Raw genomic sequence first — 144,179 nt, forward strand, 5'->3', positions numbered from 1 at the left:
GAGGGGGCAAGAGCAGTGGTGGGATTCAAATAATTTGACAACCGGTTCTGGAGGTGGGATTCAAATATTTTAACAACTGGTTGTTTACAAGCACCATTTTCACAACTGGTTCTGCCGAAATGGTGCGAACCGGCTGAATCCCACCACTGGACAAGAGATGCCATCAAGTGGGAGAGAGGGGGAAAGAGATGCCATCAATAAACTATGTTTATTTAAATAAATAAATTGGGCCAGGGTCAGCACAGTTGGGTACCCCCCCCCCCCCGCACCCTGCTGCCCTTGGAAAACTGTTTCTCTCCCACTGGCAGGAGTACTCACCAGCAAAGGAAGAAAGCTGAGAATAGTCATGTTCTGCTGCCTCCTCTACCTGTCCCTCTTATTTGGAAACAGGTAATTGCTCTTCTGGAACAGCAGTGGGGAGAGGAGAAAGAAGAAGGGGTCACAAATTGTCAGGGGGTGTAGAGTTAATAATGCAACAGAGCTACCAGCTGGAGCGGATGAGAGAAGAAGAAGAGAGCCCCCTCCTTTCCCTTGTCTCTAGAGAGCTTGTATCTGAATTTACAGTCAACCTTGGTTGCTGAAGTTGTGGAGAATCCATCTAACCAACGATCAATCCCACCCGTATAGACAGATGACATGATCAAGCGATGTGCTGACTGTTCCATCCGATATTCATTTTCACCTTTAGAAGAGTGAATAATTTTTTTCCCTGCACGCTTCATCACAAGCTGAAAATCTGAAGCAAGGTCTAAGGTCCGCATAAAGCAGTTTATTCCCTTTTTATAGTTTCCTGATGTAACTGCAACACATTCATATTCAGCAGAACAGCATCAGAGTTTGGCTTGAAGGTTTCTTTGCTGAGGGACCTGGGCTTGCCCTTGGATTTGTGTCTTCATATGCTCTTCATCTCACACCACCTATCGGGGAACTGGTGGAGAGAAATTAACAGGTGTTAACGTTCAGTCCCAGCAGCCTAACACCTAAACTGCTGAAACAAAGCAGAAAAGAATAAGAATCAAGCACATTCATTTGTCAAAATGGAGTTTGGCAGTAGTTGCACAGGTCCCCATCACATTTGCCATTTTGGTCTGAGGATGCTTGATGAGATCTTTGCTGTCAAACAGAAGAGGAGCTAGTACATCTCATTTTGTCCCCTCCAGGGTATCAAAGGAGATCCATATGAGAGCGTACTACTTTCTGTACTACTGTAGTACAGGCTTTGAGGGGGAGTGGTGGTGGTGGAATCTTACCATCTGCAAAATCTATTTATTAGCAATTAGACAAATTCACCAGGACAGGCCTTTAATTGGCTCTGAATCATGATAGCTACAACAGGAAGGTTTGTGTTCGTAAGTAGTACACTTCCTCATACCAAGTGTTAGGCCACAAAAATCATCCCTTTAATTCCCTGTTTGAGAGCATCTTACAGGCTGCTACCGAAAGCAGGATGCTCGGTTGCCAAATCTGGCCACGAAAGTTCCTTGATATTTGGGGAGACAGAACATGTGAGAGACCGTAGCAGGGTATGATGCCACAGAATCAACCCTCCACAGCAGCCGTTTTCTCCAGCGAAATTAGAGCAGCTGTAATTCCAAGAGATGCCCAACTCTCATCTGGAGGTTGGCAATGCGAAAAGATCGCAATGTGTTCCAGCAAGGCAGTAGACATTTCACAGAGACAGGACAGGCTTTAAACAAATAATGGTACCACAAAAAAGTGGCATGCATTAAAGACATTAAATGCACCATAATGCTGTGGGGACGCAGGGAAAAAAACCCATTTCCCAACACCACCAAGTCTTGGCCAAATACAGTGTGCAGACACATCTGGGGGAAATTCTAAGCAGATTTACTCAGAAGTATGTCCCATTTTATTCTGTGGGCCTTAATTCCAGGAGTGTGTTATTATTTCCTGCATCATTGAAACAGTCTGACATCACTGCAGCTGCTGAACTCACTAGTTAAACAAAGGTCCGCCATGCAAAACGGTGGTACCCCTACTTGAAAACTCCACTGCCAGCAAAATTTGTTTCTCTCTTAGGCCATAGGATGCCTCTGCTCCTGTGGTTCCCACCCATGTTTGCCATCTTGTTCCTTTAAGGGTGCTGGTTCCCACCTCATAAACTCCTTGGACCTATACAGCTGTCCATGACTTAGAAATGGGGAGGATGGGATGGCCAAAAGGCTAGGGGAAAGGCTTCTTCCTCTCCACTGGCCCCGCCCCTCTTCCAATTGCCACACCTTCATGTAATGGAGGTCACCCAGCTGGGGCTAATGGACAAGTCCATGCCAGGACCAGCAGGCAGGATCACAGGAAAACCCAAAACTGTCCCATGGTGTTTGGGAGGCACTGTGGCCTGGAAAGGGTGAATAAACGTGCACTCTGTGTTCTGCTTTCCAAAATATTGTTCTGGAGGACCTTTAATGCATCAGGAGCAGCAGTGGTGTAGGAGGTTAAGAGCTTGTGTATCTAATCTGGAGGAACCGGGTTTGATTCCCTGCTCTGCCACTTGAGCTGTGGAGGCTTATCTGGGGAATTCAGATTAGCCGGTACACTCCCACACACGCCAGCTGTGCTTGGGCTAGTCACAGCTTCTCGGAACTCTCTCAGCCCCACCTACCTCACAGGGTGTTTGTTGTGAGAGGGGAAGGGCAAGGAGATTGTAAGCCCCCTTGAGTCTCCTGCAGGAGAGGAAGGGGGGATATAAATCCAAACTCTTCTTCTTCATCCCACTGGTTTTTGCGGTCCTGTTATTTGTTTAATGCCTGTGCCGTGGTGTTTCAGAGGCATTTTTGCCTGGAAAGGGTTAATAAAGGCTTGTTATGTCTTCATTTTGGTTGTCAGAATATTGTTCTGAAGCGTCTTTAATGCATCCCACTGTTTATTGAGGCATTGGTATTTAATATATCCATTCTGGCCTCTTCCAGCTTTTACCCTATCCAGATTTAACATGTGCTTCAAATAAGTGCAGGTAATGAGAAAACACTCATACCTTGGTCTTGTCCCTTTAATAGAGTCTTATTGACCAAGTATAGTGCTATTTCCATGAAAAGCTTCAGCTGTCCATTTCTACCATTACACTCCTGTTAAAGAAACAAGACATTTTTCTCCCCAGCCAGTTGGTAGGCATAACATGCAGGGAGTGCACGCAGAAATTCAACTGGGGAAGCTTTCTCCATTTCTAGGCTGCAAAAACTGGAATGTGTGAGGAAACCCTCTAAGAAAATGTGTAAATATTTGCAACTCTAAGCATGCGCCTACAAGCTGTGTCGAGTCACGCTAATAGTTTTAACACCCGACCACGTTACAAGTTTCATCTTGTAGCAAGAATCAAACTAAAGACAACCCGTGAGGCGAACGAAACCCTTCCGCACAACAAATTTTCCAGTTGCTGCGCCCGCCCGTAACAAAGCACCTCCACCGCCTTTCCTCGGGCCTTTGGCGCCTGCCGCAGCCGCGTTCTGATTGGCCGTTTTGAAAGCAACGGCGCAGCGCCATTGGTGCATTGGAACCGGCCCAGCGCGGTTAATTTGACTGCCTGCTGCTCGCCGGGCTGGGTTTTGCTTGCAAAGAAAGGTGGAAGATCGGCTGAAGTTGGCTTAGGTTGTGCGGGTAAGGGGGCAGCGAGGGAAGGGCAGGCAGGGGGTAGCTGGCCAGGTACTTAGGAGCGATGGCTGCAAACTGGGTGCAACGGTTGTTTTTCTTAATCCAGACTAATAGGGAAATGGGGTGCCTATTAGACCCCGCTGCTAAACCCAGAGCATCTCAATGCAAAATCCCATTTGCAAAAAGTGATCTTTTCTTCCCCTTTATCTGTACTTTTGGGGGGGCTTTGTTTTAGGACTGCACAGCCCCAAGAACTGTTCACCGTTCTTGGTTGTAATTCTTTGGAAACTGGAGCGTTTTGAAATGATCGACCGGGGGTGGGGGGATAAATTAAATAGGACCCCGAAGGAGGAAACGAGGTGATCAAGTTTTCTGACTTTTTCCATCTTTTTTTCTGAATGGGGAGCCTTTCTTCCGGTTGGGGAGGCTGGAATATGGAGCTGTGATGGCGGGGGGAGGGGGGGTTGAGACCTCTGCATGCACCCACGTGACAGATGCTTCCTTTTGGGGAAAGGAACACAACAGCTTTTGCATTTTTTAAAGCTTGGGTGATGCACTGTTCAGCTATAGTCAGCTCGTCACTAACACGCACACATAACAGTTCACCCAATCACTCTGTTCAGTACAAATCTAACAGGAGGTTTGCTTGGGTTCAAAATGCTGCCATTTCTGCAGAACTGTTTGCCTCTGGTGTTGGCAAAACCATTAGTTGGGCAGGCGTTGTGAAAAATGAAAACTTCTGCAATCTATTTAAGCAGGGATTGTGCAGTTATGCATGGAGGGTTAGTGGGTTGTAGTAATGCTTTGCATTTATGCTGTACTTTCAGGGTTCAAAGGACTTTATATATTATCTTGCATGACGCCCTTGTAAGGCCGACCAGTGGGGTTGTTCCCCATATTACAAATAGGGCTCAGAGAGCAAATGGGTTCCTTAAAGCTTTTCAGTACCTCATGGCAGGCAAGATTTGAACCAATGGCCTTTTACATCAAACTTAATCCCAGGAAAGGAAATGTGTACAGTTACTAGTGGGCTTTCCCTCTTTATGGGGAATGTAGCACTTTCCCCAAAGCAGTATTGCAGCAAGTGAAATACTCTTTGATTCTTCTCTCCTGTGTATGTAACTACAATAGTTGGGAGCTAGCTGTTCAAAAGACTTGTGTTCAAAGAAGAATTAAGGAACAGTAGCTTCCTTGTTGATGCAATCACACAGTTTATGAGAATGGAACATCTGTGCTGGTATTCCCAATCCTTTGGAAAAGTTGGGGAAAGGGAGCACATGATCAGTGTTTCAAGGGTTAAAATCATTTTTCCTTAATAGTGTATTGGAGGCCCTCACAATGACTTGTAAAAGTAGTCTAGTGTGAATTCTGTATTCTGGCAGCTGAGAGAACCTAGTGAGCTTAGCTGGTACCCTTTGAACCATTGGCCTTTCCCAGGGTACACTATAGCCCAGGTGTGCTTACTACTGATCTGACACAGATCAGTCTTCGGCATACCAGGTTTGGCATCCCCTCTTCCTGTTTTCTTTAAAAGACATGCAGAGAGCATGAATACAATGCAAGCAAGGCATTAAACACTTATCGGACACAGTAGTTAATTTGCCAGAGGTTTTTAACTGTTAGTGGGGTTCATAAAATATAATCTTGCCGTTGGCACCTTCTCATTCTGTTTAGATACCCCTCCTCCCCGTTTCTTTTCTTTGTGGACTTAAAATCAACTCCACTATCTCGGCACAAACGTACACAGAGGCAAGATCTTGGCTTGCAGTTTCCCTCAGAGGTGTTCAGTCTTTGATCTCAAACTTGAGCTGCTGCAGGTGAAAAGGCAAAAGATTCCTCCCCGGCACTCTTTCACAGGGCAGGCATGAAAAAACCCTCCCCACCTCAATTTAATTATAGCTCACAGTCTCTGCTGGATACCAAAGATGTATGTGCCTGTTCAAAACAGTCTCAAGTTACTTTTGAAAACGTAACTTTTGAGACGTGAGAGGGGCGGTTGGTGTTCCACAAACACCTGGCACCATGAATACTTACACTCCTTGTTCTTGTTTCAGATCTAATCCTATCACACAGCAATGGATGACTATACAAAAATAGAGAAGATTGGTGAAGGTAGGTAATTAGGATCTGTCATGCAAGCCAGGTATGTCTGATGCTTCCAGTCTAATGATGAATATTTGACAGCAGGTCTTGTTTAGAAGATTCTGGATTCACTGTTTGCTCCTTGATCGATTCCTAGGAACAGAAGAAGAGTTGTTTTTTTATACCTCACTTTTCTCTACCTTGAAGGAGTCTCAAAGCAGCTTACAAACTTCCTCTCCCCACAAAAGATACCTTGTGAGGTAGGGTGGGGCTGAGAGAGTTTTGAGAGAACTCTTGACTAGCCCGTGGTCACCCAGCAGGCTCCATGTGGAGCCGTGAAGAATCAAACCTGGTTTTCCATATTGGAGCCCATTGCTTATGTGGAGGAGTGGGGAATCAAACTTGGCACACCGGATCACAGTCTACTGCTCTTAACCATTACACTACCCCAGCTTGTGTGGGTCTGAAAGTGAAGCAGCAGTGAGGCCGCAGGTAGCTATCAGAATATTGCATCAGGCTGTTACTGATTTTCTTTTCCTCATTCCAATATGAATCACAACTAGCTATTCTGTTGATCAAATATTACAACTTCTCTATCACCCTAGATCTGTGAAAACAATCTACAAACCAGTTGTTTGTGCTAGGGGAGATGGAAGAAAATTATAGAAAATCATAGATATATTGCTGTACCCTTGGTGGTTCCAAAATTATTTTACACCTTGCTGGCTGAGCCCAGTTGGTAATTGGAAAGATCCTCTTATCAAGATCGTAAATACAGAAAATTAATTGCCATGTTATGTGCTGTGTGAGAAAGAAGCAGTTTTTGAGTAATTCAGTATACTCCTGTAATGATTTTTTTCTGATTCCCAGCACTGAACTACACATTGGTGAGCAAGCTTGGGGCTTGAAATGCTTGTTTGCATCTAACTGTAGAACTAATAGTAAGGAGAGTGTTTTAACACCTCCACCTGTCAACTAATTAATGCTCTGCTTGAAAATGGCAAAAAAGTTTTTGCAGGAAGTTTAAAGTACATCTTGCAGGGGAGAGTAAGTGGTGGGAAATGGTTGAGTGTCTGCATCCTATTGATTTTTCTTGCATGCTCCATGCAGTGGTTTACTGGCAGAGTGTATATATGCCTTGAGTGCAAAAGATGCCAGGCCTTTACTAGCAAAAATCTTTATCTGCCTGGACTAGAAAAGCTGGTACTGAATAAGGGTACAGAGTTGGATGGATCAGTGGTCTTATTTTGGTAGCTTCCTACGTATGAGTGCCCCTTTACATTTGGGGACATTTGTGTGCTTGAGGTGACATCTAGTTTTGCTCTTTGAAATAGTCTGTACCATGTTGAGCTCGGTTATTGAGGGACCAGACTGTCCCATTTACTGAAACTGAATTTCAGTTGCAAGTTTCTGTGCTAATCTCGATTAAGGCCAAAACAGGTTCGACATATCATTTCTTTGCCCGACCTTTAACGCTTGTGTGTGTGGAAGAAAGAAAGGACTCCTGTCCTGGTGTGTGGAAAGGTTCTTGTTTTTGTATGGGGAGCATTCCTCCCTTTTTCAGTCTAAAGTAGTCCTGCGCAGGCTTGAGTTGACCACCTTAAGATTATAAGAACGTAAGAACAAGCCAGCTGGATCAGACCAGAGTCCATCTAGTCCGTTCTCTGCTACTCACAGTGGCCCACCAGGTGCCTTTGGGAGCTCACATGCAGGATGTGAAAGCAATGGCCTTCTGCGGCTGTTGCTCCCGATCACCTGGTCTGTTAAGGCATTTGCAATCACAGATCAAGAGGATCAAGATTGGTAGCCATAAATCGGTAGCCATAAATTGGTAGCCATAAATAGACTTCTCCTCCATAAATCTGTCCAAGCCCCTTCTCCATAAATCTGTCCAAGCCCCTTTTAAAGCTATCCAGGTTAGTGGCCATCACCACCTTGGTGAGAGCTGGGCCTCAGTTGCCATTTTTCAGCCTGTTCAGCCATTATTCTGGATCTTTGAGGGGCAAGGACAGGAAAGAACACTGGATTTTGGAAAGAGCTTTCATAAGATCAGTATTGTTGGGGAAAACTTCTGCAAACACAATGCCAGCCCATCTAGTTCTTTATTATTCTGTATGGTGGTGTTGTGCACTAATACAAAGGAGGGAGGTGATGACTTTTGGCAGGTCGCAGAACATGATTAGACTATACCCTTTCTCAGGGAAAGATGACAATGTGGTCATGCGTACTGTAGTGGAAGGTGCAGCAGGGCGTGACCGCGTTGTAACTTAGGGCAGATTCTCTTTAAAGATAAAAGAATCATATTTGCACACCGACTTCGTCAAAACCATTGTCATTGGCAGTGTTAAACGTAGCACTTTCGTTTTCTAAAGCTGCACCTGCCATATTGTGGGCTCCATGCTGCCATGGGAAACAAAACGGCAGACACAACTTTAGAAAATGAAAGTGTCGCTATATATCTGTCCGGAGCAGCAAAAGGGCTCTTTTATCAAAGCGCTCCGTTTAACATTGCCAGCAATAATGGTTTTGACAAAGCTGGTACGCAAGTATGATTCTTCTCTTTTTTTCAAAGAGAATCTTGGGGGGGAGGGGGTGAAAACAAAACAGGAAGATGTGGCAGTTTGATTCACATATTCCTGTCATCTTTTAACAAAAAAGGGTACAGGAAGTGTTCTTCTGGGAAGTGTGTTTCTGCTACCGTGTTTCCCCGAATATAAGACAGTGTCTTATATTAATTTTTGCTCCCAAAGATGCGCTGTGTCTTATTTTCAGGGGATGTCTTATTTTTCCTGTGTTCCTTTCGTCGGGCATGCTTCCAAACAAAAACTTTGCTATGTCTTACTTTCGGGGGATGCCTTATATTTCGCATTTCAGCAAAACCTCTACTATGTCTTATTTTGGGGAGATGTCTTATATTAGGGGAAACAGGGTAGCTACCTAATCTGATGCGTGTAGTTTTTGGAAGGTGTCTGGTAGCACCCGACAGCATGTCCGATTTGCTTATCCTTTCAGCTGCTGAGCTGGTGAAGTCGCACTTGTTTTTGCTCAACTTCCACAGCTTTGGTATTCCCGAGCAAACCACCAAACAGTTCCTTTGCCAAGCTGTTGAATCCCTGCAACTGCTTCAGTCCCGAATCAGGCCGCGACAGTGAGATTTTTGTTTCTTTCTGCGCATTTCCTTCCACCCCTCCAGGAACTTATGGCGTTGTATATAAAGGCAAACACAAAGCTACGGGCCAGGTGGTCGCCATGAAAAAGATCCGATTGGAGAGCGAAGAGGAAGGTGTTCCAAGCACTGCCATTCGTGAGGTTTCCTTATTGAAAGAGCTTCATCATCCCAATATTGTCTGGTACGTACATCGTCTGGGGGCTCTTTTGAAAAAGAGGGGCTCCCTCTCTTCCTGGCCCCCTGTGAGTAGTGCAAGAGAAACTATTGCATGTCACAAAGGGAGCAGGTGCAAACTATTGGCAGTGCAGCTTGAGCTGGCATAACGGCTGCTTTGCTTTCTGTTGTGACCTCAAAATTAAAAAGGGCAATTATTTTGATGGGATTCTAGCTAGGACAAGCAGAACTGTGATCAGTGAGGGAAAACTTTTCTGTTGCCCGCCTGCTATCTCCAGGGATGGGGAGAGGTGTCAGTGGGCCGAAAGAATGGATGTCTGCAGTGGGACTTGCCAGTATTGCCTTTTATCTCTTACACGGGCAGCAATGCCTGCTTCAAGCAGCGAAGGAAGATAGGATTTGACCCTAAGGCCACCATCCTGTGCATACGTTGTCCCTGGGGTCTTACTCCCAGTTTGGAAGCAGAAAACATGCTGAGGTTTGTCCTGCACACACATTCTGTGTCATTGAGCGTGCAGTATATAATGTATACAGAAGACAGCTTATAAATATACTTCAAGCATACAGGCATAGGCAGACCTACCACGGGGTGGGGGTGGGACAAATGCCTCGGGTGCAGGCATGGGGGGACGGACACGGAGAATTGTCGTCCCCCCCCCTTCCCTCCACAACCCAGAGCAGGCTGCTCTTTTAACTTTCAAAGGTAAGTGAGGTCTGTTGGGGAGGGGGGCCATTTTGCCCTGGGCATCAGTCCCAAGAACTGTTGCCTTCAGCAGTGCCCCCCGGCACTGTATACAGGAGAATCTGATGCATGCAGGGAAAAATTACCATTTTTTACTCGTTTTCTTCAGTATCGTCTTCTCCTTTCTGCCAATAGGTGTGTTAACATGAATAATGAAGTGGTATTATTTTTTTAAAAAAGCAACCTGAGGAAAGATTGAGCTAATGTTGAAGTCCAAAGGAGGATTAAGTATGTGAACCTATCTAGTACACCTTTAGCTTGACCTTCCTTTAAGGCGCTTGGACAGGATTATTTGGTTGTCCGTTCCCACAGGATTCCTGTGAGGTAAGTTAGGTTGACTGGCCAAAAATTGCCCTGTGAGCTTCCATAGCAGAGTGGAGATTTCAGCCCAGGTCCCCCAGAGCTTAACCAGCTATGGCCACCAAGTTTATGACTCAGGGCGTAAATGGAACCTACACAGAGCACAATTAGCTGTTCTTTATGCCTTTTCCAGACATGTTGTGGAGCGAGGGCTAGCCAATAGCTGCTGTGTAATTAGAACTGAGATGCTTGGTGCATGTCCATGTTAGAGGTTTCACACAACAAAACTAGTCTAAGTGTTAACAAAGGGTGACGGAGAGCGTGTCCTTCCTTAATATCTGAGCTCTTTCCAGTTTTGTTTTAATGGAAATTCTCTTCAGCCTGCAGGATGTGCTTATGCAAGATTCAAGGCTTTACCTGATCTTTGAATTTCTCTCTATGGATCTCAAGAAATACTTGGACTCTATCCCATCCGGACAGTATTTAGACCGTATGCTTGTTAAGGTGAGGAGACAGTATGGTCAGTTGGCGCTTGTCAAGATTCCTGCCTTTGGGGAATTTGTTCAGGGCAGGTGGGAATGGCCAAAGGAATCACTGCTTGTCTATCAGGGCACTCTTGAGTTTAGCAGGGACTCCTGGGGTATGTGTGCTAAGTCATTGTTCCCAACTGTGGCACTCATGGGCACCATGGTATGTTTCCTGATGCCTGCCTGTTTCTGCCCTAAAGGGCCAATCCTGTCTTCTTGCCACCTCACAAGAGAGAAGTGATTTCAAAGACCCCAAGAAGCGTCACTTTTGTGTCTGCATGGATTATTCCTATCAGAAACAGATATCTCTGGTACTGACTTAGAAATTCCCAGTCACCATGGTGGCCATTTTGTGTTTGGGCCTACCTTGTATGGCAGCCATCTTGTGGTGGTGGTGGTGCCACACATTATCATTTCTCAAAATTCCAAAGGTGCCTGCAGTGTCAAGTTTTGGGATCCCTGCTGTAAGTCCTGCAGAGCACTCATCTGGGCCTTTACAGTTTTCCTATGCAGTCTTGGTGTGTCCTTACATGTGTCCACATGCAATCTTCAACTGTTTCCTGTGGAAGAGTCCTGTCAGATTTTCCTTGCTGTAAGCCAGACATAGCACCACTATGCCAGTTGATTCAAAGAACTGGCCCAAAGAGTTGACTTGTCCACTGTAGAAATGTAGGTTGCGAACTGTGGGGCAATATGGGACAGAAGTGAGGAAGCACCACAGGTTAACAAGAATGTGTGATCAAATTCATTTTGGGGATGAAGTGTAAGGGTTCAAGCCAGGGACGTCATGGGTAATGTAGGCCCTGAGGTGAGATTTTAAAGAAACGTGAGAGGAAGCACCATGCATCTTGCACCGAAAACCTTTGAGGGCAATGTGTGAATTATTCTGGGCCTTCTGAAGGATGCGTGGGATGGGCCACATCCACTGTTAGCATCACAAAACCTCCACCATAAGACGTGAAGGACCCTTCTGCAGTGTCTTCTGTGATGCCTGCCTTGAAAGTAGAGGCTAATGGGTTTGCAAGCAGCCACTCAGTGCTGATCTGTCGCCCTTTTCAGAGTTACTTAAACCAAATCTTGCAAGGTATCGTATTCTGTCATTCAAGAAGGATTCTGCACAGAGACTTGAAACCTCAGAACTTGTTAATAGATGGCAATGGAGTGATCAAACTGGCTGACTTTGGGCTGGCGCGCGCTTTTGGTATCCCCGTGCGGGTCTACACGCATGAGGTAAGTGATTCTGGCCACTGCAGGTACTGTTGAACACCCAACACTGAATCTTGTATGAAAGGACTAAAAGGCTAGTGGGCTTGTGTTTAATTGTGGAAATCTTCTATTTGAATGATGCTACCGAACAACTCTTTATTGGGAAGGCACAAAATAGACGAGTTGGATCAGACCAAGGGCCGGTCTAGCATAGTCTTCTTAACAGTTGACAACTATTCCAGAGGGCCCATGTGAAGGCAACAGTTCTTAGTCTCCCACCAACTGATATTCAGAAGCAACTGTCTCTGAACGTGGAAGTTCTAGAGTTAAGAGCTTGAGGAGACCCCTTAAAGACACAATATCAAGTGCATCATTTCCGTCCATGCTAAAAGGTCTGAAATTCTTTAGACTTTTTCTTGAAGAGACAGTGCTCCAACGCTTTGGTTGCTGTGATTCTGCCTTTTTCTGCACTGCTTTGAGAACGACAACGTTTGAGGTGGGCTGACCAATATTGCAAATGAGGCTGCAGCACAGCCAGGATGGTGTAGGAAGTCTGAACCCCCGGTGTAGCTGTGGAGCTCAGTCAAGCACCTTGAGCCTAAAACTGGTCCTTCTCAACCAGCATTATGTGCTCAGAAGGATTCAATGGGGTGTGGCTTGAAAGGAAGGCTGAGGTGTTGAAGATGCTTCCCTTTTTCAGTGGGGTTCATCTGGCCCTTGCTAACTCAGTAAAGAGCCTAAGGGTGATTCCCAACCCAACATTAATGTTGGAGAAGCAAGTTAAATGTAGTGCAAAAAAAATTTTCTTCTAACAGCCTGCCTCAAAAAATGGCCCCTTACCTCTATATGGCTGATCTGGCCACCTGGATCAATGCTACAGTGAAATGGACACTAGACTACCGTAATGCATTGTACAGAGGTCTCCCCTCAAAATCAATTTGGAAGTTCCAGCTGGTGCAGAATTCTGCAGCTTGGCTATTTTTGGGAGCTGGATGGAGCATGCATATCACTCCCATTCTGCAGGCACTCTACTGACTGCCCATCAGTTACCAAGGTTAGTGTAAAATACTGGGTATCACATTCGGGCCATGGGCCATCTCTCCCCCCATGACAGCTTCGCTCATCCGAACAGGGCCTTCTGCAGGTGCCAACTTATAAATGGGCCGTGTTAACAATTGCCTGCCCAGGTGCTTTCTCCATTGTGGCCACCACATGTGGTCGGTGGGGGGGGGGGCTGTCAGGAAGGCTCCCATTCTCCTGACTTTCTGCAAACTATGCAAAACTGAATAGTTGAAGAGGACTTTTCTACATAAGTGGTGGGGTAGCACTGTTACAAGAAGCTTCATAAAGTTACTTGGATAAATTTTTGGGGACTGTGGTCTGTACTACTGTGTGTCGTCGGCTGTAGATCGGCTCCCATTGTGTCATTTTGCATCACTGAATATGTCATGTTAACACTCATGCTTTGCTTCAGGTCTGTTCTTTAGACTTCTGATTGGAGTTACAACCCAAAGCTTATTTCATTGTTTACTGAGGGCCCCATCTTGTTGACTGTATTGACTTTGTGTGATCTGCCTTAAGTCCAAGTGGGAAAGGCGGACTATGAATAATGTAAATAAATAAAATAAAACAAGATGGATTCTCAGATTAAAGTAGTGTGACTTACACATGGTTGAAACTGTCTAAGAACTGATAGATTGATTCCAGAACAGTGCACTGTGCGTTGTACAGTGCACTCCCATTGTACAATGGGAGACAGCGAGGTGTAGTGGTTAAGAGCAGGTGCACTCTAATCTGGAGAACCGGGTTTGATTCCCTGCTCTGCCACGAGCTGTGGAGGTTTATCTGGGGAACCAGATTAGCTTGTGCACTCCAACACATGCCAGCTCTCAGCCCACCCACCTCACAGGGTGTTTGTTGTGCAGGGGAGGGAAAGGAGATTGTAAGTCTCTTGGGACTGCATTAAGAAGGAGGAGGATTTTGGATTTATATCCCCCCTTTCTTTCCTGTAAGGAGACTCACTTACAGGAAAGAAAGGGGAGATATAAATCCAAAGTCGTCCTCCTCCTTAATGCAATCCCATTCCAAAATGCAGTATGTTGCTTTATGATTAGCAATTTATTCTTCCTTTAAGAAGTGCTAATAGTTTCTTTGCTTGTGGCAGGTAGTAACTTTGTGGTACCGATCTCCAGAAGTGCTGCTAGGCTCCGCACGCTACGCAACACCTGTCGATATATGGAGCATAGGCACCATTTTTGCTGAAATGGCAACCAAGAAGCCTCTCTTCCATGGGGACTCTGAAATCGACCAGCTGTTCAGAATTTTTAGGTATTGGACTTATGGAGTGGGGCAGGTTTGCCTGTAATGCATCCATGACATTTTCTAATGTGCGTTGCCTCTACAGAAGGGCTTTCATGAAAGCAAACATTGCAGCCTGCCATTCTGAGATTATGCAAGTTGTTCAAGTTAAATCTGCCGTCAGCTGTTGTGGGTTTCTTCAGATAAATTGAGGCTGCGCACGCGCCCTAGGGATGGGTCCCCCGTTTTTAGTAGCAAGCTGCTAACCAGCAGTTTGTTCGTGTTCTGAACTTGCGGAATGTTGTTAAATTTGTTTGCTTCGGGCGTTTCGAAGAAAAATATGAATCAGAAAATTGTTTGCATTGGTTTTTCTGGTGTCCTAAGCTTTAGAGGGCAAAATTAAGTTTCAGCATCCACTTGACCTGCACTATCAATCAGATACCTTGATTCTTTTTTTAATGGCTTAAGGGTGGTTTACAAATCCCACAGTTTGCAAACCAATAAAACATGCATATCCTCTCAGACTACCTTGGGAGAATCACCTGAAAAACCTTGATTACAACTTTGAAAGGGCCAAAATTACTTAATATTGTATTAGCGATAGCATTTGTTCACCGATGTTAATGTTAAGAAACAATGAATCTTTGCCTGTGAAGTCACAGCTGACTTATGGCGACCCATAGGGTTTTCAGGGCAAGAGATGTTCTGAGGTGGTTTGCCATGTTCTCATTGTGGACTGAGAGAACTGTGACTGGCCCAGGATCACCTAGCAGGCTTCAAGTTGAGAAGCAAACATGGCTCTCAATTGTAGAATCTGCCTCAATGGAGCTTGAGAAACTGAAAAAACATCTTCCAGCCCTCACCTCTGCTCTCTGCGCCACTTCATGCAAGTGCTGTGAAGTTGGGGTGCTTTAAGCATTCTTTAGACCAGGGGTGGGGAAAGTCTTGCCCACGGGCTGTATAAGGCCTGCAAAATCATTTGGTCTGCCCCCCGCTCTGACTCCTGTTCATATCGCTCCTCTCCGAGCTGTGGGGCTCATGTCTGTACCAGCCCCATGCGACTCAGGCAGGCAATCAGTGCTGCCACCCTGTCCTGCTTCCGCCCATCCCTCCTGCACCTGGCTGCCGCCGGGCTGCTCAGACAATAGAGGCAGGCAGACGGGGGGGGGGGGGGCAGGACCAGTGCACATGGGAGCAGCTGCCCACCGTGCTGCTGTGTCCTAAAAAGCCTCTGGGCACCCCCAAGGACCCAGTGCCCTACTGGTTGCACTGCCCCAGGGTAGGGACAATGGGAGAGGTAGGAATCGGGAGAGGACTGAGGCAGGGCCAAGTTAAAAAGAGCTATGGGAAGGATGAGAAGGGAATCAGAAACCAGGGTGGGGCTGGGGCAGGGAGAGAAAATGCATGAGCCAGAAAGAGCAAAGGGGGCGGGACTCGAAATTCAATAAATCCAGGAGCTTTTTTCATAGCAACATAAATTTATATTAAGTGAATCCTAACAACAACATACATTTTGAGGGACAAGCAAGGAACATCCATTACGGGATAGACAAGCATCGCTTGCAGTAACACGGCAGAATCGTTGAATAGAATGCTTTTTATAATGTCTTGCTGAGACACTATTAAATCCGCTTGTGGTTATTTCCCTGGTAGATCTTTGGGAACACCCAACAACGATGTGTGGCCTGAAGTGGAGTCTTTGCAAGATTACAAGAACACTTTCCCCAAGTGGAAGCCGAGCAACCTGGCATCACAGGTCAAAAACCTGGATGAAGACGGCCTGGACCTGCTTTCAGTAAGTGAATGTTTGTTTCCTGCATGCTTTGCCCTGACCTGGATGGGTCAGGCTGGACCAGTCTTGTCAGATCTCAGAAGCTAAAAGAGGGTTGGACCTGGTTAATCCCTAAATGGGAGACCACCAGTGGTGGGATTCTAAAAAATCAGTAACTGGTTCCCCCACCCCCCACCCCCCGGCTGCAAGCTGGGCAGCACGGGGGGGGGGGGGGTGTCGAGCCAGAGCCCTCTGCTCCATTCCCCCCCAGCGCTTCCCTGCACGGCAAGAATCCTCCCTGCCCCGGAAGCCCAGGATGGGGAGGAGAGCCAAACCAGAACCCTCTGCTCCACACACTCCCATCCAGTGCTGTCCAGCTCGGCTCTCCTCCTCGCCCTGGGCTCTGAGGCGCTAAAAGCCCCATCACTCCCTCTCCCAGGGGAGGAGGAACGAGGGGGCTTTTAACAACCAGTTCGCCTGAACCGACTGAATCCCACCACTGGAGACCACTAAGGAATATCAGGGTATTCTACACTATGCTTCTGTATAGAGGCAGGAAATGGCAAACCACCTCTGATCATCTCTTGCCTCGACTGCCGTGCAGGGTCACTGTTGGCTATGACTTGATGGCACATCCCACACCGACATGCCTCAAGACATTAATCCTTGATGTAGCGTAAACTACCCTGTTTCCCCGAAAATAAGACATCCCCCGAAAATAAGACGTAGAAGAGGTTTTGCTGAAGTGCTAAATATAAAGCATCCCCTGAAAGTATGACATAGCAAAGTTTTTGTTTGGAAGCATGCCCGTTGAACAGAACACCAGAGCATGCAGCTGTGGAGCGGAAAAATAAGACATGCCCTGAAAATATGGTATAGCGCATATTTGGGAACAAAAATTAATATAAGACACTGTCTTATTTTCGGGGAAACAGGGTATAAACCACAAGGCAGATAAAATGAACCAGTCATATCTTGGGAGGAGGGGCGTGGGAAGACCCACATTGCTGTAGTATTTAAAACAATGTTCCTACAAAAAGTCCCAATAAAAACAGACCCAGACCGCAGCACCTCAAATACCAGTGCCTTATAGCACAGAGGCAGAGGCTTTCTTCAAAAGTCAGGTTTTACAGGCGTTCGTCAAATCAAAGCTGGCGACTCTCCTTTAGAATACCGTTCCACGTTTGCAAATGCCTGTGCCATCTTACTGAAGTCAGCCAGGCCCACTCCAGTGTGTTGGAGGGGAGAGCGATACAATTAACAGCAATTTGTGGACAGATCAGTGCAGGTGGCCATTTATTAAAAAGTAGATAAAGATAGCCTCTATTAAAAGCTACTGCAACTCGAGCTACAGTTTGCAAGCGAGACATCATTAACATGGCTGGGTATTTTGAACAGACACTTGCCTCTGTTGCAGAGAGGACTACCTATAATCTGCATAGGACTTAATTGCTACTCCTGGAATAGATAGGAGCCAGTCTAGTTCTCAGTGGCCCCTGTTGAGTTCTATGAGGCACTATAAATTGTGCAATTTGTTAAATTATGGACTGTGGCTGTCTTTGTGTGATGTGAAAGGAACATTCGTACACACACACACCAATGAATATATGTATAAAGCTGATACTCCTCATAGATGCTTACCGTGTTTCCCCGAATATAAGACAGTGTCTTATATTAATTTTTGCTCCCAAAGATGTGCTATGTCTTATTTTCAGGGGATGTCTTATTTTTCCTGTGTTCTGTTCGTCGGGCATGCTTCCAAACAAAAACTTTGCTATGTCTTACTTTCGGGGGATGCCTTATATTTCGCACTTCAGCAAAACCTCTACTATGTCTTATTTTTCGGGGATGTCTTATATTAGGGGAAACAGGGTAGTTGTTTAGTCTATGTTGCCTCTTCCTTTCCCTCCAGCCCATGACTTTGAGAAGGGGGAGAACAGAAGCAATGGCAAACCACCTCTGTTAATCTTTTGCCTTGAAAACTGGGCTGTCAAAAATACAGGGATTTGGGTTCCTGTTCTGGATTTTGCATGACCAATATCACTGTTTGCATATTTTCCTCACCCCTCCACACGTTTGTCCTAGTGTCAAGTCCCTCAGAGAATAGGATGCTGACTTAGATAGACTTTTAACCCAGAGCGGTTGGGTGGGGGAGAGACTTGTGTCAACAATGGCTGGTAATTAAGGCTAATGGAAGCGATAAGCTTTTGTTCCTAGATCAGGAAGTTTGAGAGCAGTTCAGCCAGAGAATCAGCTTTCTAGGAAGCTGCAAAAACCTGCTGCTGGAAGCTGGTTGGTGCGCCTTGGGGGCTAGAGGCTTGAATTAAATTTGTCACTGATCTTCTAAGTATTGTAAGATGTACTCAATGGAGATGCCTGAATGAGAATAAAAGCTCCTGTGTATTTTCCCAGGCTGGGATCTAGACTGTATGGAGGGGGCTTGTATTAGGCCAGTACAATTGTTAATTGAACAAGTCCTCTCCCTCTCTCTGCGCACCCCTGCCCAATATCACAACACAAACCGCTTTGGGAATTCTCCTCGGCTTCCAAAGCAAATGAAGTAAATGTTCTGTATTCCAGACACTAATGTTCACAGTTCTTTGAATCCTGACCTCTTTGTGTTGCCCGTGTCGCAGGTGACCTAACAAGCAATTTTGGCTCTGTCTTTCAGAAAATGTTAATCTACGACCCTGCAAAGAGAGTTTCTGGTCGCACAGCCCTGAATCACCCATACTTTGACGACTTAGACAAATCCAAACTTCCGACCAATCGGATCAAGAAATGCTAATTGCCCTAAAACCTCCCAGATGAGTTGTGGGAGGGGCAGGAATAGGAAAACGCGTGGTATTTTCGCTATCACACTTCCTCTTAACTTTTGTTTTATATGTGTCTGTCTTTGTCCTGTTCTGTCACCCTAGCATTGTTTAATAGAGTGCTCTGGTTTCAGTGTAAATATTAACATATTCACTATCAAATTAAGCTGTAAGCTGGTAATGCTACCGATATTATATAAATAAATGGTTTAAAGAGAGTGCAGGAGTTGGAGATCTTTTTCTTCCTTTGAAGGATGCTGGAGAACTCTGACTTAAGGGAGTCGAACCTTGACATCAGTCATTACTGAATTTCGAGTAATACAGTGCATAATTCTCACTATCCTGCCACTCTTGAACGTTATTGGGTCTATGGGCATTTCTGGCAGTCTGATAGAGGGTGCCACCATAAAACAGCAGGCAGGGGAAACATTTCAAAAATCACCTCTATTGTATATGGGAGGAGGGGAATGATGGGTGTTAGGTTTTTTTCCCACAGTCCCCCTGGTCAGTATGCAAGCCCCTGCAGGCATTCTACTAATGGTGCTTAGGAAGGCCTGTGCAAAATTTCTCCCTGCCCTTGTGGATTCTGTATTATTGGAAAGATATACCAGGGCAGAACTCAGTGCTGGATGGCAACTAGGAGCTCTTTGGAAGCTGTATTTCTGAAATGCCTATTCCAAAAACAATAATATAACTTTCAACACAATCTTGCATACCAAACACCATACTGTTTACGTGGCTAAACAGTGAGATTGTTTCATGTCCTTATTCCAAGAGAGCACTCCCCCCCCCAAAAAAAAATTATTCTGAAAACACACCTTTGTAATTATATTATCAAAGGCTTTCACAGCTGGAATCAGCTGGCTGTTGGTTTTCTGGGTCATGTGGCCATAGTCTGGTAGTTCTTGCTTGTAACATTTCTCCCATATCCATGGCTGGCATCTCTTCAGAGCAGGGGTCTTCAAACTATGGCCCTCCAGATGTTCATGGACTACAATTCCCATCAGCCCCTGCTAGCATAGCCAAATGTTAGGGCTCATGGGAATTGTAGTCTATGAACATCTGGAGGGCCATAGTTTGAAGACCCCTGCTTCAGAGGCATGTCACAATGAGATGGGGCTGGAGGAAGAGAACCCCATCTCATCACAACATGCCTCTGAAGATGCTAGCTATAGGTGTAGGTGAAACATTAGGAGCAAAAATTACCCAAACATATCCACATGGCCCAGAAAACCCACAACTCTCTTTGGCTTTCAGAGAAAATGTTTTGACCTCATAATACCTTAGGTAATATGGCTCTGCACAGCACCAGAAAGCTTAAACCTGTTGAATGTCTACATATGATGTGCAGCTTTCAAGGTACAAATGATTGTCAGGTAAAATGTAGCAGGTGTATACTAGGAAATACAAACAGAAAAATGAGATTCTGAATCAACTATTGTATTAAACTGACATTTTTGTACATGTTAAAATACTCAGGGAAGTTAAATATTGGCCACAAGATGGCAACAGAGTCTAAGCAGCGATTGTGGCACAGCAATTGAGGAAATCCATTTCCATTCCCATGTAAAACATGATAGTTTATATTACTATACTGCAACCGTATCACCCCTTTATTCCATTTCATTCAAATACATAAATACTGTAAATATTTTGATAAGGAATGTTGCTGAAATCTATTTTAAGTTTGATATCCAATATGAAGCTAATGCTAATTTGTATTTATTATATCTATACCCCACCCAATTCCCAGCCGGAGCCAGGCTCAAGAAGGCTTACAAAAATAGAATAAAATCTACTGACCCCAAATTTTAACTTTTGATATTTCACCACACAGCCCAGTCAACCTTTCCAGATTAGGAACTTGTTTGGGGGGGGGGGGGGGGGGGGCACAGATTCTTGAAATGCTGAATTCTCACCTTTTTATCCAAATGGTGTGTTCTTGTTTGGAACTGTAACAATTTCGATGTTTTCCCTAGTTGCTGCTTAGGACTGGAAGCACATGGCATGATTGCTTGAACTGTTGTAATTGTAAAGTTACTTCTAGGGGAAGAGAGGAGACCAGCTAGCTCCTGCTGGTACAAGCAGAAAGGCTATTTTAGCAAGGCCATAATGTGGGGGGCCAGGAGTTCTTCTGAAATCACACCACCTCTTCTGACTGGAGAGTTCTCCTGGAGAAAATGAAGGCTTCAGAGCATGGATGGTATGACATCACATCCGTGCTGAGATCCCTCACTTCCCCAAACCCCACCCCTAAAATTCTAGCAATATCCCAAGCCAGAGTTGGCAACCCTATAGCACGTGGAAGGAAGTCTGTCAAGAGGTAAGAATGCACATTTTTAGCTCCACCAGAGTCCAGGGAGAAAAAATCCAGCTTGGGGGGAAATGGGGTGGAACTTCACAGTACAGCTTTAGAATAAGTTTGCCTCATCTCAGGAGAGTTTAAGAGATCATCCTGTCTAGAGGAGTTCCCCAGCACCATCCAGTCTCCCACCTGACCACCTGTGTTAGTGAATGTTTAAGTTTCACTTGGAATAAAAGGACTATTCAAATTCTTGTTGTCCTACCATCTCAGCCACAAAAATGAACAAGCGAACCATTCAGATACATTATTTTACAGCCACAGAATTATAATCCCACAGAAAACCATTAACAGTTTTCTTAAAAGATCAGAATTGGAGACAACAAATGAGAAACAATTAAGAAACAATTTATAGCTAAACAATTTTATTATTATTATTGTCTGCAAAATAAAAAACAACAACAAAACCCCACCAAGGTTAAAGGCCATAGGCAGAATTAACCAAATGAACCAGCCACTTGGTTAAAGTAGCTGATAACTAATACAGCCAATGATTATTGCATATACCCCTGGTTCGTTTACTGTGTATCCATGTAAGTTTGGCAAGGTTACAATCATACAGTAGCTTTGGTTTTATAAAACCTAGTAATAATAATACTCAAAAACACAACCTACTAACATTTATGACCGAGGTGCAAACTTGATTCAAGTGCAGACAGGCCTGTTTGTTTGAAACCAGGCCTGGCTCCAGTTATAACAACAGTGGGAGGTAGAGTCCACTGTTCAGAGCAAAGGGGGCCAATGTGGGTGAGGATAACACACCTCCCTTTAGCCTCTCCTGAAAGATATTCTTAGAACTGGGATCAGAAGACCATGGATAAAGGGAGGTTTGGTAACCCCACTCACATGGCACTTGGCTCCTGCCTCCCTCTTTGAAACTTGATTGGAACATGCCCTAAGTTTCAAAACACAGGTCTGTTGACATCATGCATAGTTTGAGATTCAGCAGATATTAATTCCAGGTCTTGATAGCCATTTCCCCCTCCTTCTATCATTCCCTCCTCTGTCCGGTTCCATTCACCAGGAATTAATTTACAAGTCTTTTCGTAGCCCTTCTTTATCACAGTACAATATTTGTTGTAAGTGATAGAGCTGGTCTCTTGATTTCTATTTACACAGGCATTTCTGCAACGGCGGAATCCCTTCATCAGATTTCTAAGCAGAGATTCTACCATCTCTGGGATGGCATCTGCCACCCAGGACCTGAATTATTTTGCAAAGTTTGATTGTTTTCACTATGCAGTCGCCCCTGGCCTCAGCAATGGTATCTGAAATCACTGCTGTCTAAAATTATACAAAAGAGACAGTTATTTCCCCACAGCTATGCTGAAATGGCCGCGGGGAAGAGAATCCTCCAAATCAATACAACTGGCACCTCTGTAATTGACACATTCGATAGACTTGTATACAGCACAGATGGACAAGCATCTTGTCCAGTGGTGGGATTCAAATAATGTAACAACTGGTTCTGGTGATGGGATTCAAATAATTTAATAACTGGTTGTTTACAAGCACCATTTTAACAACCGGTTCTGCCGAAGTGGTGCGAACCTGCTGAATCCCACCACTGATCTTGTCCCTATACAGTAGACCAAGTATAATATACTCTGCTGAGCAACCATTTTCTGTAGTGAAATTGCAGGATGGTCCAGACATTACCCCAGCAACTACCTCATGATAATTATCCACTTGCTTGTGCCCTGTAATAGCTGTAATGTGAAGTCATCGCAATGCTGGTTTCCCTTTCCTCAAAGGGGAAGGAAATGGGGAAAGCCTCATAACATGTTGATATAGCATTGGGAGGTCAGAGGAGGTCCACTATAAGGAACAGTAAAGGTCCTTGTACTATGGTGGCAGCTGCTGCAAACCAATATTAAAAAATCTGCATGAATGATCACATCTCCAAGGGCCAATTAGAAGACATGCAGGGCAAAAGCTCTTTCTAAAAATCCTGGGCACCAGGAAAAAAACACAGGCACCACAGTGACCCTGACCTAGATCTACTCTCACTTAACACTGCCCAAACTGAATACTCACAGCCATTTAAAGAATCTTCCTTCTAGGTATCTAAAGACCAGGAAGAGAGCTTGTAGGCTGTGAACTGCAACTTTTTAGTCTTTCGGCTTCATGGGCAAAAGCTCTCTTATTCATTATATTTGTACTCCATCATTCCTCCAAGGTTCTCGCGGAAGAAAATGTGAGTTCTCTCCTTTCATCCTCACAACAAGCCAGTGAGGCAGGATAAGCAGTGAGTGAGACTTGCCCGAGGTCACAGAAATAAACTTTGCAGTTGAATGGTGGTAATGAGTGAATTCAGGACTCTGAAGTCTAACTTGCTATGTCTCAGGCTCTCTTACCCGGACAAGATGTCTATACCTAATACAAGGTGTCTATAACTAATACAGAGGCCAACTGGCCATGCCAGCAGGGGCTGATGGGAACTGTAGTCCATGGACATCTGATGCGCCAGAGTTGGACACCCCTGACCTAATACAACATCAAGAGGGCCAACAGCTGAGTACAGGAGGCTGTAAAGCACTGGAAGCGGGTCTGTTTATGCATGTTTGTAACCACCCCAAAATTCAGGAAAAAGTCTGGACTTTTTTGATGTCGGTGTGGAATACCATGTTCAGAATATCTGAAGACTACCAATACTTGTAAACTTTTACTGGGGGAAAAAAGGACTTGCCGGAAACGAATAGTAACATGCATGCCCAGGTAGGGGTTCTATGTGCCTGGCAGTTTTATGCCCCTGTGCTCTGTAAGAATATTTTCTGAACCAAACCACAACTAAATCATTTTCTGAACCAAATCATAGCCAAAAGTACCAGGAGCCATGAGGGAAACACTTGCCTCTCAAGAGGATTTCTCACGTATCCCATGCATGTATAAATTGGGCTTACTAAATGAGTTGGCCAACCAGCACGCACGGATTACTGGCGTACAAACTCTGCATGCAAATGACTTGTTTTCTCTGGGAAGTGTGTTTATAAATGCTATGATGCACACGGAATCCCCAGACAAGCATATGTCTAGCCCATGGCTGCTTTCACTTCTTTTCTGGAACTGAGCTAGCAATTTGGACGGTCGCTTTTTGTTAGGGAAATAATGGAAATAGAAAGGATCAGCTTATTATCAGCAGCCCTTTAACAAGTGGATACTCACAATGAAGCAAAGGTTTACCAGTGTTCTGGAACATTTTCCTTTTTTAAAATAAAGCAGGCATAGACAACGTGAGAGAACTGAAAATACTACTTTTTAGAATGTAGACCCTTAGCAAATTTGCAGTTAATAGAGAAACATTAATATCATAAGCTTTTCTAATTTTTTTTAGAATGATCCTCTTAAAAATAGAAATTTTCAAGCCCAGAAATACATAAAAATAGAATGGTGAAATTTCACACGGCTACTGCAATTCTGCTCTTACATGGCAAACACTGGAGATGACCATTTCAGCAATGCAGATAGAGAGATAAATTACACCTCATATTCTTCAGCCGAATAAAGGTTTTTGACTCCCCATTATTCAGAAGGGAAAAGGGAAGGAAAGAAGGATCTCATTTTTACGAATACACAGATCTTGAAAGTGGGGAAAAAAATAGCTTCCTAGCAAAGTCAGTTTGTTGCTAGGTTCGCAGTTGCTACCAGAGAGGCTAATAGGAGATATTATTCGTATTTCACTGTGCTTGCAAAGTGGAATAGGGGAGAAGACACAACCTAAATTAAAAGCTGACTTACATGGTTACTTTGTTGACTGTAAAAGAAAAGAATTTAGAAATTTTGGTTAAAGACCTTTAGATGTACATACACAAAAGCACGCGCACATACATATGTGCGCGCGCACACACAAAACTGTATAAAAATACTTTCCCACTTGGGAGATTAATGCTGGATTTTGTTGTTTTTGCATCTTTTTTTTTTAAAAAAAGAAGAAACGTGATACTGGTTGAAATATTATTTTAGCTTATTAACTAAAAAAATTAGTAAAAGGAATTTTAAGGAGCTGTTTCACACTCATGTCCAGTGAGCTTGTGCTTTCTGATCTTCCAGATGATAAATGCACACGGGTAGAATAAGAGCCAGCCCCTCAACCCTGCGTTGGCCAGTATCTTCCCCTGCGGAAGCTCCACTGATATGAATGGCAGCTACAGAAGCAGCACTGCTTGGGCAACCCCCATTCATTTCAATGGCACTTGGGTTCACACTGGCTTCTTTTCTAATGAGACCTCTTTCAAAGCAGTGGGGCTTCTCTGAGTCACGCTTGGCTTGCTCTCCTGCCTCAGGCAACAACTGTGGAGGAATTCCAGAAGCACCACTTGCGTTTCGAGTGATGCTTATTCAGAGCAATGTCTTCCTTTTCTCTTTCCCTTTTGACCCGCTGGTAATGATCTTCTTCCTTCAGATACCACACAGGGGGCCAGCGGTGTCTCTCAAAATATTCCTGATTATCTGCATTGGGAAAAAACAAACCACATGAAGTAATGACTTCTAAATAAATCTTAACAACAAAATCTTGCCAATAAGTGGAAGCCTTTAGTCTCCATTCTTGAACTGGGACAAACTCTTAACGGGATTAAGCCCTGTCTCATTTGCTGTAGTCCATGATGAAATCAAAGTTGGTCAATTTAGGTAGTAGTATTAATTTAGCTAGGATTACTTTATAAAAGACAAAACAAAAAAGGATTATTTAGTGCAACAGCATGGCTAAAACAAAGAGCATGGCCAAAAATGAGATGAGATAGCAAGTTTGCCATACAGGATGAAGGTGGTAAGAGCTTTGGGCATGGCTTCCTGAAATCAATACTGACACTGTGGTGCTTTGGGCCCTTGAAGGTTCCCTTCTGCCCACAGAATTCACACCTGACACATTTTAAAATCCCATGACCTAGAAGGAACGAGGCAGCTCCTCCTCCTCCTCCAGCCTGCCTGCCAGCTTCTTCCTTTTGTCCCGTTGTCTGTCTTTAACTCACCTGCTATAACAAGAAAACCCCACTTGTGCCACAGAAAAAGTGAAGAGGAGGAGCAAGATGAGGAAGGGAATTGGTGGGAGGAGCTACAGTTTCCCCGTCTCCAACTATGTCTAGATTTCAAAAATGGCAACTCTTCTCCATTCTCTGCTCCTTTCCTGTTGCTCCCTGCTTCTCCAATTCTTGGCAAAGGGACTAAATTGTTTTAAAAGGAAGTGGAATGGAAAAGCTAACTGCTCCCCAAAATAATGCATATTTATTAATTTTATACCCTACCTTTCTCCCCAGTAAGAACTCAAAGCAGCCTACCTCATTCTCCTCTCCTCCATTTTAACTTGTAACAACCTTATGAGGCAGGTGACCCGCAAAGCTTCTGGGGCAAAGTGGGGATTTGAACGTCAGCCTCCTGGATCCTAATTCAACACTTTAATCACTCCACCATCCTAGTTACAAGTTTATGTTCAAGTTGATTTAATTTAGCAAACTTAACCCCCCGACACACATACACACCAAAAAGACAAAGAGAAAAATACAAAAGTTGGTACACAGCTTTAAAAAAAAGTTTGATAAAGGGCCTCACCAGGAGATTTTGTTTTGATTTCCTTGCGGAACTTGGAACAAACACTGTTGTAGTTGGTGCAGATATAGTGCAAGCACCAAGCTGCTAGCTGGTTAGCATTGTGGAACTGGAAAAGAAGGGAATGGAATAAATGTTCCGTGGAGTGAACAGCTGCCTTTCAGAACAATTCTGGAGTTTAACACAAAAGGGAATTATCCAGAGATTGAGACATACGAGCTGCGCATGAAAAAGTCTGATTTGAGTCCAGCAAAACCTTAAAGACCACAAAAGTATAAGCTTTCAAGAGTCAAAGTTATCCCAAAGTTGCCTCTGACTGGGATATAAGGACTCAGGGATCTTCATTCCCACTTGTGTCTGATGAAGGGAGCTTTTGACTCTCAAAAACTTATCCCCCAAATCTAATCTTGCTCTTCTGCTGCAGACCATCAGAGCCACCCAACTGAACCTACAAAACAGCCTGATAACACCACAAATAAAAGTACTATATTCAGTGCAAGGGCAATATTTGGGGTGTGAAGGAGGTACAGCGATTCAGTGAGAAAGGCCCTCTTTTTGATTTGCTGCTCTGGATCCTTGTCACGGACTGATTGTGATCCAATTTTTTTTAATGGTAAAGGCAGTCTCCTGTGCAAGCACCAGGTCATTACAGAACTACGCGGTGACTGACATCACAACAGGCTGTTTACAGCAGGGGGTGTCAAAGTGATTTATTATGAGGTCAGATATGACATAAATGTGACTTGGTGAGGCTGGGTCCTTGGGTGGGTGGGTGGCTTAACTGGTGAGCCCGCAGCAGGCTCACGAGCCCAGATTCCACTGGTTGAGATGGTCCGCGCTGGGGTGAGGGGAGATGGCTACCTCAGGTGGTGAGTCCACAACAAGCTTGCCCGCTCCGACTAATATGGTGGGGTGGTTTGCTAGGCCAGATCGGGAGCAAGGGAGGGTTTCCTCAGCTGGCTTGTGGCCCTGATGAGCCCTCTTAAGGGGCTTGATCCAGCCCCCGGGCTGCATGCTTGACACCCCCTGATTTACGGGGTGGTTTGCCATTGCCTTGAGTCAGCCTTGAGTCAGCTACCTGATAATGGCTGAATCGGCTTGGTAACTACAACAAAAAGCTTGAATAGGAGACATTTGGAAGCCCTGCTCTGAGATCAGGCTTATACATTGAGTGGCAAACATGAGGCCTCCAACTATGTGTCCATCTCTTAGCACCAGTGGGTTGGGGTGAGACTTTGCAGATGAATCCAGGCAGGCAGGAGAGAGATGCCTAACCATTTGCAATGGTGTAGTAGTGGTTTAAGAGCAGGTGTACTCTAATCTGGAGAACCAGGTTTGATTCCCTGCTCTGCCACTTGAGCTGTGGAGGCTTATCTGGGGTACTAGATTAGCCTGTGCACTCCAACACACACCAGCTGGGTGACCTTGGGCTAGTCACAGTTCTTCGGAGCTCTCTCAGCCCCACCCACCTCACAAAGTGTTTGTTGTGGGAGGGGAGGGAAAGGAAGTTGTAAGCCCCTTTGAGTCTCCTTACAGAAGAGAAAGGGGGGATATAAATCCACTCTTCTTCTTCAAACTCTTCTCCCTCTTAGTTTTTCTAAGCATCCCTCGCCCCCCCCCCCCCAAGTTGTTTATAGTTCACATTTTCATAACAACCAGGCACTGAAAAGTAAGATTAGCTGGTGGGAATCTCTGTATGTATTTGTACAGGAGAACCTGAAAAGAGGTAAACATCCCCTTATCTTGTCTGTTGATTGTCCACTACAACTGCTTTCCTATCTTATGGAAACAGAGAGCTGGGAGACATGGGATTTCCACCCTGAGCCTTCAAAAAGGAACGGCATCTCTGAAGATAGTTCTCAGTAACTACGGTTATCATTGCAGAAAATTTTCAAAATAAGGAAACAAGGGAAACATTGTTTCTCATCCTTGGGAAACAAAATAAGGAAAACGTTGTTTCTCGTTCTTAGGAAACAACTATCCCAATATTATACAATCACTGCCCCAAAAAGTTTCTACATTTAAAAAAAATACTGCTGCAAAGAATATGCACTGTCCATAATGAACTGATACTAACCTGGGCTATTTCTAAATAGTACAGTACGTCGCCATCTATGCTAACGCCGCTCACTGCCGTTTTGGTCAGCTCTTGCACTGCGTGTTGCTCTGTTGTGGTGGAAAAGAGACACAAACCAGCTTACTTTGAGAAATTACTGAATTTCAGAACAGCCTCTTCTTTAACTAGGGCCTCACCCACTATATTGCCAGTGGCAATTGACAATGGCATACTGCTAATGGGGACGAGGTATCCCATGTCCTCAGATGAACGCCATTTCGTCACGTGGGGGGCACCAGGTGCCCCCCCCCACATGAAGAAACTGCGTGTGCCCAACATACCCACCGCCGAGTCCCACCCCATCCCAGCCTCTCTGCAGGCAGGTTCAGCAGCTGTAGTGCCCAGGAGCTAGCCTGCCACCGCGGCGCTCATCTGAGCCACTCACCTGAGCCCCACCCTCCCCCGGCCTTCTGCTGGCTCCTGTAAGTGGGGCGTGGGGAGCTGGGCACGTGGGGAGGCAGGCATGCCCTCGGGTGCCATTTAGGCCCACTACGCCGCTGGCAATAGACGAAATAAAACCTAGGAATACCAGCATTACAGTTTGGGCTCATTGGGATTTATTGGGCAAAGCCTTGAGGTAACATGAAATCATCGTGCACAGAGCCTCTTCTCTTTAAAACAACTGGGGGAATGGGGAAGGGGTGGGCAATTCCTGGAATTAGCTATTTTCATATCACTAACAAAATAATTAACTAAGTCAGAGTAGGGTAATAAAGCCAACTCAGTCTGATTTTTTATGGGATGCTTCCTTGAACTGGCTTGATTTAAAATGGTTCAAGATCAGCCATTAGACTCTCAAAATAGGAATCTGGAATGGAAGCTCTAATGGCCATGTTCTTTCAATTAAGGGTAATCGGTCGCCTAATGGGCATTATGAATTACAGACTCTTCTTCGCTTCCTGTCTCTGAAGCTTCTTCAGCAGACTAAATTAATTCAGGACAGAGGGGAATAGAGGAAGCGCTGCATTTTTTTTTCAATGTATCATCATTTAATTTCGGAAAAGCCAAACCACATGTCGGGTTGCTGTTTCTTCGCACGAAGTGATGCAGCAACATTAGAGGGTTTCCAACAATGCTGGTCTGAAGACTTGCCAGATGTCTGCTGCAAGGCCAGTGAAGAGCCAAAAGTTTTACCTGCGAGTGCGACCAAGTGTGGGAGGCACAATCTGTTTGCCAGTGCAATTAATTCAAGCGTGTCCAACTCCTGACTGGAAGATAGCTGCTTGGTGTACAGATAATCCAGAACGGTTTGCATGGATGTCTTGTTTATGTTTGGAAGCAGAACCTGACAAGAAAAAAGACAGAGGCGTTTTCCAAAATGCTCCAGTCAAGGATAGGATATAATCTATTATATTTTTAATTTCACCCTTCCTCTAAGGATCTTGGGCTGCCACTTGCGATTCTCTCCTCTTCCATTTTATCCCCACAAAAACGTGAGATGGGCTAGGCTGAGAGAGTGACTTGCCCCAAGTCACCCAGGGATTCCAGCCTGACTCAGTGGACAAGAGGAAAAACCTCACCAACACACCTGTACCGTATACACTAGAACAGGGGTCGGCAACCTTTACCACCCAAAGAGCCATTTGGACCTGTTTTCCATGGCCCCGAAGATCTACTGAGCCGGAGAGGCAGCTGCTCTGGAGGGACATGGCCATGCTACCCTCCGAACTCCAGGGGTCGGAGGGCAGCGTGGGCGTGTCCCTCCAGAGCAATGCTGGAAGGAGAGGTGAGTGGAGGGGACACGAAAAACAGCGCCCTCACGCACAGAGCCCCCTCCGGTTCGGCCCCTCCACTCACCTTTCCTTCCAGCGCTGCTCTGGACATGCCCACAGTACCCTCCGACCTCCAGGCCACGTGGAGCCACAGTATAAGGCTGAAAGAGCCGCATGCGGCTCTGGAGCCACAGGTTGCAGACCCTTGCACTAGAAGAGCTCGCTGACACCTTTTCTGGTGCCTGCTGAGATTTTGTAGAACGGCAGGTAGAGTTTTGGAAGACAGAGTTTTGCAAGGGACAAACGGGAGTGCTGAGACTATGCTGAAGGTCAAGGCTCTTGAGATGGAGCCATCCCCCCAAAACAGAACAAATGTCACAGTTGCAAATAAGGCAATTGTACATTAGCTATTAGTATCCATGGCTTTATCTCATCTAAAGAAAGTTGAGCCCAGGAAGATGGGCCCCTGGAACGTGCACCCACATTAAAGGAAGTGAACCCGGTTAACAACAAACCACAATATGGCCTCAAAAAACCCATCTCAACTATTACAGCCAAACCGACCACTTGGGAACCATATATTTGTCTTCATAGTACACCAAAGGCCTTACTTTTCATCAGGTCTTTGGCCTCACTTGCCTCAGAACAATAGACCAACTTGAGATTTCCTTCTAGGTGTGGCATATAAAGGCCAATACAAGAGGCAGTAGCCTAGATTTCCTGTACTTTTCACCCCAGATATGTATATCTTTTTCGGGGGAGGGGGGTGTCTTTCACAAATTTCATTACTAGTGAAACCAGCAGTGGGCAGTGACAGACATAAACATATGCCGACACCTTCACCACCCAAATCGGTGGCTGTGCAGAAGTGATTCTAAGCAGTTCTGCTCAGAAGTAAAGCCCATTTTATTCAATCAGGCTTACTCCCAGGTGCTTTTCGGGTTGCAGCCTTAAGTGCTTCACTTTGGTGGGCTTAACTGCAGTTGGCCTGTCCACATACACAGACATGAATTTGCATCTGTCATGAGAAACTATCCTATGGAGAAAATGGTACATGCAGCACAGGAGCCACAAAGTCAAGGACAACTTAGACTGCCATTCTGGGGCTCTGCCTCTGCATTAGCTCATTCTTAATATAAACTCCATGTAGCTAAATATAATTCAGAGATGCTTTCTGGACTGCTGATTATTTTTCAGCACTTGGCAGCATTACCTTTCCTATGCCAATTGCTTTCAGAAACAGGGCATTTGCTGCTGCAACACGCGCTCCGCAACTTCCAATTATGCTGTCCCTAACTTAAGGAACCATTGTGCTTGTGGCTGTAGCAACAAATACAGTCACAGCGATAGAAAAAAGGGAAGAATAATACCCTGCTTTCTCAAAGTGGCTTACAATCACGTTCCCTTCCTCTCCCCAAGACAGGCACCTCGTGAGGAAGGTGGGGCTGGGAGAGTTCTGAGAGAACTGTGACTGGCCCAAGGTCTCCCAGAAGACTTCATGTATAGGAGTGGGGAATCAAATTCTGTTCACCAGATAAGAGTCTGTTGCTCCTAACCGCTACACCACACTGGGGAAAGAAGTTCAAGTCGCTCGCCCAAAGTGATCTAAGCTTAAAGCCCCCAATTAAGCTCAATATTCTTTTAATGAAAAAATTATAAATGCAGCTACACTTTACACTTGCAGACAGCATACCTAGTACAAATAACCTCACTGTTCACCCTGGGATTAATTTCTAATTTTGTCATCAGGAAGCACTGCAACCCAAAAGTCCTAGTAGCCAAAGCTGATTAACTGTAAGAATTGTATGTTACCTACATGACTAGATGTAATTAAGCACATAATTCCTATTGCTCCGTTAAGATCTCCAAAAACTTTTCCTGTATTTCTGTTCATTTTGCCAGCACAAACAAGTCTGCAGAAAGACTTCATCAGCGATGTCCCTGGCCCGCAACCTTAGTCTGTCTTTTTTAATGACAGTAACTAATAGAGATGGAAATAGTAGATGAGAAGCAATCTTCTAGAAATTTTAGTGACTAAATGATATAGTCTGGGTTTTAAGAGTAAGAGTTTTGTTAGGTAAGAGTTTTGTTGATCACAGAATGCCAAAGAAAAGAACTGTACCATTCAGAATTCTTACCTTTAAAGCACTAAATGGTTTGGGGCCGGATAACTGAAGGAGAGTAGAGGCAGAAGAGCCACCATGGGTGTAGTAGTTAAGGGGGCCAACGAGGATCAGCTTTGAATCCCCGCTCTGCCATGAAATCTTGCTTGGGCTGACACACTCTCAACCTTGACCCTGGCAAGTATTTGGATGGGAATCCTCCAAGGAATACCAGGGTCATGACACAGAGACAGGCACTGGCAAAACCATCTCTGAATATCTCCTGCCTTGAAAACCCTATGGGTTTGCCATGAGTCAGGTATGACGTGATGGCAAAAAAAGCTTCTATTGTCCACCTCACCAATATCCTTAGTACCCCCTTCTGAAGCCCTGTGTGACAGTTACCAATGCTTAGCCTTATTTTTTACAACAGGACTGCACCCATAAGGAGTTAAGTCAGACTGCTTGTGATTGGCTGGCTGTTAAAGGCAGAATTCTAAAAGGCTGTGTGGGGAGATTCTGAGGAGTTCTGATCAAAGAGCCAAGGGGGACGGATGGGTGCCGAGTAGGCTCAGTTCTAGTTGGCTAAGCTACTCTGTTTGAGGGTCAGATTAAAAGGAGAATCTGTACTACATCCCTGGTGTTAACAAAAACAGTGCCCAAAATAAATGCACAAGTTGTTTGGTTGTTTCTGTTCCTGAAGAAAACCCCACTCAGATATTAAGCAGGGAAGCTTTGGAGAGCAGAGGTAGAAATAAAGAGATAAATTTGCTTCCTAAGAGTTAGCTGGAATTCCTGCCCAGTTAAGCTACGTGTGGGGGATAGACATATCTAGTGGAAAGGATTGTCTACTCTAGAATATAGTGTTTTATGGAACTGGTTTTCTAAAAATACTTACCTGAGCATAAAAGAAAGGTCTTTTCAAACCAGCAGTAAGAACTGAATACAGTGTCACCTAAACTGGTGTGTTTATATATGTTTAAATATAATTAGCGGGCCTGGCCACGCATTGCTGTGGCTGAGCCTGATGAGGTGGAAAAGAAAGAAAAGGGGAAGTGAACAGTTTGAACATGTGTCACTGCACAATGATTGCAAGGGAGGGGAAGGGCAAGGGGCCCCTCTCTCCCGTTCCCTTGCATGGCAACCCGGCCAGTCCCTCCCTAATGTTCCCCTTCCTCTGCTAGGGTGGGTCGGCAGGCCATGTACAGGTGGCTGATCCTGTCCCTTTCACTCCCTTCCCTTGCAGGCGAATTATGTAGGGTAAAACACGCTGGGAGGCATGAGCTACGTTGTGTTCAAATTTCAGAGCGTGTGGTCCAGCAAACCACTGGACCCTCCCTCACCTTTCCCTTCCTCTGCTAGGGTGGGTGGGCCATGTGCAGATGGCCCGCCCCATCCCTTTCACTCCATAAGGCAGTGGATTTCAAGGAAGGCATGGTTGGTTCCCTTGTATCAGAGGGTGTTGCTTTGAAGGCCAGCAGATGGCGCTGTTGCAGAACAGAACTGTGGTTCCAACTGTCACAGGTGTGGCATGTACACAATAACTGGCACAGTTGTGACATGTACACAACAGGAGGTGTGGAAACAGTATGGAAACCTGGCCGCATGCAAATGCGACGTTGTGTGAAAATTTCAAAGCAATCGGTCCAGTAGTTTGGGAGATTACCTGTCAGCAGAAAAACGCACTGATAGATTTTTATATAGATAGATTGTAACTTCTTGAAGACAATAAGCTAGTATTGTTAAACTTGTAGCCAGTAGCATGGAGGGGGGGGTGAATGACGCCTGTCCCCATTCCCAGCAGTGCCCCCCACCGTGGCACCCTGCCCCCCATTTATTTGAGTTCAGCCGGCTTGCAAGGTCTTATGGGAAGTGTAGTTCCCACCAGGCTGCTTTTCCCATCAAGCTGCAAAAAGCAGCCGGCTGAACTCAGGTAAGTGGGGGGTGTCGTGAGGGGGGGAGGCAAGGCCCAGTCACTTCCAGGAAGGAGGAAGGGCATGGCTGGGCCTCGGCGTGATGTGGGCACACCAACCGGGCAGGCCTTGACATCACAGCAAAATAACAACAACAAAACAAACAAAAACAAAAACACTTTTTTGGAGTGTCAGGAATGCTTCTAAAGAAAAGAACTATGGCTCTTTCCGCACAGGCCCCGCGAGTGGGGGTGCATCAGCATAGTCTATGCTGGTGCACCTCCCCCCCCGGGGCTGTTCGCATGAACGGTCCTGCTGGCCCAACAGCCAGCAGCGTGCCGTCTGAATGGGCCAGGCCGCTCCTGGTGCCCTTTTACCTCCTGCCAGCTCCTGTTGCTCTATGGAGGCCAGGGGACACGCCCTATGGCCACAGTGACGCCTCTGGGGTCGGAGGCCAGGAGGTGTGTCCCCTGGCCTCCACAGAGCGACCAGAGCCAGCAGGAGGTAAAAGGGCACAAAGAGTGGCATGGGGAAAATGCTGGCTTCCACAGGATGCTGTTCGCTCAGCACCAGATGGAAGTTGGCGTTTTCAAAGACTCACTCAATAAGCAAGTCGAGAAAACACCATTGTGGGGGAAATGCTGCGGTGCAGCAGCTGTGCAATCTTCTCCCCCGCAATGGCGGTTTTACCGGCCCCACACCGGTCTAAATGGTCCGTGCGGAATGGACCTATGTTCAAAACTGCCATCTTCTAAACATTTTCCACAGGAAATGTTGGCTATCATTTGTTGCTTGACTTAAAAGAAATGCCAAATTTTGCACGTGTCTCTCAGGAAAATTGCTTGATTTAATTTCATGTTGTTGTTATACCCTGTTGTTATGTACCAGAAGGGCACCAGGAGAGAGTAAAGAACGATCATTGATGAAAGAGGCTTAATATAAGGTATAGTAGAGATTTTTTTTTAAACCATGGAGATTGTTTTTGTAGCTTACATTTTTCAGGGGCTGCAGCTCACATGCAAGAGTTATTGCTGCAAATAACCCAGCTCTTCCTGCAGAATTTCAAAACAATAAATAAATTAGAAGGCGCTCATTATATTTATGTCAGATTTCATCAGTCTCTATGTGCCGCACATTTCTTGGATGCAACTATTTTCTCCACTTCATTTCCAAGGCTGTGCTCCTATACTTTTTGAGTTCAACAGCCTGGTGCTTTCCATGCTACAAATATCCAAGGCTTTGCAATTAATATTTTAAGGTTACCGAGAAGAACGCGGGCTATTAGGGCTTATAATTAGGAACCAGATTTTAGAAAATGAATATACAATCCAGTTGAAGAGTGCTGCTTACGAAGAAATCAAGGTATGTATTTTTAATGAACCACCTGCCGAGAGAGCCTCTAGGGAAGGAATTATGCTTACTGCTGTTTTAAAAGTAATGAGAAAATTTTTTAAGTAGAACACAATCTTCCAGAATATTAAATACACAAAAAACGAGAGAGAAGGGCAGCAACTGCAGAGCCGAGAGATATAATTCTTCCCCCTGATATGGATGCTTTCACTCAATAATCAAGCCAAAAGCAAAGCTGGGATGGATATAATACGATGAATAATCAGAAAATTATTCTGAGTCTGGATAAAAATAAATCAAGTTGAGCTGAGCTGCCCTTCCTCCTTAAAATCACAAATGCTACTCCAAATAATTTGGTAGACTTTTCTACATTGTTAGCATTTCACTACCCCGGCAGATGATTCATAGCAAGGTAGAAAATTGGTATTTTAATAAGCCTTGTTGGGCTTTCTGACGTTTGGAAATATCAAGGGTTAAATGATTGTCATTATTCATAGCCTACCTATCTCAGACTATTATTTTATTTGTTTATTTTATTAGATTTACTATCTCCCCCTTTCCCAGCCCAATTTAAAAATCAAGGCAATCAAGGCAAATATCTATAGGGATGTCTATAGATGCATGTGCCTTTCATAATTGATGCAAGACCTGTGTGTTGTTGTAGTTGGAACCCAACCATAAAATGCCACACGAGACTGAGAAAGAAAATGTTCTTTTTGAAGGTACTGCCATAGTCAGAAACTAGATTTGGGGAGGACCATCCCAATAATGGATTTAGGGTCAAGGCCTAGGCCCCAACACTCTCATCCTTCTCCAAATGGCATCCTGGCAAATATGTTTGCCAAAGATACTACCCGTAGCACATCTTTCCCCCTTTGCACTACAGATTTGGAAGCAAGTCTGTACGCGCTCTCCCAAGTCCTGATTGGTCTGAGGGGGTCTCCAATTGCTGGCCTCTGGAACAGTGGCTTGAAATGTTTCCAGCCCATTTAACCAGAATTTCAGTTCTTTGAAGGATGCTGGCACTTACTTAAAAATTGAAAATTGCCCTCGACCCAGAAAAGCAAAAATAATCCGAGAAATTGCCTCAGATAATGTTTTTCAAAAGAAGTCACTTTGAACCTGGAACGTTTTTGAAAATGTTGACTGAGCGGATGATGACAACCCTCTCGTAAAAGCATGTTATTTAAACCACTGCAGCTTAGCAATTCAGAAGAGCGAAGTGTGTGGGACACAGAGGTTACAGAAAGAAGGGGACAAATACCTCACTGTTTGAGCTTTCCACAAATGAGCCTCCAAACATTGCAGACATCCATTCGCAACTGCAAATCAGTAGTGGCTTATGGGCATTTATGTTTCCATCTTCTAACTTAAATGTCACATCTGCCGTGAGATGAAAGAAACAGAACACAAGATGTAAAAGGCTTGCAGTCAGATGTAATAACTGGAGTAGGGCATCCAGTTCTCCTGAAGAGTGATAAGCTCCATTCAAGACATATTTTATTTTGAAAAGGGAGCAATTGAAAACCAGGCCTCAATAGGATGAAGGATAACTTTTCTGAAGTTGGAGAACCGTCACCTGCATGACACAAAAGTCGTTTAAACTGGCCCAACCCAGACACTTTTTGCGTCTATGTGAAAGGAGGTGGCACACGATACCAAACAATATTCCACAGACTGCATTTCCTGCAGTACATTCAATTTTGCAAATCACCGTACGTCAGTGATGGCGAACCTATGGCACGGGTGCCAGAGGTGGCACTCAGAGCCCTCCCTGTGGGCACACACACACAGAGTTCGTCATGTGCGGGGGTGGAAAATCACCCCTCCACACACACATGTAGGTTGGCCTGGGCCACTGAGCACGATGTGCATGCACCGCGATAAGTAGGGAGGACTTGGCTGGCGGGCCTGGTACCTGTGCTCCAGGTGGCTGCTGCCCGAGGGGGGGGGGGTTGCAGAGGAGGCAGAGATGCTAGAGAGGCACAGAGCGGTGCACAGGGGACTTGCTGGAGGCTACAGCAGGCTGGCCCCTTCTCGAGCGGGTGGGGTGGAGAAAGAGGGAACCAACCATTTTTTTTTCCAAACTAAAACCTAAGCATTCAGGTTAAATTGACGGGTTGGCATTTTGCGATAAATAAGTGGGGTTTGGGTTGCAGTTTGGGTACTCAGTCTCAAAAAGGTTCGCCATCACTGCCGTATGTCTTGGAATGAGGGAAGTACAAAACTTCCTGCTCAGGTTTGTTTTTAGACCGAGGGTCAAAAACTGTACATATCCTCAACTAATGTACAGAAAAAACACACAAAGGAAACAGGATACCTGTAAATGGATGAAACTGGGCCTGGGCGTGCCTCTTGGATTCCTGCACAAAGATTAGCTTTGATTTGAACTAACCAGCCACATGTTTGAAGCATGTCTTTACATGGATGTATTTGGAGGGGAAACCACTTGTTGATATGCAAAGACAGGCACTTCGCATGCCTCTTGTCTTGAAAAACCCAAGTTGGCTGCAGCTTGATGGTACTTTCCACCACTACCATCCTAGGTTCGCTTTTAATGCATCTACACATTGTACCAGATTGTACCACACTACCATGGTTCAAGTGGTTTATAACCCTCCATGTGAAGCAGCTCTGGGGCCCCAGGCACATGTAGGAAGCAACCTGAGTGCCAGCATATTCTCATTGACCAGGGCTGCTTACTGAGAGTGGTGGCAGAATTCTTTAGCTGCCCTGCTCATGAGAATACCCACTGGGACTACTCATCTGCAAACATGGCCATCAGCTTATCAGCTGCTTTTAGCCAGTGGCTACCCGGTTCAAAACCTGCTCCTGCATCCGAAGCAGGCGACAAGCTCGCATGTAAGAGTTGTAAGTTGCTTTCCGCCTATGGTTGCTGTTCAAATTACCACTGTGGAGCAATTCCCAAAGAAAATGAAGAGTTGCCCATGTATAATTCACTCACCAGAAAATGTCCCTTTGCAGAGGCATTCCTTTATCCTATTAGCTTTCCGGACATGGAATGCCTTTGTAATTTCCTGATTCATGAAGGCTTCTTTGTTGGTGATGTTCTCTACCATCATCCGCAAGTCAAAGACTTCCAGTATCTCCGCGATCTGAGCTACCCTGGTCAGATCTTTTTCATTTTCGTCCAGCTGCCCCATGTACAAAAACTGCAAGACGGTTTTAAAAGGTCCTGGCTGAACAGAAGAGTCCATCTTGACAATGGTCACAGTGCAGGGCCTCTTTGAAACGGGGTTGACTCGCACTTCCTTATGCATGCTAACAAACCCTTTGCCCCAAGAAGCCAGTGCACGTTTGAGGCAACCAGCATCCCCTGCTTCAAGCTCCAGCTTTCCCAAAGTGTCGTAACTTTCTGCTGAAGACAAAACTTTGGCATTCAAAGCTTCACCATCACTGTCTGTCTCAAGACTACACACTCTGGCCAACAGGCTTCTATTGGTCTTTTCTTTATTACAGTGGGACTCCACCAGGTCTGAGGTTTCTTCACATTCCATTAAAAAGAGATCATAAAACTTGGAAGAGGAGGTAGCTAGGTAGATCTTATGAGCAAAAATCTGAGTGTTTTCCTGAAGGATAAACATGACGTCTGCGCACAAAGGGTTGTCTAATAAGTAGCCAGCTTCGTTGATACTGGTGGTGGGACACTCCGGGATTCTGATCACCGGAGGAGGTGCTTTCGGAGGTAGAAACGGAGCCTGAAGCAAAGGTTTCTGGACTTTCTTCAGATGTGACTTCCAAAACTGAAGGTGTCTCCTGGAAATCAGTGCGGCTCTAATTGCATTATCAAACACATCCTTGATGCCAAACTGGTCGAATACGCTGGTTTCATAGTATGGTATCCCAAGCTCCTTTGCAACCTCTCTACCTTTTTCAGGTGGCAAGATGTCACCCCTTTTGATAGGCCTGTGAATTAAACAACAAAGGGGTACTAATTTACTGACTACATTTATATCCCAGGTTTCTTCCCAATGGGGACCCAAAGCAGCTTACAGCATTGTTCTTCTCCCTTCTATTTTATCCTCACAACAACTAATGTGAGTTAGGTTAGGCTGAGAGGGCACAACTAGCCCAAAGTGACATGGCAGAGTGGGGAGTCAAACCTGGGCACCACAGATCCTGATATATACTCTGTCTCAGAAAAAGATACTACAGATGGTTAGGTGCAGTGGTTGAGAACATTGTATGCTTCCGCATTAGAATATAGTCCCAAACAAATACAAGAATGATCATTTGTCCAAACCATTATTTTGTGCATTATTGAACATGGTTTTTTGATACAAGAGCATTTATGAGCTGAATGCCAAAATGTATTTTTACTTTCAAACTTTCAACTGGGGGGGGGCAGAGCTAGATAGGCATTAGGGCTGAGGTGAAGCATTCTACAACAAAGAAGGTCTGGTATGTTGAAGTCTGTGGCAGAGGAATATACAACCCTACCAACATCTTTTTTCTGAGATCTAACCACTATACCATGCTGGAAGGAATCTGCCTGACCATCACACTGTCAGCCCCCGAGACCTGGGATAAACCCAGTCTGTGCTCCCCACCCCCCTTCCTGTTCCTCTGTGGGTTTACCATGGAAGTAGATTTAGTTTGCTTCCATACACAGTCACTGCCTGTCCCTCTCTGGCTAGATCTGAACCTATCAGGAAGAAATGTTTTTTGAGCATTAACTCTACAGCATCCTGAGCACCAGATGCAAATTTTCAAAATAAAAAAATATGTAGTGGTAGTTGCATCCTTTTGCTTTTACCTTATTTTTCAGGGACATGGATGGATAATTTGCTTTCCAACAAAAAGTGTTCAGCCTTTTTTGAAGCAACCAATGAATGGTTACATTAAAAAGGGTTGAGTGGCAAAGCCATTCCATCCATGGCCTCCCATTCTACATGTGTAAAAAAAGAATTGCTCAGCAGTACCTTGTTACAAAGGGAATGAAGCTGCCTGTGATCTAAGGAAGTGGGGCTGTGAAAGACCTGTCTGAGGCCTGGCAGAACTACTACAAGTTGAAGTCCACATTACTGGACTAGATTAGGCCAGAGGCTGTTCACACATAGGAGGTTTTATGTGTACCTCTTTCAAGTAGAACACCAAGCTCTTTGCAGAAATGGTGTCCTATGTAAATGCTCTCTGCTGGGAACAGAATTTCTTCTATTCTACATCAATCAGAGCCAACTTTTACCTGGCCAGTGGCCTTCTGGCTCGGTTTACAGCTTCCAAATCGGCGTATCGGAGATCCAGTTGGCAGCCAACCAGAATGACAGGCGTGCGAGGGCAAAAGTGTTTGATTTCTTGACACCACATGGTCTTCACATGATTCAGGGAATTGGGGTTAGCAATCGAAAAACACAGGACGACAACATCAGACCTGAAATAAATTATTATTATTATTATTATTATTATTATTATTATTATTATTATTATTATTATTATTATTATTATTATTATTATTATTATTATTATTATTAAGACCATACCTTTTCCCCAAAGAGAACACTAAGTGGCTTACAGCATTCCCCTCTCTGCTATTTTGTCCTCACAACAACCCTGTGAGGTAGGTTAGACTGAGAAAGTATGACTAGCTCAAAATCACCCTGCAAGCTTCCACGCTTCCAAGGCACATGTGGAGATTTGAATTGGAGTCTTCCAGACACTAGTCCCATGCTCTTAACCACTACTCCACAAATATGCACTTATGTTAAAACAGTAGCCTCCATTTTAATCTGCTGAACAAATTAATTAGAACAGCAACATTTCCTAGGGGTGTACCAGAACTCAGTTGTTAAGAGTATACTTCAAACTCATGCGTATAACTTGGGCTGAAAAAGAAAAGGAGAATTATGTCCCACCATGAAGCCACGGAACCTTCTTTCTTCTACAATTAATAGACAATCATGTGCAAAAAGGAACGAAACAATAGCAAAATTCCACAGCAGCTGCTGGAATTGGAAATTGGCAGCTATCTGCTCCCGTCACAATGTGCCAAACTCATAATCTGCGGAGACAAGTTAGGTGGCTGACTGGCTGTTTAGTAAAAACATGTGATGTAACAGGATAAGGAGATAAGCTGACAGGCGTTTTAGGAAGACCATTCCACGTACAGAGTGGCAGAAAGCCTGGTTGGGCCAGTGACTGCACCACTCAGCTGGACTTCAGTTTTAGTCCTGGCTGTATGCCAAATGTGTGTCCAAACACCTTTGTCCCATTCATACATTATCTCTATAGGAGCTTAGATCTTTAAAAACAGACAAACATTATCTGTACTTTAAAAAAATTCTGGGATGGATTCAGCAAATTCCTTCATAAGTTGGATCCAGTGTCTTTCTTCCATTAATTCCTCCACCATTTGGGTCGGGGGGGACTTTGATCAGTGAAGGAAGTAAAAGGTAAAAGGAAGACTGGATCCAGGTTGGAAGAAGGGACACATTGGTTCCAACCCACTGCCTGAAATGGGACTGAGAAGAGAAAAAGAACTGGATTTTATTTTAAACTCTGACCTGACAAACTGTCGACCCAGCTGCATTCAATGCTCTGGGTGATAACTTTCTTTGTGGTTCAGAAAATGATGTTTTTAGCTGGTGCTTAGTCTACCAAGTCCAATAACTTCTTCAGCAAGGGTGGAAATAAACATTAAGACACCAATGAGAAAAAGAAACAGAGAAAGGAAAGTGGAATTATGTCAACGCCTTACCAAAAAAACCCCCCAAACCCTTGCACATTGCTGCAATTAAATAAAAGCAGTTATTACCAAGGGGGTGTGTATGTTGCAGTACATAAAAGGAAGAATGGTTAGATTGTCATAAAGCAATTGCTATGATTATTATTTCATGTGTCTTTTTCCCCCAGGCAGATCGTAAGCGTGGGTTTTTAAAATCAGAACATATGCTGAAGCAGTCCTCTGAAGCAGAGTCCTAAATAAATAAAAATTAAGCAAATGGTGTGTAATTCTTTGTCACAGATGCTGCAACCACCACAGACGATAGCTGCAAATCTTTCACAGGAAAAACAAGGAATTAAGTACAACAGTGATCGAAAGGGAATAGTTCTGCAAAAGTCCCACAAACAGGCGGAAAAGCTGCTCTAGTGAACAAAACACAAGAGCCCGTTCCAATTCTATTTCTATTAAACTTTAATTTAGCACCAATTTATCATGCTTGCAAGTTTGGGCAATTAACAGAGCGAGACCTGTGAATCTCAATGTTTGCTTTCTAAATCATTAATGATCTACCTGTTCCACACGGCTGCTCTGCTCATTTCACGGAGGGCACAACTCTATCTAGCACATCTGAGCAGTGTCTAAAAATACCCCCACCCTGTGCAAAGTAACACAGACACTGCTGTGAGTTTACATACAAGGGAAGACAGGCTGTCTTGCCTATGTGCTATGGACTCACAATGGCTGGAGAAGGAGGTTGTGAAGAAAACACACTTGCGTATTTTCAGGAGGGTGCTTCAGAATCAAGACGGCTCCATTCACAATTGTAACACTTCCAATTTATACTTATCCAATCCATTCTGGGACCTACACTACACTTCGCACAGTTTTGGAATAATCATGCAGAGAGGTATGAAAAGGATGTGCTTGTGGTGTTGGAGGAAAGGAGATACGTGTAGGGCATAGTTCGTGCTAACATTTGCAATCAAGTGGTCAGATGTCAAGGTTTCATCAATCAGTAAGGAAACAGCTAAAACTGTGTGACAGCTAAAGTTATGTTATTTGTAATCAGTGGATTCCTACCCGCTTTTCCACTAGACCCTTCCAAAATTTAGTACCCTCTTTAAAGGGAAATAGAAAATCACCAGCCACTGAGTCACTCACTTAGCAAGGATTAAAAGCCCAAGTACCCAGCCTTATCACTGCTTTCCCCCATCTACATAGTTTGAGACAGGTATGTAGTGCTGAGCTGTGATTCAGATGGCCCAGGCTACCTTATCCTCATCTGATCTCAAAAGCTAGGCCGGGTCAGCCCTGGTTAGTATTTGACTGGGAGACTACCAAGGAAGTCCAGGATTGCCACACAGATGCAGGCAGTGGCCAACTATCTCTGAACCTCTCTTGCCTTGAAAACCCTATGGGGTCAGCTGTGACTTGAAGGTGCTTTCCACCACGTAGTGCTGAAGGAAAGTAAGGCAGACCCAACATCCTCCCACACTCTCCCGCACATACACAGACAGACTTCTTCATGCTGTTGAACCCAGTATCAAAACTATGCACCTTTATTTGAAGGTAAGCCCTACTGAACTCAATAGCACTTTCTTCTAAGTAAACATGAATAGCGTCAAACTACTGTGCAGCCTAATGTGAAAAATCATAGATGGAAGCGCTGACTCTGATATTATTTTATGCAGCGTAGGGTATCTCCTGACCTTCAATATTTGTGCCTCTGGTATGGCATTGCAGGAAGCATTAGGTACTGATAAGAGATAAATTACTTCCCAACCCCAACGTACTTCAAAATCCAAATTTTGCAACAAGGACACCGAAATCTGTAATTATAAGCCTCCAAGTACGCAACTCAACTGTGAAAGCAGATATGCAGAGTGCTTCATGTTAAAATATCTGAGTTGCAAAACTGCCTTATGGAATGTGGATTTTCTCATGGGGGCTAGCACATTGGGCAACATATAGCAAGGCTGCCTCTTGCAAATCCAGCGGTCTTCAACTAATGGGTCAGTATCCTCAGGTGGGTTGCACAGTCCCCAACTGCTGGGCCGCAAGCCCTTCCAGAGAGCTGCCTTTTGTCGCTGCATTTGGGGAGACCTGATGCCAGTGTGCAAGCATTGAGGGCAATTTAGTTCCTGATTCCCTTTGCAGAGACCCTGAGACGAGCAACAGGAGGGTAGATTACACAAGGGTGGAGAGAATTCCTTTTTGACACAGGGAGGTTCAATGACTTCATCTTCCACTCTTGCTGCCACATGACTTCCTGTCACATGCTGACACCTAGGAGTTGAAGTTGGAGCCCAGACTGGACAATACTGCCATAATCCACTCATGGCATAATCTTGAGTAATTTCACTGCTGCAGTTACCCAGGAGTGAGCAGCTTTGTAAGTCTCACAGAGCTCTTTTCATTCATTCATTTATTACAATTGTGGCACTCCCTCCCCTTGGGTGGGGTGTCGTTCTGTGAATGGTCTGGCAGGGTTCACCAGAGTCCTGGGTTCTAGAGAGGCAAGGGAAAAGGACTCACAAGGGAAAAGGACTCACAATCCGCCTCTCCCTGGCACTTTGGTTGCTTGCCGTCCTGGGACAACGGTCAACTGATCCAAACAAGCAACAACCATATCCAGGTTAAAAAATACAATATAAAATAAACAAAAAAATAAAATAAGTTTTGGAAATTAATAAAATGAACAAACTTATTAATTCCAAAAAATCAGCTTCTGGGGCTCTCTGATTTTTAAGTCTGAATACCTCTGCCAAAAATGTTGCTACCTGCAGTGTGATCTTGAAGTGCTTTTCTTCTAGCAGATAGTAAACGCAAGACTGTACTGAACTTTCAGATTTATCAATAGAAGGAGAATCCTTTGTTGGTGCTCATAATGGTAAAGCTTACAAAATAAGGATCTGCTGCAGGGTTTCAGTATCCTGGAAAATACAGAGCTCTTCAGTTCATCTTTAACCATCAACGTTGCATTTTCCCCTTTCCCAGTAGTCGACTATTATCACGACCAAAGGTTAAGCACCGGCTTCTCCAATACATGGACATTTAACATTACATAATGGATACACCGCACTGGACTAAGCATTTGCAGTGGTGAACCGGCGAAATGGAACACAATTAGCATTAGCTCTCTGCTAAATATCTTCAGCATATTTGGTGGTGTGTTTGTGTCTCCCCTCCACACTTCACATATTTCCTGCAACAAAGCCCAGTCATCCGCTAGGCCTGGTGCATCCTGTGGATCTGAGATAAAAATTAAATCAGAATCACTTTCATGGCTTCCTCTTCAACTGTTTGAACAGCTATGACATTAAACAGAACACAGCCCCTCCTTTATTTCACAACATGAAGCTGACACAGGTGTCCTTTCTAATTCAACAGTATGTACTGGGAACCCAGGCATATCGGGAATATTCTCAAGGGCCATTTCTTCTATATAAGGCACTGTGCATATTTTCAGCTTACATGGCATGACAGAAAATATGCATGCTGCCCTGTTCAGCTGAAACAGTGACTAAGGGTACTGGGAGGATCATGGGTAGTGAACGATCGTGGTTTGTAAACTGGATATTCCCAAACATACCAACTAAAAGAGATTAGACTGAGTCAGACTGTAATTGTGGGGCTGCCGTAGAAAAAGCGCTCTCTTGTGTACCCACCTTTTAATTTGGTGGGGCAGTTAGGATGGCATCCACACTATCTTAATTCCCAGGAAGTAGCAAATACGATCCACTGCTCCACTCCCAAGCCCAATTCAAGGTGTTGGGTTTGTCCTTTAAAGACCTGCATCGCTTGGGACCTGGGTATCTGAGGGACTGTCTTCTCCCATACGCTACTTCATGGGAATTAAGATGGTGTGGGTGCAAGACAGTTCTTCAGATACTGATGGGAATCATAGTCCATGAACATGTGGGGCGCCAGAGTAGGACACCCCTGCTTTAGAGAGACCTTGGAATTGTTGTTGAGTGAAGGTTGATTGGCACAGCTACAGAATAGATGCCATAGGAGGTGGCTGAAGACAAGTTTTATTTAGGACCAAATTTGATTAGATTTACTAGCAGTCCTGAGTTGATATTTAAAATGTTGGTTTTTATGTTTTCATGTATTTTATTTTATTTTATTTTTAAATCTATGTTGTAATCTGCCCTGAATTGTGTAAGGAAGAAAGACAGCTACGGTAATAGTCGTTTTAAGCAAAATAAATAAATAAAATGGCTACTGCTGGAGGCGGAGTTAACCACAACATGGGGGTTGTAGGAGGTAGAGCCAACCATAAAATGTCAGGTAACATCAAGGTTAACTCTAATAGTGACCCTTCAACACTTCAGGCAAAAGCTCAGTTTAATAGGATGCCTTTTAAAATGAACATATTACTTAAAATATTTTCTTGCATTCACAAAGCTTACCTTCAGTCACACAGCGAAGATCCTTGTATTGTGGGGGCAGCTACTGCCAAAGCAACTTTTAAAAATCTGCACAGCCAATCAAATCTCCAGTGGGCCATCAGAAGCCCTGCTGGGCAAGAGCCCTACCTGGTCACACACACTTTCTAAAAACACTTGACAGACACAAGGAAATATGTTGGTGGGGGACATGGTGCCCATGAGCACCATGCTGGGGAAACCATCTTAGCACCTTCAAACTACAGTTCCCATGATGCTTTGGAGAAAGTCATGAAAGTTAAGCTAGTACAAAACCAACACTCAACTGCTACTATGAAAAAAATACCTTTTATGAACACAAGTCCAAAATGCAATCCAGCTGTCAAATCAACAATATTTAAATTAGTGGAACCCTACTTCTACAGACAAAACAATAGTCAAGCACAAGGTCCTTCACTAGACAACAGCATTCATGCAAGTACTTCAGTGCCAGGTGAGAAGAACCAAGCTTGCACAGTTAGCTTTTAAGCAAGACCGAAAAAGAACGATATTCACAATATACATGTCTTAGTAAAATGGAGCAGCAGCCGCTATGTGAAGATGAAGAATGCTGTTGGCAACCGGCAGGCATAACCGTACGGCCTGAAAATGGATGACTATGTGCACACACGCAGAACAGATGGGAGGCCTGGCGGAGTGCAATGCACGGACTGGTCTGGCACGTGAAGAGCCAGAAGGGCATCTAACAAAGGCAAGGGCAAGACCATGCATTGGCCTGGGCAGGAGGCAGGAGGAGAGAAGTGGCGGGGGAGAGAGAAATATTCAATTCTATACTTTACCGAGAGAAGTGACGCTTCTTAAGTACAAGTGTTAGGTGCGAAACTGTCAACACACCTGAAATATATATTCAGATTATGGTGGTGAGAAGCATGCATAGTACAAACCGAGGTCCTCATCAGCAGCCAATAGAAAAAAGGTGGTTGAAGCTATTGGTTTCCCCTTGGAATCACTCCTTATGCTCACAAAGGGGGAAGCCTTCAGACTAGTTAAGAATAGGCTCTTGGATCTTGATTTTCATAATTTGACTCGTGCTGCCAAGACAACCTGTTCTCCGACTACATTATTAATCCCATGCGAGCGAGGAATTATGGCAGCATATCTTCGTCTGTTGATTAATCCCACCCAGAGGAGAGCCTTGGCTACTGCAAGATGTAATGTGCTGCCATCAGCCCTGCTGGAGGGAAGATTTAAGAATATGGAACGTTCTAAAAGAGTTTGTTCATGTGATATGACTACGGTTGAAACACTTGACCATTCTTTGTTTCTATGCCCTAAATACAATAAGATACGCATGAAATACATGAATTCCATTTTCTTGCAATGTTCTCAGTGGCACGAGTGTTATAAGATACCCAATCTCCTGAACAGCTCTGATGTACTCTTTTGTGAGACTGTTGCAAATTTTATACTGGAAATTAGTAATTTTAACTGTATTTCTTAACCTTGTTTTGTTTTAAAATTTTGTCCTGTTTTATATGCCAATAAAGGCTTGTGTTGTAAAAAAAAATAGAAAAAAGGCAAGTAGCTGCTGGTAGGACAAGACCTGTTTCAGCTTACATTGGCTTCATGTGCCATTCTTAAAATAGGAGAGTGTGTTAATTACTTCATTTAAAGGATCGACTGCACTGTTTCCCTACATGGAAATGAGCAGAAGAATACACCATTTCTGAAATGGGGCATGCTGTTGTTTCCACCAAGACCATTTCCAGTTGCAAGTGGCTCTTGGTAGATCCCCCTGATCAATGTGCTCATGGCAAGAGAAACTCCTGTCCTACATTTTCAAGTGATGTAGAATGTACCTTTCCCCCCAGGATTGCAACCATCAAAGAAAGAAAAAATACACCCTGCAAAATGACCCTTAATAGGACATGTTCATCAGAAACGATTTAATAGTTGAAGCTTTTCCCATTTTGTTTTCAAAAAGAAGTCAGAGTGCAGAAAAGAACTCACGGGAGCTTATTTACAACCCTGGAAATCGCTGAGAGCAACACAAAAAGGCCCGGCCCCAACGGGAAAGGGAAAAAGTGTGACAGCAGGGTTTTTTTTAACCAACATACAAACAACATTTATAATAAAAACAGCCATGACAGCAATTCTAGACAGTTAGATCATTTAAATTGCATTAGCCTCAAAAAGAAAACTTGCAAATGCATTCAGCCCAGCCACTAATATACCGGTGGCTAGTAATTTTGAACATCCAGTGGAACTAATCTACTCAGTGAACAAGATTTTTTTTTTAATGTATGGTCGAAGGTTTTCATGGCCGGATTCAACTGGTTGTGGTGGGTTTTCCGGGCTGTGTGGCCGTGGTCTGGTAGATCTTGTTCCTAACGTTTCACCTGGCATCTTCAGAGGAGTATCACAGGGAGAAGCCGCACAGCCCAGAAAACCCACCACAACCAATATATATTTTTTAAATTTTGTTTTGACCTTTCCTGCTCTTCTTCCAAGAAACTTGGAATACCACACATGGGTTCCCCACTCCAATCTTTTTTCCTCACAACAGTCCAGTGGAATAAGTTAAGCTAAGTAAAAAAAGACAAGCCCAAGGAAAGACAACTGAGTGAAGTTGAATCTGGGCAACTCCAGGCTATGTATGTTTAAGAATCTTTGCTACCCAGAGAAAAACCCAATCCCTATACTGAAGAATAAATGAGCCTAAGGTTAAAATTCTATGCACTCTTACTTGGGGATAAGCCTAATTGAACTGATGAAACTTAATCACGAGTTAATATACCTTCAATCAGACTAGAAATATTTAACTTGTAATTTTTTTTAGGAGTCAAGCCACGGCTGACTCACGGCAGCCCCGAAGGCTTTTTCAAGGCAAGAGAGATTCAGAGGTGGTTTGCCATTGCTTGTGTCTGAGTCTCAACCCTGGTATTCCTTCGAGGTCTCCCATCCAAATATTTGCCAGGGTTGAGTCCGAGAGTGTGTGACCGGTCCAAGGTCACCCAGCAAGTTTCCGTGGCAGAGTGGGGATTCAAACCTGAGATTCCCAGAACCTGGTCTGTCATGTTAACAATATCATGCTGGCTCTCTTGTAACATGTAATACTATTCCATAAAATATGTCTGCATTTATTTCTTCCACACTTAACTGATGAGGAACCCAGACAGCAATTTTTATGCTGTTAGATGAAGACGTATCTGATGTTATCTTCACAGGGCCAGAATGCATAAAGGTGGACAAGAATGAATACGTGGTTCTGCCTCCTCCTATGAGTGTTCACCCAAACATGGAGGAGCCCCTTTGTGCATAAAGTTGAACGTGCTCCTCCTCAAAAGCAAGAAGGTTCCTCGGAGGTGCGGTGCTCACGTTGAACGCATTCTTATCAGAAGGGGTGGGACCAGCATGGCCATCAGCCAATGAATGGTGGGGTTGGCACATTTGCCCCACTCTGCATGTGCTGGCCCTGTTCACAGATATGCCGCATGTACAGGGCTACCCAGACTGTAGCCGAGCAATCAGTTACCCAGTGGCATTTTACCAACTGTCATTTGTTCTAGAGGTCTCCCATTACCAATTGACATTGTTGTCAGTCAAATGTGCTTGGAGGCAGCCACATAGCTGCAGGGATTCCTAGGGAGGTTTAACAGGCTACCTAGATGGCTGTTGAAAAACAAGAAGAAAACAGCAAGGAGTTATGAACACCAACATTCCGGGGGAAAACAGAAAAACTGACAGCAAATGGAATCCTTTCTTCTATCTCATCTAACCCTGCCAGTGAAGTCTGTGCAATAACTATCCACAGGTATGTCATGAAATGTCCTGTGGTTTTTTTATGGAGGAGTCCAAGGGCTAAAAGAGACTATTCATTTCCTCTCTGTGCCTTTCCCACTGTTTACTGCCAGCAGCTCCAATTCTACCCCTGCTGAGTCAGCCAAACTACTAAGAATTAAGTCTGTTTTGAATAAGGCAGACTTCTTACACAAAGGTAATTGCCTTGTAGGAAATCTCACGGATCCTGCTTGTAACTGTGCAAATCCTGTATGAGTATTTCTTCATGCATATATGAGTCAGGAAATCACAGTTAACATGTAATATGGGAAACAAAAATTAAAACAAATCATTGTAATGTTATTGTTCTGACTTTATAACTGTATTAGCTCACTGTTTTTAAGTGGTATGCCATTCTGACTCCTTCTGCAGAAGGGCAATGTAATTATTTAAACAAACAACAAGCATGAATGCAAATTTCTACAATGAAGTGACCTGTGTATGAAGCCCCATCTAGTGCGAAGCAGCTTTTAGTTAACTGCCTGAAGATATTTCAAAACTGGAAACAAGAGTTCATTATACAAACAGTCCAATGTAGTAAACAGTCGTGAGAGAATTGGTGGTAAGCTCTTTAAATGAGGGCTCATTATCCAGACAGCCATCTCTTTCCCTGTTTCCAATGCGATCAAAAGCAAACAAGGGTCCCAAAGACCATCTAGTTGAGGTAACATGAGAGCCAGTGTGGTGCAGTTGTTAGAGTGTGGGTCTAGGACCATGGTGGCGAACCTTTGGCACTCCAGATGTTATGGACTACAATTCCCATCAGTCCCTGCCAGCATGGCCAATTGACCATGCTGGCAGGGGCTGATGGAAATCGTAGTCCATAACATCTGGAGTGCCAAAGGTTCGCCACCACTGGTCTAGGATCTGGAAGAACCAAGTCTGAGAACATCATCTGCCAGGGAAGCGGTTTGGACAACCTTGAGTCCGTCTCAGAATAACTTACACCACAGACTATTTGTGAGGATAAAAAGGAGAAGACAAGGATGCGAGTCACTTTGGATCGCCACTGTGGAGAAAGCGAGAGTACAAATGAATAAACAGAGAGATAGGAGGGGACAATCCTGGAGGGGACAAACACTCCTTCCTTCCTCTTGGTGCTTCCCTACGAGTGTTCTTCCCCCATCTGTGAATTTGCTTGTTTGGTTTTTCTTTATCTCATGGTTCTTTCTTAAAAGTCTATTAATCCTAACAATACCGTTTGAAGACTCCAAAGTCAGACAGAGGAGAGGCATAGCTTGATAAAGCTCATTCTTCCTTTTTTTTTAAAAAAAAAAACACCCTGCTATTGTACATGTTTGATTGTTGCCTGCTTGAAAAATTCAGGAAGATTTGGGCTAAAAATACTCCTTCTCCAAGGGGTGTTGGAAGTATTGTGGAAGACTGGAATTAATGTCCATGGCGAATGGCACAATGTACACAGAGAAGATGAGGGAACAATTCTTGAACTGCAGGCTTTTTATGATCGTGCTCTCTGTTTGACTGTCCCTCTGCATATTCCCAAGGTTGGGCAAAATTGGCTACTCCGTTCTATGAACAGGCAGAATTTAGTTGGCAGCTCATTTTAAGTTGTCATATAAATTATTATGCCTGAAATGATTTAGAGACTATATACCCGAATCAGCAAAAGTAAACACAGGGCTGAAATTGAATTAATGCCTAGCAACCGCACATATGTCTAATATGTTTTAGTATATTTCGTACCAAGGGAAAATTAATTTAACCTTGGTCAAATATACTCCTTTATTGGTAGTTAAAATAACAAATCCTTTTTTCCCCATTTCCTCTTACAGCATTAGGTTAGTATTATGAGATCGACGAAAGCCATTTCTAAATCCAGGCTTTTGGTAAGATAAACATAATACTAGAAGCAATGGAGCTTTGTATCTACACACAAGAGCGCATTCGCTTTAGTTGGGACTTGCAGATTAAAAACTAGCGCACCACAGGTCCTCATTTAAGCTTTGAAAGACAGTAATAAATGGATACTTCCCTGGCACTGAGACCACAAATCCTTGCAAGCCACAAGAGAAGGCCCTTTCCCAAACTGAGGCCGGTGCTACATGAAGGAATGAGGAAGCACCTTCGATTTTTGTCCTTCTCTAACTACTCATGAATCTCCCAAGTGTTTTTTTTTTTTTTTGCCATGTGCAAGCGAGGGTTTGAGAGGCTCATGTCCATAATCCTGGTGGATGATCTCTCATGTAGAGAAAAAGACTAAGAGCCCCATCCAAAGGGTGGTGGTGGTGAAACCGCTGGTGGAAGATACCCGGGCTTCTGCCGACAGAAATGCCCTCTCCAGGGCACTGATGCTGGCGGGAGGGTGATTGTGATGCTGTGCAGATGCCGTGCCAGCATCACAGTTATTGCTGCAGCAGCAAAGGCAGGCCGGGGGAGGAGCTAACATTAGTCGGTGTCCTCCCAGTCTGTCGCCACGTGATGCTGGCAGCTGAGAGTCCCAACGTACAGGACCTTAGCCAGCAGTGTAAGCCAGCTTCCCTTGAGCGTGTGATCGTGCTGAAATGTTCTTCACTTCTCTGACCCAGTAAACACCTAGCTCTCTTCCATGCCGCCATGTAGTCGCCCAACCTCCCCTTCAGCCATTTTCTCCCACCCCTCCCCCTTCTCCTCTATTTTCATTATTTTTTCCTCTTTATCATATCACATTAGCAATGTAACATTAGCACACAGACACAAGCCAGGCTGATCGTATCAGCTTTGCCAATAATATCTTGAATTAGTGATGTAACGTTAAGGCAAAGATACAATGTGTCTGCAATTAAAAAGGAAAGTTGCTTTTGCAGGAGAAAATTGACAAGGGACTGTCGCAGTTATGAACGTATGCTACTGCAGCTCTAATCTGCCCAAAAGACGTGGTTGTTTGGGGGGAGTGGAGGCTATGTATTTCTGTTCCTTCAGGTAATGGCATCTGCTCTAGTAGGTTTTTTTTGGGGGGAGGGGTTGTTCCATTTTGTGCAAACACATGGCCTTTATCCACACCCTGGGTAGATGCCCAACCTCCCATTCATCCATTTTCTCCTCCTCTGTTTTCAAAAGATTTTTTTAAAAAAATGACTTTGTCATATCAAACTGGTGAGGTAATACTGAGGCAGATACAAACTAGCATGGTTGATTGGATCATCTTTGTCAATTTCGTATCAAACTACTGATGCAATGTTAGGGTAAAGAGCAATTTTGAAGATAGGGTGATCAAAAAGAGTACTAGGAGTAATCACTGCATGTAATGGGGGACTGCTGCAGTAATAATTGTGCTGCAGATCAAATTAAGGTGGAAAGTGTGTGTGTGTGTGTGTGTGTGTGTGTGTGTGTGTGTGTGTGTGTGTGTGTGTGTGTGTGTGTGTGTGTGTGTGTGTGTGTGTGTGTGTGTGTGTAGCTACGTGTTTTTGTTCCTTCAGGTAACGGCGCCTGCTCCAGGAATTGTTTTGGCGTCCATTTTGGGTTGGTGGTTCTCAACAGTAGAAATGGAGGCTGAGACATTTTTTTATTGTCACTTCAAATTGTAACTGTGCAGTAACACTAGACTGCCTGCGCAAGAGGAAAAAAGGGTGGAGGGTTGTGCTTCTGCATCACAGATTACATCTCACCACCATCAGGAATAATATATTTTCAGCAGTAGCATGTAGAATAAATGCAACTGGTGAGACAAGGGTGGGAAAAACCCAAAACGACAGGGGGAAAGGAGGTGTAGAATGATTTCATAAGACACAAGGTTTGGAGAATAGGAAAATGTGTGGTAAGTTGTGCATGTGGAAAAGGCCTAACATTTGCACACTCAATAAAATCTCCAGAGGAATGTTTGAATATAAATTTGAGTGGGAGGGTGTAGAGCCAGACAGCTGCATTCACTGATCCTTTCTTCTACAGCTGTGCAGAAGAAGAAAATGCAAGCTGCTAATCTGCAACTCTTCTTCTTTGAGAGGGCTGCAGACACAGTCCAGAGGTTGGGTACAAAAAACTGATGACTACAGAGCCCCCCCCCCTAAAGAGTGCTGAGGGGGAACATACAACTTCTGACTCTGCCCGCTAGGAGTTCCTGCCAATGGGCCAAGCCAGATAACAACCATCCGTGTGTCAGGCTACAGCAGGGGTAGGGAACCTGCAGCTCTCCAGATGTTCAGGAACTACAATTCCCATCAGCCTCTGTCAGCATGGCCAATTGGCCATGCTGGTAGGGGCTGATGGGAATTGTAGTTCCTGAACATCTGGAGAGCCGCAGGTTTCCTACCCCTGGGCTACAGGAATACAACTCTTGAGAAAAAATTAACAGTTCAAGTTAGGCCTTTGTTTGTTTTATAGAAGCTAACTCATCAGTTATTTTTCATTTTTAAACAGCATAATTATCACACAAAAAAGACTACTATGTATACAGTATACAAAGTAGGCAGTATGTACTGTAAAAGGAAAGGTCCACAATTTATTCCTAGATTACAAAGGAGACTTGTGGTACCCTTAAAGACTACACAATGATTGTGTCATAAGCTATAATGAACCACAGCCTGATTCAGGAGCCAGAGCACAGGTGTATCTGGAGAACTGAGATCTGATCCATCAAAGCTTATGCCCCTATAAATTATTTAGTTTTCAAGATATCACTATCATGACTTCCTCCAGCCCACTCAGCAATTCTGACTCAGAATATGAGGTAGCACAGATCTTGGATTCCCAGTAGTGCTATGAAACATTGCAGGACTTTACTGATTGAAGGGGGTATGGTCCAGAGAAGGGTTGGGAACCTGCGGCTCTCCAGATGTTCAGGAACTACAATTCCCATCAGCCCCTACCAGCATGGCCAATTGGCCATGCTGACAGAGGCTGATGGGAATTGTAGTTCCTGAACATCTGGAGAGCCGCAGGTTCCCTACCCCTGGTCCAGAGGAACAGACATAGGAATATGAAACTGCAGTCTCCTCCAGTGCTTCCATCACCATTACCCTGAACAGCTCGATCCCACGGGCCCAGGTGGAGGGCAGTGTCATGACCCTCTCCAGCCCACTCAATGATTCTGCCTGAGTGTCTGAGGAGGACCATGAGACCAGGAAGGGGCCATCACCGCAGACCACTTGTAGGTGTCACCTGCAGATGATACCCCATCAACACCAGAAGCCACCTTGACAGAACCTGCCATTCAGGATTTGGTCCTGCAGTGGTGGTGAACCTATGGCACTCCAGATGTTCATGAACTACAATTCCCATCAGCCCCTGCCAGCATGGCCAATTGGCCATGCTGGCAGGGGCTGATGGGAATTGTAGCCCATGAACATCTGGAGTGCCATAGGTTTGCCACCATGGTCCGAGAGGGAGAAATCTCTTCTCCTTTGAGAAATGGAAGTGACTACTGCAATAGGGATATTCAAGCTTCTGTTTTGGCCACATGCCATCCTCCTAGAATTTTTGCCTCACAAAAGGTCCCTTTTTTTGCTAACAGATACTAGCATACAGATTTGTCTCAGCCATTGTTTTTTTCTACAACTATAACAGAGCTGAAACCTACAGGAGAAAATTACAATGTTCTAAAAATTAACTAGTATTTACTAATCTCCACAGCAGACAATTTCTGACAAATTACCAGATGTATTCCACAGACTGAGTTGTTATTCTTCTTTAAAAGAGACTAAATAAAAAACACAGTGTGTGTGTGGGAGGTGGGATGTCCAAAAGGAAGCTTTCCCTGTTCAGTGCAGAATCAGCTGCCTGAAAAAGCAAAGTCAAGATTGGTTGTTGTGGGTTTTCTAGGCTGTGTGGTCATGGTCTGGTAGATCTTGTTCCTAACATTTTGCCTGCATCTGTGGCTAGCATCTTCAGAGGTGTATCACAGTCTGTTACACACTGTGTCCACTGGATCTGTGGGTAACAGACTTCTCTCTGTGATATACCTCTGAAGATGCCAGCCACAGATGCGGGCAAAACATCAGGAACAAGATCTACCAGACCACGGCCACACAGCCCGGAAAACACACAACAACCAGTTGAATCCAGTCATGGAAGCCTTCAACAATACAAAGTCAAGATTACCTGGGAAACCCTGGCCTGCAACCTTGAGACCCCATTCCAGTTAACAGCATGTCTATGTCTTTTCAAAAAGGGATCTATTTACTGTTGCAACAAGAATGAACTATTCTGTGTTATGGCTGGTCTGTTAATAATTACTTCAATCCTTAAAAACCTTAAAAAACAAAATATTAACAGACTAACAGCACAGTCCAGACAGGGGAGAAGTACTGTGGTAAACCAGGGTGTTGTGGCGCAGTCAGTGCCACGTTGCCTCCCAAGGGGCTCCAGGCAACATAGGCAGGAGGGAAATTCAAAAATCCTCCTACCATCAAAAGAGCTAGATTGAAGAAACAGACTTAAACCACTGTTTTTGTGATGGAAGTCTGACAGGAGGAAACCATTCCACTCTGGGGACAGAGCTGGATTCAGCACCGTGGACCTCTGCAGAACCTGCCTGCCTCCCAGCAGATGTAAGCGCCAGTAACACCAGCAGGGTGGACAAGAATGCCAGTGCCCTGTACCAGTTCCTAAAGCTGCTTGACCCTCCCCCCGCCAGATTGGGCTGTGCGTGTAAAGCACCACAGAACAGTATACTTTATCCAGTCTATCTTGATAGTAGCTCCCAAGATGATCTGACTAACTGGTAACTTTTGACAGCCTTTTGCTCTGTAAGCCAAGGTAGAAAAGAAACGAGCCAGAGCCATTGGATCATTTACACAAATAATGCAAAACAATGTCTTGCAAGTTAATCAGATCACTTTGGGAAGGGGGATAAAAAAATAAATACCAATTTACAGTGGAAATATGGGGTTGGGATTCAGCAGCATCAGCGGAAGATGCTTTCAGATATTTTCTTTGCCCCCCCTCCCCGCCCACCCCCTAGCAGTTCCACCTGCCTCCAGGTAAGTTGATTCTTGTATCAGTAGGATCTCTGAAGATCAATCACCATGCAGTTTGGGACAGTACTCTTCCTTCCTCTTTCAGCAGTAGAGCTAGCTGCATGGAGAGGAAGCAGAGGGCAATTTTATCCTGTCCTCTCTTCTCAGTGAGTGATCCCAATCAAAATTATTCAATGCAGATCCCAGGACCGCCAGGAACCAACTTTCCCAAGATCAGAAAGGACTGCTGGTGGAATGCAGAAAGGACCTTATTTTCAGGTGGGTAGCCATGTTGGTCAACAGTAGAAGAGAAAGATTTGACCCCAGTAGCTCCTCATATCTTACAAAGGGAGGGTTGATTCTTGGAAGCTTATACCTTGGAAAAATTGTGGATCTTTAAGGTGCTACTGGACTTGAGTCTTACAGGAAGGACTTGTGATCTTTACATAATTCTACCCACAGATTGCTGGATCCAACCCAATTTGTTCCCTGCAGGGTTGGCCTTGGTGAATATTTGAAAGGGAGACCACCCAGGAATACCAGGGTCATGATGGGGAGGCAGGATATGGAAAACCAACTGGACGTATCTTGCCTCGAAAACCCCAACAGGGGTTGCCGTAAGTCAAATGTGCCTTGACAGCAAAAAACAAAAATAAACAAGCAGATACAATAACTGTTCTATTGAGGTTATTATATCAGAGTTTTGCAACAATAATAGAAGTCACTTGGGAGAAGTTAAATGTATAAGATCAACTACATTACAGTTTTCCGGGAAGGGTGTGTGTGTGTTGGGAGATGCCTTCCTTCCAATAAGTGTCCAAACCTAGTAATAACTGCAGAGGTGAAGAGCTCTACTTATGTAATAGTTTCCAAACAGCTGGTGCACGGCCTTTATAGGATCAGGTCCAAAATATATTGGCATTCTTTCTTCCCTTCTGTGAGCAAATACTGGATAACCGAATAATGCCAGATCTCACCTCCTAACCAGCTTAGTGACAAAGTTTATGTTAATATATATTGTCAGGGTGCTTCAAGGAGGGAATCAGAAAGAAAACGAAGACACAGCGACTCCTGCTAAAATCAGGATTCAGCAGATTTTAAACTTGCTGACTCCCAAGTAGATGCCTGAGTGATCGAGAAACACCTTGAGCATATTGGTAGGCTTTGCATGGCACATTTAAATGCAGCAATGAGCTTTAAAACTCTTAATTGAATGATTTAATTAGGATTTTGATTGTTAATCAACAACGAGCTGCCAAGACATGGGCTGCCGACCCAACCCAGTCACTTCTCGCAGGACTCCATCTCTCGTAGCAGAAAGATGCCATAAGGTGGTGCAGGCTCCTAGGCCATGGGTGGCATGCGAAACCTTTTCTGGTTTTGTCAGAAGCCAGCCCCACCCCCAAGTCCTGCCACTGCGCTTCTCCTTCCATCCTTTGCCAGAGAACCTGCCGGTGCTTGTTTGCCAACAATCCATCTCTTAAAGGAGAGTTTGTCAGTGCTTCTTCATACATTACCAATTCCATGAAGGTCTATATAGCATGAAGCTGAATTACACTGAATCAAATCCTCGGTATATCAAGGTTAGTACTGTCTACTCGGACTGGCAGTAACTCTCCAGGGCACTGGCAGAAGCCTTTCCTATCACTTAACCACCCAATTCTGTCAGTGAGAGATGCTGGGAATTGGACCTGGGACCAGTGGCATATCTTGCAGGGGACCGGGAGGTGCTATTCCCCTGGGTCACATGGGGGTGCATTTTGGCCACCCCTCTGCCTCTTTCCTTCCCCCTACAGGCCAGGAAGGCCCTCGTGCCACCACTGCCAGTCACCTGCTCTCCGCTCGGTATGCCTGCTATGCTGTGTAGATGATCTGTAGTCGGCCTAAGCAGCAGGTGCACCTCTCCTCCCACATGCCAGGCTGCCGGCCTGCCACTCGGTCATCATTTGCTTGCCTGACACCACTCGTCGCCTGCCGGAGAGGTAGGCAAGGACACCCTTTCCCCAGGGGTGCAATTTGGGAGGGGGGAGTGACTGGGAGCAATTTCAAAACTTGCCCCAGGTGCCATTTGCTTCAGGTACGCCACTGCCTGGGACTTTCTGCATGCCAAGCAGATCCTCTACCACTGAGTACCAATGAGCCACGGCTCCTCCATAGCATCTGTATCCTTCATAGTAAATGTGTCAGCGTTCACGTGAACACTTGTTCTATTACAGTCAGTACTGTCTACACTGAGTGGCAGCAGCTCTTCAGACAGAAGTCTTTCATATAATCTGCTCTGCTAGAGTCATGCACTTCCTTCATCTACTCTTGGCTGGAGATGCCAGGGACTAAACCCAGGGCCTGCTATTGGCTAAGCGCTGCCACTAAGTTACAGCCTCTCTTTACCATGGCTCCCCACAGCCCCCATGTAGTCCACAACTGGACCAGCGCACATGGTAATAAGCTTGCAAACATTATACAGACATACAGTAAATCACTGTCATGTGACCGTGCTTTTTGGCAGCCTCTACATGATACATTCTAAATGGGTGTCTATAAACAATGACCCACTGGCAATTGAAACAGAATAATCAATAGTGAATATACATTTTAAAACACTTCTTTGACTTAGAAAAATATGAAAGAAAATATTTATAGTTTTAATAATTTTATTATAAATAAAGCTGTGACACAGACTGCCCAATCTCATCAGAAAACCTGAGCAAGGTTGCTAATGGTAGGATGTTTTGGAGGTCATTAATTCCTAGGGCCAGCATAAGCTGGAAGCAACTTGATGGAAAATACACACACAAGAACATAAAGGATACTAAACATTTAAACATGATTTTCCATGCATGCACATTTTTTATTTTTCTTGGTTTGAATTTACTCTGTATTACATATACTATATGTTAAATGAAATTTCAAAAAATAGGGGAAAAGTTAAAGAGTTAAACATTTTATCTGGACCACGAAAAAAAACCTGTACATGAGCAAGGCAAGTTGCAAAGTGTGGTTGACAGTGTAAGTAAACTGCTGTCAAAAAGGTTATTGTCCTTTTTCCTTCTCCTGGCTGGGCTTACTATAAAACGCGCAGTTTCAAATACCGGAAGATAAAGCAAAACCACTGCCAGCCTGCCATATTTTAAACAGCTCAAGCTGCTGTGTATTAGACCAAAATAATTTATATACTAAAGGAAGTAACCCAAATAAAAAACTAACAAATGAAAGTCAGTCTTCCAATAGAAGCCAGGATTCAAAGAACTATATAATTGGTTCCAGAGCTCAAGGGGAGGGGGGTAGACTTTCACTTGTCAGTCAGCCCCATGCCCACTGCTATATAAATCATTTTTAAAACTTTCAAACACAGATTATTATATGGAAATGATGTAGGGAGCTTTGGTGTTCAAAGGTGTGTATGGCAGGTATGTGTGTGGGGGGAGGGGGGAGTAAAAAATTCATAACAGACCCACCAATGCCTTTCCACCAGTGGCATACAATACTTCACGGTATGGCAACACAGCCTGCTCTTTTTATTTACATTAAAACTACAAAGGAAGTTTTTTTTTTCTCTGACTTTAATCAGAGTACAGTCCTAAATTGTCAAACACTATTCTGGTTGATACTGAAGACACTGAACAAGACGAAGATGTTTTACACCCTCCTTCTCAAAAAATAAACATGATTTTATTTAATCATTACCAGTGAACAACTATGAACAGCCTGAAATAAACAATCATTACACTGTAATACAGGATACAGTCCACATCATAGACTTCTAGGACAGTCATATTTCAGATCCTGTAAACATATGGCTGCTGGTTCACAAGGGATTGTGATTTTTTTAAAAAAACACAACTGGCTTCTGACTCAGCAGTGAGTAAATATATTATCCTCCATCATTTCCAGTCAAGCAAGGGAACCCCACTCCAGTTACTTTTCATAACAATTGTGCAGATGCTCTTCAAAACATTAACTATTTCAAGACTTTTGTGCAAAATCTTTAATCTACCAATAGGTATATATTGTTTGGCACAGTTATATTCTGTTAAGGTCCATATCCACAGTTTGGCAGAGGTATATTCTCTTAAGATCAATAAGTATTTATAATCCTGAAAGATTTTGGGGGGTTTTTTGGGGGGGAGTTACAAAAAATATCTGGATCAACCTCACACTTCACGTTCCATGCTTTCAAAGCTGCAACTCTTTTCCTACTACATTTCATACCATCTGCAAACAAACTGTAGCTAACTCCTACTTACCTCCCATAAGCAAAACGGCGATCTTTGTGGTGATCTCCAAATGTGTCCCACAGCCTGAGAGAAACACTCACTTCATCAACAACATCACGAGAACGTTCGAGGACCTGAAAGAGGTACATTTCTAATATAATATGTGCACAGTTCCATGAAAAAAAGCCCTGAAAATTGTGACAAACTCCAAAACATAATCAAAGTCTCAATTCAGACATTTTACAACCGTGGTTTGGTACAATGCTTGAACTGAAAAATCATAGTGAAGACCATTGCCTTCAGATGCTGCAGAACCATGGAGATAGGAATGAATTGATGAACCTGAATGCCAGGAGGATAGAAAGTGAAAAGAGCTGAACTGGTTACCTTCCATATATTCTGAAGTTCAGATTGTGACCTGGGCCCTAAACTACACTTCGCACAAGTCCTGGTCTGGCATAAAGTATTATATGGTTTGAACTGCCTTAATTGACTTCAAAATGTGGGCATATCTGTTCAACACAGTGAAGGTGCCACATAAGAATAGAGTTTGGATTTATACCCCCCCCCCTTCTCTCCTGTAAGGAGACTCAAAGGGACTTACAAACTGCTTTTCCTTCCTCTCCCCACAACAGACACTCTTGTGGCATGGGTGGGGCTGGGAGAGTTTTGAAGAACTGTGACTAGCCCAAGATCAACCAGGAGGATGGTAGGAGTGGGGAATCAAATCCAGTTCTCCAGATCTTACACTATACCACGCTGCCTCTTCCAGAACCACAAAACCTGACATGGACCTTGTAGAGCTGAATTTAAAACTCTGGACGAAGATAGTTTAACAATAAGCAAGACCAGATAGTGGAGGACAACTGTACAGAAGAGAACATTCTGACAGGCGGACCTTCCCTGTAGCACCGGGAAATGACCCCTGTTGCATCTGCTGAAACTTTAGCTTCTGCACAACTACTTGTAACTATAGCATCTGTAGCCTTTGCTGCAATTCTTCACTCACTGAGGCGACAAGCTGGAAAGAAGGAGGAGAGGATAATGAAAACAGGCATGCTGTACTGTACCGAGGCAAATCAAGTGAACAGTGATCAAGTAAGCAGTGCACTAGAACTGAGCAAACCAATAGCTTTTAAAAATTAGGGTTAAATTGATCTCTTTTTTTGCCATCAGCAACCCCGTAGGGTTAATGATGGCAAGAGTTGTTTGGAGGTGGCTTGCCATTGGCTGACTCTGCATTACAACTCTGGTACTCCTCGGAGGTCTTCCTTGCAAATACTAGCCAGGGCTGATTAAGCTTCTGAGATCTGACAAAATCATATTAGCCTAAATTATAGAGGTCAGGGCAAAATTGTCCAAGAAAGATTTTTTAAAAAACCCAGAAGAAACATACATTCAGTCAGAAAGCAAGCAGGTGGAACATATGCAAACTGTAAGATAAATAAGACAACTTGGATATTGCAAAAACATTATGTGCCTCAGGGATGACACAGTCGTATCATCTCTATGTCCTATAAACAATGATGGGAAGACAGGCCCACTGGCCCACTTCAAGTTACTCCTTCCTGGTGGTTTGTGTATCCAAACATACCATTTCACCAGTGCTTAGAGCCAATTACTTATCAATGCTAAAGCAAACCTATAGATCTCAAACAAATATGTTGACTGACCTCTTGGCAGACCCGGTATTGATCAATTGCCCAGACGGTAGGTACGTGAGTTGCTAGCAGCTGGTACTGGGTCAGGGTGGTGTTGCATGCTCTCGCACAGATCAAGCGCGTCTTGCCCACTGCGTTGTCCCCAACAACCACACACTTGATGGTCTCAACGTTAGGTCTTTCGTAGTCCATGTCAGCATCCATTTACCAGAGACTGCAAAAAGACAATGGGGATGAGTTTCTCAGGGGGTTGCTGCTCTTTAAATAGGGGTGCTGCTCTTTCAGTTACTTAAAGGCAAAAGTGGAACTCAGACTGAACAGTATGACCACAGAGGGCTCATTTATATATCCCACTTGGTTGGTCGAACCCAAACAGTGCCTTTGACCTTGAATGCTTTCCTTCCCACTAGCAGTGTTATTTTCTGCTCGGTTTTCTGTAAACACAAGTCATTTTAAAGGAGATAAAGCATGGTGCAGCCTGAGCGGCTGGCAGGACTGGATGGCAGTAGACTACCAGTGCAATCCTGAGGAGAGTTACTTCAGTCTAAGCCCACTGAAATGGAGGGGCTTAGACTGGAGTAATTCTTTTTAGGATTGCACTGTTAACCTTATGAGTCACTCCTGTCTGCTACAGCAACAGTCCTGTTACACCCGCATTCCATTTCCCACGGCAAACAAAAAGGGTGAGGTGTTCTTCAGTGCACCTTTATTAACATACTGTTTTGTGTTTGGTTTTGTAAAGTTATAAAACCAAACAGCTTTCAAGTCACAAGGGGATGGGGAGAGACAGAAACAAGAGCAACACGTGGAATTCTAGAGTCAACCAGATTTATGGAACAGAAAAGAAAACCCCAATAGAGGTCAAGAAACCTAATTGAGCTAATAAATCTGCTCCGTTTTGGTTTTTTAGAATATACACTCTACACCTAATTCAATTATATTATGCAATTTACATACTAAGCTCAATTTGATTGGTAACAGTATTCCAGATAAGATCAAAGAGAACAATTAACTGTATGTAATACAGTAAATTTTATATTAACATAGACTTCTTTAACTTTCAGTAACCTTTCTTTTGCAGTTTGCCTCCATTACCTCATAAAAAGACTAGTGACTAAAACAAAATTTAAAAGAATTTCCTGATATTTAATAGGAAATCCAGACACATAGTTCAATTAAAAGATTTCTGGATTTAAAGGCACATTAAACCCCAAATCATTCCCTAATTTTTCACATATATCACAGCACATGGACGATGCCACCACATATGAAGCAATTCCACCAAAGGAAAGTGACAATACCAACATCAACTGGAGACGTTACACATCTTTGCAAGCTTCTTAGAAGTGAGATAAATTTGATGTGTGTCCTTAAGCAAGCTTCCTTCAAAATTCAAAGATATTATAAAGGACAGTCCCCAAGACTGAATTCAACAACATGTTGAATCCTAAAGTTAACCAGATTTGTGGAACTGAGGACAAAAAACCTGATAGACATCAAGTAACCTAAGTGACTTTTAAAAAATCTGACCCATTTTAATCACAGACTGCTTGCTTTTAAAGCACATGAAAACACCTGAAGTCGCCTTACACTGAGCCCATCTAGCTGAGTGTGATCCACACAAACTAGCAGGGAGTCTTGGGCACAGACAGGGCTTCACCATCATCTGCAATCTGAGATACTTCAACTGGAAATGCCAAGGATTGAGCCTGGAATCCTTCACATTGAAGGCATGGGCTCCACCACCAAGCCACAGTCCCTTCCTTGGCAAAGTGCCATTTCTGATTGCAAAGCAAACTCTTAAAACACCTACTGGGCATGTTGTGGGAACCTGTGACTGTGTACCCAAGTGTGCACGAAAGTGAGCATCACCTTCCTAGATTCGTTGTAGGGAATGCCATTGCAGCTGCTGTAAACCAGATGGCTGTACTCCATTCACATTTTACAAGGAATGAAAGCGTAATCTGTGTAGAGGGGACGCTTGATTTTTCTTTATAAGTGCATTGAGTAATTTTCATATTATAGTCTACACACGCTCAGTTGAATTTATCCAGGTACTGGTCCCTGATTTCATTTGTAAAGCAAATATGCATTGGCTTTTACAAACAGATGCACACACAAACAGGTAGGATGTACATGTGAACACAATAATGTGAATAAGCCTTATGTAAAGAGGGCTACCAGGAGAATCAAAACTTACAAAAAGATTGTATACTTGGCTTTCAAAAGATCAAACTGTATTTACAGGGATCTAAAACCTTTGTGTGCGTATAAAGGGCCATCAAGTCACAGCCGACTTATGGAAGCCCTGTAGGGTTATCTAAAACCTAGCAGACATTACCCAACTTATGAAATAGGGATGTAGAGAGTTACAAACTAAATAACAAACTTCTATGTTTTATTCTCTCATGTCAACTTTATGATCTTATTATGCTGCCCACTGTTGTTTCTGTAACTCTTCACTCTGTTCTCTCTTTTATTTTGAGACATAAACAGCTCCTGATAACAATAATACTGACAACTGAGAGGCAAAGTTCAAGAACCCCCATAGAACGCCTCCTGCAATTCATATTCATGCTTAAATCATCTCGCTGGAATACATAAATACATTTTCTCTTTAACAAGTGGTGCTGATAAAACACTGGAGTTTATTTTTGGTGAGCCACATGCAAAAGAGCCTCAAACGGATGCTTCCTATTTCAGAAAGGAGAATCTGGCAGATAAAGCTGGGTTGGGAAGGGGCGGATGAAGTTCCACTAGAAAAATCTTGAGAGAAAGGAAAAACTTTGTTTTGAAGAAAAAATATGCAGTCCTTTAAACAAAATCAATGGCAAAAAAAGAGTTTTCTTAGATTTGCCAGAAAGGAGACCGAGAATTATTCAAAATATGTTATCAAATTTCAAGCTAGTCTAGAATACTTCCATATTTCCTCTGTGGCTACTTGTGAGTAAAGCCTAGTATTCAGACTGTATTTTCTGGTTGGCAGGTCTGCCTGTGTGTCTGTTTGCATTGCTCTTACCCAGGGGCCATTGTAGTTGGACAATCTATTGTGTTCTTTGTATCCTCAAAAGCTATTGTAGTGGCCCAAAGGGTGTGGTGGTGGAAGAGAATGGCTGTAATTCTGAGAATACTTCCCCAGCACCAAGGCCCCTTCCGCACATGCAAAATAATGCACTTACAATGCACTTTGCAGCTGGATTTTACTGTGCAAACAATTGTGAAAGTGGATTGAAAGTGCTTTATTCTGCATGTGCGGAAGGGGCCTATGCAGAGGTGGGATCCAACCAGTTCTCACCACTTCTCTAGAAGTGGTTACTAATTTTTTCTGAGTGCCGAGAAAGGGTTACTAAAGCAACCTCCCTGCCCAATAGGGACTGGAGGTGCGTGTGTGCGGCGGCGCCATTGTTCGAATCCCACCACCATCAGAACCTGTTATTAAAATGTTTGGATCCCACCACTGGGCCTATGCCCCACTGAATAAGATGGAATTTAAGCCTGAGTAGAACATTTTATGACTGGAGCCAATCCGATGTTGTAGAAACCCTTCCCTGCCCCTTAGCCACCAGTTCTGACATAAACAGTAATACAAGCTGTAGGACTGAATGTCTTGTTCCTTCTTGAGCAAGTTCCTTGTTCAACAGCATGTAAAACTAATGCTCAAGGAGACCACTTTGATGCACAGTGAAAGAGTTGCTGGGGGGGGGGGGAGAGTGGTGTAGTTTTTTTTTAGCAGATTACAATAATCTGTTGGAAAAGTCATCAAAATATGGATGAACAAGGCAGAAAAAGAAGAATAAAATCCAAGCCCACCACCATCTTTTCTAGAAAACCGACGCTGGGACTTGTTTAAACAGAAGCTTGCCTGGAAATGTTAAACAACTGTCAAAACGTAATTAAACCTTTTATTCTTACACTTTATTTTTCTACACAGAAAAAGTAATTTTAGAATTAAGGAACAGGTATAATTATAGACGCAAGCAATTTCGCCTCATACCATATAATCACTGTGGGTTTTTTTCGTACCCACTGTATCTCCAGAATGTGCATTAAAAGCATCCTTGTAATATCGGAAAGGACTACTCTGCTGCACAATATCTGCTCTCCAGTCAATTACATTTTCTAAGATTCAATATGGAATTATTATAAATTACAGATGGACTGTAACCAATACGAATTTTGCTGACGTCTAAATTGGCATGACTCTTGAGCCACAGTGCGGGAGCGAAGTAGTGCCTAACCAACTGTGAATGCACTAAAGGGGAAATTAAGGGGTGCCCAATCAATAGTATATTTTACTGCCAGTCTAGTTGAAAAGCGTCATTATCCTGCCATGCCACACTACAGATGTAGGAAACAGAGGAGCCTGGAAAACCATACCTGTGGACAGTCCTATACATGAGAGGAGCTGTGGCTTAGCGGTAGACTGTATGCTCTGCGTGCATAAGGTTACCGGTTCACACCTTGGCATCTCCACTTAAAAGGATCACATAGTCGTTGATGTAAAAGACCACTTCTGGAGATGGCAGACAGTCAGAATAGATAATTCTGATCTTAATAAACCAGCAGCTTCAAATGCCCATCCCACTGGGATCAACAACAAAATGGAAGGCAGAAAAATGCCCAAGCCAAGAGAACTGGGAAATTAAACTAATAGAATATGCAATAATGGGAAACTAATGAACTTTTTGAATAAGCAACCAATTAAATAATTCCAAGATAAATGGAAAGCACATTATTTATAATATTCCAAGAAGAATGGTAGAAAGTGGAGGAAACTGTTGAAATTATGTATACAGTTTATTATTAACTTTGATTATACATAATATATCAGATTGAAAAGAGGGTTAAAGGGGAAAGAAACAAATGATTAATCACCTTATGAAACATGATAATAATATGTTAATACAACTTTTATTATGTGAGAAAATTTTGAGAAAGTTTAAAAAAAGGCATTTAGCAGTGAGGGTTTTTTTTATTTTTAGAATGTAGATGAAGAGTAGCCATCATTTGTAATTGGTAATTGTTTTTTATTTCTTTATACTATTATACGTAGGATTTGGTTTCATTTCTTAGTCTTTGGAACTAAATACAACTATGACTTGATTCCAGTTTCTTTTCTGTGTTGTTAATTTCTGTCTATTAAAAAACATCCATCCCTTTGGGATTTACAAGAAACTATAAAGGGGCATATCCAGAGGTGGGATCCAACCAGTTCTCACCACTTCTCTAGAAGTGGTTACTAATTTTTTCTGAGTGCCGAGAAGGGGTTACTAAAGCAACCTCCTTGTCCAATAGGGACTGGAGGTGCGTGTGTGCGGCGGCGCCACTGTTTGAATCCCACCATCATCGGAACCTGTTATTAAAATTTTTGGATCCCACCACTGGGCATATCAGATGTGAAGTCTGGAAAGTGTGGAAACAGAAGATGAGTCAAGGCCTACCAAAGAGTTTGAGAGCTAAACAGCAATGGTGTCTCTACATTATTCTAACTTCAGGCGGCTAAACCTGTGCCTGGTTGTATGGAGGATCAACTACTGGAACACCTTCCCAAAGAGTCTTTGCGAGGGGACAGAAGTCACATGCCTGAATGTTCCCCCATATGAAAACATTCCCTACACATTAGAAATACTAGCAGTGAAAGAGAAGGCAAAGCCAGTGTCTCCCTCCACAGAGAGGCCAGCAAGTGCAGAGGAAATAGAGAAACACAGATGGCCAGCTAGCAGGATTAGTCTAGATTGGTGGTTCCCAGTCTGGGGTATGCATACCCCCAGGGGTACACGAAAAAAATTACATAATGGGCTTGCTAATATGGGGGTACAATTTTAGGGAAATGGGTTGCCAATGGGTACATGAGTGAAAAAAGATTGGGAACCACTGGCCTCGATAATAACATCTTAGCATTTACATAACATGCCCACATTTCAAAGCATTTCCCATACACAGTCTTGTCATTCGTAGAACACAGTCTTGCAAGGTGAATCAGTGGTACAGCTTTGCTATAACTTAATTGGCTTTCCAACCTCCAGAAAAGCCACTCAAGTTAGAAGAAGTCTCCTCTGGAGAGAAAGCAGCTTCAGAATTCGCTGAGCAAAGTGGCAGGATGCAGAACACTCCGATTATCCTCCCGTGACAGAAAAGGGATTGATGCCAAGAGACAGGCGATTGCCAAAGATAACTCAGCAACACAGATGCAACATACCAATGGGAGACTTCCTGATTTGAACCCCAGACTTTCAGCTGTTCCCTGCCAAATGCTTCTGTGAGGTTCCCAATCAGAGAATGAATCCAAAAAAACTCTTCCCTTGTGATCCATCTCTAGCATCTGGTACTCTGCTTCTGAACAAGGGGGTTTCATTTATTTATTATGGCTAATAAACCTTTGTTAGGTCTATGTCCACCTAAACACACCTATGGTGCACTTTTAAAGACCCCCACCCACCTACCCCCAAAAAACCTTTCCTTCTGGGGACATTTTTTGGTTTGTTTTAAAGCAATTTGACTAATTAAAACTAAAGGACTTTTGGAAGACTCTGTATGAAATAGTAAAGGTTTGAAGCCGACAGAAGGCATGAAAGTGAATGGTCAAGGGAGGTGCACTTAAATCTACAAAACTTAACATCTCAGCAACAAGAGCACAACACTCAAGGCTGTTGTGTAATCAGCTACTGATAAAAATATATGCATTAAACAGAGAAAGTCATAGCAGGCGTACGCTTGCCTTATTTTTGGTGTGCAAACATAGGTAATAAGTTGTCAGAAAACTGAAGCTGGAGAAAACTGGACTATGATGGGATGCAAGCAGCACTCTGACCAGTGATGCTATTCAAAGCAGGTCGGGTCAGGCCAGCCGTCACCAGATTTCATTTTGTCACAACCCTCCTGCTAATCTTCACCTGTTTTGTCGTTTTGCCTGATGTGCTTCCCCCCTGCTACAATGATATTTGCCTTGGGGGTTTGCATCTTATTTCTCCAAATAATGATGAGTTTCTGGGTCAACCCATTCTGAGCATGGGGGTTACATTTGCACTCCGCAGAGATCTGAAAAAAGGGGGAAGACGGGACTTGTGAGAAAGGAATGTACTGTAGTCAGTTTAGCTTCTGGGGAAAAAATCTCATGGCGGAATTGCCCATTCGGTGTAGCTCCATCAACCTTCACTTTACTTCTGGGGACATTTTACTTCTCGGGGCATTTTGTTTGTTGATTTTAAAGCACTGTAGTTAATTAAAGGTAAGGGACTATTGGCAGATTCTGTGGTATGAAGTAGCAAAAGAATGGAGACAACAGAAGTGATGAATGGTGCAGTCGTAGCATAACGGTTAAGAGCTGTGGACTCTACTCTGGAGAACCAGGTTTGATTCCCCACTCCTGCACATGAGCAGCAGACTCTTATCTGGTAAACTGGATTTGTTTCCCCACTCCTACACATGAAGCTAGCTGGGTGACCTTGAACTAGTCACAGTTCTCTCAGAACTCAGCCCATCGTATCTCACAGGATGTCTCTTGTGGGGAGAGAAGGGAAAGGAGTTTGGAAGCCTCTTTGAGACTCCTTACAGGAGAGAAACACAGGTATAAATCGGAACTCTTCTTCTTCTGAAATGACTTGTTGATTTCTTCAATATAATGTGGTCATTGAAGCAACGATTTATAGTTCTCACATGAAGTTGCCTTAAGCTGAACTAGATCTTTGCTCCACCAAGGGAAGTACTGCCCACTCAAGACAGGCGATGGCTCCCCAGGATCTCATCCAGAGGTCTTTCACAACAACTACTGCCTGGTCCTTTTAACTGGAGATACCGGGACTGAACATGGGACCATTTCCATGCAAAGCAGGGCCACTTCCACTGAGCCACAGCCTGTCTCTGGGTGATGACTGGCATGGGAAGAGGAGGGCTGTTCACCCTCACCCTGCTTTATCCACCGAGAACTGCTGTTGCTAAAAGTTCTTTTTATCCCTGCTGAAGGCAATTAATGCACAGCCCTCACTTTTCACTCATGGGCCCAAAGCAGCATGGAAGGTTGACGGCAGGAAATCAGTGGGAAAAGGAGTTAGCAAGGATCTGCATGAAAATGGCTGCGTTGCTCAACATTTTTTAAACGTTGGCACTAAAGATCCCAGAACCACACAAGGATATGGAACGGACAGAGATAGGTTTCATGGGAACGTCCTCTGGCTAGGAAGGTCACTGGGAAAGGAAGGATTTCTCAGGCTAAGCAAGAAGGGGAGGAAGTAAAGAATTTAACTGAGACATTTCATACAGCGCAGTTCCGACTGTGGCCCTTTCCTCCTGAGAGAAAAGGAGCACACTTTGTGAAAATCTACAAGCTTGGATATATCCCTAAGATGGGGGGGGGGGGGAATAAAAGTCTGAGGCATCATTCCTTCCCCTCCAACCCCCCCCCCCCAAGAACACAAATATTATACAGTTAGGAGGAAGGCAGGGTGGATAGAGAGTGTGAGGGGGAGACAGGAGGAAGTAGAACACTCAAATTGGGATTGATAGCAACAGCCTAAGACAGATCACTTTACTGAAAAACTCACATAGCTGTGATCAAACTGAGCTTCTAAACAATTTACCAAGCAGAAAGACAGTGTCACAGCTGGAATCAATAAGGTTACTCTTCCAGAGCAAGGCTGCAAAAACTGTAAGTGTCCACCTAATTTTAGAGATGGGGTGGAAGAAGCAAGGCAAGGAGGGCATAAAAGAATATAATAACAATTGGGACTGTAAAGAACTCATTACTACACAGAGATAAAATGACCAGAAGTCTGAAGTACTGGAAATCCATGCACTACATTACAACTGTATACTTTACTGGCACTGACTTTCTCACTGTGTTCTACTTCATTTCAAAAACTGACTATACTGGTCTAAAGACAGGCATTTTATTTATGCTTTTTTAATTTTTTTTTTTTGGCTTTTCCCTTCATGTATGCTTGCTCATCGCTTTGAAATGTAAATAAAAAATCAGTCCAAGTTCTGATAAATGTTGCTTTTCAGAGTGAAAGAATTTATTTTACTGGGTGTTGTGTGTGTGCATTTTTGGAACTCCTGATTTAGGTTGATGAGTTGATTTAGGTTGGCACAAACTGTGGGGTTGGCTTCCCTAGGAACTGGCTACATAAAAAACAAAAGTATTAGGAAGAACCAGAAAGTTTATAGACATAAAAATAAAGAGTAAATACAGCAAGACAAAACAATGCCCACAATTTCAAAGGAAAAAAATGTGGTACTTTTGTTTCAGTGGAAGAAACAACTATAGATATTTCTGATTTCACAAGGAAAATCAGCACACAGGGAACAGTAAACCATTGGAGTCTTAAACTGCCTTTAACCACAGCAAACAAATGAATTTAGAAGGAATTATAAAGCTGTCAATATTGGTGGAGGAGTACATTAATTAAGAAATCAAGGTTTTTCACTAACTCTTGGCCCAGGGGCCCAAACCTTTTTGTACTCGTGGGCTCCTTTGGAATTCTGACGCAGCTGTTGGGCACATCCACAAAATGGCTACTGAAAGAGGGTGGAGTCAACCACAAACGGCAAGGAATTAGCTTATGCATATCTAATAGTCACTCTTCAAAATTTCAGGTGGAAACTCTGCTTAACAAACACATTAAAATGTTTTCTTAAGTTACCTTCAGGTACACAGTGAACGCTGCTGCAGAAGCAATTTTTTTTAAAAAAATCTGGACTGTTAATGAGGTCTCTAGTTACCAGTCAGAAGCCCTGCTGGGCAAAAGGCTCACCTTGTCCTGCCCATTTTCTGTAAATTTGGTGGGCACTAAGAAAGGGAATATTCTCAGACACCACGTAGGGACCCCTGCCTTCTTAGCCTAATGATCACAGTGGAGCTTGCCTATACATTTCCGAGCTGCTGCTTTTGCCGCCCGCTACGCTCTCCCCAAATCTCAAAAGTAACCACAAATTCAACAAGGTTGAGGAACCCTGTCTATGGCCATTTCCCCACTTATAAAAATGACGTCGGTTTCATCCAGAATGGACCTTTTCAGCGCGGGGATTGTGTTCCCCGACTTCCCCACTGCCCCGCACTCTGCGTGGGGTCATCAAAAGGCGCCGTTTTCAGCAGCGCCAGAAATGACACGCGCTGAGGGGGCGGGAGAGCGGCAGTGTCGGGGCAGCTGCGTTGTTGCCGCCCCTGTAGTGGGGAGTGCAGCTGGACCCCGCGCTACTTGGCAAGAGTAGCGCACAGAAAACGGTGAGTGGAAAAAGGCCCTTAGACTATTCCCTTAGTCCTTATAACCAATCAAAATTTAGCCCAGTTGTATGTAACTAAAAGTGTTCAGATTCATCTCTTCATATCTTGATTCTTAACTTCCAAAACTGACACCTCAAATTTAGACTGCAAACTCCTTGGGGCAGGGAACGTTCTTATTATTTATTAACTTTATAGTGAACCTTTCTCAGTGCTAGATTACAACATTTAACTGTTAATAAGTTATTGTTTTTATCCTGTCCTTCCTTCCAGGAGCTTGTGGTGGCACACTCTGCCCACTTCTCTTTCTTTGTTCTTACAACAAGACTGTAAGGTAAATTACGCTGCAAGTGTGTGGCACAACCAGGACAGTCAAACTAGCTCCAAACTGAGCAGGGATTTGAACCTGGATCTCCTTGTCTCTAGCTACTAAACCACACTGAGTTTTGATACCAGTGAAGAAAACTGCGTTGGTATAGAAGAGCAGAAAGAAAAAAACACCATGTATATCAATGTTGCGTTCTCTATTAATAGACTTTAAAGCATGCAGTGTTTACATTACAGAATACAGAGCACAAGAAAAGGGAAAAGAGGCCCTCCAGAGACTTTGTTTTTGATCGCCCCCGCCCTTTCCTAACTCCCTTAACATGTCAGCCCCTCTTTCTCTCACAGCGTTTTTGACCAGTGCTGCAGAAAATTCTTCCCCATATGAACCCACTCCTTGTCCAACATAAACATTCTTAAAGGGCCCATAATGCCATTAAGGTCAATGACAGCTTGCTAAGACAAATACTCTCACAAACAGTATAAACTGAGGAGAAGAGAGCATCAGTTTGCCATTTTATTTTTTAGAACTTGCAAAGATGGCCCATCTTCAGTACCGCTCAAAGGCTGTGGAGAGCAAACCCCCTCTTCTTCTTGGTCTTCCATCACTTGCAAAGAAAGGAGTTACATGCAGGGGAGGGTATTTTGACACTTACAGGGAAAGATACCTACTAAAACTTCAAACCTCTTCTCCAGCCTCCAAGAAAAGCAACCAAGGTGTGTATTTTACACATCTGCTACCATCACTAACTGGATAGCACCTATGGCACTGTTTGATTGTGCAACAGAATCTCTCTGTTCAAATCTGGAACATTTTAATTGCAATACACACAAGATTTGTGTTGCCAAAAGAGATAACAAAAGTGTAAAGTTATTATTTCCCCCACACAATTCACAATGTCTGAACTCCTTTTCCCCTTTGAAGGAGCAAGTCCCCCGCCCCAATCATGGTGCACCACCTTCATTTTAAAAGAAACTCACAGGCCCGTCTCCCACTTGACTATTCCCATAACATTTGTCCAGCACTTACATGGCCATTACAGGCTATGCTAGTTCCTCAAATGCCCAGAAAGGAGAAGATGCCCTACAAAGCCTTATGCTTGCAGTATCTCCCAACCACACAACAGGAAAATATTAACTCTGGTGAGAACCTATTTTAGTAGCTCTGCTGATCCAACAAGAGTTAATCTTTATTCACCAACTACTTTGATAATCCTCTTTTTAACATCCTGAAGTTCTTCCATCTGTACACTCAAAGTGGTGCCAGTGTGGCATTGTAGTTAAGGTGTCCGACGAGGATCTGGGAAATCCACACTTGAATCTCCACTCTGCCATGGAAATTTGCTGGGTGTCCTTGGGCTGATCACACAACTCCCAGCCTCGATCCAGGCAAGTATTTGGATGGGAGGCTTTAAGGAATACCAGGGGATGATGCAGAAGGCGTGGAATGGCAAACCACCTCTGAATGTCTCTTGCCTTGAAAACCCCACCAGGGGTCTCCATAAGTCAGCTGTGGGGAGGGTAGAGATTTTAAAAACTGGGTACCCCAAATACAGTGGTTGTTGATTTCAATTGACTTCAACTGACAGCATAACAGAATGGCACAGTTAATTACCGGGGGGGGGGGGAGCTCATTCACTTTTGCAAGATGAGCACCAGACAGGTTGTTGCCAGATTGTGCTTTCGTGTGATAACTGAGCACACCACAAAGATATCAGTTCACAAGTTTAAGCTGAACTTATATAGACACCAACTAAATGATTGTAGCCATTGACTCAAAACACCCTTGAAGGTAAGGAAAACCACCCTCCCTGAGCAGATCTAGGTTACTGACTTTTATTTGCATGATTTATGAATGTTTTCACAGGCTGAAAACCCATATTCGAATAAATTCCAGTCTATTAGAAGCAGAATAATTTCCAGTCTATTAGAATAAATTCCAGTCTATTAGAAGCAGAAATAAAAGGCTCTTTGGTGTAAAAGACCGTTTATTCAGACATCTTAGAAAGCTCATGTACACGCAGTGGCAGGAATAAGATCTCCCGCCAGAAACACAGGTTATAACTCTGTCCATCCCATCCCCCCTCCCGGATTCCCATGGGAACGGAGGTCTCATCTCCCTCGCAGAGATAAGGTCTCCGCCGGAGAAGCTGGCCCATCGCCCGGGCTGTGGAATGTAGTCAAGGCCAGGCGACTGCCCCTCTCATCAACACCATTGAATCCTTTACACTCTGCCTCCCTTAAAAAAGACCCCCCCCCAGGTTTTGTGCTTGGAAAAGCGGTGGAAAGCAAGAAAATAAGAGGCGGGGCGTCAATATTTGGAATAAACCCATTGATTATACCCAGAGGAATACCCCACCCAAGAGACTAAATATTGTAAGCGTTTGCGATTAAAGCGAGAGTCCAGGATGGCGTCAATTTCGTAATGCTTGTGGCCATCAATAATAGTCGGTGGGGGTCTCTCCGGCGGGTCGTGCCAGGCATCGGAAACGGGAGCCTCCTTGAGTAAACTGGAATGGAAGACAGGATGAATGTTACTAAGAGAGTTAGGCAAATCCAATCGGGCAGTGACATCATTAATCACTTTAGTAATCTGAAAAGGTCCCACGAATCTTTTGCCTAGTTTTGAAAATTTATGCACGTCTCTGAGATTTTTGGTAGACAAATACACACAGGGCCACACACGCAGAGGGAAATCCGGCGGTGCTTATCCGCTTGCAGCTTTTGGGAGTCTTTAGCCTGTTGTAAGGCAGTCTGGACCGTTTTCCACCTCGGCCAGAGATGAAATCCATTGTTGAAACTCTGGAGGATCCAATGCTTCCGCAGGTAGTTGCGCAACGGCGGGAAGGAGCGACCGGACACAATTTCGAAGGGGGTCTTTTGTACTGCTATGAACCGCATTGTTATAGGCGCACTCGCAAACGGAATTAGCTCGCACCAATTGTCTTGGTTGTAGTTGGTGTAACAACGTAAATACTGCTCTAGGGTTCTGTTCGTTCTCTCCGACTCACCGTCACTTTGAACGTGGTAGGGGGCGGCAACCGCCGGGGCGGCCCCTAACAACCCTAGAAAAGCTTTCCAGAACTTTGAAATGAATTGGGGGCCGCGGTCGGAGACCACCTTAACGGGGGCGGAGTGTAGACGGTAAACATGCTGAATGAACAGACGCTGCTAACTTAGGAAGCGGAGGATGGAAGCACATGGAATAAAATGGGCTTGTTTAGAAAATAAGTCCACCACCACCCACAAGACCGTGTTGCCATGACTTTCCGGCAAATCTGTAATAAAATCCATGGAGATGACTTCCCAGGGGCGGGAGGCCACCGAGAGGTTTCAACAGACCATGGGGCTTTCCGAACGCTTCTTGGCTTCTGCACAAACAGAGCAACCTTTAATATCGTCTCAATGTCTTTGCGCATCGCGCGCCACCAGGCAACTGACGGCGGGCCAAATGCAGAGTTTTTAGAAAGCCAAAATGTCCAGCCGAGCGGGCATCATGGCAGGCCTCGAGAACCTGCTTCGCGAAGGGGGGGAGGCACGTACCAACAATCCCCGCCGCCAAACGCCATTCTCCAAACGCAATTGGGAGTCGCCTTCCTCCGCCGGAGGCTCACGTAGCCCCGCCTCCTCAAGTTCCTGTAGGAAAGGAGAGACCAGGCTGGGAATGGGCGGAGAAGGAGGAGTGGATGTCTGAGAACGGGTGACAGCCAGCCCTAATTGGGAGGGGGAGAGAACAGTGCGCGGAATGTCCCGTAAGCTGGCTCCACCCCTCCCCGGGGAGGCTGAGAGCGCATCAGCCAGTTTATTGGTTTTCGGGGAAAAAATGGACCGTGAAAGAGAAACGAGAAAAGAAATCGGCCCAACGAAGTTGCCCGCGGACATCTTGAGGGGGGGGGTGGAGAGGGCGGCCAAGTTCTTGTGATCCGACCAAACTTGAAAGGGGTGTTTAGCCCCTTCCAGCCAGTGGCGCCAAGTGGAGAGTGCTACTTTGATGGCCGCAGTCTCTTTATCCCCTACAGTCCAGTTGAGCTCAGCACCGGAGAATTTCTTTGATAAATAAGCACACGGAACCAGCCTACCATCTTTATTTTTCTGCAACAGGGCTGCCCCAAGCGCTTTGTCCGAGGCATCCACGTGAACCACAAATGGGAGATCTGGATCAGGGTGCTTCAGGATAGGTTCGGTAGTAAAAGCAGATTTTAAAAGTTGAAAGGCTGTTTGACATTCTTTAGACCAGGAAAGGGGGGGCTCCGGGTTTGGCAGTCAGTGGATCTTTCCCCTTAGTGCGTAAGAGGTCTGTGAGTGGGAGAGTCAGCTCAGCGAATTGGGGTATAAAGTCACGATAGAAATTAGCAAAACCCAGAAAAGATTGGAGCTCCTTTCGGTTGGTAGGGGCAGGCCATTGCAGGACTGCATCAATCTTAGCAGGATCCATTTTCAGGCCCTCGGGCGAGATCCGGTAACCCAAATAGTCAATAGAGGTTTGGTGGAAAGAGCATTTTGAAAGTTTGGCAAAGAGGGAGTTGTTGAGCAAACGTTTCAATACTTCCCGAACCAACGCTTCATGCTCCTCCATGGTTTGCGAATAAATTAAAACGTCATCTAAGTACACAACTACTCCCTTGTACAATAAATCATGGAGAACTTCGTTGATGAGGGCCATAAAAGCTCCGGGGGCTCCATGGCATTATCAAGTATTCAAACTGTCCAAACTTCGTGTTAAATGCAGTCAAGTGTTCATAGCCTTCTGCAATTCTGACCCTGTAGTAAGCTTCTCTCAAGTCCAACTTAGTAAAGATGCGTCCCTTGCCCAATGCGTCTAAAAGATCCTTGATTAATGGCAAAGGGTACTTATTGGACAGAGAGACCGCATTGAGTCCTCGGTAAAAGAAAGAGCCATCTTTCTTTTTTACAAACAATACAGGAGCAGCATGTGTGTGTTTGGTAGCCCGCCGTATGAACCCGCGAGCGAGGTTCTTGTCTAAGAAGGCACGTAGTTCCTTCTCCTCATTGGGACTCATGCGGTAGATTCTACCTTTGGGCAGCTGCTCTGGCTGTATTACGCATTTTGCAGTCAGTGTCTCTATGGGGTGGCAACTGATCGCATTCTTGCTCCTGACATCCTGTGGCTAAATCTTGGTAAGCCGGTGGAATGCCGGGAGAATCGGGAGCAATTAGAGCGTGCATCGCTGATGAAGCCAGGGTGTGTCAGGAGAAGCCGAGTTGTCCCCCCAATTCATGTGTTCACCGCAGGGAGGGTCAGTGAATTCTAAGATCCTTTCTTTCCAAATGAATTTTGGTTCATGTAACAACAGCCATGGCATGCCCAGAACTATGGAGTGTTTGGCCACTGGCGCCAGAATAAAACTAATTTTCTCCCAATGGTCGGCGCAGCGGAGGAGAACCGTTATGCGTTTTGAACTGGGCCGGTCCTTCGCTCCCGAGAGGACTGCCGTCCATTTGGGTGAATGGTATGGGCTTAGCCAGGGGGATTTGGTCTAGACCCAGTTCCTCCGCCACCTGGGCCGCATTAAGCAATGGGAGCAGACAGAATCCACAAGGGCTGAGGCTATAATGCGGTATGCTTAGCGGGGTTGGCCAGAAACGCTTGGATTGTGATGGGGCGCTTGCCTTCACTCACCGCGTCTGAGTCGAACCCATGTCCATGGGGGCTGAAGAAAGGCACACAGCTGCTTCCCCCTCCTCTGGGTCGCCTTCATTAACTGCCTGGAGACGCGCCTGTTGGGGCGGCCCGAATTGCTTGGTGGCTTGGTAGATGGGTGCGGCGCAGCCGGGCGGTTGGCTTCTGTTTTTTCGGGCAGTTGGCGGCCACCTGACCTGTACCTCCACAGTAAAAACACAATCCCAGTCGGCGGCTGCGCTCGGAGGTGGTCTCGGTAGGGGCGACTGGAGGAAGCGGCTTGGTGGTCGCAGTGGTGGTCGTAGTGGCGGGTTTTGGGCGTGCGGCCCGCACGGCGTATTCCAAACAAGACGCCACTTGGGATCCCAATTCGATCCAATCAGCGACAGTCGCGGGGATCGAATTAAAACACCGTTTCACGCAGCTTGCGTCGACAGCCTCCGAGAAGTATTCGCATTTCATGCGCTCCGGCCACTCAGGAGGGAGTCGAGCAGCCGCCGCACGAAATTCCCGGGCAAATTCTGCAAACGAGCGGTTGCCCGGCTGGATAGGTTGGATGGTGCGGGTAGCTTCATGTGCGGCACCCGGATCGTGGGAGCGCGCTCTTAAGGCGTGGAGGAATGCGGGCACCGTTGGCGAGTATCCTCATCTTGTAGGTTCAAAAGAGTCACGAACCAGTCGGCTGCCGCCCCATCCAGGACTGAGCCGATGTCCCATATTTTTTCGCGCTCAGACCGATATAAATCGGCATAGTCCTCCATGTGGGCATCGAGTTGCAAGATGAAGTAGGGAAGTTTGGAAGCGGGTCCCATCGAAACGGGCAGGTATTGGAGGCCTGTAGTACCCCTCTCCACGGCCCTTGGCGCCCGCAAGGGCGGTGGCTGCGCAGGTTGAGCAGGTTGAGGCAGCCGTTGCGCAGGGGGGGCTGGAATCGGTGGAGGTACCAACGCCGGTGCCGCTGGTGTTCTGGTGGGAGCCGGTCCTTGGAAGGTGGCAGGACCCAGCAGCGTCGCCCCTCTGGCGCCGGCTGTACCAGTGACAGCGTAGACTCCAACTTGGGTTGTCCTGTCCTGCTGCTTCTTCAGTTCCCTCTCCAAGGCAGCTAGCTCTCTCTCCTTGCGAGTCAATGCATCCCGGTCTCTTTGCAGGTTTTCCCGCTCTTGCTGCAGCTGTTCTCGTTCCTCTTCCCATAGCTGCCGTTCACGGGCCCATGCTTCTTGGGCATCTCGCAGTCGGCCCACTTCCTCATCCCAGCTCTCTTTCGATGGGAGAGGGAATAGATCGGATGGGGAGTACAGGCTCTCCTCGGACTCCTCATTCTCTGAACGCAGGACGTCGTGCCCACCGGTGGCTCCACGGGGCATCTCAGATCCAGCTGCTAATCCGGGATCTGGGGGCCACGGTGGATTCTTGGGAGCCTCACCAAAATACGAGTCCAGGAATCGTTCAATGGACTCCTGCGTTGCCGCGCATGAAAGGGGGTCAGACCCGGCACCTCCGTGACAGGCTGCATCTGAGGTTTGTAATCCACATGGAAACGGGCAGATATCCGATCCACAGGCGCTCGATCCACAGACAGCGCCCCAAACGACTCATGTAAGTCCACATGATCGCCTCCTCGTCCCTCGTGCCAACGGAGTAAGGGAAGACTCGTGTCGATACGAGGACGGGAAAGAGTTACCAGCGAGACCCGTTCTCCCGCCGGTTCCTCCAAATCCAGAAGGGAAGGCTCGGAGCCCTCTTTGGGGGCTACCGCACCTTCCACAGAAATATTCAACCTCTCCATGCCGAGACACCAGAGGTCCACTGCACTAGGAAGATAGATGAACGATGGATTCCTGCCACAATGTAAGGAATTCCATAGAAGCAGAAATAAAAGGCTCTTTGGTGTAAAAGACCGTTTATTCAGACATCTTAGAAAGCTCATGTACACGCAGTGGCAGGAATAAGATCTCCCGCCAGAAACACAGGTTATAACTCTGTCCATCCCATCCCCCCTCCCGGATTCCCATGGGAACGGAGGTCTCATCTCCCTCGCAGAGATAAGGTCTCCGCCGGAGAAGCTGGCCCATCGCCCGGGCTGTGGAATGTAGTCAAGACCAGGCGACTGCCCCTCTCATCAACACCATTGAATCCTTTACAGGGAGAGTCTGAGCCTGTGTCCTCTGTATCAGTCTAGGGCAGCATGATTAATTTCTGGTTGTACGTGCCTTCAATCATCTCAAAGCAAAGATGCACCCAGATCCCAGGCCACTTGTGGAAGAGTTCTTTATACTATCAATGTATTTACAACTGCACTGGGTAGATAAGGTTTATAAGTAGTACTTCAGTGTTTTGGCTCCAAAAACTGCAATACATTTAATCTAAGTTGTTAAAACAAACTGGCTTTTTCTTTATAAGCCAGTGTCGAGTAAAGGGTCAGATCAGAATGCGGGAGTCCCAGATTCAGATCTCCACTCAGCCTCTGAAGCTTGCCAGGTAACCTTGGGCTGGCCACTCCCACTCAGCCTAACCTACCTCAAAAGGTTGTTGTTGTGAGGATAAGATGGAGAAGGGCAGAATGGTGTTGCTAGGTGATTCATATCCAACTGGGGAGGAAAGTGGAGCCAGAAAGTAAAGTAAGTCTAAGTAAAATCTCTTTTCTTGAAGTGGGGCAAAGGGTAAAGAAGACAGGATTGTCTGAGGGATCCAATTCTGGATGCCTTACTGCCTTACTTGTGATTTATCAAGCAGAACTTCCTAATGGCTTTTGGCTGGGGACCAAACGGGGTGAATGAACCAGAGACATAATTTTCATTTTCCTTTGCTTAAAAGAAAAAAAGGACGTAGTACTACGTTGCCTTTATTTAGCTCCGCCAGTTTGCTAGGCGCTACATGCTTGGCTACAGTTCAACAGCACGTCCAGGAACAGAAAACAAAACGCTTGGGTGAGCTACTGTCAGTCACTGAGAATATTCTGGCATTGGCTCCTGGCTCTCAGTGTGACCATATGCAGCACTTCACAAATCTCCGCAAGCAGATGTGCAAAGCCAGCTTTTCAGATGCATGGCTTGCGTTATGGCCAGAAGCAGCCAACTCGGTCAAAAGGGCCTGATCGAACGGCCAGAGCCTGGCCTTGCTGGTTTTTAAAAGGGATACCAGCTGTCAGGTGCTCCCCCACCCTCGCCACAAGACAGAGAGAGAATTCAAAAGGCAGGACTAAAAATGCTTACTAGGTAATAAATACTCGAGCACAACTCAGCCAAAGCTCAAGACTTCCAAAAACCATTGCATTTCCTATGGGCCACTGAAATAAATGGCATGTCTGTTCAAAATTTTGGATGGACTCGTCACCTGTCCTAGTGCTGCCTCCCTTATCCATGCAAAGGCATTCATAAACAGAGAGGGAAAGTTGTTTGTTGGGCAGAAGACGTGTGGAGCACATCAGGTTTGCAAAAGAAACACGTGGATGGATCCTATTTCGCCCTCTGGTACCCTGGAAGCCCCTGACTCGGCGCAGCCTTTCTCCGGGCCCCTCCCCCTGCCCCCGCACGGCAGCCCCCGGCAGTTGTCACAGCAACTCACAACAGACTCCCCGCAGCCACGGAGAGGATAAAAGGCTGCCCGGGATGCACCGACGCTGCACGCGCAAAGGGGACCCGCTCAGCGCAGCCGTGCCCCCAGTCCGCCGCAGCAGGCAACAAGCCCCCCTCGCCACGTCTCGGCGGCACTGTGGGCATCGCGGCGGCCGGGCACGAACTTGCAAAGGGGCGTCGACCGGTGGGCCACGCTGCCCTCTTGCAGCGCCAACTTTGGACGGTCGGAGCCTTTGGGAGAGGCGGGCAAGCCCACGTGGTAGCCAGCGAGAAAGCAAGCAAGAGTTTCGAAGGGAGGCGGGGACGCGCGGCACCTTACCCGGCAGGGACGGATGGGGTGCAGGAGGCGGCGACCGCGGGACCAAAGGCCCGCTGCGGCTTCCTTACGCGGGGCGCGGAATGCAAGCGAGCAGCCCAACTTTGCGCAGGGACAGCATGGCGCTGGGGCCGCCCTTCGCCCCCTTCCCTGCAGCTGCAGCAGCCTCGGGCTCTCCAGCCCCGCTCCTCCTCCTCCTCTCCCCCTCCCCTCCCGCCTCCAGGGTGAATCGGAGTGCGATGCCCAGCTCCGGAGCAGGGTGACGTCGGCCGCCTTGGCTCCTCTGCAGCCTCCCCGATTGGGTTTCATTCATGAAAAGAGGGACTGTGCGTAAGGGGGCGGGGACCGGGGCGGCGCCCACAAGGCAAGGCGGACGCCCCGAGCGCCTGCCAGGGTCGTGTGCCAGTCGCCTCGCCCGCTCTGCCGCCGCCACCGGCACGCCCGGCAAAAGAGCCTCCCGGGCAATATAAGCGGGGAGAGGCGACTCAAAAGAAGCCCTTCACACATCAGGGAACTGGCGGGGCGGGGCGGGGCGGGGCGGGGCGGGGCGGGGCGGGGGGTTCCTTGCCATTCGAGTTGCTTTCACCGTTTATGGTTGTTGTTTTTACTATTGCTTTATTGTTGTTATTGACTGTTGCTGTTGTTCGCGGCCCCGAGCCCTGTTGGGGAGGGCGGGGTATAAATAGAACTATAAAGAAAAAAGAAAAAGAAAACAGGTGGAAGTTGCTGCCGCTGCTGCTAGCGCCCCTTTCGCCCATCTCTGGGAAGGTTTGGCCCGAAGCAAGCTCCCAGGAGAAGAAAACCGGGCAGCTTCGGAAGAAGAGCTCTATAGAAGCATCCTCCACTGCGATCCTAAACACAGTGACTTGCGAGTAAACCAGGTTGAATTTCAGGGGAGTTACTTCTGCCTTGGCTGGCACTGCCACATAAACAAATTGTAAGGCAGCCAGGGATGCTTTCTGCTTAATCAAAAGGAGAGCTCTGTTAACCTTCCTGACCATTTTCTATTCAACAGCATCTGCCACTCCCCCAGTGGTAAAACATCATAATGCAAATAAGCCCAGCACATCAACAATACATCCACAACCCAATACATCCACAACAAGTAAGCCCAATACATCAACAACGTTGTCTGAACCATCGCCTCCCTGCCATTTATAAGCTTACAATATCCTGCTTTTTGTTTCACTTTGCACATAATGCCTGGACAATCTTGACAGCTGAGCAGCACTGGTCCTGGATGGGAGACCACCTAGGGAGTCCAGAACCTCTATGCTGAGAGAGGCAATGGCAAACCACCTCTGACCATCTCTCAGGCCCCTTCTGCACATGCAAAATAATGCGTTTTCAAACCACTTTTCACAACTGTTTGCAAGTGGATTTTGCCATTCCGCACAGCTTCAAAGAGCACTGAAAGCAGTTTGAAAGTGCATTATTCTGCATGTGCGGAATGAGCCTCAGCTTGAAAATCCTTCCGGGTTGCCAAACAGCAACTATGATGGCAAACAACCATGTAGACCAGTTATTTTGTTCTAAGGGGAACAAAAGGCATTTCTCACATTTTCACTGTTAAACGTTTTTCATGACCACAGATACAAGACAGGGGGAGCCCCCCCCCCAATATTTCAACAGCATGAAACACGTATGAAAAAGGCTTTATGTTTTAATTGGACAGCTTTGCCCCCTTTTCAAGCTCCTGTGCCTTTAACAATTGCCCAGTGATCTCCTCTCCACTGAAGTGCTCTTGCTCCCTGGTGACTGACTGCAATTTACCTAAGGTTTAATAGTTTCACATTTTTAATACCACTTAAGGGAGCCCCATGGCACAAAGTGGTGAGCTGCAGTACTGCCATAGAAGCTCTGCTCACAACCTGAGTTTGATCCCCACAGAAGTCGGTTATATCCAGCTCAAGGCTGACTTGGCCTTCCATCCTCCTGAAGTTGGTAAGAGTTCCCAGCTTGCTGGGGGTAAAGTGTGGACAACTGGGGGAAGGCAATGGCAAACCACCCTGTAAACATAGTCTGCCTAGTAAACATGATGTGACATCACCCCATGGGTCAGTAACGACCAAGTGCTTGCACAGGGGACTACTTTTAAGAAGCAATGCCAGGTAGGGTTGTCAACTCCAGGCTAAGAAAGTCTTCAAGAGTTGGGGGTAGAACCTAGGCCCTAGGGAGTGGAAGGTTTTTTAATGTAAGTTTTTTATTTTCTCAAACATAATTCACAAACACAAAAAGGAAATATAGAACAAAAAAGAGAAAAAAATACAGCTACTCCTCAGTTATATAAATTCCAACACACTGGATCTTAAATTTATAATACTAATATCATTTAGAGAGAACATTCTAAAGTTTTAAAAGTTGTCACCTTCTAACCTTTAGTTCCAAAACAGCAATAAGCATCTAATAAACCTTTTTTTATAGCTTAACCATTCACAAATTAATAATCTTACTATTATTACTACCGGTATTTTTATTAATCTTACATGATCGATTCAGTCTCAAATTAAAAATACAGTCCCCATTTCTCATCGAACTCCTGTTTTGATCATCTGTTTACAAAATGTGTTATTTGGGGAGGGGAGGGGAAGAAGAACAGTAGGAAGGTGATGCCCTCCAAAGCAGCCGTTTTCTCCAGGGGAATTGATCTCACTTGTCTGGAAATCAGATACCATCCTGGGAGATCTTTAGGCCTCACCTGGAAACTGACAACCATAACAATGACCCACTTCCTGAAAACCACCACCTTTATGAACTGGAACGTAAACACAATACGCTCAACAGTATTCTTATCAAGGACATCTTAAAGTTCTGAGACTATCGTATTTCCTTGACTTTTCCCACTATTTTTATTGCTTTTCTGGAAATGTATTTATTTTGAGAATTTTTTTTTACATTGTAAAGTGCGCTGCTTCTGCAGATTCACCAGCAATGAAAATCAAAGTGTAAAATCCTCATCTGACTTCTTCTTCTCTTAGAATCATAACTCCTGTCTAGACAGCTTAAGACCCTTTCATTACCTAAACCCACAACAGAATACAAGCAGCACTGTTTTGTGCCATTAAAAAAATGGCAAAAAGTTCAAAAGTTCATGATGCTGAAGCAGACTGGCGCTAAGTACCTGAAAGACAGGGCGTTTCTAAGAACATGAGGAAAAAGATATCTGGAAGGGAACGCTCTAGTAAATTACCACTGCAACTTACCCATGCTTTCCTCATTAACATGCAATGTGTAAAGAAAGAGTGTGAGCATTTTCTCCATTGTGTGATGCATTGCTAAAACCCATGAGAGGCTTACCCATCTCACTGTAGCAAGAGATGTCTGTATTCCCACTGGTAACATTAAAAACTTGCCCCTCCAAAGTATTCTGCCCTATTCCTACATGAATCCCAAGTGTATATTTGCCAATCCCACTGGGAACCTGGTCACTAAATGGACAAGCAAGCTGAAAAAAATAAGCTCAAAGTTAATGGGAATTGGCACATTCTGTTTTGCCTGTCATGCATTGGAACAAGTCACTCTGGTTTGACTTTGGCTCATTTATAATACCGGCATGGCCTTGCAGAACAGGGGTCCCCCATCTTTCTTTTTAGCCTGTAGGCACCCTTGGAATTCAGATACAGGGTGGTGGGCACAGCCACAAAATAGCTGTTGCAAGAGGTGAAGCCACAACAGTGGGGAAGCCCTAGGACAGGGAAGAAAGTGATAATTTTATAAGTACCCTGGAAAAGGGGGCAAGAGAATAAAACACACACTGTTGCGGCAGCTGCCACTGAAACAATATTATTTTAATTTGCTGTCAGGTCTTCAATGGCCAGTGAGAAGCCCTACTGGGCAGTAGCCACAGACTACATGACAGTCTATGCCAGTGATGGCGAACCTTTTCGAGACCGAGTGCCCAAATTGCAACCCAAAACCCACTTATTTATTGCAAAGTGCCAACGTGGCAATTTAACCTGAATAACTCCCTCGAGCAGGGGCCAGCCTGCTGTAGCCCCCAGCAAGTCCCACATCTGCCACTCTGCACCTCTCTAGCATCTCTTGCTTGCCTTCTGCTCCCTTCACACCGGGTAGTGTTTCACCTGGAGCACAGGTACCAGGCCCACCAGCCAAGTCCTCTCTGCTCGCTGAGGTGCATGCACATCAAGTCCAGTGGCCCAGGCCAGCTCTATAGATGTTATTGTGTGATGTGGGGGGGGGGGCATTTCAAGACAAACTCTGTGTGCGCGTGCCCACAGAGAGGGCTCTGAGTGCCACCTCTGGCACCCGTGCCATAGGTTCGCCATCACTGGTCTATGCCATACCATTCTAACTGAAATGTACTGCACTTTCAAATGTGCAGGAGGAATGAGACAAGACACAGATTTTTAGTTCTTAGCTACCAGTTTTTACATAACCATCTCAAATGACTATTCAGACTCAGCGTTGCACAAAAATAAAAATATGCAAAAGATGGCTCCTAGTCAGCCAGAGTGAATAGTCTGAGCTGCGTTCACACACCATCTGAAAGCCCTCTGGAGGTGGCCAGCCATTGGAGCCCTCTGGATTGGGCTGTCAATATGAAAACACTGGCAAGTTCACTGTTTTCTAGCTTTTGAACAGAGTGCTCATATATTGGCATTCTTTCTCACTGAGTCCGCTTTCACTAGTTGTAGTTACTGGTTGGTACCCAAGGCAGGTTTATAAATATTTCAATGAGCAGTGATGCATACTGGCTCAATTGATCCACAATTTATGTTTCTTGACACAGAATTTGCATTGCCTGGGTGCAGAATTGCATCAAGTTTTATAGCCCTGCTTATGGGCTTTGAGCTAGGTCCAAAATCCTGCTGGAGCCATCCAAAGGCCTTAAGAGACAGAAACTGCATGCTTGTAGTCCTCCCTGCTGGATTCAGGTAGCTGGGGTACCTTTCTCCAAGAAAAGGAGAAAGAGTCAAGTGTTGTGTCTGTTTGCTTGCTCTCTACAGTATACCAAGGCAGCAGTGCTGGATTAAACAGTAAAGCCAAGGACAGCTTAATCTGCCCCCTGCTAATCTTTCAGACACAACCTTGTCAAAGACAATTTACCCGGCGAGCAACACAGCTGCCATGAACCAGAGCAAAAGACTCAAATGGTGTTTTCTGTGCTTCACGAAAGGTCACATGACCCTCAAAACAAGAGTTTGATGAGAAATGGGAACTGTATTTCTTATTTGAGGCTGAATTGATTATGCGAGAATAAAAGAATAGAAAGAATATTAATTTGTGCCCACAAGTCTTGTGTACCAAATGAATGGGAGGGAGAGAAAGAGTTGCTTGCACCTGCTTTGTCTGGAACCTGCACCAGTGGACAGGGCAAAGGCTAAAACTTGCTTGGCCCTGGCGTGTATGTGTGTGCGCGCATAAGGGGGCACTGAATCTGGGGCACAAGCCCTCGAGAATCAGAGAATGAGTAGATGAAAACTAATGTAATTCAATCTGCTCATAAAATAAAAGGAGTGGTTTACCCTTTTTTCAGACTATATAAAGGCATGACAAGTAATACTGTGCCAGGTTTTGGCTAAGTAAATTACAACTCCCCAAGATGGTATCTATGTTAATGCTCCTGCACAACATATGCCTGCCTTAAACCCCTCCTGAATCTTCTGGCACAAATAAAATAAATGCATAATGTGATGCCATAGAAGATGCACATGCACAGAAGAAACATCTGTGATCAGCAGCAATAGCTTAATAACTCTACATCTATACAGGAAAAGGGGAGGACAGATAAGTCAGTAGCTCAGAGAAGCCAATGGCTCATTTTTCTAGAGCAGGGGTCTTCAAACTATGGCCCTCCAGATGTTCATGGACTACAATTCCCATCAGCCCCTGCCAGCATGGCCAAGTGGTAGGACTCATGGGAATTGTAGTCTATGAACATCTGGAGGGCCACAGTTTGAAGACCCCTGCTCTAGAGAGAGCTAAAATATGTCATTTCACCAGTTTTTGCATTGAGGGCAACCTTTAAAAAAAGTTGAGGGTTTCTACTCACCACTGAGGAGAGAAGAGTCTTCACAGCCATCTTAAAGTGTGTTCTGAAAGAGTTAGGGACAACCTCTCACAAGAAACTTTATGGTCCTTCCCTGGAGAAAAATAAATAATAGTCTCTTTACCGCAATGAATGTGAATTTATCTTTATGTATGACTCTGATGTATCTAACCATTTAAGAAAACTATTTACAATATAAATGACTCAGAAGGTTCTGAACTGGAACAAAATAAGTTGCAAGATCAAAATGCTGGGAGACCTGGACAACAACTCTCACTCAGCAAGGGTAACTGTTGGCCATCAGTTTCTTACAATGATAAAAAGATGTGCAGTCGCACATACTGACCAGTCCCTTAAAGGTGGGCTAAAAAGTGTTGAAGAATGACTACATATACTAGGAACGAAACTAGTTTAAAAGAATTTCCCGTTGACAGCAACATTAGTGAAACAATGCATTCTAAGCACTCTGAGCACTCTAAAAGCACTATAACGCTATTGATTGCAGAGCTCTCTTAGCCAAACCATTCATAAAGCACCCATCATAAGAATTGCATCCCACAGATGATCCCCTGCCAGGACAGGCACACTTTCCCGGGGGGGGGGGGAACTCACTCAATACAGTGGGACTGACTGCAGAGGAACCATGCATAGGACTGCATTGTGTGTTTTACATGAACAAGCAGTTCATTTTGTGTTTTTACAGTTACCAGAACTGTAGAGGCAGTTCAGTCTGTTTACTAGCCAAGTGATTCCCGCAAAACTGCCATTAGCAAATGAGCCTTGATCCTTGACATTGATTCAATAGAAGTGTGCGAAGTCACCACAGTCAATGCTTTTTATCCTATTTTTACTCAGGTTAGCAGGATAACTCCCAGCTTCTTTCCATTTGCTTTCAAAAGGTCAAGGCACAAGCATTCCAGTCCCTTTGTTTTCAGGAAGCCAGGCACAGGTTGCCAGCCAAGTTATCAGCTACTTCCCAGTAATCAATCATTAATTCAGTGTCTTGTTTTTCTAAGGTGGTGTCCGGGCACATTCCCTTTACTCCTGGTTACTCCTGGTTTCTCCATGGTTTGTTCCCTTTTACCTGCACAACTCCCAGGATGGACAAAAGAAAATGCTTCTTTACAAGGTGAGGGATTAAAATGTGGAATTCACTGGCAGAGGGTGTGGAGATGGGACAGGTAGCTTTAAAAGGGGATTAGAAAGATTCATAGAATACAGGTTTATCAGTTATGGGTGACTAAAGTAAGCTTCTGAATATCATTGCCAGGAGGCAACATCTGTGCCCTAATATTGAACCTCCAGAGGAATTGATTGGCCATTGTGGGAGACAGGATACTGGATTAGATGGACCACTGGATTAGATGGACCAACAGGGCCTTCATGTTCTAAGTGTGTTCCACATTCTACTAAAATGACCCCAAACAGCAAAAGTGAATGAGTACAATCTCAGGGATGGGACACCAGCATAAGATTTCAGTGTTTACTACCATTAGCTTTAAATGTTTATAACAAAAAAAAACCCCACAACAAATAAACTGCGCATTCCTCACTCCATATTGTCAGGATATTGTCAAGCAAGGCAGAGACTCTTCTTAATTTTTGGGAAAGGTACCAGGGCTCATGTTTCTGTAGGAAGCACTGCCAGGTATCCTGGAAGGAAGTTTTCCTCCTTCATTCAAAGGCTGGGACTGGATTGTATGCATGTGTGGCTGCCATGTAGAGAAATAACATTTTTGAACGCTCTTCTACTTAAAAAAAAAAGCCCTTGCAAAGGTGAAACTGTGTATGGGTAAAGCGCTGACAAGTTGCAGCCAACTTAAAGCGCTGACAAGTTGCAGCCAACTTAAGGTGACCCAGTAGGGTTTTGAGGCAAGAGGTTAACCGAGGTGGTTTGCCATGGCTTTCCTTTGCATAGAGCAGCTATAAACCAGAAAAATGTCTGCTTGAGCTCCCTGGACAAAAACGGGATCCTGACAATATCTTATAATAGTTTAAGATCCTTTTTTTGGGGGGGGGGGTCTAAAGACTTCTTCAGCAGAGGCTATACCATGACCTCCTAAAAGACCGTGGGCACGACTCCTTCTGTCACAAAGAGGCCTGGACAACAGTCACACAGCTGTGACAAGCAGAGCAGTAAAAGTTTACCTCAGGAATACAGGCGCTAATGAGAGTGGTTGAGCCAGCCAGCAGGTGCGGTGTGGCGGGAAACAGAGTTAAACCTCTGACTGTTGGCATTTTAGGCAAGGGACAGTTTGAAGTGAGAGACAAGAGTCTGGCAAAGGGTTACTTTGAACAGGAGAATAGTTTAAGGAGAACTTGAGGTATCACTGTTCAAGAAATGACAGCATTACTGAATTACAGCTCGGGGCTGAGGATGAATTATAACATTTTGACTAGGGTGTAACACAGTCGAAGGAGCCTGGCCAGGAAAGCCCCTCCCCCACCATACACTGTTTACAGTTCAACATCCCATCTCTCCTCCTTCTCAGCCAAGATTTACCTCAGTTTGTATTTTCCGATTTAAAGAACTTTGAACTTGTTTCTTTGAAATCGACACCATCTTGTTCCTAACAGTTAACCCTTATTCCTCAGTTACTGATTCAGGCTCGGGCGAGTTCATATTCAAAAATGGACTCTATCTCCAGAATCTTTTATGAATTCCAGCCTACATTCCTTAGTGCATTGGGCAAGACAGGAAAACTGTGACAGAAAATTCTGTGGGATGGCCTCAGGAAACCATTGCATTGGTTATACTTCCTCGGCATTTTGTTACACACCAAGAAGGGCAGAGATCCAGAGAGAGCATTTCTTCAAGTAATTTGATAACTTCTTTCAACTGCAGTAACTGAACAGTTATCCCTCAAAGTGTGACCACACTGTAGTGTAGACTGAACTGACTCTACTCTATCGTCTTAACTGGCATGAATACAAACCATTTGAACTCCAAAACACCTGACAAATTTATCACAGTGTGTTGCCAAACCTTCAAAGGATACAATATTGGGGGCCAATTTCAGGAGCCCTCTCACAACCCAGAACAGCTGAGCCAGATGGCAATTCATACAAGCAATGGTGGTGAGGTATAAATAATGTTGTGATGGGGACAGCTGCTGAGGCATTAGTAGGTTTTCTGCCAACTCTGTCCCACTGGAAGTGCTTTGGCAACAACTGGAAGCAATGGTATTGCATGAGGAATGCACAGATGTCACTTTATATAGACTAGAAGACTATATAAAGCATTCTCCGAGATTCACAGAGGCCTGTTGAGAAGCCACAAACAAGAACAGAGTCTGGCTATTGCTGGGACATCTTCAAGGGAGGTATGGATCAAGAGTCCCCAGCCAAATGAGATCTCTGGAATGGACCAAGAGATCCAGGGGAATAGCTAGAATTTGAGTCCAGTTACACCATGGGAACCACTGCAGAAGGAAAGTGACTGTATGGAACCTACTTGTGAAGAAATGCAAGGGGAGTCATGTGAACTGTATCACAACACCAAAGTTGTGCAGCTCATAAAGACTGTCTTCAGAGAAGCTGGCGATGCGTGCTCACCCCATGGGCAAGGGGTTTAGGTGCTCATGCAGCAGGTAAGTCTGAGAGTTGGGGCCATGTCCTCTAAAGCCTTGAGTGAGGGAGCGATCACAATTACAAACACCTCCAGAACACCAAAAAAATATGGTGCCCATATTCTCTGAGGGGGTAGGGAGAAGACCAGCACAAGAATAACAGGAACTGAAGAGAGGGGGATGAAAATGGCAGTGTGCATGGGAGGGAAGTCTGAAAAGACGCAACCCTCTGCTTCCCATTTTTGCTTTCCCAGCAGTGCCTTGACCAATCCTTCATTGGTTCCTGCGGAGTGTAAACAGTGTGCTATCACAAGTGATGTGGTGGGATTGGGACTGGTCACCGGGGGATATAGCAACAGTTTCCTCTTTTGTTCCTTAGATTTCGCTAAGATACATGCATGATCGGCAGTCTGTTATCTGGCAACCTTCACTAAAGTATCCATCCAAGTCAAAGGTACTCTCTGAAATTCTCAATATATGGCCCTTTCCGCACGGGCCAAATACAGCGCCTTGGGGACGGCAAAAACGCCATCCCCAGGGAGCTGTTCGCATGGGAGGCGTAGCTGCTTCGCAGCCGCGCCGCCCTCACTCCTCCCGAGCGGTGCAAAGCCACTGTTTCCCAACCTCGCTCCCCGAATGAGGTCTTTGGAAAACAGCGGCTTCCAACCGCTGCCGTTCAGGCGCCATCCCTCCCCCCTGTCCCAATCGACTTACCTTCCCTGCAACCATCAGGCGCGTCGCCGAGACCTGGGGACACGCCCCCCCCGCCCTGTGACTCCAGAGCAGTCGTGCAGGGCAGGGGGCATGTCCCCTGGCCTCGGCGACGCGCCGGACGGTCGCTGTAGGGGAAGCGTAGAGAGTCGACTAAATGATGGCGCAGCGCTGTGCTTCGTGGCTATCTCCGGTAAGTTTCACGGGGCCCGTTACCGTCTTGAACGAGAAACCCGGTCGGGAGTTTTAGCCGGCATCATGTATGCCAAACCCCAACGTGGCCATGTGGAAACGGTCTCTGTTTGCTAGCTTAGAACTGGATTCTAGGCCCAATTTATAGATAGCACTTTGCCTTATGGCAATCCCAGCAAGGAGCTTTTAAGGCAAGTGAGAAGCAGAGGTGGTTTGCCAGTGCCTTCCTCTGCAGAGTCTTCCTTGGTGGGCTTCGGTGCCCCACCTTCCCTCCCAGATGATGAAATACCCTTTAAGGGAAAAAAAACCCTGAATTCTTTGTCAATTGTAGAAACATTTGCAAGAGCTTGGTACAACCCTGTACACATTTTGTGAAGTTAACCAACAGTAGGCTGATCCAAGGTTGACACTTGGCTAAAGTTCATATTACTCAAAATGTTGTCCAAGCATTTTGTACTTTGCCACTGTCAAAATGTTGCTGAGGCAATGCATTCTGAGAGCAAAATAAGTCTAGAGCAGGAGGGTTTAGTAAATACAAATATAATAAAAAATATCTTAATATGCGTAAAGAGAGATTAGGCATTTTTGTTCAGGGGGAAAGCCAACAGCCTATAAGCATTGTGGGGATTTCTTTCAGTGGGCATATTTAAAACTAGTCCGACCATGTCAGAGGGGCTACAATAATTTCACAACTGTAGTGGGACAGAAAAATCAAGGCCCCTTCTAGCTTCTATGAATTTATTCTGCCCCTACGTAGACAGCAAAAAGTACCAGATGATGATCCAAGGAAGTGGTATATCAAATTTCCATTACGAGAGCTCTAAATGATTAATGAAAGTGGGTAGACGTGCAAGGTTATATCTTGCTTCTTCTATTTCCATATATTTATATCAGCTGGAAAACAGCATATGAAGTTTTAAAGCATTGTATATTGCTCTTACCTCGCAATTGTGTCATGTAAGGGACATGACATAGCACGTTTATCTAAATTAACAGAACAATCTGCAAACACCCATTCAGTATTCTAGAAAGAATATAATGTATGTAGTAGCAATTCATAAGCTCATCATGAGCTAATTTTGTGAACCATGTATCATTCAGTTTCCATAATCTTTTAAAAATTATTTGCAGAGGTCTGTCAGTTTTTGTATTACATTAGTTTGACTGCCAATATAACCAGGCATATATAAATCATTAAGGCTGGAAGCTGTTCTTCAAGGGGGGGGGGGGTTATACCTGATCCCACATTTACTTAGGCCAGTGATGGCTAACCTTTTTGAGACCAAGTGCCCAAATTGCAACCCAAAACCCACTTATTTATCGCAAAGTGCCAACACGGCAATTTAACCTGAATACTGAGGTTTTAGTTTAGAAAAAATGGTTGGCTCCAAGGTGCACGTTATTCGGGATTAAGCTTAGTGAAGCAACCATGCAATGCTTCGAACTGGTGAATCACGACCCTAGGAGGGTTTACTCAGAAGCAAGCCCCATTGCCAGCAACCGAGCTTACTCCCAGGTAAAGGATCATGCCCAGGCTAGCCTAGATGTATGTGTGGGGGGGAGGTGATTTTCTGCCCCCCCCCCACATGATGAACTCTGTGCATATGTGCCCACAGAATGGGCTCTGAGTGCCACCTCTGGCACCCGTGCCATAGGTTCGCCATCACTGACTTAGGCCCACATACCTGCAGGACTGGCTCTCCATGTACATTCTTGGGCAGTAACTGTGCTCTTTGCTCTGGGCCCCACTCTGTCTAGGACCAGTGTGGTGTAGTGGTTAGTATGTCAGGCTAGGATGTAGGAGGCCCAGGATCAAAACTCTACCCTGCCACGGAAGCTTGTGGATGACCTTGGTGAAACACTCTCAGCCAAAACTACCTTACAGGGCTGATGTGAACATAAAATGGGAGAATGTTGTAAGCTACAATACCACTGGAAATACATTCACGGAGGCTCATTCCGCACATGCAGAATAATACACTTTCAAACTGCTTTCAGTGCTCTTTGAAGCTGTGCGGAATGGCAACATCCACTTGCAAACAGTTGTGAAAGTGGTTTGAAAATGCATTATTTTGCGTGTGCAGAAGGGGCCGGAGTGTTGTTAAAGTGGTGGTTTTATTTATTTTATTATTTATTTATTTATTAGATTTTTATACCGCCCTATCCCCGAGGGGCTCCGGGCGGTGTACAACAATAAACATAATAAAATGGCAAAATCTTTAAAAGCTGCGATAAAACAGTAAAAGCTAAATCTTATAAATACAATACAATAAAATACAATAAAAATACAATAATAAATATAATACAATAAAAATACAATAATAAATATAAATGGCATCCAGCTGCTCCGTATTTGAAATCCTCTCCCCAAGAGGGAGGAATGGCAGGTCCCAGATGTAGAGATGTAAATGTTTTAATACGTTTCCAGTTGTAAAGCTTTTAATGATGTGATTTTATGTGGATTGGGTGTGTTTTCCCAAAATTCTGGGCCCCAAGGCCATTTGTAAAGGTATGCCACAAAAACACCAACACTAGAAACAATGAAGTTGGAAAATATGTCATCTCGTTGAAAAAGTTAAAATCCAGAATAGCAATAACGTAAGTAAAAGGTCCTTCAAAACTGCCCCGTCTTATACATTCTCCTCAATTCACATAAGGAGAAGGGAAGGCTCTCATTTCCACAGTCAGTCCTTTTCTAAGCAACCACAGAGGAAGCACTGGAACCGGCTTGCCTCAGGGCCAATCCCCTCTGTGGGAGGGAAGACAAAGTAGTAGTCTGAGAGAAGAATGGAAATGACACACAAGCTCATACAAAGACAGACAGTTCTTCAGACACACTGGTCTCATGTGTCTGAAGGTCTTCAATTGAATCTTCAATTGAAATAAATCAATCAAGTAGCCAACACTGGTGTCCCAAAGCGGGCATACTAGGATTCATTCCATTCAAAAAAAATCGGTCTGGATTAAAATTTCCAGGTTGCCTTCAAGGGCAGCCCCCCCCCCCAAAAAAAAACTCCACTGCATTAATCTAAACTCATGGTTTCAATGGCATATTTCTACTTGACCAGACTAGCTGACTGTAGGAGAGGAGCTAGTCTCAGAACCAGACAAAATGGACCAAATGTACTTTTAGTAACAGCCTGTCCCTTTGCTGACGACCTTGCTGACCACCCCAAACACTAGTGAGTTCTTGAGAGAGTCTGCCAGAGTGGGAACTATCCCACCTAAGGCTGTCAATACAATTTTTCCAGGCCCAGGTATAATCCATTGTCTATGGCCAAAGTCGTTACAACAAAATAACTGATAGCCAACAATAAAATCAGGTACAGCTACAAAACAGATAAAATCAGAAACAAAAACAAGTTTTAAAATCAGATGCAGGTATTATCCAAATTAAATACTGTTCTTGCGTGAATTTTTTTCACTGCCAGGGCAAAAGGTGACATTTTATAGGAAACAAAAGGGTCACTATTGGAAAAGAAGAAAGAGAGCTTCTCTAAGTCAGTAGAAGAATTAATATTTGTTTAAGAAGCAACAAGAAATTTGGATCTAGGTTCTTTATAGAGGAGACAATGTAGCAGATAATGAGGTGATTCCTCATGTTCTGAACCTCCACAAAAAAAATTCTCCACATGATCAGCATTTTTGACCAGCATAACTTCCTTCTTTTCTAAATTCAGCCTCATTTCCCCCTCTCATTAATCACTGGACTACACTATCCAGGCATCAGTTCAGTGTAGGAATTTATTTAGGAAAAAGTCCCCCGGATGCAACGGGACTCATTTCCAAGCATATATCTTACCAAAGTATATTAACTTGTAGTTCAGTCTACAATCTAAGTTCTATTACCCTAACTATTCTCGGGCAAACTAGTAGAAAGGCAACACCAGAACAGCTGTTCATTACATTTAATTTCCTTTCTCTTAGCAACTTTTCAGATACTTGGAGAATATTGGATATAACCCAGCCAACACACTTTTAATCAAATTGCTTATTACCCAGACCTCTTCCAAAGAAATCAGTCAACGGATCTTAAATGTGCTTAACTTTGGCTAAACCATGTGCACACATCACTCTTTGCAGATTTTACAGTCTCCTGAATAACTGAAGGGCTGAGGGAAAAGAGAGTGAATAAATGAAGATAAACCTCTGGGGGGGGGATGCTGAAGTTGACTTTGAAGAATAAGAGCTGGACTTGAAAAGGGAATCAAAAGACTGGAGAAACACTTAATATGTGCCAGGGCACCTCGGGAACCCTAGAACACATGCAGCAACAATAAATAAAAAGGTATCTGAGCATGTACAAAGAGCAGCTCTGTCACTACTGGCTTCACTCATTCTGAATTAAAGAGCAGAGCTTTCACAGGCAAACAGAACAATCTTCGGGACAGCAGAAGAGTTACAGTTTTACGCAAAGGAGTATAACTTGCTCTAGAACAGCTTCTAGAGAGACAACCAGAATTAATGTAAGCATTTTAAGAATTGCTCCCTCCTGCATATACTGACTGTTTTGTTACAGCATCCTCATTAACCCAATTGTTGGGTATGAGTGGTAATGCTTATGAGATTACTTTCCTGAATGGCACCTTACTTGTGTGGAGGGGGTGGGGTGCTAAAACTTGTGCCCTGCTGCAGGGGGCCAGTCCAGAAGAGAAAGCAGCGGAAAGGACAAAAAAGTTGCCTCTCACATGCTGCTTGCAGGGCTTTTTGGATGCCTGCCTGATGCCAGTGTGTGTATGTGAAAAACAGAGCAGCAGTTTTCAATGTGCTTGGATCAGGTTTCTTAACCGTACATCAACCTTCTTGCATAAAAGATATTGCAGCCTTCCTGTGTCCTTTGCAATGCATTCGCAACCTCACTCCAAGAGCTGCAATTTCTACCTAAGCTGACAAAAAGCAGAAAGGTGCCACATGGGTATTTGGGGGGAAATCTGATGCAGGATCAGCAACTTTGCTGTCTGCCCTGGGAGAGCATCCACCTCTATTTCCACGTACACTGATGTGCAAAACAAGTATTACAAAAAGACCACATAGTCTTTTCAGTATCCTTTTGCATCCAGGAGCAGATAAAGCTCTACAGCTCCGCCTCGAACTTTTCACCGGGGGCGGGGGGGGGGGGGGGGAAGGATTTCCTACACCTAGCTTAACACTAATAGAATGCTTAATAAAATTAAGTCAAGGGTAGGAACTCCTTTCTCTCAGTTATGAAAGTCGCCTAGTCTTTTTAAAGTGGAACAGAGATCGGCTCCGCAGTTGCACTCCAGGTGCTTAAAGCATACACTGGGCATGGCGAAGAGAGCAGGTATTCACTTATTCTCCATCTGTGCCTGTGCAGCAAGTTGGGAGCTGCACAGTTGGGAGTAGAGTCAGAGCCAGGCTCCCCAGATCTCAAACAAACGGGGGTCTTCTTCATCCTCTCCGCCAGCAATGCAAGCCCTTGCCTGGCTGCAGAGCGAGAGAGCCCCCAGCATCTCCCCGGAGCCGCTTCGCCCCTCCCGGCAGTCAGCGCCAGGTGCCCTCTTTACCAGCTGGCATTCGCCCTCCGCTCAGTCTCTCCCACGCCCCCGCGCCCCAGTCCCGCTGCCTACCTGGCAGGAGGAGACCTCTCGGGGAGGGGAACCGCGCGCGCACCGGGACGCACCCAAACTTCTCTGGCGCGCCTTTGGCAACCTTGGCGCCAGCGGCAGCAGCAGCAGCTCCGGCCGCCCCAGCTGGGCTCTCTGGCTGGCTCTGCCTTCCCCGCCCACCCTGCCCGCCTGCCTGCCCTCCCCGGGCTGTGACGGGCTGCACAGGAGCCGTCGGGTCACGTGAGCCTCTCTCCGGCCACCCACAGCTGGGGTTTGGGCGGGAGGGGGGGAAGAGAAAGAAGAGGATGCTGCTCCGGAGAGAAAAGGGATTCTGGGACACGCCTTCCCCGGGGTGGGCCAGGAGAAGGGACTGCCCTCTTGTCCCGCTTTCCTTCTTTCCCTAGAGATTCCTATCTCTGGGTTGCAGTGGACAGTGGAGTCTAATGCTGTCCGGGGTGGCCAACTTTGGCCTCTGTGCACATAATGCTGGCTCTCCCTTTTGTTTGTTGGCAGCAGTCAGGCAGCAAATGTACGGCTGCAATGCTTAAATTGCTCCACTGGTTTAATGTTTGACATTTTTGTTTCACCTTTCCTTCAAGGAACTCAAGGAGGACAGAGACTTTAGCTGTCCCTTCGTTTTGCCTTCAAAACAGTCCTTTGGGGTGGGCTGGGCTGTGGGAGAATGATGGATCCAAGTTTGCTCAGTAAAGTTTATCCAGAGTACAAAAATGAAACATCTCAGTCTGGCTAAACAGCTGCACCACACTGGTTTGGGCATAAATGCCATTTTGAGGTTTGTTTCTGGATGAATAGATATGCAAGGTTAAGCCGCAGACAGGTGAAGATTTTCCCGTTGCTCTGCCTTCATGCCAGCTTTTCAAAAAAAGAAAACCCAAACCCAACCCTGCTCTTGTGCATTTAACCAATTTAGCACACAGATTTTAGCAGGTGGATATTTCTCTTGGAACACAGATTAAAGTGTGGAGAAAACGTCACCTGCTAAATTTCTGCATGCCAAGCTGCAGTTAAAAGTGCTGGAGCACAGCCAGTTTTTTAAAAAGAAAAGAAAAAAGTTGGCACAAGGGGGAAAGTGATGAAAAAAAGCCTGCAGCCCACACAGTTTCCCCTGCTAAATTTTGCTTGCCAAGATGTTGTAATAGGTCCTGGCACAGTGCCACTAAGAATTGGCAGCCATGCAGTTCTATTATAGTCAGAATCCTATAAGAGGGAAAAGCTGGATTAGTGGTATGTGCTGCCTACTCTTACGTGTGATTGCATGGGACTAAATCCCACAGAGTCCAATTGAATTGATTCCCACTACAGCTATAGTCTGCATTGCTGTTCTTTTTCACTGGCAGGGCCCCTGAGCCTTTACTTTAGCAGTTTTGCTATGGTGGAAAACACCATCAAGTCACAGGCAATTTCTAGCGACCGTATAAGGTTTTTAAGGCAAGAAACAACTGAGTTGGCTTCCCATTGACTTCCTCTGTGTCACAACCCTGGACTTCCTTGATATTCTCCCATCCAAATACTAATCAGGGTGACCCTGCTTCAACTTTCAAGATCGGGCGAATCTGGGCTATCCAGGTCAGGGCAGCAATTGTGTAGTGAGTCCGATTTTTCTGCATTTTTTATGAATGTGACTAATCCCCTTTAAAACCACTGGGAATGCAAAGTTATCACATGCAAATTCGCAACCCAATCTCAAGTGGCACCTTCGTAAGAACTTCCTGGACCTTCAGCATCACAAGGTTTGTCACGAGAAATGTCATTTTGCCTAGTGAAAACCAGCTTACAAGGGCAGGGGACACGTGAGACACAGACAGCTGGTGGCGTTTTCATGAGGGAATGTGCAACTGAGTTGTCTGCTCACAGATTAATCACAGGAGTTATTGTTTGGGGACAATCATGGCAAGCTGTGACTTGTGAGGAAGCCACAAGATTGATCTTGCATAGTTGAAATATTATTTTTGGTTGTTAAACCTAGGGAATAAATATAACAAATGGAGTAGGAGAATCATCAAGAAAATGAAATAAAAGCAATTAATGGATTGATTTTAGTCATTTACTAATTATTGTCCCAACGTTTGGACAATAACGTTTTTGGCACTTTAAAGAGTAGGAAAGCATGATGTGAGTCCTGTGCAGAGTTACATCCTTCTAAACCATTGACTTTGGAGGACTTAGAAGGGTGTAACTTCATTTAGGGGTGCATTGATATTGCCGCTTAACCTCTCATGGGTCAGAGAACCCACTTTGTCCATTGTCTTCAGAGAGATTTATCGCCAAGTAAATGTATTTCGGAGTGCATGCAGCTGACTCTATGTACGTTCACTTGGAAGAGTCAACTGTCAAGTCTTCATCAATTATATCGGGCCAAGAGTTCAGTCCTGTCTTCTGGAACCTGGCTGAGATTGTGCCTTGATTCACTGATTCACGGAATGTTGAAGCTGGATGCTGTTTGACTTAACTAAACATACAAGAATAGAATTCAATCTCTATTATTACTATATTTACCTGAACGCACTGAAGAAATTTCTGTTGAAAACGTGGACTAGCGCGCAACGCGTTCTGCGAATGTGGCTGCTGTTGTCATGGTGTCTTCATCCACTTGCTGGAGCTGCTGCTGTCTACTACTGCGATTTGCTTTAATATTTTTGACTCATTGACCATTGGTGATACTGACTCTTTCAATTTATTGGAATGAAATATGAATGTTATAGGTTTCTTGCCTTATGTACAATGTTTATGAGATCTTATACAATGTTTATGAGAATCAGTTACTAAGTACTGTCTCATTACGCTTCTTAGGTTGCCAAAGTGCCCTCATTGTGTGTTTTGTTATTACATTTATATCCAGTTGCATATTATTTATAATATAATCACAATATATCTTTATGAATGGTGTATGACTTATCTACTGACTTTATACTCGAAGTAATTGCATATACCAATTAGTTCATTGCCTTGTGTCTCTATATATACAGTCCATGCTTCTTAGGCTTGGCTGGCCTCAGATTTTCTAGTATTGGTTTGACTGTATGTATTTGCTGATCTGTTTGAGATTGTGCCTTCACCAGCATTTATTATAATTACATATCAGTTGTCAAATTGCTGAACATTATCACAAATCAGTAGGCAACTGGTACTGAATTCTGTACACCAATGCATACAAGTTATGAAATAGTGGACCTCAGCCATAAGGCAGCTATTATACATTTGGCATTTTTGCAGACTAGATGTTGTTTATAATATTCCGGCGCAGGTCAGCTATCAAATATCATAGAAAGTAAAGTATTTTAAGACCCCAAGGCTCAGGTGTCACTCAGAAGTGTCTAGTTTGGCAGGAGCACCTTCCCTTGGCCTCAGAAAGAGAGGGCCGGGAGTTGAACCCACTGTCTTCTGAACTGGACACCAGAACTGGTCTGTCTCTTGCCAACTTCCTAGCAAGGGCTATGGCATGGCCAGTGACTTCTCTCTACCCCAAAGTCCTATGGATGCGTGGCCAAGCCTCTGGGGGAACAGTAGTGACTTCTGAGCAGTTTCTGCCCTGTACCCTCCTTGGCCCTTTTCAACAGCTGATTGTCAGACAATTTGTTGTCAACCAGCCCCCTCCCTCCCCCCCGCCTGACTCTTAAAGGGCCAGCTGCCATTGATCAGCTAGTTGGGGTGAGGATCTTTACAAGGTACATCTGTGACCTCTCTGTGAGAGGAGGTGGGGTTTAAGTTGCTTGTGGTGGGTTTTCCAGACTGTGTGGCCATGGTCTGGTGGATCTTGTTCCTAACGTTTCATCTGCATCTGTGGCTGGCATCTTCAGAGGTGTATCACAGTGTATGAAAATAAATCTGACAGCTTTCTTATATTGTAAGGTACTTGAAGGCCATGTTCAGGGAAGAAAAGCAGAATTAAATAAATCAATAACTGTGTCCATACTAGGGTCTTTTAAAATCAGAGACCAAGTAGTATCTAAATACCATTATAACAATAGATTGTCGTGTTTTTGTGAATTCTCAGGTTACATTTTAAGCACCTTTTCTTGCACAGGGATGCCTTCTTCTTCATATTCAGCCAGCATGGTGTAGTAATTAAGAGCGGCAGCCTGGAATCTGGAGAACTAGTTTGATTCCCTACTCTTCCACATGAAGCCCGCTGGGTGACCTCAGGCCAGTCACAGTTCTCTCAGAGCTCTTTCAGCCACATCTACCTCACAGGATGCCTGAAGTGGCAACTGTAGCTGAGACTCCATACAGTAGAGAAAAGTGGGGTATAAAAACCAACTTTTTCTCCTCAAGAAAAGGGGCTGCAGTTTTTTTTAATTTTAAATAAAAGCTGAGAATTCACACGACCTGATACAAACATTTATAAAGGTATATTGAATATATAATACTATTAATCCATCAATTTAAAACAAAAAGAGAGAGAGAAAGCTCTGGCAGCAAGGGCTGTAGTGGGGAAAATCACTGCTGCATAATAGCCAGGCTTTTCGGCCTACGTAATAGCCAGCCAGGCCTTGCTGCAACCTTTCCCAGAACTTTGAAAGTCAAGCAGGTTTGGGAAGGATTGGGGAAAAGCTGAAGACGACCTAGGAGGTGTGCAAATACACTAAGATGCTGTGGGGAAACAGGGAAAACCCTCCTCCAAATGACACTGAACTCAGGGCAAACAACCCACGTGGAAATACGCACAAGGAATTTAGTTCCCCTCTCCCCCCATAATAACCAGATGAGACAAGATAAGTTGAGCTGACAGGTAGTCCCTTACTCAAGGCTATCTGTTGGCCTTCAACAGGGATCTTGCTGCTGTGGGTAATGTCCAAACCTGCCTCATGATTGGTCCTAACAAAAAGTATCACTATCTTTGGGATTTGAGTGGACCAGCATGACCATTTGCAACATTAATCTCTTGTTATACATCAGTGATGGCGAACCTATGGCACGGGCGCCAGAGTTAAACCTAAGACCTAATTTTGGGGAAGGAGTGTAGGTAACCCTGTTAAGCACTGTTAAACCCCACTGATTTTCATGCAAAGAAGAAAAGTGTGATCCTTTACCTGGGAGTAAGCTCGGTTGCTGGCAATGGGGCTTGCCTCTGAGTAAACCCTCCTAGGGTTGTGATTCACCCATTGGAAGAGTTGCATGATTGCTTCAAAGCAAAGCCACCAACTACCACCAAGCTTACTTCCGAGTAACGCATGCCTTGGAGCCAACCATTTTTTGTTAACTAAAGCCTCAGTATTCAGGTTAAATTGCCGTGTTGGCACTTTGCGATAAATAAATGGGTTTTGGGTTGCAATTTGGGCACTCAGTTTCAAAAAGGTTCGCCATCACTGTTATACATGATTCTCTCTCTTTGTCTCAGTCTCTGACTCTGTCTCTCTTTGTGTGTGTGTGTGTGTGTGTGTGTGTGTGTGTGTGTGTGTGTGTGTGTGTGTGTGTGTGTGTCAATGAAACTTCAGCACATCTTCTAGATAGGAAATCTGTAAACATTTACATAAGTCACACTATTGGAATCACAGGGAACTGTTCACAAGGCTGATCATACTAAGGTAAAACTCTCCTATCTATGCTCCTATCTGTGCTATAAACACCCACCACCGCCATTTGTCATCATACATTTGACAATTTGTCGTTAATATCCCGGTTATCTTTGGGTCTACTTAGATGGCAATAAGAAGACCTTGGGTTGGTCTCATAGTTTTTAGGTTTGCTTTGCAAGCAACTGCAAAAGATAGCAAACTAAGTTAATTCGTTGTCCTCTGACTTTTAATTACTGGGTTGTATTAATCTTTGATACCTTTCTGCCTCTTCCCAATCTCCCACCATTTTAAAACAGTGAATTCGATTAATACTGTAGCCACATAAGGATGCTATTTCACTCAGTTGAGGTGCAGCAGTCAAGAAAATTGTATGTTTCTGTGTTAAACAGGTCTCCTGATCTAATGCGATATTATTATTCATTTTACGCGATTACCTTGTCAAACCATTATGTTTTGCATTATTGAACATGGTACTTTGATACAAGAGCCGACCTTCTTTTGTTGTAGAATGCCTCCGCCTTCGGGTCCTAGTGCCAACTCCAGCCCTTCTTCTTCATTGGTTAGAAAGTCTGAAAGGTGCACATTTTCAATGAATGTTCTATCAAACTACCATGTTCAATAATGCACAAAATAATGGTTTTGACAAAGGCAGTGCATAAAAATGAATGATAATTCTCATATTTGTTTGGGACTATTTCTAATGCAGAACATACAGCTTTCTCAATCACGAATCTCAACTGACGGAATGACATCTTTATGTGAAACAGTATATGGTCTCATCACCTACCGTCAGATCAGACTCTATTAGGCCTGCTGGTGGCAGCAGAAATCACAGGGAACTGTTCACAAGGCTGATCATACTAAGGTAAAACTCTCCTATCTATGCTCCTATCTGTGCTATAAACACCCACCACCGCCATTTGTCATCATACATTTGACAATTCCAGGCAAACAGCTGACATCCCAGGGTTATCTTTGGGTCTACTTAGATGGCAATAAGAAGACCTTGGGTTGGTCTCATAGTTTTTAGGTTTGCTTGCAAAGTAAACTGCAAAAGATAGCAACCAGTTAATTCCGTTGTCCTCTGGACTTTTAATTACTGGGTTGTATTAATCTTTGATTACTCTTTCTGCCTCTTCCCAATCTCCCAATTATTTTAAAAACAGTGAATTCGGACAATACTGTGTTTCACATAAGGATGCTATTTCACTCAGTTGAGGTGCAGCAGTCAAGAAAATTGTATGCTTCTGTGTTAGAATATAGTCCCTGACGAATATGATAATTATTATTCATTTTTACGCATTGCCTTTGTCAAAACCATTATGTTTTGCATTATTGAACATGGTACTTTGATACAAGAGCCGGACCTTCTTTGTTGTAGAATGCTCCGCCTGGGTCCTAGTGCCAACCCAGCCCTTCTTCTTTCATTGGTTAGAAAGTCTGAAAGCAAAGTACATTTTCACGTAAATGCTCCTGTATCAAAGTACCATGTTCAATAATGCACAAAATAATGGTTTTGACAAAGGCAGTGCATAAAAATGAATGATAATTCTCATATTTGTTTGGGGCTATTTTCTAATGCAGAAACATACAGTTTTCTCAATCGCTGAATCTCAACTGACGGAAATGACATCTTTATGTGAAACAGTATAGTGCCGTGATGGCGAACCTTTGGCACTCCAGATGTTATGGACTACAATTCCCATTAGCCCCTGCCAGCATGGCCAATTGTAGGGGCTGATGGGAATTGTAGTCCATAACACCTGGAGTGCCAAAGGTTCGCCACCACTGGTATAGTGGGTCTCACTACCCACTGTCAGACTGTGACTCTATTAGTGGCCTGCTGGTGGCAGCAGAAAGTAAACCTGATTTGTGAAAGGAAATGAGTGGAATAAAACTGGAGGGGTGAACTCCTCATTGTGGTCTTGCAGTTGGAGACTTGGGCCAACTGCGGAAATCTCTCCTTTTCTGCAGCAAAAGCAAGGGCCAGTCTTGCCACACGGTGTCCAGGTCTACTGAGTTAGCTACTACCAATGAGAGACAGCTTTGAGGTTTTGAGGCAAGGTATGGATGCAAGATGTGGGAATGACCATAGAAACACCCCATTATGACATGCCCCTTCATTACCAGCTTGAGTCAGGAAATCAAACAATGTCTGCCTGTTTGGGTTGCCAACCTCCAGATAACACTTGGAGATCTCTTCCTGTTACAATTGATGTCCAGGTGACCAAGGTCAGTTGTTCAGAGAAAATGGCTGTTCTTGAGGATGGAGTGTTATACCCTGCTGAGGTCCCTCCCCCTCCCCAAACCCTGCCCTCCCTAGGCTCCACCCTCCAAACCCCCAGGTATTTCCCAACCCAGGGTGGCAACCTTTCTTCCCACTAAGGAGGGCTGACACGAAAAGAAAAAGGAGGCACAATATAGTAAGTGGAGGAACAGCCTACGACTGACCATGTACTCTGTAAGCTCAGTTTCTGCTGTGCACTATTGATGCTGTGCCAATGTACAGTGCGAGCATCATTTGGATCGTCTGCCTTAGGTACCATAATGTATGATATGCAACCATCTCTGTGGTTCTCCTTTAAGTTTTTGCTTGTTCTGAAATTTCTCTGCAAAACACAAGAGGGGTGTCTGCTCATATAGGATGTTCCTGTAACTGTGTTGTCCTGCGCCAGTAAGCAGCCTGGTGCTTAGTGCAGTCCCAAGAAGAGCCACACCTTTCGGAGTCCATTGACTCATTTCCAAGACAATTGATTGCTGTAGGAGTTCACTGGCAGCTACTTCTCTCTACGGGAATAAAGTGCCAATGAAGATTTAATCGCATTATTGAGGGTTTTTTCTCCCAGTTGCCGTGTAAGTTAAGAACAGTTTAATTTCCTGTAAATTCTGCATTAAATTTCTCCATTATACCACCAAACATTCCAGCCCCCTGAGAACAGAAGATTACAACAGTGAATGAGAAACGCTGTCTACAATGTAGTAAGAATGTCACTGAAATTGATTTATTTGCTTCACTGACCAAAAACTGAAGCTCACACTCTTAACTTGATTCCTGGCGCTGTGTGATTATATTTCATCTGGTGGCCCAGATGAAATTTACTCTCTGGAGCTGCGAGTTTCAACTATTTTGCCTTCTGAGAGCCTTTTACACATAAACTGGTTTCAAGAACTCCTGCGTGTCTGCTGGTGACCCTTGCATATTTCAGGGCATTCTGTGGAATGTTTTAGATCACAGGTGTCACTTGCTGCCCTCCAGATGGTATGGACTACAGTTCCCATCATCCCCTGCCAGCATGATCCTGGCAGGGGATGATGGGAACTGTAGTCCATAATATCTGGAGGGGCTCAAGTTTGACACCTATGTTTTAGATCATGCAGACTAATTTCTTATATGTTGTCAGGCAGGCTGCTGGTTGTGCTTCATCACTGTTCAACAGGAGTTGCACTCCAGAGTTTCCCTAGTGCATTCTAGGAGATTGGTAGTAGTCAGCAAGATGTCTTTCAGGGAAGGGTTATCTGCCATTCCTGTAGTCACTGAGGAATCCCTGATAAGCTTTCAAGAAGCATTAGGAATCCTCAAAACGCAGGAATCTTCAGTTCATAGGTCAGGATTCTTAGGTGTGTCACAAAGTCCCACCTGCTGGGTCATAAGTGACTTCTAGAACTGCCTGTTTGCTACAAGGGTCAGTGCTATCAGTCACTATCAGGACTAATAAAAGGAAACACTTCTTCACACAACGTGTGATTGGTGTTTGGAATATGCTGCCACAGGAGGTGGTGATGGCCACTAACCTGGATAGCTTTAAAAGGGGCTTGGACAGATTTATGGAGGAGAAGTCGATTTATGGCTACCAATCTTGATCCTCTTTGATCTGAGATTGCAAATGCCTTAACAGACCAGGTGATCGGGAGCAACAGCCGCAGAAGGCCATTGCTTTCACCTCCTGCATGTGAGCTCCCAAAGGCACCTGGTGGGCCACTGCGAGTAGCAGAGAGCTGGACTAGATGGACTCTGGTGTGATCCAGCTGACTTGTTCTTATGTTCTTATGTTCTTATGCTGTTTTTTTTAAAAGAAGGATTTGGTTCTGGTTTACCTGCTTGGAAAGCAAGAGTACCTCTTGCTTTTGTTCATGCCTGGAACCCCTGGGAGACTTGGTGGGGTGGAACATGGGGGAAAGGATATTGTCATATTCATGTCATGCCTACTTTAAAAAGAAAAAGCATTAATTCGGAGTAACTGGGAATTCAGAGTACCTGACAGATATATTATCAAAAAGTTGTAATACTGTAATTTTATGTCAACTGCCCATTTTCTAAAAGTCTCCAGTGACAGAAGAGGAAATAGCTGCATTGGGGTTGGTTGCAGGGAAAATGGCATCACCTAAGAGGTCCATATGGGTGCCATCCTGGCTTTTCTGCAATATCTCCCCAAGTGTAGCAAAGCAGATTTTGGAAAGATCACATACACACTCATACACAAAAAGATGAGAATCGAGGAAGTTCTTGGAACTACCACAATGCAGTGGGGAAATAGAAAAAAAGCTTGCTTCCCAATAGTATCCAAGGCGATATACCCACTGCCAATTAATCCTGGGATACTCATCAAAATATCCAGGTTTCATGAAGAACTCCCCACAACTGAACCACAGAACACAGATTCATCACAGTTATGGCACTCCCCCCATATCACATATTTTTTCCCAAACCTGCTTGTATGTGCACCTTTTCCAAAAACACGTGCCTAATCCAGATCGAAGGGGAGGATTGGGGGTTGAATGTGGATTTGATTTTCGCACCGTACAGAGTGATGCGGGACCTTTCAGCCAATCAGAGCACGGCAGGCTGTGCGCGATGTGCACGCAGCACTTTTTCTTTCATTTCGCTGGCTGAGGCTAAGTTGAAACGTGTACACGAGAGTACTGTACTCACTTAAACATGGGCACTAGTGAATGGCACCACTGAAATGTGCTTACGAGTAGCAACATATTTGGTAGTAGCAATTTTAATTTTAATTTTCTGCACGCAGAAAATGAGAGTTCAATTGGGATCCCACCAGAACACGTTAGCCAATTGGAAAACAGCTGCATAGGTGGGGATACTGTGCATATGTGCTTACGCGCTCATGTTAGCACTTTTTTTGTGCAAAAAAGATCCCGCCCCCAACACGGGACAACAGCCAATCAGGATAGACCTGCCAAGCAGATCGCGTTTGTGGGGAATGTAACATTGTTTGAATCCATGATAGACATAGATGTCTTCACTGGAAACATACTGCAGTCGGGAGGGAGAATCTGTGATGAAAAGGTGCCGATTCTTTTGAAACTCGGATGTATCTGTATTTAATTTTCAGTGGGGATTCAGTCCAAGCCAGGACAAAAAAAACCCCATGTGTAAATGACTTGTGATTCTCCTTTGTTTACATTGAGGTTTCTTCCATGTGATGATGATTTTCCATTATGCTCTCACTGCTGCTTCAAATGCTTTGTGCTCCACACAGGGGACTTCTCTGTGATATTCTCCTAGACTTACTGTTTTAGCTCTTCTCCAGATTAAAAAAAATTGGTAGTTGGCATTTTACCGCCCAGAGCCCCTAAAGGATGGGGCGGTATAAAAGTTTAATAAATAAATAAATAAATAAATAGAACATACCTATTACTAATAAAAGAAAGCCCAGCAAAATGCCTGCTGGTAGGAAGGGTGGAAGGAATGGTGAGCACCATAGGGAATCCATGGCTCCCAAGGTGGCATCAGATGTGGGCAGGGAGATGCAGAAACTTACATTTTCCTGTCCACATGGTTCCCAATTCCCTGCGGAGTCTGGTTTTTCTGGAAAAATCATACCAAAGCACATCTGGGAAAACCTACTATGAAGCAGGAGAAATCGGGAAAGACAAATGGCTGTTTAATGATGCTGTGCAGAATCTGAAAAAGAAAAACAACCCTGCAGTTGGGGGAGGGGCACGTGGGGCACACCCTTAGCCAGGGCATGGCTGAGACCAGAGATGTAGATCTTTTGGCAAGAGCCAAAAGAACAGTTTGTCCCTTGCTTTCGGCCCTGTGACCTTGAGGTGAGCTGGGCTAGTAGATTTAGGACCCATCCAAAAGTTGGAGTATTCTTTATTTGTTTGGTTCCATTTATTTATTCCGACTGTATTTTGGAAGCTGCTTGAGGCCCTTATTGGGGAAAGAAGTAGGTAAAAAGTGCTTAAACAGACTTCTCATCACACAAGGAAAATGGGAATATGTATTAAATTGGTTTGGTTCACAGCTATTACCTTCTTACAGCCTTTTGTATGTTCCGTGCACCTTTCATTTCAAACTCCATTTTACTGCTGAAAACTTCTTTAAATTATTTCAGCCCTGTTGTATATCCAGGCACCCGGCCCATTCATGATTGAGAACAAACAGCAGAGGATATTGAATGTGACATTGTTCTTAGCCCGGCAAGCTAAGCTCACCATGCCTGAGGCAGCTGGCCAGAACAAGCCGGTCTGTGTAATTATGGATGAAATAGCATATTTCGTTTGTTTCTCTTTTTTTCTAACACATAAGCCAAGCTACATGCTTAAGCAACACCTGGCTTCTTTAACACCCTGCTCTGAAATAGGAAATATTATTTAGTCCGTAGAAGTTGCTGCACTGTTTTCTGCCAAATCTGTGAACACGCTTTCCAAGGCTTGATAATAGATTAGTCTTCTTAAAGGAAACTAACTATAAATAGGATTCCTTGATGCTACACATAATCTCCTTAAGGGGCTGTTTTCACTTGTTAATTCATTCCTGTCTTTGTTCACTAGGGGAGTAAAATTTGAATTTCACAGGTAATAAGTGCCTGTCTTCAGAACGGTACAGGCTCGGAATAAAGATAGCGAATGCTGGTACCCCCAAGCTGGGCTTTACTTTTATATTGTAATAGCAGAAAACTGACTTTTAGAGAAGTAGGGCTGATTTGGAAGCACCCTTGTACAGTGTCTTGATTACAAATATACTTTTTGTCTTTAAGGTCCAGCTGCATTTGCAAGTTTGCATCAGAAGCTATAGATGATGCTGACTGGCTAGTCGTGATGATGTCACCGAGAACACATGCCCTGCAGTGGTGTAGCACCAACAGGGAGGGGGAGGATCATGATGCCCTGGGCGCGCGCTGGTGTGGGGGCACGGGGGGCGTTCTGGGGCGTGGCATGGGTGGTCAGTGCTGCAGCAGAGCGCGCATGTCCCCCGGGTGCAGTTCTCCCTTGCTCCGCCCCGATGCCCTGCCTCCAAAGAAATTTTGCATTTAAAAAAAGTATTTTTTAAAATTCTAACAGTAACAGATGAATGCATAAATGAGTAAACTTTCATGTAGAAAGTAAATTAATCAGCATCCAATTCATTGGAATGCACATTTGTAATTCAAGTTGTGAAGCCTGAAACAAGCTTGGTTCACATTGTTGCAATAATGTTTTCTTTTTATATTATCTTGGTTCGTGCCCGCAAGCTACTAGACCTTTTGTGAGCCCGACCTCCCATTGATAGTGTGGAGCTAATCATACCAACTGACCATACAGGCTTATCATAAGGACACTTGGCTGGGAGCAAACCCCACTGAATACCAAGGGGCTTAATTCTGAGTAGACCTGCTTGGGTTTGCTCTTGGGCAGTCCCATCAAAGCGGCCAGGCGGATTCCCCACCACTCCCATGGAGGCTTCCTGGCAAAGCAAAAAAGCCTCCTCGCCACCAAGAAGCCCCCATGGGAATTAATAGACTTATGTGATACTATACAGGAGCAGCAGTGGCATAGGAGGTTAAGAGCTCGTGTATCTAATCTGGAGGAACCAGGTTTGATTCTCTGCTCTGCCGCCTGAGCTGTGGAGGCTTATCTGGGGAATTCAGATTAGCCTGTACACTCCCACACATGCCAGCTGGGTGACCTTGGGCTAGTCACAGCTTCTTGGAGCTCTCTCAGCCCCACCTACCTCACAGGGTGTTTGTTGTGAGAGGGGAAGGGCAAGGAGATTGTAAGCCCCTTTGAGTCTCCTGCAGGAGAGAAAGGGGGGATATAAATCCAAAACTCTTCTTCTTCTACACTTGATCTTAGACTTAGCCAAATGGCCGAGAGTATAGCAGTGTCAGCAAAGAGCAATGAAGTGGGCTATGATAGTGACTCCTTTGACATGTTAACTTTTAGGGAGCCATTTGCCCTCATTAAGGAGCGACTACTAGCAATGGACTACCAAAAATTACAGAGATTGGCAAACAAATCCTGCTCGCCAATGAATGTGGAAATTCCACTTGTACAGGGAAACCCAGCCTACTACTTGGCAGCACTTACCGTATATACTCATGTATAAGTCGAATTTTTCAGCACATTTTTAATGCTGAAAAAGCTCCCCTCGACTTATATGCGGGCCATTAAATTTTTGTGTGTGTTTTTACTTTGCCGGCCAGCAGGGGGCGCAGTTTTCATGCTAGTGACACCAAATTGTCAGGGTACCCTCAGAAGACACTCCTGATGATACCAGCCAAGTTTGGTAAAGTTTGGTTCAGGGGGTCCAAAGTTATGGACCCCCAAAGGAGGTGTTCCCATTCCCCATTGTTTTCAATGGGAGCTATTAGTAGATGGGGCTACCCTTTTGAGGGTCCATAACTTTGGACCCTCTGAACCAAACTTCACCAAACCTGGGCGTTCTCATCAGGAGAGCCTCTTTATGATACCAGCCAGGTTTGGTGATGTTTGGGTCAGGGGATCCAAAGTTATTGATCCCCAAAAGGGTGCCCCATCCCCCATTGTTTACAATGGAAGCTAATAGTAGACTTTCCATTTCTGATAATATCCCTCTTAAAATCTAAGTTGAGTTACATTTGGACATACAGATGATGATGAGGAATCCAGTTTTGAAGGATTTTAACTCTTGTGTTTTAGCTTGGTTGCTGGTTGAGCTAAGGTTTTTGTACTTTTAAAGTTATTGTTGATACCATATTGTTCTTGTTGACCCTCTTTTCCATTTACAGAACCAGTGTACTGTTTTTCTTTGAAATAAATATTCAAAAACATTTAACCTACTGATGCCTCAATTGATGTAATTTTATTGGTATCTATTTTTATTTTTGAAATTTACCAGCAGCTGCTGCGTTTCCCACCCTTGACTTATACGCAAGTCAATAAGTTTTCCCAGTTTTTTGTGGTAAAATTAGGTACCTCGACTTATATGCAGGTCGACTTATACACGAGTATATACGGTACCAATTCCATTCAGACAGCGTTTCTCATTCACTGTTGTAAGTGCCTCGGGGAGGGCAAACCTGCTGGTGCGGGTGCACACTGCTTCCACGGGCAGATTCAGGGGGCCCTTTGGATGGGGCCACAAATGTGCAAAGCACTTTAATTAATCACTGTATGAGTGTTATCCCATAATTTTCTTACACAGGCTTTTTTAGCATTACACTTTTTCAGATAAAATGGTGCTCAGCACACAGTAGTTTTGAATCTACAGAGCTTTAAATTATTAAGGCTGTAGCTTGCTCTAGAAATCACTTTTGTGCTTGACTTTATTACCACAGCCCTGATCAGAGAAAATTCTTGCTTGTAGACCAAACTCTATATCTTTTTCCCCCTGAGTCTTTCTTACAGGCATCTTAGGTACCATTAATTGCAATTTATTTACTACAGTTCTTACTCGAGACTTGCATACCCGTTATATTTGTGTGATATTTTCTTAAGGGTGAATTGATGTCAAGTTTATTCTATATGTCGGTGCAGTTGTGGGAAATTGGTGCTTTGTAGAACAGCCAGTAGGCAAAATACAGCCACAGCTTAAAAGATTTCCCAGACTGTTGGCTGAATCCAGTCATACAGTCTATGTGAGATGACATGCTGATAGATGTAGTATCTAATGTATGTACCTGTATATTTTCCCCAGTGGAGCAAATAGTCGCTCTCCAGGACTATTTCAGACTGGAAAACAGACTTGACGGGGAAGGCTTAATTCTTCCTTTTGTGTCACGGTCTCGGTTAGAAGCAGAGGGCTCTTCTGCATGATATTTAAAGGGGAAAAAACCTAGAAACTCCATTCATGGTACTCCCATCACCATGCCTTTATGCTCCATGTTGCGTTTCCAAAGCCACAACCTAGTGTCCAGTCCACATGGAACAGATGTATGTTGTGTTAATAGCCATGTTGTAATCCCAGGGGCATACAGCCCAGAGGACATGTGGGGGTCACATGTCCCTGGGTGCCATCCATTTAATCGCCCCCACACCCCTCCAGTGGAGAGGCACCCCCCCCCAGTCTCCTTTCCTCTCCCCTTTCATCCCATTCTGGTCTTCTTCTACCCAGCCCCTCCCTCCAATTAGTGTGCCCTGCCCTTTGCTTCCCATGGGCTTGTCAGCCAGCGCTTCTGCCAATGGCTCTTCTGCCCCACCCCCTGACGGGCTGTCTAGGGTGGGGGCCAGCTGTGGCTTTGCTGCTGCCACATCAGATCACCCCGCGGCGTTCTGCTGGCCTCCCCGATGGGACTCTTGTTGGCCCTGAGCCACGGTAGTCTGTGCCGCCGTCATGGCTCTCCAGCTGCTCTTTGCTGGCCTCCTGGGGCTCTGTGCAGAGCCGGCCTCCTCTCCCCAACCCCGCACCCACCCTGCAGCCGACTTGTCCGCTTGAGATGAGTCAGTGTTGGGTGTGGGGCAGGCAGCAAGTTCAGGATGGGCAGTGGAGTTGCAGGGGGCGCCATTTTTGGTTCTTGCCCCGGGCACGCCATTTCCCGTAGGTATGCTGTTGTGTGATCCATTCCACTACCTATAATTGTTTTAAAAGCTGGATGATGTGCATTCCAGCACATAAGGAGGAGGCTACCTGAACAAGAAGGTCGCAGAATCCAACTGGACTTTTTCCCCCCTCATCTAATGTATTCTACAGCATGTCTGAAAATGGCAGCCAAGCAGTGTAGTCCCTGGAGCATGATGGTTATCTTGACATTTTCCTGTATGGTGTTCTTCCCACAACAACATCCCTACGTTTGAAACAAGACATGTTCCTAGAGCATTTTTGTAGCAAGGTTTATAGTGAATTACAGATGCAAATATCCAATTTCCAGTCCTACTTCCCCTCCTGAAGCATAGCTGAAAGTATTATTTACAACACAGTGGCATCCAAATCAGGTCATTGTGAGAGATACAGCTTGAGGTAGGACAAAATAATATTGCTAACTGAATTACAAGAATTCCAATTACAGACATTTTCCTTTTGAAGTTATGTGCCTTGTACTACCAAGCGCTCGGCTGCAGTTATTCTCTGTTAATTGATTCCGTTGGGAATTAAATAGAAAGAAGGTAGCTTTAGAATTATATATTCAAATCTGATTTATTTTTGTTCAAAAATGAACAAATGAAGGAGACAATTCCTAGGGGTGTGACATGCAGTACTTAAAATGTGCAGCCGTGAGGTATGACTATTGGGCGTGGTCTAATGGTATAAGTACATCCCCACATGGTTTCATTGGGGCTCAAATGCACCTAGAACTGGCTTGACTGTAGCTCTATAAATCACGTACTACAGTAGTTCCTTTTTGTGATTTCTATTTTCTTCACCCAGTGCTGCAAGTAGAAATATGTCTATTTATAGCTGAGATATTTTTATCGTGCCTTTCTCCAAGGAATCAACGTGGCTTTCCGCCGCCAGGCATTGTTTGTTTTGGCCCTGAGGCTCCACCCTTGAAAGCAAAGGTCTGAGTTAAAGCACACCCTTGTGGCACAGCCAACTCCCATCTTTAGCCCCAGATGTTTTCCAAGGAATAGAAAATTTAGCCACAATTTAATCTATCTGTAGGTATTACACTTACACCTCCAAAGGAGAAAACAGCCAGAAGCAAATGGTGCACTAGCTGAAAGCACAGAAAAAAAGGTGTCCAAACCTTAAAATGGCAAAAGGAGACCTGTGTAGGCTGCCTTGGGCACCTTGGGGGGGAAATGGGATACAAATGTCCTAGATAGGCAGACAGACACACAGACCACAGCACTCAATTGGTGCCATGGTTCAGAATCTGTTGAGTCCAGGGCTAAGCTCTGGAAGATGAGAAGGAACAAATAGAAATGCTTCTGAACACGAGCAAGGTGACTGAAGAACTGAAGCTTACGCCAATATTCTTGTAATTATGGAGGGATTCCAGGAGCTAAATTTACTGGGGGAAATAGCAAAGGAGTTCATGGCCAAAGACCTTATTAAGTGGGAAGGTTGAAGGTGGGCGAGATAATATCATAAACAAGGACTTTGCTGCTGAGCAGATGGTAGTGAGTCTGTTTGTTGACAGCTTCACCTGATAGCATCCCAAGCCCAGTGTTTACTTTACTTCTCCGTCCTTTGCTCCATTGCTTGGATACCTGTTGTCACAAGACCATTGCTAGGAAGAAGATAAATACTGTGCTGATTGCAAGGGGGTGGCTGTAAAGGTGGGGTGCAATATTTTTAGGCATCCAGTATTTTTAGGTATCATCTCTTTTAGCCAAAGAGATCAATAAGGTTCTGTGGGAAGAATGAAGCAAATCTTGGGACCTATGTGTTCCAAATAGTAGTTATCATTGGCAAGGATAAGAAGGATAAGAATAATTTTCCAATTTATATAGCAATTTCTGCATGAACACAGCAGTTGGTACGGAGCTGTGGGTCGGTGGTCCTTTCTGCACAAACATTTTAAAATGTTTTCAGGCAGAAAATAAAATATTTCCTTCATGCAGTTCCTCATTGTTTCCCCCCCGCCCTAATGTTCTGAAAACATTTTGTTTCCAGCCTGAAAAGGTAAATATGAGACCTCTTTTACAACTCTTTTACAAAGATTCGATTATTCTTTTTTCTGAAACATTTTCAAAATGTCTTCCCTTGCTGTACAGTCAACATGCAACATTTTATTTCTCCTGCCCTAAATTGAAGATCCACAATCCCCTGAGAGCCAGCGTGGTGTAGTGCAGGGGTCTGCAACCTGTGGCTCCAGAGCCACATGCAGCTCTTTCAGCCTTATACTGTGGCTCCACATGGCCTGGAGTTCATGAAGCAGAGGGGTTTCCCGTGAAGCAGAGGGGTTTCCCTGCCCAGCGCTGCTGCTTCCTGCAGCACGAGAGGCAGCGGCACCAGGCAGGCCATGGCCGCCATCCCCCTCTGCCCCACGGAGCAGGCGCCTGCCTGCCTGCTCCATCAGGCAGAGGGGGTTTCCCTGCCCATCGCCACTGCCTCCCGCAGCGCAAGGGCAGGCCGCAGACGCCATCCCCCCTGTGCTCCACAGCGCACGCGACTGCCTGCTCCGTCGGGCAGAGGGGGTTTCCCTGCCGACGCCTCTGCCTCCAAGCGCTGGAAGGAAAAGTGAGTGGAGGGGCCGAACCGGAGGCGGCTCCGTAGATCTTCGAGGCTGTGGAAAACGGGTCCAAATGGCCCTTTGGGTGGTAAAGGTTGCTGACCCCTGGAGTAGTGGTTAAGAACAGGGGCACTCTAATCTGGGGAACCGGGTTTGATTCCCTGCTCTGCCACTTGAGCTGTGGAGGCTTATCTGGGGAACCAGATTAGCTTGTGCACTCCAGCACATGGCAGCTGGGTGACCTTGGGCTAGTCACAACTCTTCGGAGCTCTCTCAGCCCCACCCACCTCACAGGGCATTTGTTGTGGGGGGGGGGAGGGATTGTAAGCCCCTTTTGAGTCTCCTTACAAGAGAGAAGGGGGATAAATCCAACCTCCTATTCTTCTTTTTTTGCCCTCTGTGGCTGTCCACCATTTTCTGCTGCTTTTGATTAGCATTTTCTCATCTGTCATCATGGCTGTCCACCTTTTTCTTCATTCTGCATTCAATATTTGCCTTTCCCCCAAAATAGTCTTTTTATAGGATTGATGATTTATAGATACTAAGAATTGAATCTTCAAAGCATTGAATCCATGCATGCATGGTTTTTCTTTTAAGAAATCTTTTGGAGCAGCATCATGACTAATGTCACTAAAGAGTAACTTGAAAACATTTTCTGTGCAAACTAACTGAAACGCTTTAATTTGTTTTACAGAACATTTGAAAGGCAGAATGCGGACAAAACCCGCAAAAATGATAGTATTAGTTCTACAAACATTTTATCTGCTTTTGTGAGGAAAGGGCCAGTGGCAGAGCATTTATTTTTTATGCAAAAGTTCTCAGTTTGAATCCCAGGCATCGCCACTTAAGAGGAGGAGGTAGTGGGAGATCTGAAAGTCCTCCACCTAAGACCCTGGAGAGCAGCTGCCAGTCAGAGGAGGCAGTGCTGATCATAGTGGACCAAAGATTCAATTCCGCAGAAGACCGTTTCATGTGTTCGCTTCCCAAACATTAGCTCAGTGATCTTACAAGAAACCTACAAGATGGCGGCTGAGATTGGCTCTCTCAAAGGGACCGGCTGCATTTGCTCGTGGCAAAGATTAGATTTTAACTGAGAGCAGCAGTGCTTCACATCAGACTCTTCGCCTCGACATCAAACAGGGTTGCCAGGCCAAGCCAGCAGGAGGGTTGGCGGGTGGGAAGATGAAAGCAACGTGTGACCATAGAGTTTCTAGCAATTCCTCGAGCTGCCTATTGTCCAGCTGTACCTGGAAGTGGCATACTGTCACAAAGGTCAGTCAGATGGTAAAAATACATTTCTACCCCCACCTATCCAAGCAGTTGCAGGCAATGGCAGCAACTGGCAGGAGACCTTGTGCCGTAGTAGGAAGCCTAGCAACCCTAACACCACACAATACCTCAAGCAGATATAGTAAACTGCTCAGAATTTTGAACATATTTTCGGTAAAGCAGGACTAGTGCCGACTCTTCCACTCACTCTCATGTGCACTCACTCACCCACTCCATCCGTCATCTCTGCCTCTGGTACTGTCCACAAAATATCGAATGTGGAATTTTTTTCAGTTAAATCGTCAGTTATCTTGTGCCCCCATCAGTCTCTCAGAAAGAAGCTGAACAAGATGTTTGTAATTCCAATGATGAATCAACCAAATATGCCTTTAAAAAAAATCATGGTTCCAGTGTAGTGTTTCTCCAGTGTAGTGTTTCCATGGCTGGAAATATTTCTGCCTGCACAGCATGGCTTTCTTACCTCCTGTCGTCCACTGCAGCCCAGGTGGGCCCCTGAAATGTTGTCCCTGGGAATCCCCTATCCCAGAAGAGTGGCATTGGCGGGTGGGCATTTTGGGCTTTAGTGGAGGGTGTAGGTGACACAGTCCTGTTCCAAGGGTATGCAAATGCTGCACTGGATCCAAACTGTTACATTTTAATATTTGGAATAAATATATATATAGTCGTAGTGCAGAACATAATTCTTTTCTTTTTATTTTGTTTTTAGGGAGATGTCTTTGCGGCTACAATGACACAATATAAGAATCACAGCTGCTCAAAGGGCTGATCTACCTCCCATTCAGAAGCAACGAGCAGACCTGTCCTCAACAGAGACCAGGTCTATGCATTACTTTCAGTTGTGGGATTGGCGTCTTGGGGAAAAAAGCTGTGCAGAGTTCCTCCCCAAAACATTTTTTATAACAATCCTGGAAAAGGGGTGAGAAAACACACACACACACACACACACACACACACACACACACACACACACAAAATGTGAGAGTTGTCAAGCTCCAGTTGGGAAATCTCCTTGCATTACTACTGCTCCTGGAAGAAATGGTGGTTTTGCAAGATATGACATCATACTCTATAATATTATACGCTGCCCAATTTAGAGTTGGCAGCCCTGACTGAGAGTCTAGCATGTCAGTCCCTTCAAAACTACAAAACTATTTGCTATCTTTGCAGGGCTGCTAGGAATAGTCACCCTTTTTGTAACCAAAGCATAACTGCCACCCTGTGGGCTAAGTCTAAGCAGGACTCCTCAGAAGACCCATTTTAATTAATGGGGCTCACTCCTAGGACTTGTTCATAGGACCACAGCCTCTGTTTCCTTTTTGAAACTCCTCATTTGCACCAACAGGAGAAATATCTCTGCCTATTAGATCAAGGCACAGAGCTTTCTGAAAAACATCTGATGTGGAGGTGTCCGTGTCTCCATTCTCCTTGTTCTTACAAAGGAACTCTTGTACTCTCAAGTGGATCAGCTTCAAAGTCACATCATGTGGCTGGTTCTTCTCACACTGATCAGTCTCATTGAGGAGGAAGAAGAGCTGGTTTTATACCCCTCTTTTTTCTACCTTTAAGATATCTCAAAGCGCCTTACAATATCCTTCCCTTTCCCTCCCCACAACAGACACCTTGTGAGATAGTTGGGACTGAGAGAGTTTGAGGGAACTATAACTAGCTCAAAGTCACCCAGCAGAATGCATGTGGAGGAGTGGGGATCAAACCCAGTACTCCAAACTCAGTCTGCCACTGTTAACCACTACACCACACTGCTTCCCTGAGCTGTGATCTTTTCAGTGATGCTTTTCATCCATTTCCACTTTTCCTCTGTCAAAACCTGCATTTCATAGGGAACTAACCCCCTCCCTTCCCCAAATGTCTGCTGATCTTAATTATTGCAAAATAAACAAGCCCCTAATAAAATCCTGCCTAATAAAGTGTATCTGTACTTCTAGACATTACCTCTAGGAAGCAGTAACTCCAGCATGCCTTTCATGTAGCTTGAGTAGAATTGCAGCCTTCTTAGTTTCAAGCCTCTTGTACATCAACCTTTCTAAATGGGCATGCAGGTTCTCACTCCTTACAAAGAACAAACATCAAGAGAACAAACATTTTGATGTGAGGAGGCAGACACAATCTGTACATGCTCAGAGGTGTTCCTCCTCAGATTGCAGGAGCGCTTTCCTGAGAGCTGGGGGAAGGGAGGGGCTGGGGGAAAGGTAGGAATGGGGTGGGGAATTAAGGGAAAGGGTTTCTTCAATGTCCTTATCCACTCAGCCTCCAATGTCCCAGTGTGGCTTCCAAAAGTGCTCTTTAATAAGGAAGGCCAGTGAAAGCCGCTCTGGGGCATTAAAGGCTGGGTGTGGGGGTGGGTTAAGAGAAGGGGTTTCTTCAGCATCCTTCCTCCCTCCCCCTGGCTTCCACTGGTCTTCCTCATTAAAAAGGGCTTTTGGAAGCCATGCTGGGGCAATGGAGGCCTGGCTGGGAGTGGGGGGTAGGGGTTAAGGGAAGGAGTTTCTTTAAACAGTCTAAACCAAGCACTTGTTTCAAAGGAAGGTTGACCTAGTTCTAAAGAAAGAACCACACCAGCCACTCACAATGAGGAATGTTTAATAATTTCTGCAAAAAGATTAGAAGGTTGATGTTTTTCTCAACCAAAACAATCCTTATGACTACTTCACAGAAAACAGTTGGGTTGGTTTTAAAGTTAGATGCTTGAACAGCACCTGGAACATTGTTCCCACCACCATTTTGGGGGGAAAAATATGCTGCTGGAATAGGTTTTTGCTTTTTTTCAATATCTTCACCGCAAAGCAAAATTAGGATATTGCAATTGGCCAAATGATGTGGATGACAGAACTCATTAAAGAAAGTTGAAAGATCATTCATATATCGAACAAAAAGGGGGCCAGAAAGCAGCCCTGCCTAACCCATTTATTGAAGTTAAATGGCTCATTCTGCTCATGGTCATAGTTGCAGTCAGCCTGAGCTGTAAGGTCTGCATGAAGATGCTGCACGAGCCACAACAGCCCTTTATCAGCGCTTTGCAGTTTTCCCCAAAGTCTTGTCCTAGGGATGGTGTCAAAAACCCCTTTTAGCTCAATAATCCTAAACAAAGAGAGCCATTTGGGAAATCAGTATTTTTCTATCAGGTGGTATAAAATTGGGCAGTGGCCCAAAGCTGGACTATACCTCCTGAGATCTATCAGCCCCTGGTCCAGAATGTCACTTCATTCCAGGCAGTTAGTTAATGATTCTAGCCTGTACAAGTACTGAGAGTGCGCCTAACTACATCAGATCCAAGCTAGTATCTGGATGGGAGACCTCCAAGGAATGCGAGGGTCTTGATGCAGAGGCAGGCAAACCACCTCCAAATGCTCCTGCCTTCAAAACCCTATGGGATTGTCAAGTGTGACTTGATGGCAATTTTTTTAAAGCTTGGCAATAGTTAGTCTTCCTCAAAGGATTAAATTGGGGCTGGATTTCCAGTTGTAACAATTCGTTGTTAGAATTCTTCTTTACTGTAATAAAGTGGACTGAACTTCCCGTAACATCACTTGCCTGGTTCTTAGTAACCAGCTCCAAATTTTCTATAAGGTTCTGTTGACTGTCGGTGATACTGAGCTGTTCCACTTTTGGCAAGTCACAAGAGGACTAGGTGTCTGCCCTAACAAATGGCTAATCATTTAATGTGGGCAGGATATTTAGGGTCATAAGAACATAAGAACATAAGAACAAGCCAGCTGGATCACACCAGAGTCCATCTAGTCCAGCTCTCTGCTACTCGCAGTGGCCCACCAGGTGCCTTGGGGAGCTCACATGTAGGATGTGAACGCAATGGCCTTCTGCGGCTGTTGCTCCCGATCACCTGGTCTGTTGAGGCATTTGCAATCTCAGATCAAGGAGGATCAAGATTGGTAGCCATAAATCGACTTCTCCTCCATAAATCTGTCCAAGCCTCTTTTAAAGCTATCCAGGTTAGTGGCCATCACCACCTCCTGTGGCAGCATATTCCAAACACCAATCACACGTTGAGTGAAGAAGTGTTTCCTTTTATTAGTCCTAATTCTTCCCCCCAGCATTTTCAATGGATGCCCCCTGGTTCTAGTATTGTGAGAAAGAGAGAAAAATTTCTCCCTGTCAACATTTTCTACCCCATGCATAATTTTGTAGACTTCAATCATATCCCCCCTCAGCCGCCTCCTCTCCAAACTAAAGAGTCCCAAACGCTGCAGCCTTCTCCTCATAGGGAAGGTGCTCCAGTCCCTCAATCATCCTTGTTGCCCTTCTCTGCACTTTTTTCTATCTCCTCAATATCCTTTTGGAGATGCGTGACCAGAACTGGACACAGTACTCCTGGCGCGGTCAGCACCTACTGCTTTATATAAGGGCATGACAATCTTTTGCAGTTTTATTCTCAATTCCTTTCTAATGATCCCCAGCATAGAGTTTGCCTTTTACAGCTGCCATGCATTGAGTTGACATTCCCATGGAACTATCAACTAAGACGCCTAAATCCCTTTCCTGGTCTGTGACTGATAGCACTGACCCCTGTAGCGTGTATGTGAAGTTTGGATTTTTTGCCCCTATGTGCATCACTTTACATTTTGCTACATTGAACTGCATTTGCCATTTCTAAGCCCACTCACCTAATTTATCAAGGTCCGCTTGGAGCTCTTCGCAATCCTTTGCAGTTCTCACCACCCTACATAATTTGGTATCATCTGCAAAATTGGCCACCACGCTACCCACCCCTACTTCCAGGTCATTTATGAATAGGTTAAAGAGCACTGGTCCCAAAACGGATACTTGGGATACGCAACTCCCGACATCTCTCCATTGTGAGAACTTCCCATTTACACCCACTCTTTGTTTCCTGTTTCTCAACCAGTTTTTAATCCATAGGAGGACTTCCCCTCTTATTCCTTCATTGCTGAGTTTTCTCAACAGTCTCTGGTGAGGAACTTTGTCAAAAGCCTTTTGGAAATCCAAGTAGACAATGTCCACCGGTTCACCCCTGTCCACATGCCTGTTTACACCTTCAAAGAACTCTAATAAGTTTGTAAGACAGGATTTGCCTCTGCCAAAGCCATGTTGACTCTTTCTCAGCAGATCTTGCTTTTCGACATGTTTTACAATTTTATCTTTAATGATAGATTCTACTAATTTACCAGGAACAGATGTCAAACTGACTGGCCTGTAATTTCCCGGGTCCCCCCTAGATCCTTTCTTAAAGATTGGTGTGACATTGGCCATCTTCCAGTCTTCAGGGATGGAGCCTGATTTCAGGGATAAGTTGCCTATTAAAGTGAGAAGATCAGCAATTTCATGCTTGAGCTCTTTAAGAACTCTTGGGTGAATGCAATCTGGGCCAGGGGATTTGATAACATTTAGTTTATCAATGGCTGCCAGAACTTCTTTCTTGTCTACCACTATCTTCGCTAGTTCCTCGGATTCGCCTCCTAAGAAGCTTGGTTCAGGTGCAGGAATTTTCCTCACCTCCTCTTGGGTGAAGACAGATGTAAAGAATTCATTCAGTTTCTCTGCAATCTCCCTGCCATCTTTTAGCACACCCTTTGTTCCTTTGTCATCTAACGGGCCTACCGCTTCCCTTGCTGGCTTCCCTTGCTGGGTCCAAGCAGTTCCTTATTATTTATGAATCCCTGGTTGTTGAGATCAGGTCTGAATTTGAATTTTTTCTTTCTGATCATAGATCAGTTAAAGGCTGTGCATAATGCCTAGGAGAAGTTTTATTACTGTTTGTTGATTGTAATAAAATCGCCATAGGTTTCTTAAACCACGGGAGGAAGTGGTATTGGGTAGAACAATGTAAATGTCTTTTAAGGCTGATGCCATGTAAAATAAACCACCGTTGTTTGACAATAATCAAAGTAGGCACACAGGGGGAATATAAGGTAAGTGTAAGCTAATTTTCTCTCACAGGGCCAGGAAGGACCTAAAAAATGTTTAGATAGACATTTGTAGAAGAGCAATCAAGAAGATAAGGCAAATACTCCTTAATGCACCATTTCCAGTCAATAATCCTCCATTGAAAGGGACATATGGCAGTGACATTTTACAGGGTTCTGGCTTCAGAGAGGTTTCAGTAGGCTTCTTAAGTGGTATGTCATAGGCTCTTTGTGATTCATTTTGAATGCTAGTATAGATCCCAGACAGAGCCTGGATAGAGTATGACCGCCCATACAAGGCATTGATTTGATCATATGTCCTTCCTAAATTCTTAGCAGTTAGAAAAATCTGTGAGTCTAGAAGCTGAAGAGTGCCCTACTCAGGGGATAAATAATTTTCCGCAGTGAATAGGTCAGTAGAGGGCAACATACAAATGTGTTTAGGCAATGTAGGAGAATGAGTAAGCAGCAGAATTGAAGAATTAGGTTGTAATTAATTTTCTCTGAGAAAAAAAGAGTTATCTTTTGAAGGTGAAAAACGATTACTGGTTTTAATATTGTAGTCAAAAAAGATATCCACCTTAATGTGTTGTCAAAGACTATCATGGCCAAAATCAACTGGCTATTGTGGTTTTTCTGGGCTGTGTGGCTGTGGTCTGGTAGTTTTTGCTCTTAATATTTCACCTGAATGATGTGATAAGATGTGTCTTTCTCTGTGTTACGGAGCTTAGTTTGTTTGTTAGCTGGAAGCCTACAAAAATCAGAGGGATTATTTCTTCTCCAAGACGTAAGCCAAAAAGAAATCTAGTAGTTGGTTAAGATGAAACTGATTAATTATGGGTTTTAAAAACTCTGCTATAACTCAAACAATATCTAAAATTTTTTCCTCCCGCTAAGCAACTAAACTAAGCAACTAAATGACCAACAGGCAGACTGACTAAATAGCTGAGTAACTAATTGATAATTGAATCAAATATTGCCCTAGCCAAGTATAACTGATTAATATAAATCAGCACAAAACTAATTAAACTATTTATGTATATAATAATTATAACATAAAACAAAGCATGTGACACAAAACTCATATAAATGTCAACAGAAAACAAATAATAGTTGAAAAAGTGTATGCAGAAGTTAAATGGCCGTGCACCATACACTCAAAACTCAGAACATTTTGCTCACTTCTCTCTCAGCCTAAAACACATAATAATTCCTCCAGGAGAAAAATGAAAGAGAAGAATCTGTGAGAGGGATGAAGAGCGATAAGAAGAACCCAGTCAGTGTGAGAAACCCTTTGAACTGTTTTCCTACAGTGCTCAACCCCTACGGGAGAGGGAAGCGAAAGACTTTAACGCTGAGTCTACAAAACAGAGATAAAAATAAAAAACAAATCAGAAATATAAAAACTAATAATGCAGAACAGAAAGTAAAGGGCTCGAGGTAAATCAAATGAGGTTAAAATAGAAAGTAAGATAGCCAGAGACTGTCAGTGATTTCAGACTAGTTGATTGACTTAACCCCTCTCCTCTCCTGCATGTCCTCATCCATCCCCCCACCCTCTCAGTGATGTGGTACCCCGTTTTCAACTGCCACAGGTTAGAATTATTAACTTTGTAATCACATTGAGTAGACATTTGGGTAACCAAACCTTCAATTACAACCCCCCAGCTTAGACAAAAACTTCCATCTTTCAGAGTGCTGGGTGAAAAATTCATTATATTCTGAGAGTGAAAGAACTGTCAGTTATCTGGGGAAACTGTGCCAAAATAAGGAACATATGTGAGTGCTGTTAATTTACGCTACGAGTAGCCGAACTTGGCAAGTGAGAATGGCAGAGTTAAAGATTTCTATCTTGGCGTTCGCAAACTGGCCATTGTGGTCAGAGCTGTGCCTCTTCTTCTGCTGCTTGAGGATTGACCAATCCGAGGCCCTTCCCATTCATGAGTGACTGGTGACTCAGAAAGGCACAATGACAAAAGCCACGTGTAGTAAATTATACACAGTGGCGACACAGTTCACCTAACCCAGGGTACGTTTTACATTTTATTGTTAATCAAGGCCTCCTTGGAATGTAATTGAATACTGAGCTAAGAGAAGTATTAAAACGAAATCACCCTCAGAGGTTTGCAGGAGTCTGTCAAAAAGAAGAAAATTGCACCACTGAAACAGGATTTCAAAGATGAAAGCCTGTGCAAAGTGCTGTGGAAGTGCATTTACTTTCAGAAAGTCTTGTCTTCTAGTTTTTATGTTGGATGCTTTCTAAATATTATCTCAGCACTCAGGTATTTGCCAAAGGTTTACTCAATCATCTGATATTTATGACATCCGTGATATTTGATTTCAATATTTGATGTCTTGACAGCTTGATATTTGACATTTTTTAATAGCTGACATAGCACGGCTTCTGTGTTAGCTGACACACATCATATTGGCCTTTTTGATGCTTGGTATGAAATGGGTATTTAGGATTTGACAGCTCATGAGATTTCTTATTTGATGCCTCGGAAACGGTCGGTGACAGTAAGCGTTGAAGTGGCTGCTGAAAGTCGAGGGAAATTTTCATCTCCAACCTGTGAAAATTCACACATTTCTATTTTAATCATTTCTATTCACAATTTGAGGCAGACTAATGAGTAGCAAATGATAAGGGCACCCAAGCGGAACAGAAAAATGCCGACTTCTCATCCCTCTTGTACATCTGAGCTTCTGTACCCTGTCCTTGGTAAACTGAGAACAGGACTGCACATTTCTACCAACACATGGTCAGTCGGCTTTATTAAATAACTCCAATTTTTCAACAGTATTTCAGAAGGTCTCTACGCTGAGATTTTAGCAATCTGACAAATTGATTTAAATTTTATTTACATGCCACACACTTTACTCAGACAGGAGCCCCACTGATGTCCATGGCTTACTCCCATGTAAGCAGGTATTGGGTTGCTGTCTTGGTGCAATCCTGTGCTGATGGGAATTGTAGTCCATAACATCTGGAGTGCCAAAGGTTCGCCACGACAGTGCTATGTTATGTGAAGGAGGGCACACATAGTCTCTCCTCCATTACAGGAAGAGAATTGTGGTAAAGGTTAGCACCTGAAGTTTCCTTCTGGCTAGAAAATGGTCAAAAACTCACAAATGATCTCTGTGGGCTGCTGCTGAGCTGCCCCTTTGACATTCCCACTGAAATGTCGGAAATCCTGTGTTTAAAAATAGTGGAAGGCATATAAATACTTTGGCACGGCTATTTTTGCCAGCCGCGTCAATGAAGTTGTGGGATAACATAACACATTGTGCTGTTTTCCTCATTTAAAGGGACACAGAGAATCCTGGGACACTTTGATCTGAGAAACAGACAGGACTCCTTTTGCCAAAGACGGAAGCTCGGCAAGGGGAAAGTAAAGAGGAGCCAGAAGGTGTTAGACGCAGATCAATACTCAGTCTGCAAGACTTACATATTTTTGGTTCTTGGTTTATTGCTCCTGTCTAATATAGTGAAAAAGCCAGGGCAGCTTAACCCTGTAGAAAAGTTCTCTCACATAGATTTGTGGGTGGAGGTTGGGGAAGCATTTTTTTGCCTCCACTCTCCAGTTTTGTGGGTCACACACAAACACACGCGCGCACACACACTTCCTTGCTAGAGTACTGGTTCATTATTTAGCCAACTGTGAAAATGGCTGACGTTGGCACTATAGAGAAGCAACAAGAAGGTTTAATTGCATTGGGAGGGCGGGGATTTAAGTGTGTGTCTCTTGTCTTCTCATTGATCTGCATTACAAATGTTTAATCTGTAATGAAAACCGAACTGCCAGTTTGGGTGGGATTGATTTACAGCACTGCCTTCAACAAGATATACCCGTCTAAGTTCACATAATAAGTCAGTGGGCTTAGAAGAGTACAGCTTTGATGAGGTTGTTTAACTACTCAGAAGTGTAATGTAATGTGTGTTTACCAAATTCTTGGGATCGGGAACATCAGGTCTCCCTGGAATCCTGTAGGACATAGGTGTCAAACTCACGGCCCTCCAGATATTATGGACTGCAGTTCCCATCATCCCCTGCCAGCATCATGCTCACAGTGCTCACAATCTAATCCACTTTTAATATCAAGGAGATGTTGACAGAGTGCTAGTTAAGGCAGAGAAGCAGCAGTTTCACTGATTAAAGGTAAAGTTAAATGTTTATTAGGGAACTACATTTCAGATAGAAAAGCTGAGAAATAGCAATAGCCTACAGCTACTTGCTAGCTTGGGAAGGAGAGAGAAGAAACTTCCAAGAAGAAAGAGGAAATTAAACCTCAGAATATCAGTCAAAGGACAGACAAAATGTGACACAAAAGTGTCAATAACCTTACAGCCCTATCTAGTTGACCACTTGCCTGACCTCTTCAAGGTCTTCTTCTCAGTTCCTTTGCACATGAGACATTGTTACTTCTGATTTAGAAGGTGATTTCTGATTTAGAATGTGACCCAGCATCTCTGAGCCATACATATTAGGTATTTTATCCATTCTGAGAGCTGACTTAAGTTAAATCTGACTTAAATAACAAAATATTGCACTATCCAAATAATTTTCTAAAATTCTGTCAGCTGTAAAACTCCCTGTATCTCCACTTCCCTCAAACCAGTACCCCTGATTGGCTTCTCCATCACCTCACTGAAATGTGAACGGTCCCTTAAATCTTTGAAGGGTCATTTAGGTCTTCCCTTTGTCAACCACAAACAGTAGTGGTGGGGAGTAAGGGGAAACTCATGGCATTAAATATTACAATGTACAGTCAGTTATCCTGTATGTTATGGGAAGAATGGAAGAAATGTTGACATTTTGAGGCAGCAACTATGTGAATTATTTATTTATTTATTACATTTGTTATACCACCCACCCCTGAAGGGCTCTGGGCAGTGTACAGAAGGTACAATAAAAAGATAATCACAATCTAACAATTAAAACCAAATTAATTAAATACATCAGCCACAAAACAAAAGCCCTAACATCAGATGGAAGCCTGAAGGAATGTCCTATCCCCTGGAAGGGGACCAGGCACAGTACATGATGGCCAAATACGGTGGTCAGTGGGGGGTAGCGTGGGGGGATCAGCGATCAGCCGCCCCAAAAGCCTGGTGGAACAGCTCCATTTTACAGGCCCTGCGGAACTGTCCAAGGTACTGCAGGGCCCTGATGGCTGGAGGGAGAGCGTTCCACCAGGCAGGGGCAAGGGCAGAAAAAGCTCTGGCTCAGGTAGAGGCTAGTCGCATCATTGAGGGGCCGGGGACCACCAACAAATTTGCATCTGATGAATTCAGAGGCTAAGTAGGGATATGGGCCATAAGGGGAGAGACGGCCCCACCCTCACAGCAGAAATTACTGTTTAAAGGAGTCCCTCAATTGATGACTTTCATGGCCACGTCTTCTTCCTCCATTTCCCCCCATTTCTTCCATTGGGCAGCAACGTGTTCACTTCCATCAACACTTTCTCAGCCAATCTGATTTCATTCATGATGCATGATGTAATCATCATATCAGAAAATGTCCAATACTGAAATTAGGGAACTAATAAAGTTTCTTTTTGAGAAACACCCAGGATAGAAAAGCAGACATGGTTGGAACCCTGCCTGTTACTGAAAGAGCGAGATGTCCTCATTCACCAGAGTTGTGGGTGTTCCATTCTGCTATCACCAGATGGTATTGCACACAATACAAATGAGATGAGGAAGCATAACAAAGAACCATCATCACAGCAGAGAATTGTCCTCTTCCAGTCACGACAAACAAAATAGCAAAAATGGCTAGCCGAACCCATGAGTCATCATCATACCCACCCATCTGTTACCGTTTTTGAGATAAGCCATGAATATGTGTGCTTTAGAAAACAGTCAATAAATAAGCACAAAACATGTCATTTAACTGCTTCATTGCCACAGCCCTATAGAACTGGGGAAAATTGAACCTGGAGGGTGTAGTTTATTTATAGACCACCTGTCAACTAAATGGTCTCTAAGATGGTTTACAAGACAGTAAAAATCAGGAGAGAACCAGTAAAAGTCAATTAAAATTCTGTTAAAATACAATAAAAGTCAGTTTGCTAATAGAGGTTTTTACCTGCTACACCATTTGTTATTGATCTGATTTCAAGGCGCAATGGAAATTATTTATTCATTTGACTTAATATGTTGCCCCTCAGGGGCATACTGCCCACGGGGACATGTGGGGTCACATGTCCCCAAGTGGAGGCCATTCAGTCACAGGGGGGTGGAAAATTGCCCCCATACCCCTCCTCTCCCCCCACCCCTGCTGCACCTTGGCAGATCTTCTTGGCACAAGCGGCTAACTCTAAAAGAGTGTCCGAGGCTGGGGACAGCCCCACCTTGGACTCACTCACTCACACACACACCCACCCACCCCCACCCTGGCCCTGCGGCAACCTACTGGACACTGGAGCCGGGGTCTGGCAGCATGAATGTGAAAAGGTGGGGGAGGGTAGCCACCCATGGGGAGCAGCTGCTCACAGCCCCCCCCCGAAAACTCAATTGTTGCCCCAGGCTCCATTTTCTGTTGATACACTACTGCTGCCCCCTCCTTTCAGGCTCAGGGTGGCTCACAACCTTTTCAAATAACAATATAAATATAAACAATAAAAACATTTTAAAATATCCCTGTATAATAATTTGCTAATACAAGGTGGCAGTAAATGGCATATAATCTGTTTGAGGGATTAGTGGTAGACTTGATGAAACCAGAGGAGGCCAGATGGTATCATAGCTGCTACAACCATATGCCTGGTGGAACAACTCTGTTTTACAGAGCTAAATTATTTAGACCTACGCCTTTAGGGAAGCAGCCATTTTCAACTCCTGAGGAATATTGTTCCAAAGGGAGCAGGGGGGCAACAGCCCCTTCCCAAAAAAGACATCTCATGGGTACCCTGGCTCGTTGTCAGAAGTAGGTCTTCTAGACCAGTGGTTCTCAACCTTCCTAATGCTGCGCCCCTTTAATACAATGTGCGGAATCAACCAAAGTTAGATAATTGAATGGTTCACACATAATAGATTAGAGAGATGACAGGCTCTAGCCCAAGGATCTTGAATCTTTTTGAACCTGTAGGCACATTTGGAATTCAAACATGGCACAGTGGGTGCAGCAACAAAATGTCTGCCATAAAATATTTGCCACAGTTTAACTTCATAACACACTGCAGATCCTTGTGCTACAGTTACAATTACTGCCAAAGCAACCTGTTTTTTTAAAATGAAATCTCCAATAGACAATTGAAATCCTCTCTAGGCAAAAGCTCTACCTGCCCCACCGACAAAACACTTGGGCACCATGTAGAAGACCCCTGCTCTAGCCTCTCTCACCCAGTCTCTGCTGGATGCAATTGGAGCATCCATTTGTGAAGTACATAGTGATACATTAATCAAGCACTATCCCCAAGAAATTTTCTAGTATCTCAAAATTATTATCAAACTATTGCACATTCACAATCTATATTCAAATAGTTAGGTGCCAAAAGGCAGCCACCTAAGTAGGTGCAAGAATACGGATCTCTTGTTTAGTGATTTTTGAAAATCCTGGGGTGAGGGAAGTAAAACAGGGCAGACTTGTTTTGGGAATGGGACCTATGTGAAGTCCCCCCCTTCAAATGGTTTGCATTGTGTCCTACACACGTTATATTTGCCCTATGCGGAATCCACCATAGAAAACCACACCAAATTTATAATGTCAGGCCTCTCTTTGCTCAACTCTTATTCCCTTTCTTTCTGTAACTGTCTGCATTAAAATAAGAAAGATGATTTCCTTCCTTCCTTCCTTCCTTCCCATCTGAAGAAGTGAACTACGACATAACTCATGCTGAAATAAATACTGTGGGTCTACCAAGGACCAGTGGACTTGTGTTTTGGTTGAGAGAAATCAGTGTGAGACCAGGACAACATACAGATGCAATAGGCATCATCTTGTGGGGATGGGCTCTCTGGAATCTTTAATTATTTAAACGATTTCTTTCTCGTGACACATTAGCAGTTTCCTTGCAGCACACTAGTGGGCTTCAGTACACATTTAGGGAATGGCTTGCTTAATTACTAACAAGGTAAATGGAGAACAAAGGAGAAGATACATATCCTTTCCCTTCAGTGGCAGCTGAGTTACCTGTAAAGTCACTGAGTTTATGGCTGAACAAATCTTGTGCCCGTCTGTCAAGAGGGAGTATTCATCTCGGAGCCCTCGAGGCAAATCCCCTTCTGCATTAATAATATTCCCTTGAGTTTCTGCTCTGAATGGTGAGCAAGGTAGCTTTAATTTTATTGGTTTATGGAAATGCACAGACTTTGTTAAGAGTGTTGTCAAGCACACTTGGGAGAGTTACTTCCTCTGTGGGGCTCAGCCTTATATTAACCCAGAATTTGAAATTGACTTCCAGGAATCGTAACATTAATTTTGCTCCGCTTCATTACTTTTAGAGCGAATGACTAGAAATACTGCCTTTTTTCCCTTTAGTGCCTTCATAAATGTCTTTCCACAACATCAGCAAAGAATCAATTTCTCTTTTTTAATATATTCCACCCACTGTTGCTTACTGTAGTATTTGGTCCTACGGTATCCGTAAATTCTTAGTTAATTCCTCAAAGCTTGGACTTCATGGCAGCAGCAATATCTTTAAGTATCTGTTCTTTGTTAATCGTCTCAAAGTCCTCATTGTATGTCGGAGGAATAAATGGAGCATAACAATATAATCCACGGCAGTACTGAAATGCTTAAAAAAACCCACTTTGAGCAGCTGTAAACATTTCAAACGTTTTCTGTGCCATAAATAAAGAGTGTCTTGCTTAGTCTTATCTTATGGATGTGAAAAGCATTGATTAACCTCTGCCTGCTTGCTGCAGAAACTGCACCGGATAGTGATGGGAAAAGAAGTCATACCTAGAAGTTAGCACAAATTGAAATATGCAAGATATCGTAGCCAGCAGTGCGTTGTGGGGAAACAATCTCAAGAAACTGTGCTGGCCTTTGCTTTTCCTTTTGTTTAATCACAATTTAACAGACAGGATTCATCAGATGAGAAGAATTATTTGACTATACATATTATTTATGAGTGGCTTTTCCCAGCTAATGTTGTATGCGCAAAGCAACATACCAGAAGAGAACATGACAAGCGTCTACTTTTAAAGCAAAGCAAATCAGCAGGAATCAAGGAAGGTGTTTGGAGAATGAAAAATGTTGTAAGCTTATGATAAAAACGAGCGAGAGAGAAAAGGACAGGTGGAGGTGAAGAAATCTAGGAAGGAATGGCAGCTGCAAAAAGCTTTGCCTGGCTCCCTTGCAGATTTCACCACTTTCAGTCACCGCGGGGAGGGGGGGGTGCCAGGCACCAGCCGGGTCAACACGTCTAGCCTCTCCCGTGGCATGGCAACCCACCTGGTGCCCAAGGCTGGGCCCAGCTGCGCGGCCAGGAGGCCTCTTCCCTGCCGGGGAATCATGCCAGTGTTGTCTGGTTGCAACAGTGTTGCCCGGTGCCCAACTGGCACCAAAGTCAGGCCCTGCCACTCCAGCAGTCTTTAAGTCTGTTTTCTCCAACCAGCAGTCAAAAGGACTTTGTTATCGTGAGGGTATTGTGAGATACCTGGAAGTTCCATAGAGCAGGAAAAAAATGAGGTAGCAAGGGATGATGAAGAAAAAGAGCTGGTTTTTATACCCCATTCTGTCTCTACCTTTGGGAGTCCTGAAGCAGCTTACAATCACAATACCTTCCTCTCCCCACAACAAGCAGTTTCTGAGGTACGTGGGGCTGAGGCAGTACTGGCTCTGACCGGTTGAATGCTCTATCTGATAAGACCAGGGCCCTGCTTGATTTAATGCAATTCTGCAGGGCCTGACAGAGGTGTCCCACAAGGCATATGGTTGCAGTAGCAACGGTTTAACATCTGGCCCCCCCTACTCCTTAGACTTCCCACAGATCACCTTCAACCTCTCTGATCCTCTGTCCCTTTGATCAGTATTGTTTACTGATTCTGTTAGCACCACCAGATTTGCCTAGAATTTTATACAGCTTTAATTGTTGATTTTATGGTATTTATTGTGCTGATTATTTATACTTGATTTTACTTGTATCAACTGTCTATGGTTAGAAACCATCCCAAACCTGAAAGGGGAGGGGTGGTATAAACACCCAATACAATAAAAATCAACAAACAGTTCCAAGAGAACTATGACTAGCCCAAAATCACCCGGCAGGCTTCATGTGGAGGAATAGAGAAACAACCCTGGTTCATCAGATGAGAGTCTTCCACTAATGTTGAGAAATGGGGAAATCAAACCTGGTTCTCCAGGTTACATTCCATTTCACCACTACTCCACACTGGCTCTGGATGAATACATGGATCTGCTCACAATGGCATCCACATTTTTAAAAAGTCATAATAAAGTGGTTGAAGTGAAATGGGCAGGAATCTAGAGTCAAGAGCACTGGGAATTATTGGTCCAAGTGAACGTAGCTCATCTAAGGGCTCAGGTTAAGGCTGGTACCAAATTTGTTAGATGCTGCTCTTCTGCTAAAATACCCATTGATTCAAAACTGAAGTGTCAGCAATCAGGAAAATTGCACTAACTCCCCCCCTCCTCCATTATATCCTACTAATTGGCAAATAACTATATTCAAATTGACAAATGTTAAATTTCTCCCAAAATAATTATAGGCAGCATTAAAGCTGATTTAAAACATGACAGGATAATAGAATCATATGCCGTTTCTGCATGGCCACGCTGCGGGGTGCATCGGCATGAACGACGCCGACACCCCCCCCCCCCCGGACCGTTCACATGGATGGTCCTGTTAGGGGTGGGGGAAGATGGTGCAGCCTGAACAGAGGCTGCACCATCCCCCGAATGCCTTACCATCCCCTCCGGCCTTCCGGCACGTCGCACAGGCCAGGGGACACGCCCCCACCCTGCGCGACAGCTCTGGAGACACAGGGCTGGGGGATGTCCCCTAGCCTATGCGACGCGCCAGAAGGCTGGAGGAGACGGCAAGGGATTCGGGAAAGGGGGGGAAATGGCGCCTTCCAGCCGCTGCCATTCGCATGGCAGCAGTTGGAAGATGCTGCTTCTGAAAAACCTCTCTCAAAAGACCACGCTTGCTGGTCCCTGGTCCCTCTCTCAAAAACCTCTCTCAAAAGACCACGCTTGCTGGTCCCTAGCATTTTTGCCGTCCCTAGGACGCTGTTTATGGCCCGTGTGGAAAGGGCCATAGAGTTGGAAAGAGTCATGCAGGCTATCTAGTCCAACCCCCTGCTCAATGTAGGATCCGCCTAGCCCTAGACCATCCCTGATGGGTGTGCAGCTGCTGCTTAAAGACTGCTGGAGTGGGGAAGCTTACTGCCTCCCCAGACAGCCAATTCCACTGCTAAACAACTATTACAGTAAAAAAAAAACAGTTTCCTAATACTCAGCCAGACACTTTTCATCCATCATTTAAACCCATTATGGCCCATTCAAATAGAACCTCACCCCAATTTTGCCAACAGCATAACTGCTAGTTATCATGATGATTCTGTTTTCACCTTGTAATAAAATGAATTTTCACACATTGCTAACTTTTTATTATTATTATTTTTAAAAAATTATATACCGCCTTCCCCCGAAAGACTCAAGGTGGTGCACAACAATATAAACCACAATAGTAATCATAACATCATACAATAGCTATCAATAAACATGGCAACTATAACATAGAATCAATAAGCATAACATCATAAATATCATAATCATGACACCATAAATATAACATCATTAACATAACACTGTAACAACAATAAGCATAGCATTGTAAACATAACATTATGAGCAACTGTAGATATAACATTATAAAGCCACAGACATCTGTAGTATAACATCATAAACTCTAAACAAAATTCATAACAACCTGCATACATAATTAACATAGATAGACAGTACTTGCCATGGGAGGCAAAGCTGCATGAAGCTGATTCTTCGGCTAAGCCACCCAAGTAACTGCATGGGACCAGGGACATATCTGCCAGAGGGACATGGAGTAATCACATGTCCTTGGGTGCACACCACCTAGTCATGTGTGTGTGTGGGGGGGGGGGTCCAGACTATGCTTGCTGGCTCCGGGCATTGGACCTGGGTGTTGCCACCAGCTCCAGGGGGTAGACCTGGGCACCTCGCTGGCTTCAGGCAGTAGACCTGGATGTCGGGGGGGGGGGGGGGCTCAGATTTTGCCCTGGCCTCCAATTCCCCTAAATACACCTCTGCACGGGGCACTTGAGTGAAGGCAGCATTGATTTACCACTGGGGTTCAGCTTTTCCTCCCCATCCAGTGCTCGGAGTAGGAAACAGGCATTACCTCCTGGATCTTTTCCACCACCAGCCAGTCCCAGGATGAGCATATATCCTTATCCCATTGTTAATAGGCTTGCTCAGGTCTTGCACATTGAGGGCCATGGCTTCCTGTATTGAATCAATCCCTCTCGTGTTGGGTCTCCCTCTTTTCCTGTTGCCTTCAATTTTTCCTAGTATGCTTGTCTTTTCCAGTGACCCTTTTCTTCTGATAACATGACTAAACACAATAGCCTCAGTTTGGTTATTTTAGCTTCTAGGGAGAGTTCAGACTTGACACCTTACAAATTAAACAAAATTTGGGGTGCTGTGTGGTTTCTGGGCAGTATGGCCGTGTTCTAGCAGCATTCTCTCCTGACTTTTCGCCTGCATTTAGATTCAGATCCTCTGAAGATGCGAGCCAAAGATGCAGGCGAAACGTCAGGAGAGAATTCTACTAGAACACAGCCATACAGCCCGGAAACCACACAGCACCCCAGTGATTCCGGCCGTGAAAACCTTCGACAATACATTAAACAAAATTTATTCCAGCATATATTTTTGAGTCAGAGTTTACTTCATCAGATACATGAAAGTGCTTAATCAAGGGAGGTAAGATAAATAATTTTATCGGCCCTTTTGTAACTTTGGTTATAAGTGTCTATACAATAGTTGGACACTGCTGTACTTCTGAATAAATGGGTCTCACCAAAGCTTTTACTGGAGTAAAATATATTAGTCTTAAAATGCCACTGGATTCATGTTGTATTTGTAAGAAATGATATATGTGACAGGATGTTGTCACATTGGGCATTTCTCTGCTTCCCTGTCCAAATCATTGGTTGCTGAAAGAACGGAACAGGAAACTATATCATGGGAAAGAGAATGGGAAATATTCTATAACTTTTTGATAGCAACCCCAAGTTCAGGGTAATAGCCTTTAAACCCAGTATAAGAATGAATCTCCTTGCCCATTGTTAGGTTATAAGGGAGGGGAGATAAACAAGATATCTAAGCATGATATAGAAGACAAACAGTTCTGTTTGGACAGAATGCACTGATGTGTGTGGGGAATGATGCAAAAAAAAATGCAGCCTTGTAAAGGAATTTGCTGCTAAGGTATGCGAACATTTGCAAACTCGTGCAGTTTTTGAAGGCAGCAGGTCCAGCATGCTCCAGGGCACAGAATCTGTCATATTTCTGCGAACACCTTACATTTTAAAGAGTTTTTTTTATGTTGGCATCAGTACAGATGGCCCTTCCTTGGACTGCTATCTGGTATTCGGTCTTCAGACTATTAAATGCATTGCTTGTATATGTGTGCATTGCGTGCATAAAATACTGTCAAGTCACAGGCCCTATATGCATGCATTCTCACTCCACTGCTCTCTTCTTCACAGTGGGGTTTATCTGTGGTTTTCTGGTCTTTCCAGATTATCCTGACGTGAAGTATCCCAAACTGAGTTGACCAAATCTGCCATTCTGGCCATCCACCACTTCCTTGCTCTATCCATACAACCTCCATCTGAGGAGGATGCCTGCTGCCTTCTTGCTGTTGTTGTTGTTCACATCTGTGGTCTATCATTAATTTGCTAGACTGTTCAAGTTTTGTCAATTTCAGGGTCTGTAGCTCCAGAAATAGGCATGGAAAACCAACAAACAAATATCCTCCCCACCACCTTTTCAATCCTGGAAGAATGGGAGAAACTGTTGTTGTGTAGATGCGGGAAGGCAAGGAGGATCAAGAAAACCTGGACAAAGCAAAATGCATGCTGATTCCCTCTCTACATAGGGAGAGAAAAAGTTGTGGTTTCAGAGCTTCCAAAAACTATAGGGATTATCTTATCTGCAGCACGGTGAATTCAGGAGTGGGAGAAGGAACGAGTGTGCAACTGAGAATCTGATTTAAAGGAAATGTGCACTTAGTGCGGGGCAGACCACAAGTACATAAATGGCCACAGCTGACTTATGATGACCCCATAGGGCAGTGGTGGCGAACCTTTGGCACTCCCGATGTTATGGACTACAATTCCCATCAGCCCCTGCCATCATGGCCAATTGGCCATGATGGAGTGCCATGATGGAGTGCCAATCTGGAGTGCCAAAGGTTCGCCACCACGGCCATAGGGTTTTCAAGGCAAGAGTCTTCCTGTGCTGCTTTATCTCCTGGGAGCTCAGGGTGCCATAAATCATTCTCCCTCAGTTATATCCTCAAAACAACACTGTGAGACTGAGAGAGAGTAACTTGCTTATTGTCCACTCCCAGCCTCTTGGCAAACTCCAGCCCCTTAGTTTGCTGCTGAGCTGTGTGACTTGTAGGAGGCTGAAAGATGCCTTGAATGACGTTGGTGGAAAACATTAACTGAATTTCACAGAGAGGCCTATAGAATCTATTGGGAGACCTACGAGGCAGCCATGAAAGTGGCAAAGAAAATCTCCTTTGTTAATATCACTGCACCAGCAATTTTTTACAAAGCTCAGCTATTCTAAGTATCTGTTCAAGTCAGGACCTCTAAATTCACAGGAACAAATGATCATTTGTGATGTTTAGCAGAATCTCTCAAGCACATTCTCATTTGGCTGCTGGTTGCAATACAGTGGTGACACTTGAGAAAACACCTAACACATCATCTGGTCCATTTATGGATCATTTTACTCCATTCGCCATGATGAATCTCAGTAGAACTTGCACCCTGGATTCTTTCCCTTCTTGGTTGTTGAAAACATGTAAGGACCATATCAATGAAGCACTGAAATACATCATGAATCAATTACTAACTCCGGGGATCATTTCCTGGGTCATTAAAAGAGACAGTCGTTCACCCCCTTCTGTTAAAACCATCAGAAGAGAATAATGATGCTGCCTGGTCTCCAACTTGCCCTTCCTGGGCAAGATGATGGAGAGACTGGAGAATGACCAGCTCTATGCCTTCATAGATAGTCTATCTGCCCTAGACCAGGGGTCTGCAACCTGTGGCTCTCCAGATGTTCATAGACTACAATTCCCATCAGCCCCTGCCAGCATGGCCAATTGGCTGATGGGAATTGTAGTCCATGAACATCTGGAGAGCCACAGGATGCAGACCCTTGGTCTAGACCCTTTTCAGTCTACCTTTAGACCGGGCCATGGAACAGAGATGGTGTTGGCAACTTCAGTTGATCTCCATTTGAATGCACATACTCAGGGTGATAGCTACATTTTTTAAAAAGGGCAAGTTACTATAGTAGAAAATGACACTAACAAGGGAAGTTACCACCTAACTGTGGACTCCGTGTATCTTTGCCTTAGAGTTTCATTGGCAAATATTAGGTGAAATTGACAAGGCTGACACAATCAACCTGGCTTGTGCCTTTTGCCCTAATGTAACTTTGCTGATGCAATGGAATTTTTAAAAATCCTTTTGAAAATGGAGTAGGAGGTGGGAGGAAAATGGTCGACCGGGAGGGCTGTTTTCAGCAGTAGCATGTGGAATAAACACAACTGGAGAGGCTAGGGGGGAAATGACAGGGAGGGAATGGAGGGGTGCAGAATGATTTCACAGAAGACATTTCCAAGACCCAATGTTTGACCACTGGGAAAATCTGCGGTAAGCCATGCATGTGGAAAAAGCCACTTTCACATAAAACATCCATAAAATGCCTGGTTAATTTCAATTTCACACCATGGTCCTTTAGTCAGGCCAGGAAGCACCCAAAAGAAACTGCAACCAGATATTAGAACCCTGCAAGTAGCAATCTTCAGCCTGATCTCTGTAGTCCTGTGCCCTGCTCTCAGCTGAGCCAGGCAAGTCCCACTGTGTTCCTGGAGGGCTCAAGGGAACTCCCGACTGGGGAGGGGATACATGGTCCTATTCTGTCTGCCTATTTCCCATTGGGGTTTGAAGGCCAAGACAGAGTGGGACTGCTTCCCACCCCTTCTTCTATGACAGTAACAAAAGAGATTATCTGAGGAAGCCTGGCTAACGGGTAGCAACAGTAAAATGGAGGATGAAGGGAAACCCAATGGGGAAGGGGACCAGATGCAAATGGGTGAAGAATGGGAAGATGAAAGGGAAGAAGAAGAAGAAGAAGAAGAAGAAGAAGAAGAAGAAGAAGAAGAAGAAGAAGAAGAAGAAGAAGAAGAAGAAGAAGAAGAAGAAGAAGAAGAAGAAGAAGAAGAAGAAGAAGAAGAAGAAGAAGAAGAAGAAGAAGAGGAGGAGGAGGAGGAGGAGGAGGAGGAGTTTGGATTTATATCCCCCTTTCTCTCCTGCAGGAGACTCAAAGGGGCTTACAATCTCCTTGCCCTTCTCCCCTCACAACAAACACCCTGTGAGGTGGGCGGGGCTGAGTGAGCTCCGAGAAGCCGTGACTAGCCCAAGGTCACCCAGCTGGCGTGTGTGGGAGTGTACAGGCTAATCTGAATTCCCCAGATAAGCCTCCACAGCTCAAGTGGCAGAGCTGTGAATCAAACCCGGTTCCTCCAGATTAGATACACAAGTTCTTAACCTCCTACGCCACTGCTACTCCTTGTGGGAGGGGAAAAGGAGGAAGGGAAACCCGAAGAAGAGTTGGGCCACTCGTTCTGGGTTGCTTTACCTGTGAAGAGGCACAAAAAGTGGGGTATTGCCAGCATTGGGGAAATCGGGATTCTCTCCCAAGAAGTGTGGCTATATTGAAACAATCGTGCAATTGAAAACCTAACCCAGAGAATATATCAAATCTGTTGCATAATTTAAAATCTAACCTGATGGGAAAGTATGCTTGCTGCAGGGAGATGCTCTGTGCGTAAACAGAATTAGACGAAATTGTTCTTTTAGGAGAAATCATCGCTATGTTAAGTTCTTCGGGGAAATCATTTGCCGTTTTGGAGTAAGCTGATGATACCCAGCTCTATATCTCTTTATCCAAATCACTTTGGGATGTTATAAACATCTCGAACAGGTACTTTACTGCTGTGGTTAAGTGACTACGGGCAAACAAGTTGAAACTGAATGCTGGTAAAAGAGAGGCAATGAAGACTGAGGTCTTAAATGAAACAGCACTCATCACTTCTGTTGGGGTCCAGCTGACATTGATTCAGTAAAAATGCATCAGCCCAATTGCTAGCTGGTCCCAGGCAGAAAATGCTTATCGCTCCCATCCTCTTGACACTTCATTGGCTACTGTTCAGCTGCAGGGCTCAATTCAAGATAATGGTTCTCATCCACAAGGTCCTTCACAACCTAGGACCCACAAACCCATGTAACCTCACATATGTTAGCCTTTTTTTTGTAGCACTTCAACCTCTTGATCACTAGTTATTTGTTTCTGCACCTTTTCCAACTGTGTGATAACCTTTTCGAGTTGATGCAGCAGCCAGAAAGAGAACTTGAGTCTTCAACAGTGTAGTTTTTCCAATGTAAGTGCATTGAAATCAATAGACTGGAGTAACTCAGCACAGGACTGCACTGGAGGAGGCTCAAGAGCATAACCAAAAGCCCTGGAATCCTTTTAGTCATTGTTCAGTTATGGGGATGAAGCATCAGAGGAATGTTAAATCTAGCCAATGGGCACTGGCAAATGCTCCCATTGGCATACCCGCAGTGGATACAGCCATTGCATACATGCTAACACCAACTGAATTACAATCCAGTGGCAAAGGCCTGTGTTGTGCATGCTGTTCGGAGCAGGACCTGTGCCAAGTTTCATTCAGGGCATGAGCTTCCTTGACCTTCACCACAGGACCAGATCTACTTTTTTAAAAGTGGGGCAAAACTACAAAATGATGCCCTGCTATCATACATATATTCATATCTATGAACTGTTAATGAATAATTGCACTTTTACATTCTCTTATCTATTATCCATGAAGATTTATACTTTTGACACGAGTCAAAAATGTAAGCTGATGGGGTTCATAGTGAAGAAGGTTTACAGCCTGGAGGATCAGATTGCTACCTTTCATGAGATCACGGAGGAAAGAATTTCATTAACAGCCATGAGGTCCTGCATAGGGATGAGGAGACCAGCCAGAGGGACCACAGGGTGGATTATTTCTCTAATGAAAATGGGAGACTTAATATTACCAACAGGCTAGAGTTGGTCAGCCCTCACCTGGATGGCCCAGACTAGCTTGATTTTGTGGGATCTCAGAAGATAAGCAGGGTTGGACCTGATTAGTACTTGGATGGGAGACCACCAAGGAATACGAGGGTTGTTTTGCAGAGGAAGGCAATGGCAAACCTCCTCTGTTAATCTCTTGCCTTGAA

General features: G+C 44.5%; 2 protein-coding genes across 4 annotated transcripts; one reads left to right on the forward strand and one right to left on the reverse strand.

Moving 5' to 3' along the window:
• The first annotated feature begins 3,474 nt into the window (after window positions 1-3,474).
• On the forward strand, window positions 3,475-18,906 carry CDK1 (cyclin dependent kinase 1). Of its 2 annotated transcripts, none has more exons than XM_048505802.1 (8): window positions 3,475-3,612; window positions 5,661-5,718; window positions 8,882-9,038; window positions 10,454-10,577; window positions 11,660-11,830; window positions 13,971-14,134; window positions 15,758-15,899; window positions 18,547-18,906. In XM_048505802.1, exons 2-8 carry the CDS (start codon window positions 5,682-5,684, stop codon window positions 18,661-18,663), a joined length of 912 nt encoding a protein of 303 aa, XP_048361759.1. In that variant the 5' UTR covers window positions 3,475-3,612; window positions 5,661-5,681; the 3' UTR covers window positions 18,664-18,906. The 2 variants fall into 2 exon arrangements, with proteins under 2 accessions (XP_048361759.1, XP_048361760.1); XM_048505803.1 differs by having other exon boundaries at window positions 3,505-3,603.
• A 2,507-nt stretch (window positions 18,907-21,413) lies between these two features.
• On the reverse strand, window positions 21,414-99,741 carry RHOBTB1 (Rho related BTB domain containing 1). 2 transcript variants are annotated; one of them, XM_048505801.1, is made up of 11 exons: window positions 99,608-99,741; window positions 89,551-89,641; window positions 63,478-63,679; window positions 61,835-61,938; window positions 40,994-41,179; window positions 38,753-39,714; window positions 37,052-37,170; window positions 29,845-29,995; window positions 28,672-28,760; window positions 26,598-26,703; window positions 21,414-25,499 (listed from the first exon to the last, which is right to left on the reverse strand). In XM_048505801.1, the coding sequence occupies exons 3-11, from the start codon at window positions 63,667-63,669 to the stop codon at window positions 25,330-25,332; spliced, it is 2,079 nt and encodes a 692-aa protein (XP_048361758.1). In that variant the 5' UTR covers window positions 63,670-63,679; window positions 89,551-89,641; window positions 99,608-99,741; the 3' UTR covers window positions 21,414-25,329. The 2 variants fall into 2 exon arrangements, with proteins under 2 accessions (XP_048361758.1, XP_048361757.1); XM_048505800.1 differs by lacking the exons at window positions 89,551-89,641; window positions 99,608-99,741 and adding an exon at window positions 83,541-83,827.
• Window positions 99,742-144,179: the final 44,438 nt, after the last annotated feature.

The sequence above is a fragment of the Sphaerodactylus townsendi genome, linkage group LG08 (genome assembly GCF_021028975.2).
Source record: "Sphaerodactylus townsendi isolate TG3544 linkage group LG08, MPM_Stown_v2.3, whole genome shotgun sequence".
Lineage (NCBI taxonomy): Eukaryota > Metazoa > Chordata > Lepidosauria > Squamata > Sphaerodactylidae > Sphaerodactylus > Sphaerodactylus townsendi.

Bases quoted from the DNA above. Each gene is read 5' to 3' on its own strand.
- CDK1 (XM_048505802.1), top strand. From the start codon at position 5,682: ATGGATGACTATACAAAAATAGAGAAGATTGGTGAAG. The intron at 5,719-8,881 runs GTAGGTAATTAG...CCACCCCTCCAG, and splicing joins AATAGAGAAGATTGGTGAAG to GAACTTATGGCGTTGTATAT. The intron at 11,831-13,970 runs GTAAGTGATTCT...TGCTTGTGGCAG, and splicing joins TGCGGGTCTACACGCATGAG to GTAGTAACTTTGTGGTACCG.
- RHOBTB1 (XM_048505801.1), bottom strand. From the start codon at position 63,669: ATGGATGCTGACATGGACTACGAAAGACCTAACGTTGAGACCATCAAG. The intron at 61,939-63,477 runs GTCAGTCAACAT...TACCTCTTTCAG, and splicing joins AATACCGGGTCTGCCAAGAG to GTCCTCGAACGTTCTCGTGA. The intron at 25,500-26,597 runs GTGAGGCCCTTT...TTCCCAATGCAG, and splicing joins AATCAAAACAAAATCTCCTG to ATAATCAGGAATATTTTGAG.